Consider the following 131795-nt stretch of genomic DNA (forward strand, 5'->3'; position numbering starts at 1 on the left):
GAGTTGCCAAGGGCTTCCCTGGTGGCGCAGTGGTTGAGAGTCCGCCTGCCGAGGCAGGGGACTCGGGTTCATGCCCCGGTCTGGGAAGATCCCACATGCCGCGGAGCGGCTGGGCCCGTGAGCCATGGCCGCTGAGCCTGCGCGTCCGGAGCCTGTGCTCCGCAACGGGAGAGGCCACAACAGTGAGAGGCCCACATACCCAAAAAAAAAAAAAAAAAAAAAAAAGACTTGTCAAGATTTAATTGTTTGTTGAATCTTTCTTGAAAATCCAGCCTCTCAAAGAGACCACCTCTTACGGGGCCTGTAAACTGCATGATGAAAATTCTTGTATTTTATTAAGGAGTGGCCATTGGTTTACTCACCACATCTGTGGAATCATGGCTATAAGTATAGTTGCTTACAGAACTCCTGGTGACTTGTAGTTTAACTTAATCTCATCTATCTTGTGTAAATATTAAATTGTAGGACATTGCATAACATCTTGAATAGATACAAACTGCTGTCAGTATTGACTTCAGAGCAAGTGAGTAATCTAATAGGTAAAAGCATGTTTCAAATAAAATACCTAGCTGGATTTATACTTTATTTGTATTGTGTACAGATTTAACAACATGCAGTATTAACTGTGGCTTGACAGCGAAATGAAAGTAAGTTCTTTATGTTACCTGTCATAAAGATTAAAAAGATTTGTATTGGTGTGAGATGTTTAGGTCTCTGTTCTGCTTAGTTAGAGGAAGTTTCATTTATACAGCTTTTACATACCACTTTGTGTTTTTTATTTACCTTCAACTACCATCCGTGCTTTTTTCTTCCTATTTTAGAAAAGAACAAAATCTGAATTAAGTCTTACTGTAAGTGTGATAAGACACTAGCCTCTCAGGTATGGAGTGAACCAAGGAATTCGGAGGGTGTGTTGGAGTGTGTCTTCTCTTCCCTCCACAGCCGCCTAGTGCTTAGGAGGCATGTGGTAGAGAGTCAAGAACATGGGCTCTGGGGTCAGGCAGCCTGTGCCGCAACCCCCACTCTGCCCTTTACCTGCAGGTGACCACGGGCACCTCCTCCAGCTTGTCTGAGCTTCAGGCTCCTCACCTGTAAGATGGAGATGATGAGAAGGGTACCTACAGAATCACAGAATTGTTGGGAGGCTTAATAATGTGTGTTCATATGTGTGATCCACCTAGAGCAGTGTCCGCCGCTGTTCACTTGATATCCAGGACTGTGTAAGATAGAATATGCACGTCTTTTTTATTCTCTATTTACCATTTCTTTTACTTGCAGTCTTTGGTTCCTATAATAAAAGAAGTGTGTAGAATATATATTTGTATATTCATGTCGACACAATATTTAAAATGATTACTACCACCCTCATTTAATTCAGCATAAGACTAACAGATGGAAGTCTCTAAATTGCTTAAAGAAAGGTATTTTGCAAAGTACCAACTTGCTCTATATTTCTTTAGAGAAACCTTATAATTAGTAATATTGATAGCTCTGGTCATCTTTCATTCTTAAGTCTTTAATGAGTCCTTTTACCATAGATTCATGACAGCGAATTGGTACTGATTTGGAGGTTTCCTTTCCCATCATTTGGAATTACGTAAAGAAATCAGATGCAAACTATTGCAATTAAAAATAAAATGAAATATCTTTCAACAGTGTATGCAGTTGATTCTTTTCAAACTGTTTATGACATTTTTTTTTTTTTTTTTTTTTTTTTTTTTTTTTTTTTTGCTGTACGCGGGCCTCTCACTGCTGTGGCCTCTCCCGTTGCGGAGCACAGGCTCCGGACACACAGGCCCCGCGGCCATGGCTCGCGGGCCCAGCCGCTCCGCGGCATGTGGGATCCTCCGGGATCGGGGCACGAACCCGTGTCCCCTGCATCGGCAGGCGGACTCTCAACCACTGCGCCACCAGGGAGGCCCTGTTTATGACATTTTTAACTAAACTTTTATTCATGATCATTCTTTTCTGAAAATTTTGATGTATGAGGGAAATGTATACTTAATCTGTTTTTTATTTTTGTGTTTTTGGTTGTTTGATTTGAATGAATCCGTTTGGTCAGACTCCAGTTACAGGATTGCATTTTCTGAGCAAGGGAATTTGTTACAAACCTGTGCTGAAGACATTTTCTAATGGTAAATCAGTTGTCCAGAATGATCTCAAATTTCCAGAATCCCATTCACTGGACCTTATTTTATACTGTGCAAAGACATAGGTGAAGTAGATATTTATCCTCTGGTCAACTTGCTCACTTTTTTTTTTTTTTTTTTTTTTTTAACTTGGTCACTTTTAAAAAGCCAGTCTTTTCTGTTCCAGTCCAGGCTTTGTTCGGTTCACAACCTGATAATGGCAGATCAAAAAGTGGGGACAAAACCTTAGTAAAGTCTCATTGCTGATGTGATCCACTGGACTGTCAGGTATAGAATTAGTTGGATTTTTGCGCATTTGATAAAGTTCAATGCATATTTATGCTTTTAAATATCTCTTGGAAATCTAAGAATAATCGGGATTTTCCTAACTTGATAGTTTATCTACCAAAAGCAAACATAGAAACTCATAATTTCTTTTAAAAAGGGAATTTTACTTAAGAATGTCCCTGGCAAGCAGTAAAATGATTCATCTTATTAAATCCAACCCTTGAGTACACATCTTTTTAATAGTTCGTGTGACAAGGTCAAGACGTGCTCCATGAAACACATCTGCGTGCTGTGAGGTACCATAGTTGCCTCACGGAAAAACACTCGTGCAATTATTGAGTTGCAAACTGAACTGGCCATCGTTTTTCATGGAATACCATTTTTACTTGAAAGAACAACAGACAAACTGGTTATTCAGACGTGGGTTTGTGGTCAGGTTATTTTCTCAAAATAACCCTGTCACTTCGAGGAAAACAACTGACAGCATTTGTTGGAGGTGATAAGATTTCAGCTTTCAAGTGAAAAATTAAGAGTTTGGGGAAACTGATGTTGCCACCATTAGCTTGACGGCTTTGCAGTGAAGAGATCAGAGGTGGTAATAATGAATGTGACTTTTTAATACTGTAGAATGAAGTGTGTTGACATTTGGAAGAACGTAGCGGAGTCAAGCAGTATTTTCTAAATGATGAGTGGATTTTAACCTACTAGTATGAAAAGATCACTGATGCAGTATTAGATTCCACAATGCAACTAACTTTAAGAAGTTACCATTTGTCAGGATTGGGTATAGTGTCAAGAGCATACACGGTTACCTGAAAAGCCATTAAAATAGTACTCCCTTTTCCAACTACATAGTGGCCAGATTTTCTTTGTGTGCTTTAACGAAAACACATTGTAACACACTGAATACAAAAGCAGATATGCAACTCAATTTTACTTTTTTAAAAATATTTATTTATTTATTTGGCTGCCTCAGGTCTTATTTGCAGCATGCGGGATCTTCGTTGCAGGATGCTGGCTTCTCTAGCTGCGGCACGCAGGCTTAGTTGCCCCACAGCATGTGGAATCTTAGTTCCCTGACCAGGGATCGAACCGGAGTCCCTTGCATTGGAAGGCGGATTCTTAACCACTGGACCACCAGGGAAGTCCCGAGACTCAATTTTCATGTAAGCCAGACAGTAAAGAGATTTGCAAAAATGTGAAACAATGCCACTCTTCTCGAATTGGGAGGGGGTTGTTACTTTTCATTAAAAGTATGTTAGTTAGGCTTACTGTTAAAGTAACAAATCTTTTAAAAAAAACTCCTAGCACATCAATACTCCCACAAGTGAACTTGTCATTTCAAGGAAAACTGAGTGTTTGTTGCAATATTACACATGCGCTTTCGAGTAAAAACTGAGTTTTGGAAAACTAAACATTCACCACCATTAGCAGATTACAGAAGTTCTTTGGGAGTCTCAATCTTAGGTGTAAAATAGGAGTTGGTGAACTTTTACTAAAGGACCAGATAGTAAATATTTTAAGCTTTGTAGGCCATATGATCTCTTTTACAGCTATTCAGTTCTGCCAGTGTTGCACAATAGCCTGAGACAACACGTAAACAAATGCGTGTGGCTGTATTGCAGGAAAAGTTCAAGAAGTAGGTGGTGGGCTACATTTGGCCCACAGGCCATAGGTTACCAACCCCTGCTGTAAAAGGGCTCTGAGGCAAAAAAAATTGGGAATTGCACTAGACTTAACAACTAGATGGTATAACAGATTTTAAGATGTTCAGGGAATTCTCTGGTGATCCAGTGGTTAGGACTCCGTGTTTCCACTGCAGGGGGCACGGGTTCGAGGGAACAAAGATCCTGCATGCTGCGCGGTGAGGCTAAAAAAAAAAAAAGTCATTCAACTCTAACTAGATTTTTAGGAAGTTAGCCTAATGGCAAAAGCCCAGCAAACTAATGTCATTTTGTTAAACAGATGGCTTAAATGGAAAGACACTGTTCATAGATGGTATGATGTCATAAAAATGCCAGTTCTGATTACTATTCCAACAGGACTTGAGGGGGATAGAAAAATTGATTCTAGAATAAGTTCATATGGAAATTATGAATTTCTAAGGCAATTTTAAAAGCAGAGCAAAGAACCCTTCATCAGATACTGTCACACCATAATCCATAGTAATAAATAATAGATGCAGTAACAGACAAAAAGATCAGAATAAAGAGCTCAGAATCAAGCCCATGTACATATGGGAATCTGATATATGATAAAAGTGGTTTCAAAATCATTGGGGAAAGGATAGAGTACTTAAAAGTTGGTGCTGGACAAACCTACATTTTACAGAGAAAAGTAAATATGGATCTCTGTTACACCATATACAGAAAATAAATTGCTTTAAAGGTAAATCTGTAAACTAATGAGGAAAATGTAGACTATATTGTGATTAGGCAAGTATATAATTAAGACCTATGACCCTCGTTAATTCCTTCTTCTAACTACAATTTGAGTTGATCTCTTTCCCCCTTGAGGTTCATCTCCACCGGAGTTGAGGGACTACAATAAACATCCTACAATTTGGCCTTTTACATCTGTATCCAGAACAAAACCAAGACCTCTTAAAGCACAAACCATAAGCATAAGGTGAAAATTGATAGGTTTTATTTTGTAACCATGGGAAAGATTGAATCAAGAACTATCAATGGATGTTAAACCTTAGGAAGAAGTTTTGGCAAGGAGTAGAATATTTGCTTGGCCTTAAAGTGGCTCCCCACAGGTTGCCGATTAGTTGCAAGAGAAAAATAGCACCTCTATACTGGAGAAACTGGCAGCCAATTAGGTAAAATTATTGTATCCATGTTATATTTACTGACGTTGATAACTAATGTGGGTAAGACAATATCCTTAGAGGACTTCCCTGGTGGCGCAGTGGTTAAGAATCCATCTGTCAATGCAGGGGACACGGGTTCGAGCCCTGGTCCTTGAAGATCCCACATGCTGCGGAGCAACTAAGCCTGAGCGCCACAACTACTGAGCCTGTGCTCTAGGGCCCGTGCACCACAACTATTGAAGCCCGTGCGCCTAGAGCCCGTGCTCCGCAACAGGAGAAGCCACCCCAATGAGGAGCCCAAGCACCGCAACGAAGAGTAGGCCCCGCTTGCCACAACTGGAGAAAGCCCACGCGAAGCAACGAAGACCCAACGCAGCCAAAAATAAAAAGACAATATCTTTAGGAAATACACACTGAAGTATTTAAGGGGAGAGGGCCGTGTATATTTACGCAACTTGCTAGCAAAACAACCAAGGATTAAAAAAAAAAAAAAAAGAGCTAGGATTACAAATGATAAATGGGGTAAAATGTCAATGATAGATGAGTTTGAGTAAAGGGCATATGACTGTTCTTTGTAAATTCTTGTGCAACTTTTCTGTAAGTTTGTGGTTATTTCTGTATAAGAAGCTTTTTTAAATGGATTGATTTTGGCATAAAAATTAACGTTTTGCTAATCTTAGGAAACGTTAGTTGATAGCGTGGAATATATAAGCCCACAAGGATTATCTAGAATACAAAAAACCAAAAATCAACAAGAGAAAGACAAGTAGCCCAATAGAAAGACAGGGATTGAACAAGTAATTTACAGAAGAGTAAACCAGAATAAATGGTTAATCTCTTTCTTTTGATGTGGACCATTTTTAAAGTCTTTACTGAATTTGTTACAATATTGCTTCTGTTTTATGTTTTTGGTTTTTTGGCCTCCAGGCATGTGGGATCTTAGCTCCCACAGGCCCTGCATTGGAAGGCGAAGTCCCAGTTAATCTATTTCTGACAGATTTGTATACAGTTGCAATAGTTAGATGTTGAAAACAATTCCAAGCAAGGAAAAACAGAATGATAGCTGGTGTGCCTTATCATTTATATAAATTTAAACCATGCATATCTTCACTATATGTTTGAAAGTAGAACTACAAAAATATATTAAACAGGAGGTGTATATGATTGAAGAGAGGAATGCAAGTGGGAATAGAAAATAAACAGAAAAAATAGAATCAAAAGACAAAAAAATAGAATCAAACTAGACAGGGGTGTTCTGACAAGTCAGCAAGCCTTGAGCTCAGGAGGTGGATGAGTTATAAACTCGTACCCAAGGTCTGTAAGACCAAAAGAAGAAAAAAAGAAAAAGTGAAAACAGCTCCCAAACCCTAATTAACTTGTCTCAATCTTATTGAGTTGGAAGCAGTTTCCATTACAAACAAGGGGCCAGCCCCAACTTGCCCGCTTTTCTGCTCATTTGTGTCTAAACTCGCCTTCTGGCTTTCTCACCATAGCTGCGCCCTACTCCTAGCACACCTTTGGGAGTGTCATGAACACGTTCATCACATTTTTGTGCCAACAAAGGGACTCTTCCCAAGCTTTTCACTAAGAATCTGGTTGTCGGTTACTGAGGGTTTCAACTTGTTGGGGTTTTTTTAATTGTATAAATTACACACCATAAAGTTCACCTGTTTAAAATGTACAGTGGCTTTTAGTATACTTATAGAGTCAACCATCACTATAATGTAATTCTAGAATGTTATCATCACCCTCCCAAAAGAAACCTTGTACCCTGATTCAGCTCTATCCGGCTTTTTAACCTTGCATTTCTTTCTCCCCCAGGGGTGGAAGTTAAAACCCGGGGTTGGTCACTGCCCAGCAGAGAAACGTGCAGCCTGGGGCTCCCCTGGGGTGGGTTATCACTTGGCGGGCTATATCTGGGTAAACACCTGGAGGCTTGAGCTGGCTCTGCGAAGATGTCTTTTTCAATATGTATATTTTTGAAAAGAAGTTAAATGCTTCTGGCAGGGGTAAAAAGACATCCAGGGGAAACACACCTCCACAGGCCCCCACACCCTGTCCAGACGCCTACTCCCAAGGCTACACGTTCAGTGCATTCTCATTTGTCTTCCCAGAGATGTTCTCCTCGCAGAGATTTCTCTAGTGCATTATTTGCACATCAGGAAGGAAGAAGCCACTGAGTAGCGTTCGGGTGGAATCAGCCTGGGAGTGCGGGCATGGATGGAAGGCCGACTGCGTGCCCCTCCTCTTCCTTGAAGGTCCACCAGTCTGGCTTCCTGGAGCCCCTCGCTGCGGCGAGGGAAGACCTAGCGCCTGCCACCCGTGCACCTCTGTGCTTGGAGGTAGGCATCTGCACACGTGGCACTGGCCCAAGCGGCGCCTGCCTGAGGCCCTAATAGGACCTGTTTCCAGAGCTGCAGCTCTAGGTATGTGGATGCCTAGTGTATGTGAACTTCTGCGAGCCGTGTGAGAACATGTGCGTGCTGGGTGGGCAGGTGTGTACACATGGTGTGTGCGCGCTGTGTTCACACTGCGTGAGGATGTGTGTGCACCCTGTGTGAGAAACTACATCCCATGTATATAATGCTGAGTGTATGCACTGTGTGGGGACGTGTGTTTACACCGGTGTGTGCACGCTGTGCATGCTGCGTGTAAGCACTGTATGAGGAACCGTGTGCATGCCGTGTGTGCGTGCGCGCTGTGAGGACTGGTGTGCACATCAAACGTGCACGCGGTGTGTGGGAGCGCTGTGAGAACTAGTGCTCACATTGCACGTGCATGCCGTGTACTCGTGCTGTGTGAGGGCTGGTGTGCATATTGCCAAGTGCACGAGGTAGGCGCCTGCTGCTTAAGGACCCGTGTGCACCTCGCCTGTGCACGCGGTGCTCATGCGCGGCTTGAAAACCGGTGCGCACATCGCACGTGCGCGCCGTGGGGGGGACGCGTGCGCGTGGGGACGCGTGCGCGTGCGGACGCGCGCGGGTCCGATACGGCGCGGCGGCAGGGGCAGTGCGCCTGTGCGGCCCCGGCATCCCGATGGAGCACGGCGTCGACTGCGGGGCGGCAGCCGGGACGGAGGGGCTTACGCGGGCCCCCCCGCTCCCCGGGAAGATGGCCGAACCGGGCGCGGTGCGGACCTCGCCGCCCAACCACCGGCCTTCAGGTAGGGCCCCCGGGATGCGGCGGGCGCGTGGGAGCCTCAGGCCCCCCGGGCGTGGGGGGCGGGGCGGGCCGCAAGAGGCAGAGGTTCTGGAGCGCGAGGCCGTGGGGGGCGGGGCGCGGAACTGAGCTAATGTCCTTTTCTCGGCCCGGGGTCCCCTGGGCGCGGGATCTCGGGGCCGGCGTCCCTCACGGTGCCGGTGGCAGGGTACCCTCTCGAGTGGCCTGAGTGAGTGGGTGGGATTGGGGGTGGCTTAGGGTGGGTGGCAGGTGTGTTTGGCGTGCGGGGACCGGGGCCACGCTTGATGCCCCAGGGGCCCGGGGGGCTGGCCCCGCATCGCAGAGCAGCAGGTGTGGGGGGCAGTGGGGCCGACCGAGCGAGCGCGGGGCCTGCGCGCCTGCCCAATCTGCGTCTCGGGCGTCGCGCGCGAAGGGCAGCCCAGCTTCATGCTTCGCGGCGTCCCCGGGGGGCAGAACCGGCGCGTCACCCCCTGGCAGGGGTGGCCAGCTGCGAGCCCCGGGCCGGGTTCCCCTGCCACCCGCTTGCGCTCCCGGCGGCCGCGGGTGCGTTGCCCAGGGGTCTGGCGGGGTTGCGGCTCCCTCGCGTGGCAGCGCGACGGATGAGTCCCCCGGCCCTAGAGATTGCAGCTGCTGGGAGCTAAGGAGGGACGGTCCCCGGATTGGCTGCCTGGAAGCGAGCGAACCAGGGAGAGGTTTTGAGGACATTTGGCAGAATTTTAGATAAGCTGGTCTCGCATCTTCTAACGTTCTGTAAAGTGGTTGCAGGTAGTGCGGGTGTGTAAGTGACTTGGAAACCGATTTCATGTTTTTCCTGGCAACACCTTTTTTTTTTCTTTTTTTTTAAGTTAGTGTGAGCTATTTTTAAGGCGTGTTTTACCGCAGTATAACATGCATCCCACAAAAGCGCACAGATCTTAAGTATAGGATTTGGAGAATTATCACATAGTGAAGATCTGCGTGTTTTATGTAAGGTGTACCAAGGAAGGGAAGGAGATCAAGGGCAATGTTCTTTAGTCACTTAAAACATGGTTTTCATGGGGGAGGGGTATGTTCTGATTGGGCCTTCATTTGCATCATTTCGAAAAGGAGGAGGTGGCTTAAATCTTTCCCAGTTTGCGTTTTTCATCACGCATTTGTTTTGAAGGCAGAATTTAACAAATATCACAGGATAGTGATATAAATACTAAAAAGATGTACTTCTGTTTTCGTCCTTTTTGTTTGGGAAACTCGGCTGAATGTGCTAGGGAGAAACCCAAAACCCACCCATCCATCAGAACCAGCCTTGGGGGAGTGGGACCTAGTAGAATATAACATTGGAAAAGGGAGGTTGTTAAAGTTCACATTTTTATTTGGTCGAGAGTTTAAACAATTAGGTCGTTTCGATGTTTTAGAGGCAGGGCGGAGCTGTATGGTTGAGCCTGAAATATCTGTGGTATTTTAATTTATTTGAAGGCACTTAATAAGGGGACATCCTTATTAAGTTCTAGTTGGAAACTTTATTGTAGAAAAATAGCTTAAAACTCTTTTCCTTCACTTGAAATTAGAAATATGGAAAGACATGTTGTATGAAGGTTTTAAATATTTCAGGGAGTTCCCTGGTGGTCCAGTGGTTAAGACTCCGTGCTTCCACCGTAGGGGGCATGGGTTCAATCCCTGGACCGGGAACAGATTCCACAAACCGCGCGATGCGGCATATATATATATATATATATATTTCATAAACTTTTATGTGCATAAGGGTTGATGTGGAAAAATTGGAGTGTTCAATTTAGGTGCCAGGTAGTACCATGGTTTGTTCTTTCAAAGCAGGTTTTGTGAGGCTAAGTACTTAGAAAAATGTCATCCTGGGCTTCCCTGGTGGTGCAGTGGTTGAGAGTCCGCCTGCCGATGCAGGGGACACGGGTTCGTGCCCCGGTCTGAGAAGATCCCACATGCCGCGGAGCGGCTGGGCCCGTGAGCCATGGCCGCTGAGCCTGCGCGTCCGGAGCCTGTGCTCCGCAACGGGAGAGGCCACAACAGTGAGAGGCCCGCGTACCAAAAAAAAAAAAAAAATGTCATCCTCAGAGAAGTCTTGATTATTGAGTTTTTTGTGTTTTTTAAGTATTTATTTATTTACTTTTGTCTGCGTTGGGTCTCCGTTGCTGCGCACGGGCTTTCTCTAGTTGCGGCGAGCTGGGGCTACTCTTTGTTGAGGTGCGCGGGCTTCCCATTGCAGTGGCTTCTCTTGTTGCAGAGCACCGGCTCTAGGCACACGGGCTTCAGTGGTTGTGGCTCGTGGGCTCTAGAGCGCAGGCTCAGTAGTTGTGGCGCACAGGAGCAGCTGCTCCGTGGCGTGTGGGATCTTCCTGGACCAGGGCCCAAACCTGTGTCCCCTACCTTGGGAGGCGGATTCTTAACCGCTGCGCCACCAGGGAAGCCCTTTGAGGTTTTATAATACATCTTGGTACTGATTACTCTTGGCTGCCCAAGGCCATGTCATTTGGAACCCATTCTTTTTTTTTTTTTTTTTTTTTTTTTTTTTTGCGGTATGCGGGCCTCTCACTGTTGTGGCCTCCCCCGCTGCGGAGCACAGGCTCCGGACGCGCAGGCTCAGCGGCCATGGCTCACGGGCCCAGCCGCTCCGCGGCATATGGGATCCTCCCAGACCGGGGCACGAACCCGTATCCCCTGCATCGGCAGGCGGACTCCCAACCACTTGCGCCACCAGGGAGGCCCGGGACCCATTCTTTTTTTTTTTTTTTTTTTTTTTTTTTTTTGCTGTACGCGGGCCTCTCACTGCTGTGGCCTCTCCCGTTGCGGAGCACAGGCTCCGGACACACAGGCCCCGCGGCCATGGCTCGCGGGCCCAGCCGCTCCGCGGCATGTGGGATCCTCCGGGATCGGGGCACGAACCCGCGTCCCCTGCATCGGCAGGCGGACTCTCAACCACTGCGCCACCAGGGAGGCCCCCGGGACCCATTCTTGATGAGAGTGAACCTGCATTTCTTGAGAGTCAACCATTGATCCTAAGCTTGTGCTGAGTGCTGTGAGGGGCAGAAAAGACAAAGAGGCCTGAGATGTTTAGGCTCTCGTACAATTTCACGGCAGCACAGCTGGGCGATATGGGCCGGCAAGTGGTTTTCCTGGGAGCTGTTGTAGAAGGTCGCAGGGGAATACCTGTCTGGTTGTTTCTTCTAGCAACAGGTTCTTCCAATACTGAAATTCTGTGCATTTTTCCCCATTACCCACCAGTGATGCTTTCTTTCTTTCCTTTTAATTACTGCCAGAAGAGAAATTACCAGTTGTGCTGTTCTCTTTAGTGCTTGTGTTATATCACAGTATAAGGAATGTGGAGCAAGCGCCTGTTGCTTGGTTCTGCCTCAGTACCTTTAGAGGGCAAGCAGAGTCAGCAGATCACCGCTGTCAGACTGCCTCGCTGTTGCACAGGTCCTGGGCACCAATCAGTCTGAAATGCCCCCTTCTCCCCTTTTCCCTTCGGGCATTCACTTCCTCTAGGCTTCTCTCAGTCTGAATTAAGGAACTCGTCTTGCCTATGCCTGCAGCACCTTCAGGAAAGCACTCTTCTTATTCTGCCCGTGTGATGACATTAACCTTCCGGTTCCTCTCGGCAGATGTTCACTGGGTGCCCGCTGTGAGCAGGGCCCTGTGCCGGTGGCTCCTGCTGTCATCGGAGCTCCGGCGATCGAGATCCAGATTGCCTGGGTGTGAATGCCACCTCTCCCCTTCCTGATGTCTCACCTCAGGGAGACATTGCTAAGCTTTAGTTTTCTCACCTTTAAAATGGGCTTAAGAACACCGTGTGGAGGGGGAATAGAAACACTGCCTTGAAGATGAAGGAATTGATATCTATAAAGCAGTGCTTGACACACAGTAAATGCTGAAGCTGGTTAGCCATTGTCCCTTCTGTTAGATGATTGGCTTGAGGGCGAGGCCTGGTGCAGAGGGTGACTGGATGGTCATCCTACTCCCCATCAGAGTTGGTTTTTTTTTTTTTTTTTTTTTTTTTTTTTGCGGTACGCCGGCCTTTCCCTGTTGTGGCCTCTCCCGTTGTGGAGCACAGGCTCCGGACGCGCAGGCTCAGCGGCCATGGCTCATGGGCCCAGGCGCTTCGTGGCATGTGGGATCTTCCCAGACCAGGGCACGAACCCGTGTCCCCTGCATCGGCAGGTGGACTCTCAACCACTGAGCCACCAGGGAAGCCCCACCCTCAGAGTTTTTGCACGCAGCAGGTGTGTAACTGATGTTTGACAATTGCATTATGCTGGGAGCAGCTCCACTGGGTTGAGTAAATACTCGGGAGTTAGATTAAAGAAGTGTGTCAGTGGAGGAGTTTGAGATGGTGGAATTACAAGCATGTTTCCTGAGGCTTGTTGAACTTTCCAGTGCTTTCTGCAGGTAAATACTGTTTACTGAGTTCAATCCATTTGCCCATGGTTCCCTGGTAAGGAGGGAATTGTTTTGAGGTGAGACGAGGTTCCCTGCTGTCCTTCCATCTGCCTGTCTTCCATCCCCTGTCCTGGATCAGGAGAATGGAGGGGTGCAGACTGGACGTTCAGGAGAGCCTCCCCCCAGGGGCCACAGTAGGGAAAAGGAAAGGCTGAGAGTAGGGCCCCAAGAAATCACAGTTCTTCATCCTTTCTCAAAGTTGCTACATTTAAAACCATTCTTTTTTTTTTTTTTTTTTTGCTGCACTGCACGGCTTGTGGGATCTTAGTTCCCCGACCAGGGACTGAACCTGGGCCCTCAGCAATGAAAGCGTGGCGTCCTAACCACTGGACAGCCAGAGAAGTCCCTAAAACCATTATTGACCACTGTCATCCTAAAGCTGTTTGGAACAAGAGGAGCAACTTGAGCTTGTGAGTGTGTCCTAACATTGCAAGTCCCTTCAACAATGAGAAGGGCCAAGGTCAGGAGAGAAAGAAACAAAGTTGTATTTGGTCTGGGGCTTCTGGCTTTGTGGAATTATGACACTGAAGGACTCGGACTTCGCAGGACCTTCAGGGCAAATTCCTGAAAGTCTGACCATCAACTGTTTCTTTTCTGATGTACTGACCCTAGTGAACCAACTGGTCAAAGTCTGTCGTTTCTATCTCTATCCCTTCTCCCTCTCCACAATTAAAGGATGTTTTCCTCTCATTCAGTTGCCCCATCTTCTGCCATGGTTCACTTTTTAAAAGAACATCTTGCCTTCTGTAGTAGTTATACTGATTGACTTATAACACAGTAGATTTTGCAGGGTTGATTTGGGCAGACGAGAGATGTGGTTTTCTGGGAGATGCTGGTCAATAGTCTAGTGGGCTTTGTTGGGAGGATTTAACAAGGTAGAACTCATAATGGCTCAGCATAGTAAGTGCTCACAGGGCAGGTAGTATGATGATGCTTATGATGGTATTGCCCGGTTTCGGGGGGGGGGGAGGGTTGGCATGCTGAGCTGACTCTGGCAGCAGTTTGATAATTTGAAAACTTTCCATGGCCCTGCCCTCTAGCCTCTTTTGAACGAATTACACCAGAAGAAGGAAGAGGCAGTGGTCCAAGGTGGCTGCCCTTGGGGCGCCGTGGCCCAGGAGGGATTGTTCACCGCCCAGCTCATGTCTGAGGTGACCTCTTTCCAATGAGGAGTCTGCCGGCTCAGCACCTGAGGCTCTGGGGCAGGCTGGGCCTCGGGATCCCCTTCATCCGCCTCTGAGGTCTGTCTGAATGTAGGCCTTGGTCTGCTTCTCTCTTGGGAAGTGGTAGCTTTCCTCTTGCCTAGGAAGTTTTCCTCTTTTTAAGAACCTTGTGATTAGTGGAGTTCAGGGTGTGATTTAAGCAGAAGGAAAACAGGTATGAGTGAGGTGCACCCCTACAAAGTGTTTGAGGGAACAGCAGTCACGCCAAGTGCCCATGATCCATTGGAACGGCAGGGTCTGTCCCCAGGGTACATAGCTCCTGGCTGGCTCTGGGTTCATTCACTATCTGAAAATAACCGCTTTTCCCCTCCATGCCAAATAAGCTGGCGACTTATAGCTCCCAGCCAACCCTATGGAACATTTCTTGCTCCTTTGTCACCTCAGCCTCTTAGTTTTTACCCTCCCCTTGCCCATTTATGTAATAATAGCTTTATTGAGACAATATTCACATACCATACATTTCACCCATTTAAAATGCCCAATTCAGTGGTTGTCAATATATTCACAGAATTGTACAGCTATCACCACAATCAATTTTAGAACATTTTCATCACCCCGCAGAGAAACCCCATAACCATTAGCTGTCATTCCCCATTCCCCCTCACCCGTCATCCACTCCCCAGATCCTGGCAGCCACCCATCTACACTGTCTCCATGGAGACCTCTAGGCTTCAGCCCTTGATGTACGCACATATCGTGGTTGCCTGGAAGTTCTCAGGTGGCTCGCCACACATCAGGGATTTAGAAACCATCGTTCTGCACATTCCATCCTTCAGGTCTAGCACTTGCTTTCACCTCAAAGCCTTGTCTTTTCACCTCCTGGGCCTTCCTCTGCTCAGGGCCTGCAGGGCACTGAGAACCTGAATGGAACCTCCCAAGTAGTCTGCAGTCATATATTGCACATGTGTTCATTTTAGCTCCTCAAATAGTAACAGCTGCTAATTGTTGAGCACTTATGTCCCAAGCACTGTTATAAGCACTTGTCATACGTTATTTACTTTATTCCTCATAGCCATCCTTTATACTGTTTTTATTCTCATTTTAGAGATTTGTAATTTTCTATTCCTGTGTAGCAAAACACTCCAAACTTACTATTTCTCACCATTCAGGGGGTTGGTTGGGCTCAATTGAGTGGTTCTCCTGCTCCGTGCGTTGTCAGCTGGGAGTTCAGTGGGGTTGAAATGTTCAAGATGGCCTCTCATGGCCCGGGTGTCTCAGATTACACGAGGAGTCTGTCCTGGCCTTCCTCATAGTGTGGCAGCTGTTCTTCAAGAGCTGGGAAGTACAAGTTGCCAGTTCTCTTATGGCCCAGACTAGGAAGTCCTAGAATGTCCCTTCTGCTGCATTTGGTGGTCAAAGCAAGTCACAAAGCCAGCCCAGATTCAAGGGGAGGGGAAATAGCCTCCACCTCTTGAGGTGAGGCATGGTAAGCGCCTACTGGGAGAGGAGGAATCTCCCTTTTTGGAGATTCTCTACTGTAACGGGTAAGTACCTTGACATTAAGAGAAGTTAAGTAAGGGAATTCCCTGACTCAGCCCTTTCACTGCCAGGGCCCAGGTTCGATCTCTGGTCAGGAAACTAAGATCCTGCATGCCATGTGGCGCGGCAGAAAAAAAAAGAGAGAGATTCAGTAAGTTGGTCAAGGTCACACAGTAAGTGGCAAGCCAGGACTCACACCCAAGCGTGTTTGACTCTAGAGTTAAGTATTTTTAATCTCCATGCCTCTGTGCCATTCCAGATAGATTATAACAAATTCCTTTTGCACATGGGTCATGCCTCCCACATTTTCTGTACCCCTGTCAAGATCTAGCTCAGCACTATTGATATACATTTTATAAGGATTTTGTGTACCTTTTTTTATAGTACACAGTTGTTTTTCTCTACAGAGGTGATGAGGACCTTCATTTCTTAGAATTACAACAAAAGTTTTATCAACAAAAATGCTTAGAGGAAGAGAAGTTTCATTTAACAGAATTTATTTGCCAGGAATTAAGCCCCCATCCCCTCTGTGCCAGCCTTTATGTTGGAGTCTGGAAGATCTTCTTAGTATGCTTTCCTGTCTTAGAGCACTGCATTGGCTGTGACTGAGGACTGCGGCTCTTAGATCATCACTCTGGAAGGCCCATGGAAGATTCTCTTATACTCTAGCCCAGTGTGTCTCTAACTCTTAAATACAATTTAAAGGACTTACTAGAAACAAAATATAAAGCACATGTAAAATACAGGTCCCAATTTTAAAATATCAGACTAGATACCAGATTCCAAGATATCAGTGGGTATCACATTACTTTGTCAAATTGCTATGAATGTTTCTAAATACGTGCTCTCGATTTATGTCCTTATTGTGGACGATAATGAACAATAAGGAGGCTGGCATCTGTCCACAGGCCACACTCTGAGTAACTCTGTCCTGGGCCAGCATTTCCCAAAGGGTGTGGTACATAAGAGGGTTTAGGTTACACATGGACAAACTTATCTTCTCAATTTTAGATGAATGATCCTGTAGATTCTTTAATTGTGTTGTAAAAATACAACTAATAGGGCTTCCCTGGTGGCACAGTGGTTGAGAGTCCGCCTGCCGATGCAGGGGACACGGGTTCGTGCCCCGGTTCGGGAAGATCCCACATGCCGCGGAGCGGCTAGGCCCGTGAGCCATGGCCGCTGAGCCTGCGCATCCGGAGCCTGTGCTCCGCAACGGGAGAGGCCACAGCAGTGAGAGGCCCACGTACCACAAAGAAAAAAAATACAACTAATACATCAAACTGTAATTTCATGAATATTTTCAAACTGCAATTTCATGAATATTTTCAGAATGAGTAAAAAATGAAAAAAAATTCAGTTTAAAGAAAACTACTAAATAATGGTATAGGTTGGTGCTGGCTAATACCAATAGAATGCTAGTCACATATGTACTCCTAAACTTTCTAATAACTGCATTGAAAAAGCAAAAAGAAACAGGGGAAGTTAATATAATAATACAATTTATTTAACTCAGTATATCTAAAATATTGTCATTTCAACATGTAATCATTGTAAAGAATTATTAATGAGATATCTGACATTCTTTTCTTTGCACCAAGTCTTCCAAAACCAGTGGAAGACTTTACACTTCAGCACATCTCTATGTGGAGTAGTCACAGTTCAGCTGCCCAGTAGCCAACTGTGGTAGTGGCTCGCATATTGGATGAGGTGATCTGGAACATTTTCCTCATGGCAGAAAGTTTTGTTGGTCATATAGGGCACCATGGTATTGAGTGTGGTATGAAGAACAGGATGTATGCTGCGGTATTCAGTCTATCTTAGATCTCTTGTGTGGAAATCAAAAGGTGCTTTGATAAAACGGTCTCCCCTACAAAAAGGCAAAACCGCCCTGGACCCTCAGGCTCTCAAGGAGAGAAGCTGCTTTTGCTTTCTGCAGGGTGGGCAAGTGCCGAGGCCCTGGCACGGATTGTCTCGGGGACCTGGCAGGCTGTGGAAAGGGAGTGGGCTCGGCTTCGTGGTAAATGTTGGGCTGTTATGGAGGGAAAGCATGGTATGATACTGATGGAACAGTGGGAGGAGAACGGTATTAGCCAGCGCAGGCTCTCCCAGGTTCAGTGTTGGGTCCGGTGGGGAACCCTGTCTGCCGGGTGGGGTCTGCTGGGCTGGGTCGGGATGGGCTCTGTGAGGGCAGGTCTGGTCATTTCCCCCCAGGGCTAGTGTTGTGCTTTCCTAGTTCCTGTTCACAGAAGCCACACTCTGATTATGATCAACAAGTTCTGGTTGGCTGACCGGACAGACCCCCTAACTCTGGAGACCACATAATTGGACAGTTCCAGTGAATTCAGGGGCTGGTCCCACCTCCCGCGTCCTAGGTTTGATGATGTGGCAGAGCTGGCACTGGCTATAGGGGGACTTACTGGGCAGGGCCACTTAACCCGGATTCGCTTTCAGGGCCTGGAGGACAAGTCCCTGCCCAGACCAAGTTGTCCCCCTCCTGAGCAGTTGTTCTGTCTTTGCCTTTGACACCGAGTCTTTAAGAGTTAATCAGCCATAAAAAGAAACGAAACTGAGCTCTTTGTAATGAGGTGGATGGACCTAGAGTCTGTCATACAGAGTGAAGTAAGTCAGAAAGAGAAAGACAAATACCGTATGCTAACACATATATATGGAATTTAAGGAAAAAAATGTCATGAAGAACCTAGGGGCAAGATGGGAATAAAGACACAGACCTACTTGAGAATGGACTTGAGGAGGGGGAAGGGTAAGCTGTGACAAAGCGAAAGAGAGGCATGGACATATGTACAGTACCAAACGTAAGGTAGATAGATAGAGGGAAGCAGCCGCAGAGCACAGGGAGATCAGCTCGGTGCTTTGTGACCGCCTGGAGGGGTGGGATGGGGAGGGTGGGAGGGAGGGAGATGCATGAGGGAAGGGATGTGGGAACAGATGTATATGTATGACTGATTCACTTTGTTATAAAGCAGAAACTAATAAAAAATAAAAAATAAATAAAAATAAAAAAGAGTTAACGGTTGGTGGGGCTTCCCTGGTGGCGTAGTGGTTAAGAATCCTCCTGCCAGTGCAGGGGACACGGGTTCGAGCCCTGGTCCGGGAAGATCCCACATGCCGCGGAGCAACTAAGCCTGTGCGCCACAACGACTGAGTCTGCGCTCTAGAGCCCATGAGCCACAACTACTGAAGGCCGCGTGCCACAACTGCTGAAGCCCACACACCTAGAGCCCGTGCTCCACAACAAGAGAAGCCACCACAGTGAGAAGCCCGTGCACCGCAATGAAAAGTAGCCCCCGCTCGCCACAACTAGAGAAAGCCCACACGCAGCAACAAAGACCCAACGCAGCCAAAAATAAACATAAATAAAATTTTTTTAAAATTAAAAAAAAAAGAGTTAACTGTTGGTTTAGCAGGTCAACCAGTGTGCAACCCCAATTGCTATGGTAGAGCTATTGGATTAACTTCCTTCTTAGCTCCATTTTTCTATCCCACTCTTGTTTTTCTCTTTCTCATACTTTTCATATTCATTTCTGCTGTATTTTATATAAGCAGATGGAGGGAGAGAGGAGTGCATAAATGAATACCTGAAATTAATAAATACAGAGCAGGAAATGCCGCTGCAGCTTGAACTTTTCACCAGGCACCGAAAGTCCTTTAGTAAGTAGTGCTCTGTGTCTTTACTTCAAAACAGCACCTTAATATTTGCCCTTAACTTGAAATAACCATCTGAATCATAAACTGGGCAAAACAGGATTCTCCTGCTGTGCTTATTTTTAAAAAGACCCCACACCACACACACACACACAAGATTCCCCTATGTTCTCCTCCCTTAGCACCTAGGCATGAATTTTCAGCATTCCACTGACTAGAGAGGCAAACGTCCCTGTGCATGGGGGCCGTGTCTCCTCTTAGGAGAATTTCCTCTTCTCTACCTTATTAACTGTGTGTGTTCGGTTCTCTTGAGCACCAGTCAGGGGTGACAGTTGGGGGTGAAATATTATGACAGCCTTCAGTGGAAGCTTTCCTTGCACGTGGGTAAATTTTCCCCCAGTGTAGATATGTGTTATGAACAAAATTTCGTTCATTTTCATCAGCTAGGTAACCAATATTATTGAAGCAGATTTAGTTACATCTTCAGATGAAAAAAGCCCTGTAAAAATTACTGATTGTGGGGCTTCCCTGGTGGTGCAGTGGTTAAGAATCCGCCTGCCAATGCAGGGGACACGGGTTCCAGCTCTGGTCTGGGAAGATCCCACGTGCCGCGGAGCAACTAAGCCCGTTTGCCACAATTATGGAGCCTGCGCTCTAGAGCCCACGAGCCACAACTACTGAAGCCCACATGCCACAACTACTGAGCCTGTGCTCTAGAGCCCGCGAGCCACAACTACTGAAGCCAACACGCCTAGATCCCGTGCTCCGCAACAAGAGAAGCCACCGCAATGAGAAGCCCGGGCACCGCAACGAAGAGTAGCCCCCGCTCGCCGCAACTAGAGAAAGCCCGCGCACAGCAACAAAGACCCAACGCAGCCAAAAGTAAATAAATAAATAAATAAAATCTTTTTAAAAAAGGTATAAGGAATGAAATTGCACTTAACTGAAATTACAATAAGTAATTTTTTTTCTTACTGCAAAACATGTTCCTGCTCTCCTTTTTTCCCCTCCTCACCCACCTAAGTTTCCACTTCACTTGATTTTGTTTTTGTCAGTCACGAGTTATTTCTAAAGAATAATTGCTTCTTATTAATGGTCCATTAATTTCTACATATCCCTAATCTTCTGAGGTGAGATTAACTCTTTTTATAGCAGAACAGTCAAGGGAGTGAAATGGACTGTTTCACTCTACCCTGTTCAGCTTTCATTTCTCTTACTTGTCTTTTACTTTCTCCCTGTTTCGACTGAATGACCCAAGAAGACATGGTGCCTTTCTACTAAGGAATGTTGAGTGTCCTTTGTGGTACATAATTTTATCTTTATTAGTTAAAAATTAAAAGGATTCTTACCCCCTTTTTTAAAGGTGTGTAAAGATGACATGTAAAGGTGTGTGAAGGTGATTTCAGAATGAGTGCCTCTTATGATCAGGCCAATTCAAGCAGGAGAAACTATACGCAGCACTGTCCAATAGAACTTTCTGTGTTCTGTTCTACCTCTGTTCCAAATGGTAGCTGCTCGCCACATGTGGCTATTGAGCACTGAGGAACTGACTTTTTAATTGTATCTGATTTTAAATAATTTAAATAGCCACATGTGGTAGTGGCTCCTGAATTGGACTGTGCAGTTAACTAGATGTTCACTGACCTTGCCAGGTTAGATCAGAAATAGTGTGTTGGGCTTCCCTGGTGGCACAGTGGTTAAGAATCCACCTGCCAATGCAGGGGACACGGGTTCCAGGATGATCCCACATGCCACGGAGCAACTAAGCCCATGCACCACAACTGCTGAGCCTGTGTTCTAGAGCCCGCGAGCCATAACTACTGAAGCCCATGAGCAACAACTACTGAAGCCCACAAGCCTAGAGCCTGTGCTCCACAACAGGAGAAGCCACCGCAATGAGAAGCCCGCACACGGCAACGAAGAGTAGCCCCCGCTTGCCGCAACTAGAGAAAGGCCACACGCAGCAGCGAAGACCCAATGCAGCCAAAAATAATAAATAAATAAAATAAATAAATTTATAAAAAAAGAAAGAAAGAAGTAGTGTGTTTCGGGCCTCAAACAAGTTCCTTCATACCCATCTATTTTTTTAATTTTTATTTTATTTTGGAGTATAGTTGGTTTACATTTTTATTTTATTTTGGAGTATAGTTGGTTTGCAGTGTTGTGTTACTTTCAAGTGTACAGCAAAGTGAATAAGTTATACATATACCCATTCTTTTTCAGATTCTTTTCCCATATAGTTTATTACGGAATATTGAATAGAGTTCCCTGTGCTATACAGTGGGTCCTTGTTGATTATCTATTTTATATATAGTAGTGTGTGTGTGTGTTCATCCCAAGCTCCTCATTTATCCCATCTATTTTTGGTTTCTCCTCTACAAGCTCTGGTATTTGGTACTTGTCGTTCAGACCCTCTCAGATGTGCATAGGCCACCAAGAACAGAACTGGCACTTAGCTCCTGTGGTTCACATCAGGTCTGTAAGGCCGTGATAGAACCTACTGGCCAAGACGTATCTCTGGCTCCTGGGGGCCCTGGGGTGCCCTCTCCGTCCCTGCCTCAGTTTTGGTTACACAGCACGGCTGGAGGAGAAACAGGTTGACTTATCAGGCATTATCAGATCATGAGATGAAACCATGAGCTATGCAGGATATGGATGGGCTGTGGGGAGGACTTTTACAGGGGATGTTGGCAGGGACTGTGGTGGAAGGCGAGGCTGGCGAGGGCGTTGGGGAGCCATGAGCAGCACAGCTGAAGGGATCAGTTCCCTCTTCTCCAGGACTGCTCACTGAAGTCGATGAGCCTTAGCTCTCTTGTCCAGCTTGCTCCGCACACTGTGGCCTTATGCTGGCCTGGGCGAAGAACTTGGTTGCTTGTGAGTGCGCTGGCACACTAGATCGTCTGACTAATGCCTTCCAACTCTGACATACTGTGGTCCTCCACTGCCAGCCCAGGAGGCAGGGGAAAGGGTAGTCTGGTCTTCTCCCCTCTGGTTAGCGGGATCACTAGCCACGTGGGCTTAACCAGCAGACTTACCAGCCTTCCCCTCTCCCACTCCCATTACAACCAAGGCAGGGGGCTCTGCCTCCATCTCTCATGACCCTGTCCCCATTGCCAATGCCTGGGTCAGACCCTGTCATCTAGGTCTCGACTGTTATCACAAGAGCCTTAGGGGTCTCTGTCCAGGTCACCCTCCCTGTCATGGATTCATCACATCGCAGTCTTGTTTGACCTCCTCTGACATCAGCCTAGCATAAGCACAGTCCAAACTGCTGCTGGGGTTTCCCAGGCTGGGTGTGTTGGGATGGGGCTCCCTCTTACCCCTCCAGCCCCCCCTTCTCTGGCCAGTGATCACCCCCAGGTAGTTTCTGGCACACTCTGCATCTGCATGCACCTCGCCGCCCATGCACGTGCTCTTCCCTCTGTCCAGAATTCCTTCCTGTCTGTGTCTACCATGTTCACCCTTCAGTACTTGGCTCACATCTCACCTCTTCCCGGAAGCCTTCCTTGACCACACACAGTTTTGGTGGGTTTTTCTTTTCTCTTCCATTTCCATTACAGTGTTGATAACACACATTCAGGTAAATCAAATCATGTGCAAATAAACTTGGGGTTGGCATTTGGAAACTAAAGTGCACAGATCTTAAGCAGACAGTCTGATGAATGTTTACATATACACCCATGTAACCAGCACCCAGATCAAGAAACTAAATATTTCCAGTGCCCTGTGCCTCCTTCTAGACAGTATGCCCTAAAGGCGACCATTGTTCTCACCTCTTTTCACTATAGATTAGTTTTGCTTGTTTTTGAGCTTTATAAAAATAGACTCTTGTAGTATGTACATTTTTATTGTAGCAAAATATACATAACATAAAATTTACCATTTTAGCCATTTTTAATGTATAGTTCAGTGGCATAAAGTGCATTCATATTGTTGTATAATCATCACCACCATCCATCTCCAGAACTTTTTCTTCAAGTATATACTTTTTGTGTGTCTGTTTTTTTCCACTCAAAATTGTGTCTGTAAGATTCATCCGTGATGTTATAGACATCAGTGGTTCGTTTATTTTCTTTTTTAAAAAACTATTATTTATTTACTTATTTTGGCTATGCCGGGTCTTAGTTGCGGCATGCACGTGGGATCTAGTTCCCCGACCAGGGATCAAACCCAGGCCCCCTGCATTGGGAGTGTAGATTCTTAAACCACTGGACCACCAGCGAAGTCTCAGTGGTTCATTTCTTTTTATTTTTGAGTAGTATTACATTGTGTGACTATACATACTACATTTTGGTTTATCCATTCTCTTGCTGATAGACAATTGGGTTATTTCCAGCTTTCTATTCTTTTGACTAAAACTGCTATGAACGTGCTTGCACACATCTCTTGGTGCCCATATACATGTACTTCTGTTGTGTGCATACCTAGGAGTTGAATTACTGGGTCCAAACAGTTGGAAGTAGTTCCCTATTGCTGTTATAACCAGTTACTGCAAATTTAATGGCTTATAGCAACATGAATTCATTATCTTATAATTCTGGACATCAGAAGTGCTAAAGTGAAGGTGTCAGCAAAGCCTTACTGGAGGCTCTAAGGGAGAATCTGTTCCCTTGCCCTTTCCAGCTGCTAGAGGCTGCCCGCATCCCTTGAGTCGTGGCCCCTTCCTCCATCGCCAAGGCTAGCAGCGTAGCATCTTCCAATCTTTTTCTCTCCAACTTCTGCTTCCATTGTCACATCTCCTCTCTCTCACTCTAGCTTTCCTACCTCCCTTGTGATTACATGGGGGCCACCTGAAAAATCCTGGGCAATCTCCCCATCTTAAGAGCCTTAACTTAATCACATCTGCAAAGGCCTTTTTGTCATAAAAGGTAACATTTAAAAAGGTCCAGGGCTTAGAACGTGGACATCTCTGGGGACCTGTTACTCTGCCTACCATTTTGTATTCCCACCAGGAAGGCATGAAAGTTCCAGTTCTTCCACATCTTTGTCAGTACCTGATCTTGTCAGTCTTTTTAATTGTAGTCATTCTGGAGGGGATATGGGGGGCACATCCACAGCTCCCACCCCCAGGCAGTGTGTCCTCCTTTGATACAGTGTGTCCTCCTTTGATACAGTGTGTCCTCTGCTCTGATACAGATTTATTGCAACTTACCAGTATTATAAATATTTTTTTACCTGCCTCTGTCTTGGTCAAATTGTACACTCTTTCATGAGACAAGTCGTAGAGTAGCTGGTTCAATAAGTGCTCCTTGGATGGTAAGAAATGGCTGAGGGCAGGGCTTCCCTGGTGGCGCAGTGGTTAAGAATCCGCCTGCCAATGCAGGGGACACGGGTTCGAGCCCTGGTCCGGGAAGATCCCATATGCCGCAGAGCAACTAAGCCTGTGCGCCACAACTACTGAGCCTGCGCTCTAGAGCCCACGAGCCACAACTACTGAGCCCGTGTGCTGCAACTACTGAAGCTTGCACCTCTAGAGCCCGTGCTCTGCAACAAGAGAAGCCACCGCCATGAGAAGCCCTTGCACCGCAACAAAGAGTAGCCCCCGCTCTCTGCAACTAGAGAAAGCCCGTGCACAGCAACGAAGACCCAATGCAGCCAAAAAGAAAAAAAAGGAAAAAAAATTAACCAAATCTTAAAAAAAAAAAAAAGAAAGAAAGAAAGAAATGGCTGAGGGCAGTTTTCAGCAGAGAAGCGAGCAGAGCTAAAGATGTAAATGAAAGCCTGTGCTTACAGTCCCATCTCTGGCTCAAGGTAGGTTTTCTCCCAAGTGAAAATAGGACCAGAGCAATGAACCTGGTTTCTAGCTTCTGCACGCTGTTCTTTCCCAAGGTAGTTAATCTATAAGTGAGTAATGCCCTGGAAGGGGATGTGGGCCTCAACTCCTGAGGGCGTTGGTTGGAAATGACTTCACCGTGTATGTAAATGAGAGAGGGCAATGCAGTTCCACAGGCCACCTTCTGGGGAGTATGAACTTGGACCTTTCGCACAGACTCGGGTTTTCCTTCTCCCTGGACTCTGTTCATGTAGCAGCATGCTGCAGCTTCTCGCCTGCAGAAGGAAGACCTTCCAAGGTAAGTCAGGCGTCCTTGATCTCAGGAAATGTTGCATGTGTAGGCCAAAACCTGCCTTGGAAACTGGAGGCTGGGATTTCCGAGGAAGGCGATGGCTGAGTAGGAACGAAGTTGTGATGCCCCTGGACACGGCAGGGTGGGTGCAGAGGTCCTGCGCCGGGAGCTGGGTCTGGAAGGCAGGGCAGTTAGACCAAGGCGAGTGTTAGACAAAGGCAGCCAGGGTTGTGGCTCCCTTGGGAGCGTGCAGACGCAAGCGGCCGCCTCCTGTGCTCGGGTCGTGCCTGCTCCCCTTGGCTGGGCGCGCACCTGGTTTCAGGAGGGCGCTCACGTTTCGAGGCCTCAGGCTTATCTTTCCAGGCACTGGGGTGTTGGCAGTGGGCCTGTGGCTTGGCGTTACTTTGACCCTCTGGGGTGTGGCGTGTGCGTGAGGAACCTTGCCGTCCACGTGGCAGAGGACTTTCCCGGCCCTTGTGGGAAAACCTGTGTCACTGACCGAGACCCGGCTGGTCAGCCCTCGGCTCCTGAAGGAGTCGGTCTTCTGAGAAAAATATTATCTCAGGGTAGGAGCTCCTGGGACGGGCCGAGCAGGGCTGGGGCCGGGCGTTTGTGGTGCCGGTGACTTCCTGGATGTCTGCTGCTCTGCCTGCTGTATTCAGGTGGTGGAGAAACTCGGGTGCCTGCGTTCCTGCTGAGACCTGTCCTTCTAGGACTCGGACCCTGCTCCCTCTTTGCTCTTCGTCATCCTGGACCAAGGAGGCTGAGAGCCTGGCCTCTTGGAGTTGCCCTGTACAGACTCCAGGTTGGGGGGACCTGCAGAGACCACGTGGGCTGAGCTGCCCCTGTCAGCAGGTGCACGTTAAATTTTGTCAGGACAGAGAGTGGATCTTCACTCCATGTCCTCTGAGGCTGGAGGGGCACCCTCTCCCCCAAGCAAGAAGTCCTCTCTGTTTATACAAACGCCTCTCCTCTAAATGCCTCTCCTCTTGCTGTGGCCTCTGTGGACAGGCAGAACACCCACCCGGCACCCTTTCCACAAAAACTCCTGGTCTCCATAAAGAGACCTGGGACCCTCTACGGGACCCAGTTCCGTCTACCCTCCTAATGTGACGTTTTGTCTGGCGCTCACTCCTGGATGTTGGTGTCTCCCTTCTCTAACTTTCTGCACCAGTCGTCCATAGAGTAGCCTCTTCACCTCTTTCTTCAGTTAAGAATTTACCAATGAGGTATCACCTCACACCTGTCAGGATGGCTGTTATCAAAAAAACAAAAGACAACAAATGCTGGTGAGGATGTGGAGAAATTGAAACCTCTGTGCACTGTTGATGGGACTGCAAAATGGTGCAGCCGCTATGGAAAACAGTGTGGAGGTTCCTCACAAAACTAAAATAAAACTATCGTATGATCCAGCAATCCTACTTTTGGGTATTTATCCAAAAGAATTGAAATCAGGATCTCAAAGAGATATTAACACTCTTCACAGTAGCTAAACTGTGGAAACAACCTAAATGTCCATGGACAAATGGATGGATAAAGAAAATGTGGTATGCACATGCAGTGGAGTATTATTCAGCCTTATAAAACAAGGAAATTCTGCAATATGTGACATGGATGAGCCTTGAGGACATTATGATAAGTGAGATAAGCCAGTCACAGAAAGACAAATACTGCATGATTCCACTTACATGAGGGTACCCAAAAGAGTCAAATTCATAGCATCAAAGAGTGTAATGGTGGTTGCCAGGGGCTGAGGGGAAATGGAGAGTTACTCACCAATGGGCATAAGGTTTCAGTTAAACAAGATTAATAAGTTCTAGATATCTGCTGTACAATATGGTACTGAGAGTCAGTACCATACTGTACCTGTAAAACTTTATTAAGAGTGTAAATATCATGTTAAGTGTTCCTATCACAATAAAGTAAAATTTTTAAAAAATTTTAAGAATTTACCACTTAAGACCTTCATCTGATCAGGTACTGGTGTGGCCACTAACTAGCTGTGGAGCCATGAGTTAGTTTCTTGGCCGTTCCAGTCTCAGCTTCTTATAAGAAGAGGATAGTAACAGATTCCTCACAGGGTCGACAGGAGGATTATATGAGGTAGTGCATGGAAAGTGCTGAGCACGGTGTCTTGCACATACATAGCTGTGCTCCATGAGGTCAGGGGCGTCACTGTCATCATCTGTGTATTGAGTACAACACGACTATGAGCATAAAAATATATTTTTGTATATAGTGTACTTATATTGGTATATCTGGTGTTGCCTTTCGAGGACCTATTGACCTACTGAGCTATGCTTTTTCTAACTTACTTATAATCCAAGTCTAACACTGAAAAGTACTGTAAATGGAAGTATGAAAATGGACCATGAAGCCATAGATGAGCAAACAGTTAAATCTGGCTGGAGGACTGGAGACAATCTTTGTGCACGTGGGAGTCACCACGGTCACTTACACTTAGGTGCCCCATGGTTAGCAGGACAGCACTGCCAGGTACTCAGCAAATAATTACTTGGGGCCCGTTTCAGTCATGCTCTCGAGCTTCTGCACACGAATGGTGCTGCTTTTTCTCCCACTCAGAGCTTAATTTACATATTGAAATTATTTATTTATTTATTTATTTATTTATTTATTTATGGCTGCATTGGGTCTTTGTTGCTGCGCATGGGCTTTTCTCTAGTTGCAGCGAGCAGGGGCTACTCTCCATTGCGGTGCGCAGGCTTCTCTTCATTGTGGTGCGTGGGCTTCTCATCGCGGTGGCTTCTCTTGTTGCGGAGCATGGGTTTTAGGTGCACGGGCTCAGTAGTTGTGGTGCACGGGCTTATTTGCTCCAGGGCCTGTGGGATCTTCCCGGACCAGGGCTCGAACCCGTGTCCCCTGCATTGGCAGGCGGATTCTTAACCACTGCGCCACCAGGGAAGTCCCAAAAGGGTGTTCACTTTCTGAAGTCTTTTTTGTACTACCTTATTACCTTGAAGCAGATATCAAGTATGGATTCTTAGATGTGAGGGCTCTGACTTTTGTGGGGTTTTTTGGTGTTTTGTGGGGGTTTTTTGGCTGTGTTGGGTCTTCGTTGCTGCATGCAGGCTTTCTGGCTTTCTCTAGTTGTGGCGAGCGGGGGCCACTCTTTGTTGTGGTGCGCGGACTTCTCATTGCGGTGGCTTCTCTCATTGCAGAGCACGGGCTCTAGGCGCGTGGGCTTCAGTAGTTGTGGCATACAGGCTCAGTAGTTGTGGCACGTGGGCTCTAGAGTACAGGCTCAGTAGTTGTGGCGTACGGGCTTAGTTGCTCTGCGGCACGTGGGATCTTCCCAGGCCAGGGATCGAACCCGTGTACCCTGCACTGCCAGGCGGATTCTTAACCACTGTACCACCAGGGAAGTCCCAAGGGCTCTGACTTTTTTAAATTATGTTTTTATTGTAGTAAAATATACATAACATAAACTTTGACATTTTAACCTTTTTTTTTTTTTTTTTTTTTTTGCGGTACGCGGGCCTCTCACTCTTGTGGCCTCTCCCGCTGCGGAGCACAGGCTCTGGACGCGCAGGCTCAGCGGCCATGGCTCACGGGCCCAGCCACTCCGTGGCATGTGGGATCCTCCTGGACCGGGGCACAAACCCGTGTCCCCTGCATCGGCAGGTGGACTGTCAACCACTGCGCCACCAGGGAAGCCCCATTTTAACCATTTTTAAGTGTACAATTCAGTGATGTTAAGTGCATTTACAATGTTGTGTAACCATTGCCATTATCTATCTCTAGAACTTTTTCATCATTTTAGACAGAAACTCAGTAACCATTAAATAATAGCTCCCCATTATCCCCTCTCCCTAGTCCCTGGTAACCAATATTTTATTTTCTGTCTCTATACATTTGCCTATTCTAGATACCTCCTCCTATAAGTAGAATCATACAGTATTTATCCTTTCGTGATTGGCTTATTTCACTTAGCATGATGTCCTCAAGGTCCATCCACTGTCATAACATGTATCTGAATTTCATTCCTTTTTAGGGCAGAATAATATTCCCTTGTATGTATAAACCACATTTGTTTATCTGTTCATCTGTTGATGGACACTTGGGTTGCTGCCACCTTTTGGCTGTTGTGAATAGTGCTGCTGTGAACATGGGCGTACAGGTATCTTTTTGAGACCCTGCTTTTAATTCTTCGGGCTATATACCCAGAAGTGGAATTGCTGGATCATACGGTAATTCTGTGTTTTGCCCTTGTTTTTTAAACAGCTTAAAAATTGTTGTGAGGTATTAGTCATATAACATAAATTTCAGCCTTGTGAAGTGTACAGTTCAGTGGTTTTTAGAATATTCACAAGGTTGTGCAATCATCCCCACTAGTCACTGATTTTTATGACCTCTTAGGAACCAGAGAGGGAAAGAGAGTACCTTGAAGGTGGCTTGGGTGGAAGGAAGGGAGCTTTCAGGATTAGTATGAGACTCTTTAAAAAAGAAGGATCGTTGTACCAAATCCTTGAAATGCCACTCAGGCTTTAGCAAGAATACTCTACCCATTGCAAGGCTTTAGGACCGAAATTCAGAAAGGCTCCCCTGCTACCTGACATATTTTCAGCTACTTATGAGGCCTCGTTTTATGGAACAGGATGTTGAATAACCTCACAAATGGGTCACCCTCATCAGGAATGCTCTGGAAGCCTGGTTGTGTAGAATGAGGCAGGCTTTTATGGGGCTGCTTGCTGCTTTGTTGCACCTCCCATGTTTGCTTTGTCAGATGTCCTTCCCTGGCTTGGAACTGGTTCTCTTCCTTCTCTGGTCTTGATCCCATATTCTGCAACTACTTGTGTTTCCAAACATGAAGCAGATTGTTTACAATAAATGCCTTAAATGTTTGATTTTTAGATTTCAGATTGCTGTGCTTTGAAGCAAACAATAAAACTCATCCACTTTTGTTATTACATACCATTCATACATACCAGGGTGCTCTGATTTTCACTCGTTCTGGTTGTGTACTTACGGTTTTTAACATTTTTGCTTTAGGGATGGTTTTATTGTGATTTTCTGATAGTTTGCCAACTTTCTTTCTTTTCTTTCTTTTTTTTTTGGTATACCATGCAATTTGCCCATTCAAAGTGTGCAATTCAGTGGGGTTTTTTTTAGCATATTCACAGAGTTGTACAACCAGTACCACAATCAATTCCAGAATATTTTTATCACCCCAAAACAAATCGCACACCTATTGGCAGTCACTCCCCATTTCCTCCCAACCCCCAGCCCTAGGGAACCAAGCCACTAATGTACTCTGTCTCTACAGATTTGGGGCCAGCTTTCTTAGATCCTTGTTTAACAGTGATTTTCCCCCTGAAATTATAGTATAAGCCACCCATTCTGCCTTCTTTCCCTGTTGCGTTCTTGTCATCTCCCTTCCCTTCCCTTCCCTTCTCCTCCCCTCCACCCCCTCCCCTTGCTTTTCTTTTGCCTCCCTCCCTTCCTTCCTTCCTTCCTTCCTTCCTTCCTTTCCTCTTCTTATATTAGCAGGTTAGCTGTAAATCCTTCTTAAGTAGCTCTCAAAGTGGATGAGTTGGTAGATGGGGCTCAGCTACAGGAATTCATCCAACAGATGGACAGACAGCCATTGTTGAGCCTTGGAATGCCCTTCTAACTCACCTGCCTTCATGCTGTCACTGTGAGGCTGGATTTCTTTTTTTTCCCCCAGTTTTATTGAGAAATAATTGACATACATCACTCTATAAGTTTAAGGCATATAGCATGGTGGTTTGATGTACATACATAATGAAATGATTAGCACAGTAGTTTCATCTAATATCCATCTTCTCATGTAGATACAATAAAAACAAATAAAAAAGGGAAAAAGGAAAGAAATGTAATCCTTGTCATGACAACTTATAGGACTTACTCTCTTAGCAACTTTCCTGTGTATTGTGCAGTGGTGTTAGCTACAGCCATCGTGTTGTACGTTACATCCCTAGTACTTCTTTATCTTGTAACTGGAAGTTTGTACCTTTTGACCCCCTTCCTCCAATTACCCCTCCCAGGTTGGCTTGCTTTTCTCTGGCTGGGCTGCAAGGACCTTGAGAGCCATGCCAGTCAGAGCCACAGGGCCGGAAGCTGCTCTGGGTTGGATCGGCCTTGCTGTGTGAACAAGTGCTGAGACTGAAATCAAATGTGCAGATTCTAGATGTGTAAATTCAGTCACTTGCTTCTTCTCTAACAGAAACAGTATTTAATAGTCACTAATGGTAGAGGAGTTTCAAAATCTGCAAATACCGTTGACCCTTGAACAAGGCAGGGGTTAGAGGTGCTCACCTCCCCACAGTCGAAAATCCGAGTATAACTTGTAGGCGATGCTCTGTATACATGGTTCCTCCTTATAGGCAGTTCTTCCGTACACGCGGTTCCGCATCCGCACATTCAACCAACGTGGGGTCATAGTACCGTAGTATTTAATAGGGAAAAAGAAAATCCGTGTGTAAGTGGATCCGCACAGTTCAAACTCGTGTTGTTCAGGGTCAACTGTATCAGTGTGTAACACGCTAATCACTGTTGCTACTGGTGAGAAAATATTGGTTGCACTGGGACATAAGTAGTCTGCATTCAGCATAGCTTTTTGCTCGCTTTTTTAGCCAGATGCCCTGGGTTTGAATCCTGGTTCTGCTCCCTTTATTACCTAGGTGACCTTGAGCAAGTCAGTTCACCTTCCTGGAAGCCTCCTCTCGTCCTCTGTGGAAGGGGAGAATAATAAATCCAACTGCATAGCTTGTTGTGAGATTTAAACAAGAGAATGTGTGCACAGCATTTAATACGGTGCCTGGCCGAGAGTGAGAGCTCTGTAAATGTTAGCTGGTATTAAGAGGGCATCCTGTATTGTGTGCCTGCTGTACACAAGGTACCAGGGTAGGTTTTGCAAGGAATAAGCCAAAGCCTTGTGAATGGAATCTGAGCCCTGTTGAGGTTACAATCATGCCCAGATGGGCAGTTAATGCTGGGGAAGCAGAGGCTGGGCGACATGCACATTTTACTCATTTCTTTAGACTGTAAATTTTATTAAACAATTTTCATAAAACACCATGTTCATTATAAACAACAATGCAGGAAAGATTTGGCTAAGCTTAGCTTCTTGCTGGGAGTTATAGATGTTTTAATTTATTGTGGGCAAATTAAAACATTTTATCATTTACTCTTGGCCACTGGTAGCTTTAGTCAGGGCAAGCCATCTTGCTCAGAACAAATAACCTTGACAGAAGAGGGTAGTCAGGGTCCTGCTTAATGCGTCTGCTAATGGTGTTTGGTGCCGAGGACCAGCAGCAGTGTCCGTTCGCAGGCTTGCTGTATCTGTCTCCCATTCCGTCCCATCTCCTACTGCTGCGCTGGAGCGAGTACTAGCAGGCCCTCTCTTTGGAATTTCTGAGCCACGTGAGAGAGTGTGTGGTGAACTCTTAGAACAAGACCTGTCCTGCCTTTCCTGTGCACTTTGGTTGAGAGAAATAGTATAAGCTCCTGCTTGGGGGTTTGCTTATTTCTTAAAACAGAAAATGGTGATCATTCTGATGGCAGAGGTTTTGTATCAGTTTTAGCCTGGGAGACCACTTTTGACCTGGCTCTACATGTCAGAGTCAGCTGGAGACTGCAGGCTCGTCCTTCAGACCCCCAGGAGGACAGAGGCCAGGAGCCAGGCGTTAGAGCACCTCCCAGAGGCATCTTTATACATAACCTCAGCCCCTTGTGTTGTCTTGGAAAAAGATCTTTTAGGCCCTCACTTTCCTGTCAGTAAAATGGGATGAATGACACCTGCTTCTTGGGGTTGTATTAAGGATTAGAAAAATACATCTGGGACTTCCCTGGTGGCGCAGTGGTTAAGAATCAGCCTGCCAATGCAGGGGACATGGGTTCAAGCCCTGGTCCGGGAAGATCCCACAGGCCCCGGAGCAACTAAGCCCGTGCGCCACAACTACTGAGCCTGTACTCTAGAGCTCGTGAGCCACAACTACTGAGCCTGTGTGCCACAACTACTGAAGCCCGTAAGCCGCAACTGCTGAGCCTGCGTGCCACAACTACTGAAGCCCGTGCACCTAGAGCCCGTGCTCCGCAACAAGAGGAGCCACCGCAGTGAGAAGCCTGCGCACCTCAACGAAGAGTAGCCCCTGCTCACCGCAACTAGAGAAAGCCCGCGCGCAGCAACAAAGACCCAACACAGCTAAAAAATGAATAAATGAATAAAAATTTAAAAATATATGTTTAAAAAAAATACATCTGAAGCACATAGCACGCTGCCTTCCATGGGTCAGAGCTGTTGCGTAGCCATTCTATGCCTGAAAAAGACTGGTGAGTTTGGTTTGTGGCCTCTTCAAATGACCACAAAGACCAGCCCAGTCAATTTCTTTTTCTTTTCTTTTTGTTTTTGTTTTTTTGGCCGTATCGTGTGACATGTGGGCTCTTAGCTCCCTGAGCAAGGATCACACCTGCGCCCCATTCAATGGAAGCATGGAGTCTTAACCACTGGACCACTGGGGAAGTCCCAGGCAATTTCTTTTGGCCAGAATAACATCCCTCAGTTATTTCATCCAGGGAGAGAAGAAACGTGTGACACGTAGCTGACACTCCTCTATCCCATCTGCCCCATGGCTGACTCAAGTCACCACCTGATCCCACGCTCCAGGCAGACAGCTGCCAGTCGGTCAAGGTCAGTAGGAGAGACACAGTCGGGTTGTCACCCCTGCAGCATGTCGTGTAGGCGAGGCTGCTGACCTGCACCCCTCTCCTCTATGGCAGTGCCGTTTGAATGTCCTGTCTAAACCCAAGCCCAGCTGAATGACAACCTGGTAACACTCTTTGCTCTATTTTTACAGCAGCTATAGTCTTTTCTCCTTGTCATCTATGTTAGTCCTCGTTTCCTTCTAGCTTCTATTTCAGCAGCATCTCTTTTAGTGTAAAAATCCCCAGAAGGTATTTCTACAAACAGCCTTTACAGAATCTAAGGACAGCACTTAAAAGCAGCTCTTGGCCCACTCCACAGACATTTATGAGTGCCTGACGTGTGCCGGCCTGTGATGTGTGACAGAGCCAACACAGCCCTAGTTTTCCAGAGCTCAGTCTGAAAAAGAAAAAAGTGGACAGACCATTTTTTTATTTAGTTCTTCCCTCCACCCTGTGGCAAAGGCAGGACTAATCTCAATTTACAAGGAAAAAGGAAGGCTGAGAGAGCTGTTTAAGTTTATTCAGCAGCTGGTGCCCGGGACCAGGTTCACTTTCAGCAGCATGCTGGTCCAGGCTTTGTTTGGGGACACCACTGGCTGGCGGCGGGGCATCCACACAGGAGGATGAACAGCGGGGCACGCTGTTGACTGCCTTCCCCACAGCTATACTTTCTTTCTTCAGAGCTGGGGTTTTGGGGTAGTCAGCACCAGGGCCAGGCTTTGAGTCACTTCTAGCCTGAGTCGTTCTTGGTGGTTCCATTCCCCTTTGCCATGTATTCACTCTCCTGGCCTCGCTTGCAGCCATGGAACCCAGTACCAGCCAGGGAGACTTAAAGGGAAGACCACTGGAGATCTTCCTGGCATGCAAGAGAAGTGAGCATGAGGAGGGAGCCTCTTCCTTCCTGTTTTGGCTCTTCCCCTCTTCATTCCGCTCTCCTGCGAGAAGATAATGCTGGTGCCGTGGCAGCATCCTGTGATCAGGAGGGGAGACACACTGCAGATGGCCGAATGGAAAAGCAAAAGGATCTCGGATCCTTCATCTTCCAAGCACTGAAGTCTTCCAATCAAGACTTTTCCTAAATACCTCTTGATAAACGAGATCACAAATGTCTTTGTGGTTAAAGCATTTTAAGGCGGGGCTTCTCAGAGTGTGGTGCGTGGAGGGTGACATCATCATCACCTGGGAGCTTGTCTGAAGTGCAGATTCCTGGGCCAGACCCCAGCCCTACTGAATCAGGATCTCTGGGTGTGGGGTCCAGCTTTTTTTTTTTTTTTTTTTCTTTTTGCGGTACGCGGGCCTCTCACTGTTGTGGCCTCTCCCGTTGCGGAGCACAGGCTCCGGACGCGCAGGCTCAGCGGCCATGGCTCACGGGCTCAGCCGCTCCGTGGCACGCGGGATCCTCCCGGACCGGGGCACGAACCCGTGTCCGCTGCATCGGCAGGCGGAGTCTCAACCACTGCGCCACCAGGGAAAGCCGGGGTCCAGCATTTTTGTTTTTACACGCCCTCAAGGTGATTCCGATGCAAACTCGAGTTTGAGAGCCACTGGTTTAAGCCCTTGTAGCTTTCCTAAAACTGACCCCGGCAGGCTCGGTAAGGGAAGGGCTGCCATTACCAGTCAGTTCTCCGTGTCCCGATGAGGTCCAAGTTCGTCTCCACTGGCAGCCAGTGGCTGTGACACAGATCTGTTGGCTCAATGGCTTTAATGATGCTTTTTCTAGGGGGGGCCCCAGTCGGACCTGCCTGGTTCTGGGGTGTCAGTGTCTGGGTCTGCCACTTCCTGAAGAGCCCCGGAAGTATTTTGCCCTCAGAACCAAATGGGACAAATATAGGTATTTTATTGTTTTCCCCGAGTAAAAGAATTCTTTTATTCAGTAAGTAGAGGGTGATGGAGAAGACACCAGACTTAAGGGTCTCACACATGTGTGAATGGAATGACGTCTGAGGTGTTCAGACAACAGATACTTCCTGGGAGCCTGCTCTGGGCTGAGTGCTGGGAAGACAGTGGTAGAGAAAATAAAAGGGTGTGTGGAGCTGGAGTACCACAGCTGCAAAGATGAACAGGGATGGGGCTGTGGAGGCATGTAGAATTGTCCCTCCTGGGATACCCGGGTAGATCAGGGAAGGCTTCCTGCAGGAAGCAGCTACACTCATCTGACAATACTAAGTGTGTGCTGGGGTCGGGGAGAGAGCGTTCCAGGCTGGGGTCAGGGCTTGTGCGAAGACCTGGAGGTGCGAGAGACCAGGAGATCGGTGTGGCAGGAAGGCAGAGTCACCTGGGAAACAGTCCTGTTCAAGCTCTCAGACCCAGGGACGCATCTGAGAAGCAGGTTGATATGTAGACAGAATGACATTTACATGATTTATTAACGTGAACTGGCCTCTTACTGTCTTCAATGGAAGTAATTTACTCACTGCTGTTTATTGGGGCCCTGTCACGACCACTGCTGTCATCTCCCCTCCCTGTCCTGCCCTGTTCTCTCTTGGTTTTATTGATATATACTCATTCCTGCGAGCAGAGGCACTCACTCACTGTTTATTTGGGACCTTCATGTCACTAGGCCTCCCTTTCCTGCCCCCATGAAGTGGACTAAAGTAGTATTTCCCTCTGTTGTCCGACCCTAGGAACCATCTGGGCGGCTCGTTACAAATTCAGGTTCTCTGCCTCCTCCTGGGAGATGCCAGTTCGCCAGGTCTGAAGAGGAGTTTGGGAACCTGTATGTTTTACATTAGTTTTATTGAGTATATATATATTTATTACACATAGATTTGTGTGTATAATTGACATACAAAGAAAATGCACCTATTTTTAAGTGTACTGATAGCCGTGCCTTAACGAATGTATACACCTCTCACTATCACAGCCCCTTGCAGACACGCTTCACCCTCAGCCCCAGGCAGCCTCTGATCTGCTTTCTGTGACTGTAGATTAGTTTTGCCGCTTTTAACATTTCATATCAATGGAATCATGTACAGTGTACTCTTTTCTCTCTGGCTTCTTTCACTTAGTATGTTTTTGAGATTCATCCATGTTGTGTGTACATATAAGTAATTGATTCACTTTATTGCTGAAGGGTAGTTCTCTCACTGAGAATGTACTAGTGTTTTTGCTGCATTGCCACTTCAGCCATTCTCTTGCTAACGCACAGTTGTTTTGTTTCCAGTTTGGGGTCATTATGGACAGAGATACTGTGAACATTCAGGTACAAACTGCTTTGTGGACACATGTTTGCATTTGTCTTGGGTAAATCTCTAGGAGTGGGCTTGCTGGGCCATATGATACATGAATGCTCTAACTGGGAAAGGAGCTGCCACACTTTTCCTAGGTGCTTGTACCAATTGACATTCTCACCTACAGTGTAGGAGAGGGCTAGTTGCTTTGCATCCTTGCAACCACTTGGTATGGTCAATTTTTTGTTGGATTAAAATTTTTTTTGCCATTCCAGTGGTTGTATAGTGATTTGTCACTGTGGTTTTACTTTGCATTTTCCTGCTGATTGAAGATTGAGCATCTTTTCATGTGCTTCTTGGCATGTGAAATGTCTGTTCACATCTTTTGCCCATTTTTTAAAATTGTTTGCTTATTTAGCTGTAAGAATTTTTTGTTTGCTTATATTTTATTTCAGAATTATACATGTTTATTCACAAGTAAGATTGGTCAGTAGTTTTCTTTTTTATGTTAAATTCGGGTGTTTTTAAAAATAATTTTTCGGGCCTCCCTGGTGGCGCAGTGGTTGGGAGTCCGCCTGCCGATGCAGGGGATACGGGTTCGTGCCCCGGTCTGGGAGGATCCCATATGCCGCGGAGCGGCTGGGCCCGTGGGCCATGGCCGCTGGGCCTGCGCGTCCGGAGCCTGTGCTCCGCGGCGGGAGAGGCCACAACAGTGAGAGGCCCGCATACCGCAAAAAGAAAAAAAAATAAAAATAAAAATAAAAAATAATAATAATTTTTCATTATATTCTGGGTGTAAGTTCTTGTCACACGTCTGTACTGTGAATATTTTCTCTTGGTCTGGTTTGCCTTTTCATTTTCTTAATGGTGTCTTTTGAAGAGCAGAAGACTTCAATTTTGATGAAGTTTGATTTATCAATTTTTTTCTTTTATAGTTGGAGCTTTTTGTGTGTTCTAAGAAATCTTTGCCTATGTTTTCTTCTAGAAGTTTTATAGGTCCATTTTGAGTTTTTATATATGATGCAAGGTATGGATCAAGGTTCATTGTTTTGCATATGGATGTCCACTTGTTCCAGCACCATTTGTTGAAAAGACTGTTCTTTTCCCATTGCATTACCTTGACACCTTTGTCAACTATTCAGCTGTTCGTGTATGTGTTGGTCTATTTATGGACTCTCTGTTGTATCCTGTTGATCTATGTGTCTGTCCTTATGCCAATGCCAATACCACACTGTCTTGATTACAGGAATCTGTATTTTTAAAAAGAATCCCTAGACGGTTCTCATGATCATGTCCATTCGGGAAACATGTGTTAGATTTTTCTAAGGATCCTTCTGGTGATGACAGTCTTAAGTCTGTGTATTCCTGCCAGCACAGCCTCAATTTGTATCCCAACTCCTTGCTACTCAGAGTGGGGTCTACAGGCAAGCAGCATCAGCAACACCCAGGAGCTTGTTCAAGATGCAGACTGTGGCCTTGCCCCAGACCTACTGAGTAGAAGAACTTGCATTGTAACGAGATCCCCCGGCGTTCCCATCAAAGTTACACAGCACTTTTCTAGGTGTCACTACCCTGAAGCAGGGCTTTACAGATTTTTGGATCACAAATGACTCCACAGTTAGAAACACATATAACAAAGCACATGTCAATGTAGCTGAAACGGGTCTTTACAAAAGGATGCTTACCCTTCCTACCTGTTCCTTTCCTCTCCGGCCCTTTTCCTCCCTCCCTCCCTTTCTTCCTGTTATAGCTTTCTTGAGGTGTAATTTATGTACTGTAGCATCACCCATTCTCACTGAACAGTTTGCGTTTATATGGTTGTGCAGCTCTTTCCACAATCAAGGTTTAGAATACTTTCATCATCCCCAAAGATTCCCTTTTGCCTCTTTACAGTCAACTCTACGCTATTTAAAATACTGGTAGCTACCTACAGTTTACAAAGAGTCCCAGACTTGAGTTGGACCAGCCGTGCAGCAGCACTGCTCAGACTTAGCTAGAAGTGTCTTCCTATTGGGCTTCCAAACGCAGAACTACTTTTACACGGGATGTTATTTTTATATATTTCTGGCACATAATAATGCATCATATATGTATATGAGCTTTAATGTGTAGAAATTAGTTGCTGAATCCATAAGTTTAAAGAACCTCGACCTTCTTAAACCCCTTGAGTTGATTTATTCTATGTATTTTTGAGCCTGGACTAGCTGGTTGTGGGTTAAACCATGACGGTTTGCAGAGAGGTGAAAAGGTTCCTCAAGTATTTTGCTCAGCAGTGGTTAGTCACATGTGTCTGAAATATTGTTATTTCTGAAAATAGAGAGGGCTAGGTTTGTGGTTTTCTCGTCTGAGGCAGGTTCTAAAGGTCCTTTCCTTAGGTGAGTTAGAAGCTCAGAGTTGAGTACATATTGTAGGTTTCTGTTGTGAATGTGGAATATATTTTCCTCTGCATTCAGTGCCTTTAAGGCAATGCCTTGCCTTTCACCTCTAGGCAGCTATCAAGCCCCCTCTCTGTACTTCTAGAGTCAGACAGCTTGAGTTTGCATCTCACCTCTGCCATTTACCAGTTGTGTGACCCCAGAAAAGTGTTTAACCTCTCAATTACTCCACCTGGAAAACAGGGTCAATAATAGTACTTACCTCATAGATTTGGCGGGAAAATTAAATGAGCTTATGGGGCTTCCCTGGTGGCGCAGTGGTTGAGAGTCCGCCTGCCGATGCAGGGGACACGGGTTCGTGCCCCGGTCCGGGAAGATCCCACATGCCGCGGAGCGGCTGGGCCCGTGAGCCATGGCCGCTGAGCCTGCGCGTCCGGAGCCTGTGCTCCGCAACGGGAGAGGCCACAGGAGTGAGAGGCCCGCCTACTGCAAAAAAAAAAATTAAATGAGCTTAGAATGCAACATCAGTCGTGCTTATCATCATCATGATCATCATCGTTGTTGTCATCACCATCGTTAGTCTCTTTAGCTATTTTCTTTTTTTTTTTTTTTTTTTTTTTGCGGTACGCGGGCCTCTCACTGTTGTGGCCTCTCCCGCTGTGGAGCACAGGCTCCGAACACGCAGGCTCAGCGGCCATGGCTCACGGGCCCAGCCGCTCTGCAGCATGTGGGATCTTCCCGGACCGGGGCACGAACCCGTGTCCCCTGCATCGGCAGGTGGACTCCCAACCACTGCGCCACCAGGGAGGCCCCTCTTTAGCTATTTTCTAAGCTCCCCAGATTCCTTTACAACCAAACTCACCACTTGCTATTTCTATCACAGATGCCTATTTGTGTAGCATCTACCTCTTTGGGCTAGAATGCATTCTTCCCTTTCTGTTCCGCTCCTGTTCATATCCCCATGAACCCTCATCTGGATTATTCATTTACTGTGTAGCTCATATGGGGGGACAGGGTTTCTGTGCGTCAGGCCCTGGACCTGCCTGGGTGGGCTGGGAGGACAGGATTGGGTACAGGGGTGGCCTCAGCGGTGTGAAGGTCAGAGCAAAAGGGAGGTGTGGAGAGGGCTCCACGAAGGACCAGGCTGTACCACAGGGCTCCCCTGTACTTGAACTGCCTTTAGCTTTTACATGTTCCCAGTGGACGGCTCTCTGCAAAGAGTGAAGGTCTGAGAGCCAGATGGACCGAATGCCTTGTTATCAGCTTGAATGATCACCTGGAGGAAAACTTCAGAAAGTGTTTTACCCGATACCTGCTCTTTGTCCTTGTTTCTTATGTTTGGTACCCATCTCAGCTGTGGTGTGGGGGGGACCTTCATACCCTGTCCTAGGCAGAGAACTCCAATTTTGAAACCTCAGAAGATTGATACTGTGCTCCATGAAAGTGCTCGGTGCCGTATTGATGAGTGAAACCTTGGGTTGCCTTGGGAACAGAGACGTCCTTCCTGTTACTATAAAAAGGGACACAGTGGCTGCAGTCGTGAGGCAACCTACATTTTACTGATTCTTTATGGTAAAGTGCCCAAAGTGAAATGCTGTATTTTTAAAATAACTTTGATGAAATACATAATATTTCCTTTTAGTGCTGATCAAATCAAGTAAACCCACTTTTCACATGCTTATGGGATTTAACAGGAATCAGAGCTGCTCCATCCATCTCTCTTCTCCCCCTCTTCCCTGATCCCCACCTATAAGGGCAGGATAATTGTTGTAATTATATTGCCTTTGCCTCCCTTGTGGATTAGCACCGTGGTTTCACTGTGCTGCCATCCAAGAAAGAGGCACTGGGGCAGTTTGTTCCATGATGACTGTTACAAAACCCTTACCACTGCTGTTAATGCCTTTAGGCTACCTAGGGGAACAAGTTGTGCCTGTTGGTGATGTCAAACACCTGTAAGATATTTATTCTCTATTTTTGAAGAAGAATTTTAAAAATACAGTGGATATTACTATAAATTGCTATGGTTTTTAACAAACTTGCCCAAACGAGAGTCATGTTTATTCTGTATTTATCATTTTCTAGTTTTTTTCATACTACTGTGTATTGATGTGGCAGGAACCAAGCTGTATTCAGTGTAGAGGAGGTTTTTCTACTTCTTACAGGCAGCGCAGCTTACTAGAGCAGGGTTTCCCAAGCTCAGCACGACTGACATTTTGGGCTGGGTAACTCTTTAGTGTGTATGTCAGGGCAGCATCCCTGGCCTCAATGTACTAGATGCCAGTAGCATGCCTCCCCCCAATTTGTGACAACCCGGAATGTCTCTGGACATCTCCAAGTGTTTCCTGGAAGACATGATCGCCCCTGGTTGAGAACCCCTGTACTAGAGTGTAAGGATCATATAGCGTGCTGTTTTTAAAGGCAGTGGTCATGTAAGCACTGGTTTGGGGTCAGCTGTAATAGAAATGTGTGTAGTGACCTTTAAAGTGTGACAATCTGGCTAATTTTAAATGATGTGAGGGGCTTCCCTGGTGGTGCAGTGGTTGAGAATCTGCCTGCTAATGCAGGGGACACACGTTCGAGCCCTGGTCCGGGAAGATCCCACATGCCGCAGAGCAACTAAGCCCGTGCACCACAACTACTGAGCCTGCACTCTAGAGCCCATGCTCCGCAGCAAGAGAAGCCACCGCAACGAGAAACCTGTGCACCACAATGAAGAGTAGCCCCTGCTCGCCGCAACTAAAGAAAGCCCGCACGCAGCAACAAAGACCCAACAGAGCCAAAAACAAAAATAAAATAAAATAAATTAATTAAAGAAAAAAAGCTTTAAAATAATGTGAATCCAAAACTGGGTTGCTGTGATAGGCTACCATGCTTAAGTAGCAGCAGCATATTGTTATTCTTTGGTGATGGTACTTGCAGGTAAAAGACAATATGCAGGATTTGAAAATACATGTATGTTTCTATCTTCCTGCCATGAGAAAGGAGAGAAACAGTGACAGCCACAGCAGGCAAGGCAGCCATGCTCAAGACACAGCTGTAGAGCACAGAAGGGCATTTGTCGGGCGTTGTCTTGAATGGCAGGGGCCTTTTCCGTGAACAGCCCAAAGAGGAACCTGCACATAGCCGTAAACCTTGGGACTTCACCTCTGAAGGCCTTGTTGTTTTACTCGGCAAAAATCATTCCCAGAAACAAATAGCAAGATTCACGTTTTGCCTTTTCTCTTGTCAGCATCACAATCTGTAATCTTACTGTTTTCAAAATAAACTTGTCCACCAGCAGCAATAAGTAGAACTTTAAGGTTTATGTGCCTTTTGGTTTTCTAAAGAGGCATTTAGATGGGGTGAAGTGGGGTAAATTTAACTAGCAAGCTGGAAGTTCTGCAAGGCTGTTAGAAAGGCATGCCAGACTGCCCTGCACGGCGCTGAGTGAGGGCATACCTTTTGCTCTGCCCTTGAGACTTAAAAAGAATCTAGTTGAGCCAGAAAGCTGTTTCTGCCTCAAGGCCTCAAAGTGCCCTTGAAGATGGTCCTTGTTTAGGGACGCCAGATGCAGGGCCTATAGGTTGGGACGGGGCCAAGCAACCCTGCTAGGCATGCTTTTCTGGGAGAAAAGGAACAGGAGGTTCCTTTCAAAATTCAACTTTCAAAATTCTTAATATGCCTTCAAGTTGTTTGCAGTACAAAGAGTGATTTTCTAGGCTTTTCTAGGTTTTTTTCTAGCCTTTTTATTTCCCCTTTGTGTTTTGTTTCAAAACTGAGGAATCTTTTTGGAGCCACAGCCTCAAGCACCGCACTGATGCCTCTGGTTCAGTTCCGGTAGCCCTGTCAGTGGCCCCTTGTGCTGGCATAACTGGAGCCATCTCCGACGTGGGGCTGAGCCGCCCAGAGCTGAGACTGCGAATAGAGGGGTCTGCAGCGGGAGGAGGGTTCACTTGGGATGCTTGCGTTGCTCAGGAGTGGTAAAGTTCAGGTCTGGACCCTAGTGAGGTGACCGAGGAGAAGCAGGCAGCCGGGGAACAAGGGGCTGTCCTCTTAGGGGGGCCTGAAGGCTCCTGCCAACCCTGTAACAGGGAGGGTGGAGAGACCCCCAACACCTGGCACATATCAGTGTGGGAAACACTCCGGAAACAAGGACAGAATCGGGTTTTCTGGCCTCTGCCTCGCTCATGCTCAGGGGCGGAGCTCTCCTCACAGTAGGGACTCGGGATCTGATGGGCACCTGGGCCAGGAGTGGCGTGAAGATTGGCCAGAAGGGTCTCCAGTGACCCTTTGGGATCCTTTACACATCTTTTACTTTCATCATCATTAAACATACACACCACCCTGAAGAGAACACCAAATGGCAGTACTAATAATGGGAATGCTGCAGTTCATTTCTCTTTACCAGCTTTTACCTGCTGGATTCGGTCCAAAGTTTCAGAGAAGTTGTTAAGTCTCTTGTACTTTGTTGCTGAAAAAAGCAAATAAGAAGAGTGATCTTTCTTCCCCCGTGTCTGGCGCTCGTTGCAGATGTCCAAGGCCCTTCTGAGTCCCCAGTGTAAACAACCACTTCCCCTGTGGTGCGCAACCCCGGAACCCGCCTCTGCCCACCACTGAAGGACAGTCCTGGGTTAGGCTTAGGAATAGTGATGCCTGGCCTTTCCTGAGCACAGCAGGCAGCGTTCTGAGCGCACTGCGTGCGCACACACCCTCTGTCTCTGTCTCTGTCTCTCTCTCTCCCACCCTCCTCCCTCCTCCCCCCTTCCCTCCTTTCCCCCTCCGTCTCCCTCTCCATGGTGCTCCAGGATATCTGTGGGAGTGGAACCTGAGCCCGCCTGGCTCCAGAGCACTAACGCTCGCTCAGGCACTGAACCCAGCTTCTTCTCCATACTTGCTGGGGGATAGGAGGGCTTTTCAAAGGTCATTCTCTCTGCAAATTGGAGCCTTACCCCTTGATTGGAGCAGGTTAGCCTCTGGATGCTCATGCCAAAGCTCCCTGTGTCAGAGCTTCTCAATCTCTAAAGGACCCTGAGGCCAACCTCTGACGCCTGGTCCTGCGTGCCCCGTCCATGGGAGAAACCTCTACACTTGCTCTGCTGTCTGTGTTCGCACCCTTTTCGGGTGCCAGTCCCCACTTCCCTCTTTCTGGGTCATCACCCTGGACTGGATGGGTCGAGTCCACATGCCTGTGGCTACGGGTGGTTCTGTGATGATGAGACGCACACAAGGCAGGGGAGCCTGGAGGTGGAGGACAGGAGGTTGGGAGTTCGGCCCTTAGCATGGAGCCACCCAGCTACCTCACGAGCCCCGCGCTTGGCTGGGGAAGGGGCACAGAATACGCCACCCAAAATATCCTCTTTGGCATAGGGTTATTCTGAGAAACTACAGACACCAGAGAAGCTCTGAAAACAGTAAAAGTTACCGTTTTGTGAAGGAAATCTGCACTAGAAAGTGGGGGGCCTGTACGAGGAAGACAGCTATCTGAGAGACTTACCTGCATTGCAGGGCAACCTGTGTTTACCAAACACTTCCTCCTCTCACCTTCCATGAATTCCACCCCACACACACATCTTTCCTTTGTCTTTAGCTGCAGATGGTATTTAAGGCGGTGGTTCGGGCCATCTTGGAGAGTGTTACTGTTTTCCTGGGAATCTCCTATGTGTACATGACGTATATATTTAATAAACTTCTGTCTGTATTGCAGGGGGTCCCAGCCAAGAACTCAGAAGGGTAGACGGGAAATTATGTAGGTTTCATTTAACTAACAAGTCATGTTGTGAACAGAGTGTGATGTGCATATTGGGTCCTTTTGAAATTATATATATATGTGTATTAAGTTTATTGTAGAAACACAGGAGTCCAGGTAACTCCTGCTTCCCAGATGAGGAGACAGGGTGGGAGGGAAGTTCTGCATCTCGGTGCTCAGTAGATAATTAATCGAGTTGAATTTTTCTACCTGTTGGTTGTCTTCTTTTAGCTACCTTTGGCTTTGTTCACCTCACCTTCTAAGTGAATTGTCAGCCCAGCAGAGCAAGTCTTAGAATGGAAACTGGGACCTCTTAGGAAGCTGTAGGGGGTTTCCTGGGGGAATTTTGTGGGGTTCTTGGGGAGACTGAAAGGTGGAGCTTCAGATTCCGTGGCCTGGGGCCCGGGGCCCAGTGCGTGGCTGCCACAGCTTGTTTGGTCCGTGTCCTCATGTATCATCAGGAGAAGGGAGCCACCTGTGACCCCTGCTGCTGGGTGTTTTCACAGTGCCCCCCTGCCCGCTGCAACCGCAACCCTGGGAAGTAGGTAGTAATGCTCCTATTTGTAGAGGAGGAGCCCGAAGCTCTGAGATGTGAAGCGATTACTCTCCAGTTCACTTGACTGGGGCACTATTGGACAGGCCACACAGATGGAGCCTCCGAGAAGCCTCCAGCACGGAGCTTTACATGTGAATGGGGAAGTGATCCAAATGGAGACAGTTCTTCTGGTGGCTGTAGAAAGAGGCAGGCCTTTTTTGGACAACAGTAGCTGGGATCCACTGTAGGGTGGAGACAGTTAAAGGCATGAGAACGGCAGGTAACGTGACCCTGGAAGAGAACGGCTGTCAAGGCAGGGTCCAGAACCAAGGAGCTGGCTTGTTAGACCCCTTCTCTCCGAAATCACCAGGTGCTCTTGAAGAGCCCTGCAGCTCGAGCCAGTCCCTGGGCCTTTGCAGGTGACTTCCGTTCCCACGCCAGCCCTGCTGAGGTGTACCTCCTGTCTCCCATCCGATGCTGCCCTTGGACTCCAAGTCCTCTCACCCCTTCACGGAGCTGCAGTGAGGATGCGGTTACCTGGGAGATCCAGGGTTGTTCTTTGCAGCCTTGGGCACTAATGAAATACGGCAGGTCAGCCAGCACTGAATTTTTGCCTTTTCTGTGTGTCATTGCCATTGTTGTGGCGTTAAAAAACAGGTATCATACACTAAAATGCACACCTTTCAGGTGTGCCATCAGGTAAGTTTAACAAATGCATGCGTTGTCTTGGCCCAGGCTCCCCCTCATTAGCACAGTAGTCCTCCAACAGTCAGGGGCCCAGCCTGCCTGGGAGGGCTCGGGGCAAGCTGCAGACCCTGCTGATTTGAAAGCAGGATTTAAAGATCAGGGGGATCGGGGCTAATTCTGGACTGTAGCAGTAGCCGTGCTGGTGGATGGGGGGAGGATGGTGACAGTGATACTGATGAACACTAATGCTTTCTGAGAGCTTAATATGCCCTAAGCACTTGTATTTACATTTTCACCTAAGGGCCCTATCTAAACCAATGATGACGATGATGGTGATACCGTTAGCTAATATTTATTAGGCATTTAGTAGTGCAAAGAGCTTTACAGATATTCTCCTTTAAGCTTCACATTACTCTATGACACATGTACTATTATTATCCCTATTTAATCTGTGAGAAAACTGAGGCTTGGACACTTCCCCAGTGGTCACACTATTAAGTGCCTGCTAAGCAGGGATTTGACAGAATCCAGGCAGAGCTCCTTTTCTTACCACGCTCCTTTGTGCATCCCGGGAAGAACAGCTCCCAGTTTCTGGGCACCTGGATCCCTAGCTCAGTGCTCTTTCCTTCAGGTGGCCTTCCCTCTCGGTTTTGAGTTGATGACTGTCAGCTTGGGAGTCAGCCAGACTGGCCTCAAACCCAAGCACTGCTACTCAGCAGCTGTGACTTTGGACAGAGGTCTTAACCTCTGTGGGTCTCACTTTCTTCATCTGAAAAAAGGGGGTATGTCTCACCTCCTAGGATTATTGTGAACAGTAAATAACATTTGGAGAGTGTAATGCCAGGCAGGAGATAGCTGCTTAATAAATGGTACCTTTAGAAGAAAACAGGCTAGCCCATGAACATTTGTACAGTTCCCCAAACTGGGTGCAGTTGAATTTTATAACTTGGTGTGTTTTCATTTGCTCCTGGGAGTTTGAGTTGCTGTGGCAGGAGTTCCTGGGTTGGCTGATTACATGTATATGAATATAACTAGGCAATTTACTGTTGAAATGATGAAGAGCAGCGTCATCATATGCCGCCTTCACAATTAGTGTTTGTGAAATGTCATCGATGTATTCTTTTTTTAGTAAGATGTTACTTGTCCTACTAAAGACAGGATCTCATTTCTACTGAATTACCGGAAGGGGCATGTCTGCATGTGTAGACATAAATAATGGTTGGTAACTGATAACCTTTGCAGAAGATGAGAAATCAATGGCATGTATGCCTGTTTCTAGTGTAGTTTTTATAGAAAAGGAATGCTCACCGTGGTTTTAGCCTCGCAGCGTTGCATGCACTGTGTCTCATCACCCACGTTAGGAAAGGTAGTGTGTTTGGTTTTCAGGCCTGTGTGCAGGAGACCCCATTAGCAGAAGAGGGAGAGCAGTAACTAGGGACAGACAGGCTAGACTAGCTTGATTTGCTGTGCTCCTGCTGTGTGCTAGATACGGTTCAGCAGTGCCTGCCTGTGAGCTTTCATTGCATCGTCACTGTAAGAAAGGCACTACTGTTTCTCCATCTCACAGAGGAGGAGACTTAGAGCAGTTGCTATAGGACTTCGCTGTTGTGCTTTCCTTCTTCCAGTAACCCTGTGAAATTGGTGTGGATTGATGACGATTATGTGCCAGGTTCCAGGTTCCAGGGCGAGGAGGATGCGATCCGAGATCCATTATTGTTTGACCCAATGTCAGAGTGCTATACTCTTCATGATTGTTTGGACTTCACCCAATTCTGCACTTTAAAAAACAAAAACAAAAAACTGGCCATTCTCTGGGACTTCTCTGGTGGTTCAGTGGTTAAGACTGTGCTCCCAATGCACGGGGCCTGGGTTTGACCCCCGGCCCAGGAACTAGATCCCACATGCATGCTACTGCTAAGAGTTTGTATGCCACAACTAAGAAACCGGTGAGCCGCAACTAAGGAGTCCTCGAGCCGCAACTAAGGAGCCCGCCTGCCGCAACTAAGACCCAATGCAGCCAAATAAATAAATCAATAAATATTTTAAGAAAAACAACTGGCCATTCTCTTAGCTGTGCAATTGTGATTTAAGAAAATCATTCAGGAAGCATTTAAATCATTTAGTAATACTCATCACACCTACATTTTTCTGGGAAATTTAATTCAGTTAGCTGTTTTAAAGGAAACTTCTAGGAATTTAGCGTATTTTATAAAAACATAATAGCAGCTTAGATTTGTGTATATTTTTATGTAGTTCCCTATTTCTCCACTTTTCTTTTCAAGGACTTTTTGGTATCTGTATACATTTTTTTTAAGAAGATGTTGGGGGTAGGAGTTTATTAGTTAATTAATTTATTTTTGCTGTGTTGGGTCTTCGTTTCTGTGCGAGGGCTTTCTCTAGTTGTGGCAAGCGGGGGCCACTCTTCATCGCGGTGCGCGGGCCTCTCACTATCGCGGCCTCTCTTGTTGCGGAGCACAGGCTCCAGACGCTCAGGCTCAGTAGTTGTGGCTCACGGGCCTAGTTGCTCCGCGGCATGTGGGATCCTCCCAGACCAGGGCTCAAACCCGTGTCCCCTGCATTAGCAGGCAGATTCTCAACCACTGCGCCACCAGGGAAGCCCTGTATACATTTTTTTAAAATGTCTTTTGATACCTGGGTATCTATACCTTTATCCTATAGTAGTCAATGGCTTTTGAACATAAATGCTAGCTCCAGGCCTGCCTCTTTAAGAAGTATAAATTATGACATCATCCTTGAAAGAGACACATTGGAAGTAATGAATTTGATGGTGATAGGGTAATAGTGACTTTTTCTCTCCAATGAAAAGAGAACTTAAGCCAATTCAGAAGATTATAGTAGGTGAGAAATGGATTAGATCAGTGGTTCTCAAAGGATGGTCCCCGGAAGAGTAGCATCAGCATCACCTGGGAACTTATTAGAAATACAGATTTTCAGGCCCCACCCAGACCCACTGAATCAGAAGCTCTTGGGGTGGGACCCAGCAACCTTTTTTAAATAAGCCCTCCAGGGAATTCTTTGGATATGTGCTAAAGCTTGAGCATCACTGAATTCATGCTCTCTACTCTGCCCTCCACCAAAAATTCTCAGGTACGCTACTGGGAGAAATGACATCTTCCCAAACCACAAATTGCAGTTGAAGCCACCTAGTTCTGCTCTTATCAGAGACAGAAAATGGAATAAATGGCCACTGAAGGGTCTCTGTAACCTTGCAATTATCTTGGGGTTAGTTCCTGCCTAGGTATTTGTTTCTAAAATAAATATCCCAAATAAATACTAGAACGCCATGTGGTAGACAAAGAAATAGAAGTCAGTAGTCAAAAAAGAACAAAAGCAATTCAGATCTTTACTGGAGATTAGAAAAGTGTCAGAGGATTGAATTCTAACCTACTGCTCTTTGCCTATTCGTGCATGCGCGTGCGCGCGCGCACACACACACACACACACACACACACACACACACCCTTCTGAGAGTCTCTGAAACCCTTCCTGTGCTCACCTCCCAGGCAGAGTTCTCTCCAGAGGCAGCCTAACATGGCTCCAGACTCCCTTGTCCCCCAATCTCTCAGTTCCTTCTCTCATTTGCCCCCTCATGCAGCTTTTGCTCCCCTTTCCAATGTCGATGTATCAAAGCTGATTCACTTCTTGCAGTCCTGAAACCCTTTCTGCCTACATTCTTCATCTGTATAACAAAAGCCCAAGAACTGATCCACCATGTTGGATGGCAGAATGGAGGAAGCTGAGAGGATAAAGATAATTCTCTTTCCGGCGGAGGAAAAGAAGCAAACCCATCTCTCTGTCTTGAAGCAAGTAGAGGGTAGAGGATTGAATTGGACCCCTGAGAGCTCTTCCACCCGAAATTCCATGATTTGGGATTTTGAAAGTGCCAATCATGCATTAAACTTACTCTTTAGGGTTTTTTGAGCATCGTACACTGGTATGATTAAGCCCTGGTTTTAACAGTATTGAGGATTGATTTATTAATATTCCCAGAGAGTGCCTTTAATGGTTTTGAACTTCATTTTGGAGAAAAATCAGGTTTCCAGATAAGAATGTTCTTGACCTGTTAGTGCTGTGGCTTTTCATCACAGTTCACTGCATTACAGCAGTCATCCTGAAGTATGGATGGATGCCAACAGGACCTACTAGGAATTGAGATTTAGCTCCCCAGTGAAAGAAATTTAAATGGAAAGTTTAGTGACCCGATGGGATTGTAATTGGTTTTGAGATTTTAATTGAAAAATATGAGGCAGGAATATGTGACGCTTTCTGAACAAAAACAATATACCCTTATGCAAAGATGAAAAAGGTTCTAGGTTCTGTCAATTGATTTTCAGTTCCCATTTGTAGGATTGCACTTCAGTGAGATTTCAGGCTTTACCTCTTATTTTCTAACATATTTTTGCATATACCATTACGCCTGCCTGGAATTTCTACCTTCCTGCCCTTCGTTGATCTGAATCTGATCCTGCCTCCCCTCCCGCAGGAGAAGAGCAGAGTCTAGGAGAAATCACAGTGGATTAAGGGTCAGAGAGATAAGGAGAATCCGCCCACTCAATATGACAGTGGCTGGGTCCCTTGACTTTTTTGAGTCTCTGTTTCTTTAATCTCGAAGTATAACCCCCCTCCTAAAAATAATGGCCGTGAATATTTAATGAGCATTTATCACAATGGAAAGTTCTTCACATACATTATTTCATGTAATCACAATAACAGTTTATCACAACACATTATTTATTGACAAATTTTTTTCGTCCCCTGCCCCCACCTTTTTCTTCACAAGCAGCAGACTTATCAGCATTCATTTTTGCTTCCCAGTTTTACACAATATAACAAAGCTCTTGAGATTGTGTGGCAAAGACACTTTATGGGGATATAGATGATGTTTACATAGTCAAATGAACCACATGTATTTATGTTATATTCAAACTGCTGGGGCTTCCTGGTGGTGCAGTGGTTAAAAGAATCTGCCCGCCAATGCAGGGGAACCGGGTTCGAGCCCTGGTCCTGGAAGATCCCACATGCCGCAGAGCAACTAAGCCCGTGTGCCACAGCAGCTGAGCCTGAGCTCTAGAGCCCGCGAGCCACAACTACTGAGCCCACTTGCCACAACTACTGAAGCCCGTGTGCCTGGAGCCTGTGCTCCGCAACAAGAGAAGCCACCGCAATGAGAAGCCCACGCACCACGACGAAGAGTAGCCCCCGCTCGCCGCAACTAGAGAAAGCCCGCGTGCAGCAATGAAGACCCAACGCAGCCAAATAAATAAATAAATAAATAAATAAATAAATGTATTTATTTTTAAAAAGCTGCTTTCTTGGAACCAGATATATCATCTGAGTATTTGAGAGGAAAAAGTAAAACCAGTAACCTGGGAGACTCGGAAGAAGGCCACAGATGAGATTAACTAGGCTATGGATTTTAAACCCTGTTGCTGAACGCTCCCTGAGGTGGTTTTGTCTTTTTCTCTTTGAAAATTTCTTATTGCAGTATAATTCACATAACATAGCATAACATTCACCATTTTGAAGTGTGAACTTCAGTGGGTTGGGTCTTAGTACATTCTCCATGTGGTGTAACTGTCGCCACTGTTTAATACCAGAACACTGTGGTCACTACTGTGAATAATGCTGCCATGGACGTTCGTGTTCAGTTTCCTTCCATTTCTACATGTACGGACGCTTTCCAGAGGGGAACGCCTCCACCAAGCTGGGGCGAGGGAAGGGGGTGAGCTGTGGGAGAAAGGGGGGGGAAATGAAAGGTGCCACATCGTCAAGCTGACCATGGCTGTGCAGCCAAACACAGCTGGGTGCTCGGACCCACGGGCCGTGTCCAGAGAGGGCGTGTGGCTCCCTGTGGCTTGGAGCATGTCACTGGCAGAGAGAAGGGCAGACAGTTCCTCTGTTGTCGCCTTCCTGTCTCAGTCAGAGCGAATGCCACAGTGCCCTGCCCCCTCTGTCCTCTGGCTCATGTTTCCTGGCCTTGGTGGGCAGCCTCTGCAGGTCTGGCCTGGTTACTGTCCAGGTGCTGGGGTTGCTCCTTGTCACCCGCTGCTGTTGGGGCAGTGGCGGAAGCCACTCTGGGGTGTGGTGACTGCGGGAAGCACACAGGCCATCACTGGGACACTTCTGGCTGAGGCTCGGGTGGCTGGCTGAGGGCCAGGGTCGCGAGCAGGAGAGATTGAGCCAACTAGTCTGGGGCGCCATCTGGGTCCCACATGCTGAGAGATCAGAAGGTGCTGCTTGTTGGCCTGTGGTTCATCAGTGGACTGGTTTTCCGGCTCCATCGCTGTGTAACTAACCACACCAACACTCAGCGGTCTCGAATGCCACCTTCTCTCTCAGGGATCTTTGTGCTGCCTGGGCTTGGCTGGGTGGTCCTCGCCTGAGATCTCTCCTGACAGGGCAGCTGGAGGGCCACAGTGCGCACTCCGAGGCTGGCCCTTCATGCTGATGTTGGCTTGGAACTCTGCTGCACCTGATTGATGGGAGCCGTTCCCCGGGACCGCTGTGGGACTTGGCATTCTCACAGCGTGGTGATGCGTTCCGAGAGGGTGATTACCCCAAGCTAGAGTCCTATGTCCCTTGGAAGTGTAGGAAACCGAGGGTTCTGAAGTTTAAATAGTGGGTCAGGTGATACAGAGGCTGTGGGAGTGATTGTCCTTGACCTGATGCTGTCATAGGATTGTGGGAGATAAGCAAATATGTGTCTTAACACTCAGGCCTGGCACACAGTAGGTGCTCGTGACCTCCACGTTTATTGAGTACTTAGTGTGTACAGAATACTGTGTTAGGCTCTTTTTTTTTTCCCACACACGCACACTGCATTTTGTTTTTACAAGAGATAAATAAACTGACACCAAGCATTGTAAATGGTTGACCACAACAAAAGCAGCAATGATTGCAATTACCAAACACGAAACACACTCATACTATGTCATAATATTGACATTCAGTCCAGTAATCCTCCACTGTACAGCTCCTTTACTTTGCAGTGAAAATTGATTTGTATATTTTTTGCCTCTGAGTCCTTGTGGGATTTTTTTTTATTCAAACAGAAACTCAAAAAAATTATAATCATCCTCATCAGTTCACTCAGTCCCATGTAATTAATTTTTTTCATCTTGATCTTTTGTTAGCACTTTTATGAATTCATGAGTTTTCCATTAGAGTTCTGAAAATGCTTATTCATTCAGTGCAGCAGTATAGTCAGTTACCAGAAACCTGTACTTGTCAGAGTCTTTTCTGTGAATTTCTTGAAGGTGAAACCCTTTTATACGAACATTTTTGCAAAAGCGTCAGAGTACACCCAGCACTGTCTGTAAATGACAAAAGACTTAAAACTGACCACAGTTAAAGTTCTGATGAAAGTTCATAGTAATGCAATTGACAAGGAAATTTAGTTATTTCTGAGATATACATTTTAAAGTAATAAACTAGAATTATGACTTATAACATTATACCAGAACATATAAGATTTTTAGAAATTTCATGTAGTGTCTGAAACATTTATATTAACATATTTCCATACAAATAACCCAAAGAAAGTTTAGTATTAGTTGTTTTTTATTTGTTTGTTTGTTTATACTGCAGGTTCTTATTAGTCATCAATTTTATACACATCAGTGTATACATGTCAATCCCAATCGCCCAATTCAGCACACCACCATCCCCACCCCACCGCAGTTTTCCCCCCTTGGTGTTCATACGTTTGTTCTCTACATCTGTGTCTCAACTTCTGCCCTGCAAACCGGTTCATCTGTACCATTTGTCTAGGTTCCACATACATGCGTTAATATACGATATTTGTTTTCGTCTTTCTGACTTACTTCACTCTGTATGACAGTCTCTAGATCCATCCACGCCTCAACAAATGACTCAATTTCGTTCCTTTTTATGGCTGAGTAATATTGCATTGTATATACGTACCACATCTTTTTTTTTTTTTTTTTTTCGCGGTATGCAGGCCTCTCACTGTTGTGGCCTCTCCCGTTGCAGAGCACAGGCTCCGGACGCGCAGGCTTAGCGGCCATGGCTCACAGGCACAGCCGCTCCGCCGCATGTGGGATCTTCCCAGACCGGGGCACGAACCCGTGTCCCCTGCATCGGCAGGCGGACTCTCAACCACTGCGCCACCAGGGAAGCCTGTACCACATCTTCTTTATCCATTCGTCTGTCCATGGGCATTTAGGTTGCTTCCATGACCTGGCTATTGTAAATAGTGCTTCAATGAATATTGGGTTGCATGTGTCTTTTTGAATTATGGTTTTCTCTGGGTATATGCCCAGTAGTGGGATTGCTGGATCATATGGTAATTCTATTTTTAGTTTTTTAAGGAACCTCCATACTGTTCTCCATAGTGGCTGTATCCATTTACATTCCCACCAACAGTGCAAGAGGGTTCCCTTTTCTCCACACCCTCTCCAGCATTTGCTATTTGTAGATTTTCTGGTGATGCCCATTCTAACTGGTGTGAGGTGATACCTCATTGTAGTTTTGATTTGCATTTCTCTAATAATTAGTGATGTTGAGCAGCTCTTCATGTGCTTCTTGGCCATCTGTATGTCTTCTTTGGAGAAATGTCTAGTTAGGTCTTCTGCCCATTTTTGGATTGGGTTGTTTGTTCCTTTAATATTGAGCTGCATGAGCTGTTTATATATTTTGGATATTAATCCTTTGTCCGTTGATTCATTTGCAAATATTTTCTCCCATTCTGAGGGTTGTCTTTTCGTCTTGTTTATGGTTTCCTTTGCTGTGCAAAAGCTTTGAAGTTTCACTAGGTCCCGTTTGTTTACTTTTGTTTTTATTTCCATTACTCTAGGAGGTGGATCAAAAAAGACCTTGCTGTGATTTATGTCAAAGAGTGTTCTTCCTATGTTTGCCTCTAAGAGTTTTATAGTATCCGGTCTTACATTTAGGTCTTTAATCCATTTTGAGTTTATTTTTGTGTATGGTGTTAAGGAGTGTTCTAATTTCATTCTTTTACATGTAGCTGTCCAGTTTTCCCAGCACCACTTATTGAAGAGACTGTCTTTTCTCCATTGTATATCCTTGCCTCCTTTGTCATAGATTAGTTGACCATAGGTGTGTGGGTTTACCTCTGGGCTTTCTATCTTGTTCCATTGATCTCTGTTTCTGTTTTTGTGCCAGTACCATATTGTCTTGCTTACTGTAGCTTTGTAGTATAGTCTGAATTTAGGGAGTCTGATACCTCCAGCTCCATTTTTCTTTCTCAAGTTTGCTTTGGCTATTCAGGGTCTTTTGTGTCTCCATACAAATTTTAAGATTTTTTGTTCTAATTCCATAAAAAATGTCATTGGCAATTTGATAGGGATTGCATTGAATCTGTAGATTGCTTTGGGTGGTATAGTCATTTTCACAGTATTGATTCTTCCAATCCAAGAACATGGTGTATCTCTCCATCTGTTGGTATCATCTTTAATTTCTTTCATCAGTGTCTTATAGTTTTCCGCATACAGGTCCTTTGTCTCCCTAGGTAGATTTATTCCTAGGTATTTTATTCTTTTTGTTGCAGTGGTAAATGGGAGTGTTTCCTTAATTTCTCTTTCAGATTTTTCATCATTAGTGTATAGGAATGCCAGAGATTTCTGTGCATTAATTTTGTATCCTGCAACTTTACCAAATTCATTGATTAGCTCTAGTAGTTTTCTGGTGGCATCTTTAGGATTCTCTATGTATAGTATCATGTCATCTGCAAACAGTGACAGTTTTACTTCTTATTTTCCAATTTGTATTCCTTTTATTTCTTTTTCTTCTGTGATTGCCGAGGCTAGGACTTCCAAAATTATGTTGAATAATAGCGGTGAGAGTGGACATCCTTGTCTTGTTCCTGATCTTAGAGGAAATGCTTTCAGTTTTTCACATTTTAAGATAATAACTAGAATTATGACTGGTTACATTATACTAGGACATATTAATATTTTAGGACTTTCATATAATTTCTAGAACATTTTTTTTCCTGGTTGTAAAACCATTTTATTTTATTTTTTTATTTTTTATTTATTTTTATTTTTAAAAACATTTTTATTGGAGTATAATTGCTTTACAATGATGTGTTAGTTTCTGCTTTATAACAATATTTTCTTTATGCATTCATCCACTGATGGAAACTTAGGTTGTTTCCATGTCTTGGCTATTGTAAAATAATGCTACAATGAACATGGGGGTGCAGATATCTCTCTGAGACTGTGCATTTCTTGTTGGCACTTTGTATATCTTCTTTGGAGAAATGTCTGTTAGGTCTTCTGCCCATTTGTTGATTGGGTTGTTTGTTTTTTTTTTTTTTTTGATATTCAGCTGCATGAGCTGCTTGTAAAGTTTGGAGATTAATCCTTTGTCCATTGATTCGTTTGCAAATATTTTCTCCCATTCTGAGGGTTGGCTTTTCATCTTGTTTATGGTTTCGTTGGCTGTGCAAAAGCTTGGAAGTTTCACTAGGTCCCATTTGTTTATTTTTGCTTATATTTCCATTACTCTAGGAGGTGGATCAAAAAAGATCTTGCTGTGATTTATGTCAAAGAGTCTTCTTCCTATGTTTTCCTCTAAGAGTTTTATGGTGTCTGGTCTTGCATTTAGGTCTCTAATCCATTTTGAGTTTATTTTTGTGTATGGTGTTAGGGAGTGTTCTAATTTCATTCTTTTACATGTAGCTGTCCAGTTTTCCCAGCACCACTTATTGAAGAGACTGTCTTTTCTCCATTGTATATCTTTGCCTCCTTTGTCATAGATTAGTTGACCATAGGTGCGTGGGTTTATCTCTGGGCTTTCTATCTTGTTCCATTGATCTATGTTTCTGTTTTTGTGCCAGTAACATATTGTCTTGATTACTGTAGCTTTGTAGTATAGTCTGAAGTCAGGGAGTCTGATTCCTCCAGCACCGTTTCTTTCCCTCAAGACTGCTTTGGCTATTCGGGGTCTTTTGTGTCTCCATACAAATTTTAAGATGATTTGTTCTAGTTCCATAAAAAATGCCATTGGTAATTTGATAGGGATTGCATTGAATCTGTAGATTGCTTTGGGTAGTATAGTCATTCTCACAATACTGATTCTTCCAATCCAAGAACATGGTATATCTCTCCACCTGTTGGTATCATCTTTAATTTCTTTCATCACTGTCTTACAGTTTTCTGTATACAGGTCTTTTGTCTCCCTAGGTAGGTTTATTCCTAGTTATTTTCTTCTTTTTGTTGCAATGGTAAATGGGAGTGTTTCCTTAATTTCTCTTTCAGATTTTTCATCATTAGTGTATAGGAATGCAAGCGATTTCTGTGCATTAATTTTGTATCCTGCTACTTTACCAGGTTCATTGATTAACTCTAGTAGTTTTCTGGTGGCATCTTTAGGATTCTCTATGTATAGTATCGTGTCATCTGCAAACAGTGACGGTTTTACTTCTTCTTTTCCATGTGCTAGGCTATTTGAGGGCTACAAGAAGAAATGGACATTCATGGGCCCTGCCGTCGAGAGGCTAATATCCTAATTGGACTGGAAAGGGGGGCCATGAGAGAGGGCCTATAAGGGTGGAGCTTCCTGTGCTTGAGGACCATGAACTAGAGAGGGAAGGATCCCAGAGCAGTGATGGAATTTAAAGGAAAGATTCACTTCAGCTTCAGTGGGGGCGGGGCGTGTGGGGAGCTGCCTTCCTTTCTTTACCTTTGAATTTCCTGCACAGATTCAGCAAGATAATGTCTGCAAAGATGTTTTAAAATATTCGTTGTTTTTTTTAAATAAATGTATTTATTATTCATTTATTTTTTGGCTGCATTGGGTCTTCAGTCCTGCATGCAGGCTTTCTCTAGTTGCGGCGAGCGGGGGCAAATCTTCGTTGTGGTGTGTGGGCTTCTCATTGCGGTGGCTTCTCTTGTTGCAGAGCACGGGCTCTAGGCGCGTGGGCTCAGTAGTTGTGGCTCGCGGGCTCTAGAGCACAGGCTCAGTAGTTGTGGCTCACGGGCTTAGTAACTCCGCCACATGTGGGATTTTCCTGGACCAGGGCTCGAACCTGTGTCCCCTGCATTGGCAGGCGGGTTCTTAAGCACTGCGCCACCCGGGAGGTCCTCCTTGTCTTTAAGGACACTTCTGATACATGGTTAAATGCTCTCCAAATGGGGAGGTTTCCATCAGTGGGACGTAATATTCATGGCCATTCATTCAGCAAACATTTGAATACTATGTGCAAGGTGCTGCGGATTCGAGGGCAAGGAGCAGACGAACAGGCTCAGATAGTAGCATGTGGAGCAGTAACAACCATGGCAAACGCTGTGCGTGTGTGGAGTGCAGGCAGGTGGCCGACCATTCCTTCTGCAGACATGTTTTGGGACCCACTCTTTGAGTCCACACTTACCAGGGCTCTGGATATCCTGAGAGGAGCCACAGGCAGGGCCTTGCCCTGCAGAATCAGCATAGTCTAGAACAGCGGCTCTCAAGGTGTGGGCCCTGGACAACATTCTCTGGTCGCCCCCAGGCCCACTCCTTGAAACACTCTGGGAGTGCCGTCCAGCAGTCTGGGTTCACAAGCCTTCTGGGTGGTTCTGACCCACGTTCCAGTGGGAGGAGCATCAGGCTAGGAGCGTTCTCAGTCCTGCTGCTGCACGTGAGCATCACACGGGAGCCTTCAGAGCACCAGCGCCCTGGCCACACCTGAGACGACAAGGCCAGTCTCTGGGAGGGAGGCACAGGCACCTGTCATTGCTAAAACTCCCCAGGTGATTGCATTGTGTAGCCACAGTTGAGAAACAGTGGTCTCCATGCCCTTAGACAGATCATCACAGCACAAACGAGTCACCACGGAGGTGTGAATGCACCCCTGCCTGCCGGCCCATAGAAGGACAGGCACCCCAGAGGAGGGGGCTGGCAGGCATCCGACTTCCTATTTGATGAGCTCTTCATTCCCGGTTCCCTTTCTTTTGTCTGGACGTTGCAGTTGCATGGATGTGAGTTGTGATTGGGGAGGTTACTTTAAAATTCATTTAATGCAATCAATTTTTAAAAGTTGAACGCAGCTGGCTTCCCCTAAAAACTTTGTATTTCAATAATGGTTATTACATACCATGAATAATTGACTAATATCAGCTCATTAATATTCTAGTGGGAGAGTACCCCAGGCTAATAAAATTCATTTTAAAACTAGTTTTTTAAAATGTGTTGCCACAGCCCAAGGATAACGGGAAGTTACTCCAGGCAAGAGCAGTTCAGTGAAGTATGAAATTTTATGCTGTTCTGTTCACATAAAATAGTTGTTTGGCTGCTCAGTATCCCTGTTTGATTCTCATTTCCTGTAGGGATGAATTGCCCAGGAAAAGGCCTCCGTTTCAGGGGTGCGCACTACCTGAGCGCTGTTGCCCTGGGAAGCATTACTACATCAAGACTGGGCCAGGGGTGGCTCTGACGTGGGTTCCCCTTGTCCTTCTGGTAGGTAGGACACCTCTGGGAACGTGTCCCCTGTTCCCCCTTTGTCTTTGGGTCCCTCCCAGGGCTTTACACTTGGGCCAGAGTTTTAAAAATTAAATTTTCTACTTTGAGGTCATTGCAGAGAGACCCCGTGTACCCTGTACTCAGTTTCCCCCAGCGGTACTAACGTGCAGCACTGTAGTCCACTGTCACAGCTGGGGTTGCAGACGCCGGCACAGTCGTCACTGCAAGGCCCCTTCATGACGCCCTTTTGTAGCCACCACTTCCCTTCTGCCCCTCTTCCCTAACCCCTGGCGAGCACTGATCTCTTCTCCATCTGTTCTCATGGGGTTCAAGGATAAAACGGGTCTCTGGTTTAATAAAAGATAGACAGTACGTGCGCACATGTAATACAGGGTACACGGGACAAAGGACGACTGGGTACAACGCTAGGATTTTGGGCCATACAGAAAGAAGACTGCCTTGTGAACCGAATTCAGCATCAACTCTTGACTATACCATGTCTTTACAGGAGGTCTCCCGGTATTGTTAGCATTTGTGTATTAAGGTCAGTTGCCCTGGGTCCGTTCATCACAGTCTACCTTGGTCGCTCTGGCTGTGTTGCTGTAGTGGTAATAACAGGTCAGGTCCACGCCCTCTAACACGTAGGGGCTGTCTGGTTTGTGCTGTACCCCTTCTTCCTTCGGGATAAGCCCAGGGCCTCCTGGCAGGGGTCCCTGGAGGGTCATCAGGGATCACAAGGTGGAAGTTGGAGATGTAAGTTAATTATTTGGTTTCTCTTCAAATGGATGTTCTGGAAATGATTGCTTGATAGTTCTCTTTTAATCAGGAGAGGCAGATGCTGTGTGGGGGAAGGAGGCCTTACCCCAGCCTTACTCACCCAGCAAAACTCAACCCTGATTGGACTCTGAGAGTTTCCTTATTCATCTGTGTCCCAGAGCAGTTACGTGTGAAGGGAGAGAATCACAAGAGTGAGCCTGGAGGCTCCTGGTCCAGTGCTGTTCAGTACGGTAGCCACCAGCCTCATGTGGCTAGTGAGTGCTTGAAATGGGCCCAGTGTGATGGAGGAACTGAACTGTTAATTGCGTTTAATTTTGATTGTTTTAAATTTAAACAGACACACATGGCTTGTGGCTGCCATATGACAGCATAGACTCCAGGTTACCCACCTTGGGCTATTTAGGTCACTGCACCCCACTCAGTGGGGCTAAAAAAGAATGGCTTGGCCCCGCTGCCCCCAGGACCATCTGGCTACCCCCTTTCCCTACCCGGCGCCCAAACATTTCCAAACCATCAGTTTGAAGGGGAAGCAAATAATTAGCACATCTGTGCCCAGCTGGCCAGTGCCTGGCTCACAGTAGTGCCTACTTGGTACTTCTCTAATAAGCTGGACTTGCACTTCTCTCCAAATTTGCATGCACATTCCTGGGACAAGGATGGGACTTGTTCCCTGCGTACAATAGTGGGTCTCAGAAAGCCATGAAGGTTTTGTTCATGGGTGCTAAGATAGAGCTGTTAGTTTCCTCCTTTGCCAGAGAGCCGCATGGGAAAGCAGTAATTAAGAGTGTGTGTGGGTCCTGGAGTCAGGTTCTTAGGTTGGAATCTGGCGTCTCCACTTTCTGATGGTGTGGCCTTGAACAAGTTAACCTCTGTGCCTCCCTTTCTGTACCTATAAGATGAGGATCATAATAGTATCTCCGTCATCATGGGGTGATGGGGCCGAGTAAATTCAAGCAATGGACTTGGTTCGTAGATTGTAGCCTCCCGTTATGACGAAGCAGGTGATGACTAAGGAGCGTGATAATGAAGATTTTCTGGAAAGGAAATGATTTGAAGGTGTGACTCTTACAAGTGCCCACAAGGGGGCAGCCTAAAATCATGCATGTCCCTGGAACAAACAGCCTTCTGTTAGTAAAGCCTCAAGGCAACATGGCCAGTTTCAAATGTGCTTGGCCCTTTTCCCTCAGTTTTTCTTTCTTTCTTCTGTTTGAACAACACTTTCAGTGGTTCTCAGGCAGTATCTTAGATCTAGAGGGTGACAGGTCATACTTGATCTGAGGAGTTGATGTGAGTGCTGATGCCAGCATCTGTCCAGGTGGCCTAGGCTTCTCTTTGTAGCTTTTCACACAGAACAAATCCTTATTAATCAAACGCTTAAGGTAGAGACTAGAGCTTGAAAATGTTTAGAGGATCATTGAAGAGAAACCTGGTTTTGTCTCCCTGCTCCCCTTCCGCTGACCACATGGCTGCCTTTGAGCTTTGTGTGTGCACCTTGAGGCCTGTGGGGGTGGGGTGTGGCCGGAGCGGGCGACCCAGAGATGCACACCCGCCCTTGGTTCAGGAGCCCCTCCCTCCCTGCAGGGAGACTGAGAGCGCTCTGCAGCCAAGCAGAATGAAGTTAGGGTTCTGCCAGCCAGAAACTGTGGGCTCTTGAAGGTAAGTGGGGTTTAAAAAGGTGCAAGGGATGTGGGGAAAAGGGGTCAGATTGGGGGGCCCAGCATTGATGAGTTGAGAAATTGGGCCTTTAAATTCTTGATGCTGTTCATGTCATCGGTAGCGTTGTAATGATTGAGAGTTGACAAAACCCAAATGAACTTATTTAAAAAACAGAAATAGACTCACAGACATAGAAAACAAACTTATGATAACCAAAAGGGATGGGGGGAGGGATAAATTAGGAGTTTGGGATTAACAGATACATACTACTATACATAAAATAGATAAACAACAAGGACCTACTGTATAGCACAGGGAACTCTACTCAGTATCTTGTAATAACTATAATGGAAAAGAATATGGAACACTATATATATATATTTTATATATATATATATATAATATATATATATTATATATATATAATATATATATATAAAACTGGGGCTTCCCTGGTGGCGCAGTGGTTGAGACTCCGCCTGCCGATGCAGGGGACACGGGTTCGTGCCCTGGTCCGGGAAGATCCCACATGCCGCGGAGCGGCTGGGCCCGTGAGCCATGGCCGCTGAGCCTGCACGTCCGGAGCCTGTGCTCCGCAACGGGAGAGGCCACAACAGTGAGAGGCCCGAGTACCGCAAAAAGAAAAAAACAAAACAAACAAAAAAACTGAATCATTTTGCTGTACACCTGAAACTAACACAGCATTGTATATTAACTATACTTCAGTTTAAACAAAAAAGAAAAAAAAGTGTTGACTAAAAACAAACATGGGGAGTGGCACTTGTAGTCAGGTTTATTTTCCAGGACTTCTCTCTTGAGCTTTAATATGCCTGCTGCATAATCCAGGCTGCAAAATTAGATGCTCATGGGGAATCGTGACAAACCATTGTTTATCCCGTCCGTCCTCATCTGCATTCCTGCTGCCTGCACTGCGGTCCAAGCCTCAGGTCCCTCTCCTGGGCAGTGGCAGGAACATCCCTAAAAGGGGCACAGCTCACTGTGGCAGCGAGGCACACTATGAAGTCAGCTGGGACACTACCACGGAGGAGGGCCCAGGCTCTGGGAAGGTGAATCCACTTGTAGTAACACTAAAGCCGATTTCTCCAGAATGTGGTCCTTGGCCATTATATAAGTAATACTCATGAATGACCAGCTGTGACCAAGTGCAATAAATTATTTTTAATCCTAAAACTGCCATGAAGGTCATTTAATCTTTGATTCAGAAAGCATTTTAGGGTCCTGTAGAAGATGGGTGGCGATGCGGAGCTCCTGGGATGTTTCCCAGACTCGGGGGGAATTGCTATTTGTTCCATTTTATTTGTTGTGGATATTTAAGTAACAAGTAAGTAAGTCCCCTACATACGAACCTTCAAGTTGCGAACTTTCAAAGTTGTGAATGTGCGTTCCATCAGCGTCAGGTGTGAGTGCAATTGCAGCTTGCCCTCCATCTCCTATTGCTGACGATCCTTCAGCTCTACCATCTCCCACCTCCTCTCCCTCCTCCAGTCAGTAACTCTTCCTGCCTCTTCACTCGATGCCAGCCCCTGTATGCCAGCTGTTGTACCATACTGCTGTACTTTCCAAGGGACTGTACTGTAAGATTAAAAGTTTTCTTTATTTTTTGTGTTTGTTTTTTATGTATTATTTGTGTGAAAAGTATTATAAACCTGTTACAGTATGGTACTATATAGCCGATTGTGTTAGTTGGGTACCTAGGCTAACTTTGTCGGACTTACGAACAAATTGGACTTACGAACGTGCTCTCGGAACAGAACTCGTTCGTATGTAGGGGACTTACTGTAAACAGGAGTACGTTATATTCCTTCTTTGTGATTCTAAAATGCTAAGATTGACATGGGAGCAAACTTAGCGGAAACGAAATCAAACTTGAGTGTTATATTTTCTGTGTTCACCCGAGGAGCTCATACATGTCCCTCAGCAGTTGGCTGCTTCCAGAAAGTCAGATGTTCACTGTCTGTGTAATGATCGTGTCTACTTTTGTGCTTCTGCCTTCCCCTGGGAGCCGGACGGGGGGAGGCCCAGTGGGCTTTTCTGCACGTTGCCAGACCTGTCACTTATTGTGCCTTCTGACCCCTGTGAGGCCAGGAGGCCTGGGGACGGAGGACTAGGGAGAGGGTTGGTTCTCTGGGGCTGGCATTGGGCCACTACCAGCCCAGCTTGGTGGGGGAGCGTGGCAGCCGCGGCTACTGCCCCTCGGGTCTCAGGATCAGGCCGTGTGTGTGGTACGGAGCACTGCTGTTGGATGATGTGTGCGTGTGGCCAGACCCAGGGTGCAGGCCAAGGGGGGTCCCTGACACTCAGCGGACAGGGAGAGTGAAGTCTTTCATCATGTTTTCTCTCTTGTAGGCATGGATGGATTTTTAAAATCTGATGAGAGACAACGACTAGCTAAAGAAAGACGAGAAGAAAGAGAAAAATGTCTTGGTAAGTTGTGCACTTTGGCTGTTTAGGTCTAAGGGAGTGGAGATGTGATGATGTCTTTTCTCAAGACCCTTAGAAATTTGTGACTGAATGGGAAGAGAACTGGGACAGTTGCTAGGTGAACGTGGAAAACTGGGAGCAAACCTGCACTGCCACTGGCCCGTTCACAGTTGTTATATAATTCTCAGGACAGTTGATTTACTCACTGAGCGTGCGTTGAACCTCTGTTACTGGCACTGTGCTAGAGCTGTGGGTAGGATGCTGGAGAACGAGACAGTCACCGCCCCCGCCCGCTCAGGCGGCCTCTCCCCAGGGCAGCTAGAAGGGCCATCCTCGGGGTAATGGAGGAAATCGGCACCGAAGGCCATTTCTTTTTTTTTTACATCTTTATTGGAGTATAATTGCTTTACAGTGGTGTGTTAGTTTCTGCTTTATAACAAAGTGAATCAGCTATACGTATACAGATATCCCCATATCCCCTCCCTCTTGCATCTCCCTCCCTCCCACCTTCCCTGTCCCACCCCTCTAGGTGGTCACAAAGCACCGAGCTGATCTCCCTGTGCTATGCGCGAAGGCCATTTCTGTGTTAGGACAGTGAACCCATTGAGAAAGGCTGTCGTACCTCTTGCAGGCTATGGACAGATTCGTCCAACCTGTTCCCCACAGGGTGCCACGAGGTAGGTGGAGTGGCTTCCCCAGGGCACTGAGACAGATGAGGAGCTTTCGAATCCTACTCCTTGAGCGCCCCCTGCTGGTAGGCTCATACATTGCGTCCTCCAGGGAACCCTTGCCTGCCTGGCCAGGTGGAGTTAAGGCCCTTAGTAAATGTCTCAGGAAGGAGGCCGGCCGATCCTGTTTATCGTCTTCTGTTTACCCTCACCCAGCTCAGCGTCTGGTGCGTGCACAGCTAACGTGTCCCCGAGTGAAGATACCCTGATAGCTCTCATTTCTCACTCCTGCGTGTGGCCTAGCCACTGGGACGAGTCTGACTTGATGGCAATGACAGGCAGAGCTCCCACATGCAGGGGCAGTGACTGTCCACTTTCCGTGCATTGTTTCATTCGGTCTCCACAACACTGTGATGTTGCACATGCAACATCTCCACTTCACAGAGGAGGAAACTGAGGCAGAGAAATGGCATAGTTAATATGTGCAGGGTCACCCAGCTAGTGGTGGAGGCACCAGAACGCTTCATCTCAGTCACTTCAGCCTACGATCTCACCAGGCTCTTTTTTGGGGGTCACTCTTACTTCTGCGTTTTTGGTATTAATCCAAATGGTGTGGGGTGCTCTGGTAATGACACCTCTCTTCTGCCTTCCTTCCCCCAGCTGCCCGGGAGCAGCAGATCCTGGAGAAACAGAAGAGAGCCAAGCTCCAGTACGAGAAGCAAATTGAGGAGCGCTGGCGGAAGCTGGAAGAGCAGCGGCAGCGAGAGGCGCAGAAGAGGGCTGCGGTGGAGGAGAAGAGGAAGCAGAAGCTCCGGGAGGAGGAGGTGAGGGCTGGGCCCCGGCCGGCTCCGCAGTTCACGCGAGAACAGGAACAAAGAGGCAGATCCATTCAACTTAGCTGGGGAGTCTGGGCTTCCGGGACAGACATGAGGCTGGAGGACGGGCTGTGAGGGTGGAGGATGACATGACCTTGTATTCACTGCTGGAAAATCAAATAGTCTACCTTCCGATACAGACATGCTAGTCTGTTTGTATTTTAATGCATGTTCTTGCTTTAATCAACCTGTCTCTCCAGTTATCTTTTAAAAAAGAAATGGAATGTAATTACCCCGACAGAGTCCTTTATTACTAAACTCTGAAAATATATTTCGAAAGCATATTTGGGGTATAGATTTTCTTAACAAGTGTATTTTAAGGGTGTAATCATAGCCTTGTATTAGGTGATGATCATTTTTTATTTATAAAGTATAGTGACTCATCATTTATTTTTATTACCACTTGTAAAAGCATAAATGTATTACAAATTTTAATACATGATTAGTAAGCAAAAAGGTAAATATTTATTGTAAGTAATAATAGATGGGGATGATATTTGAATGAATTACCCTTGAATGAAGGATTTGTTTAATTTTTTTGGTTTTTTAATTGTATCTTTTAAAATTATTTTTTTAAATTGGAGTACAGTTGATTTACAATGTTGTGTTAGTTTCAGGTATACAGCAAAGTGATTCAGTTATACATATACATATATTCATTCTTTTTTAGATTTTTTTTCCTTTTTAAAAATCTTACTAAATTTATTTATTTTATTTTTTAACATCTTTATTGGAGTATAATTGCTTTACAATGTTCTGTTAGTTTCTGCTGTATAACAAAGTGTGACTCATCATTTAGTATGAACAATATAGATAGAGGTTTGTTAATCGCCAACACTATAAGATACAGAGATGTTGGTATAAATTCAGTATTTTTTACATCTCTGAATTGTTATCACTGCCTTTACCCTCTTGTCTTTTTTTAATTAAAAAAAAAAACACAAACATGCTCACATACACAGAATTAGACCCATCTTTGCCCACAGAGCACAGGCTTAAATGGCGGCTTCTTTGTTCCTCTTAGTGAATGGAGGCCTGAGCCAGGGTCTTAGCCACAGTCGCTGTTGCTCTCGCAGCCCGATCACTGTCTGCGTTTGTCAGCTCCTGGTGCAAATCCTAGCCCTCCCACTAAGCAGCTGGCAGCCAAGGCCAAGTCTCAGACCCTTCTAGCTCGGTCTCCTCAGCCCAAAACAGAGGTGGTCATAGGAGTTAAAAGAGGTGACTTCTGAAAGTGCCAGCAAAGCACCTAGCACAGAGTAGTCGCTCAGAAATGTTAGCTTCCCTTCAGTGACCTCAGCTGACCCTGGCTGAAGCAAGGTCAAGAGAGAGCTACCCAGGAAAGATTATGGCACAGAGCGTAGAGACCAAGAGAAAAGCCACAGTGTGTTGGGGCTGTTTCAGTGATGGGGCGGATCTCTCCTTTCCCAGCCTGGGTATTTGTCGTGAGTGCTGGACTTGCCCCTTTTCTTCCCATCCTCCCTTCCTTGACTCACAGCTTCTCTCTTTTCTCCCTGCTCTCTCCATTTCCACTCCTGACCTCCTGCGGGCTTGCTGATTGCAGGGGGAATGTGTGTCACTGCCGTTTCCAGGAAGGGGTGCCGTGAAGTCACGGGAGACGCTTCCTGAGCCTCTGCCACACCGGACAGTGTCACACGGGTCCACCTTTGAGGGACCCATGTGACAGATGAGGGGATGTCATGCCAGGTGATTGGTCCTGACGCAGCTGACTCGTTAGTGGCTGTGCTTCGGACAATTTCCTGTTTACTTTGTGTGCTCCCTTTCACCCCTGGTGTGGTGATGGTGGGGAGTGGGGCAGGCTGCCTGCCCGTGGTCAGCACAAATGCAGATCGAGCTTGCGCCCCTCTTCTCCCCACACACGGCAGGGCAGGGCTGAGAGCTGGGCCTCCCATGGGTGTAGAGCAACCGGAGGAAGCAGTGGGCTCCCTCCACCACCTGCTCCTGCCCTCTGAGCCCCCAGAGACCCAGGTGGAGCTTAGGGACTCTCCCCATGCAGGCTGGCCTGTTTATCACCTCATCATCAGTGCTCTGCTGGTGCAGAGGTCCGATTGGCATTCTCATGGGTGATCTTTGGAGAGGGCAGATAGGTCTCTGCTGCGGGAGCCCTTTCCAAAGGAGAGCCTTTGCATTTGCCCCCACGGTTCGCTGGAGATCTTTGGGAGGGCTGCTGCCTGCTTGGCACATGGCTGTGGAGACTTTCCATCCTCTTCTCAGTGCCAGATTTAAGTCCTTTTTGTCAGGGCCTGTCTCTGTCAACCAGGGAGAAACCTCCGCAGGAAGATGGTTCGTTCCAGTTTGCTTCTGTAGCTTGTTGGAAAGTGTTTGCGTTGCCCACAAACTCCTGCCTCTCTGGGTCTGATATTAGGAGCTCATAAGAGGCCTGTTGACTCCTCACACCACCACCCCCTGAGCCCTGCCCTGCCCTGTTTCCATGATGTCGCTCTTGGTAACGCCCCACGTCTGTGTGGGTGAGCCCCAGACTCGGCCTGGAGGCCTCCGCTCCACCAACACAGACGTGGGCATCACAGCCGGCCTAGCTCCCAGAGGTGTCGAGGGCTGGAAGCTGGTCAGGCCTGTCCTTGGGAAGGGGGAGTCCAGTGTCCACTTGACACTCTGACCTTGAGCTCGTTTTCTTGCTGGAGGCCCGCCTTCTCCCACAGGTGGGTTCTTCCAATCTTCACATGCCACACAGCTCCCAAGAATCAAGCTTCTGGAACAAGCTTTTGTCATCTGCCTGGGTTAAGGCTGACAGCACAATGCGCTCACCCCTTCTCCACTCAGGGAAGTATAGCTTCACGACTAGGGGCCCTGGAAAATGGTATTTGGTGAAGCCACCTCCACGTTCCTCATGCGAAACAGAAAACCAGGAAAGACCTCTTTCAAAGAGCACCTTCATCTCTGTAAGTTACTTGAACACATCACAACTTCTCATATTCTTCTTGCTTGATACCTAACAAAACCCACCAGGCTGAGTGTAAAAATGAGAACTTTCTGAACTCAACTAAGCAAAAACTTCACTAAGCTGAGAGCTGACTGCTCTCAGAGGGCATTGGCTGGCATGGGGCATGGTGATTACGTGGCTTTCTGGCCAGATGTGGACGTCTGTTTGCAGGGAGAAGGGCCCTCCACGGAGCCCTGCTTAGGACCATTTGGGGGCTTGTCCCCATGCTGTCATCCCCAGAGCACATGTAGTAAGGGCAGTGGAAAAGGCACAGTCAGCCCTCCACTCCTGCCTGAGACAGTTGTCTGGGTAACAGTGGCCAGGCCAAGCCCTGCTGGAGGCCCTTCATACTGCTCGGCCAGCTCAGTGCATCACCTTGGTCATGGATCTCCTCTAAGTTCATCCAGGCAGGTCTAGGGCCAGAGCTCAAGGGGTCAAGGGTGAGTTGCCCTCATTCCTTCCTTCCACTAAGCCCCACCCAAAAGAGGACATTCTAGGGACAATAATCTGCGTTGCCCTTTCCCCATCCTCTGTTGATCATCAGATGATCCTCAGGAGAGCCAGAACTTGGCAGAAATTGCAGTATGCAGTATGCAGCTGTGATATTTATTAATACCGTTCTTCTGATGTGATGAACTTTCTCGCACGCGTTCTCTCACGCTCAGCCTTGCCTCTAACCAGTGGTTCTCAGCACCACCCCAGCGCCAGCAGCACCTGCATCTCCTGGGAACTTACGAGGAATGCGTTGTCAGCACATTCACCTCAGACCCGCTGACTCAGAAACTCTGGGGGCGGGGCTCAGCAACTGGTGATTTAACAAACCCTCCAGGTGATTCTGATGCAGACTCACTCACATTTGAGAACCATAGCTCTAAACTGCCATGTTAGCAATCCTCCTCTTCAAACTTGGATTCAGTTAGCATTGGTTAAGGACTTACTATGCTACTTGTTATAGGTAATATCATACCCATTTTATAGACAAGGGAACCGATGCCCAAGGATGACATTAAACGATTAACTCAGGGTCATGGGACAGAAGGCAGAAGTGAGATTTGAATTCATATCTGCTGATTCCAAACTAGGATTCTTTGCATTCCATCACATGAAGGAACAGAAAGATACACACACATGCTAGGTAATACGGGACTATATGGGACTAACCTCTAATAAGAGTGAAGTGAACCAGTTTTGGTTTTGACATGTTTGAAACATCCTATTCTGACAGCTTGGGTTTTATAAGTTCCCTTACCGTAGAGCTTGGTTACCACCTATTTTTAATCATCTCTCCAAAAGTGGATGACACAGAGTGACTGTGTCTTCTCTCAGGGATAGCGTCATTTTCATAAGTCTATGTACAGTTCAAAGGAATAAATCTCTAATGGTAGAATTTGGAGCAGCTCAGTGGGTTGGGGGTAGATGACAGAGGTATTTTTTCTAAAGGTAACCGAAAGGCTCAGGAGTAGGTCTGGCTTTGGATGAACCTTCCCTTAAAATTATGCCCCTACATACGGTTGGCCATGACTCTTGGTGTTCTTTGTTCTCATTGTCTCCTAGTAGATGAAGGACTTATTTTATATATAAATTTATTTTTTATTTATTTATTTTTGGCTGCATTGGGTCTTCGTTGCGGTGAGCGGGCTTCCTCTAGTTGTGGCAAGCCGGGGCTACACTTCATTGTGGTGCGTGGGCTTCTCATTGCAGTGGCTTCTCTTGTTGCGTGCAGAGCACGGGCTCTAGGCACACGGGCTTCAGTAGCTGTGACACGTGGGCTCAGTAGTTGTGGCTCGCGGGCTCTAGAGCACAGACTCAGTAGTCGTGGCGCACAGGCTTAGTTGCTCTGTGGCATGTGGGATCTTCCTGGACCAGGGCTCGAACCCATGTCCCCTGCGTTGACAGGCAGATTCTTTTTTTTTTTTGCAGTATGCGGGCCTCTCACTGTTGTGGCCTCTCCTGTTGCGGAGCACAGGGTCCGGACGCGCAGGCTCAGCGGCCATGCCTTATGGGCCCAGCCGCTCCACGGCATGTGGGGTCTTCCCGGACCGGGGCACGAACCCGTGTCCCCTGCATCGGCAGGCAGACTCTCAACCACTGCGCCACCAGGGAAGCCCAAGGACTGTCATGTGAGATCTTTCTGGCATGTAGGCAATCTCCCATAACCCACTCAATACTAAATCCACTCTGAGGTGAAAGATTTCAACACTTAAATTAGGTCATTGGTGGGAGGGAGGGGATATGGGGATATATGTATACGTATAGCTGATTCACTTTGTTGTACAGCAGAAGCTAATGCAACATTGTTAAGCAATTATACTCCAATAAAGATATAAAAAAATCAGGTCATTGGTTAAATAATTGATGTTAAATCCATATAAAGGAATATTATTGAGCCCCAGTCTTGAGTGATCAGACTTCAGTCCTCAAATAGTCAAGAAGCTCTAGTGCCTCCAAGCCCTCATCTTTTCTCAGACAAACCGCTGAGGCTGGCTGTCAGAATTTAATGGGCCAGGGTCTTGAGAACAGGATTCTGCCAGGAAATGCATACTCATGATTGCAGAGTCTCAGCCAAAAACTAGAGCGCAGTTAATAGCAAATACAAATCTGAGACTTACAGGAGGAAAGAAATCCCCTTTCTGCTCACAGGTCCCTGGAGAAGCTGTCTTTTAGCAAAGTGCTATTCAGAGGAAAAATTATGCAGAGGAGGCTGAGATGTGGAGAATGCTCATCTCATCCCTCTGGTATGGACAAAAGGGATAGATCCAGGCACCTCCTAAGTGACCTTTCTGTGTTTCTAGTGAGTGAAATAAAGGAGCCTTTCCCCGATCCTTAAGTCACGGTCACTCAGTTGGTGCTGCCCTAAATTAATTTTGCTTGCTTGTTTATTTAAGCCATGAGAAAATAGTATCTTGTTGTTTTGAAGTTGGGCTAGGATTAGCCCAGTTCCTGGAGCACCTCAGGGTGGGGTTTTATGAGGGTGAAAAGGTGTCCGTGTAACCACTTACCCTGTGGGCCTTCTCCAGTGGAGGCAGGGAGTGGATTTGGTATTTGCAGTGTCATTGCAGTGCCAGGGAAAGACTTGCCAGCAGTCAGGCCCAACTTTATGAAAAGAACAATTTGGTTAATACAGGGGAGTGCTTTTGATAAATGCTCTGTTAGGAGAGAAGCCTGGTTGTTTTTCTCTTCTGGCTAAAAACTGTTTAGTTCTTCCTCCCTCCCCGCCCCTACCCGCCGCGTCTAGCTCTGAGAATGCATAGATGCTTGATTTTGTGGACAGAAGTTTCTCTACTTTTGTCTCTTGAATTTTGAAATATGCAGTATTATCCCCAGATACTACGTAGCAGAAAAGTGTTATAATGTAGAGAACAATTAATTCCCCTTTAAGAAGTTCTAAGAGGAAAATGGGACTTTGCAAAATGGACTTCAGGGCTTCCCTGGTGGTGCAGTGGTTGAGAGTCCGCCTGCCGATGCAGGGGACACGGGTTCGTGCCCCTGTCCGGGAAGATCCCACATGCCGCGGAGCGGCTGGGCCCGTGAGCCATGGCCGCGGAGCCTGCGCGTCCGGAGCCTGTGCTCTACAACGGGAGAGCCCACAACAGTGAGAGGCCCGCGTACCACAAAAAACAAACAAACAAACAAACAAACAAAAAATGGACTTCAAAGTCATGGTGTATCCCCCCAAAAAGTTATGCTTAAGGCTATTAAAATTCAAATTATATTTCAGTTTACTCAAATCATAGTCCTTGATGCTTGTCAACAAGAGAGGATGCAGTTGGTTCTAGAACAAAATTCCAGTTCTACTGGATGGGACAGGCCTCAAGGAGTTAATGCTTGTCTGGCATTATTCTTAAACAAATCAAGGCCTGGCTGCAGCAGCAGCCTCTCCCCTGGGAGAGAAGAGGTGCTGGGGCTGGGAGCCAGCACAGCCGCCGTGTTTACTCTCCGCCCACTAAGAAGGCTCTGGCGTGGTGGGGAGAGCACAAGTGCCTGGGTTTTGGATGCTAAGCAGAGAGCCCTGTCTGGTGACTCATCCCCTGCGCGGAGGTGCAGCAGTGCCGCGGGGCTGGGTGGTTAATCTTGCTCTCTCTTGCGTGAACTGGGCAGGAGCGGCTGGAGGCGATGATGCGCAGGTCCCTGGAGCGCACGCAGCAGCTGGAGCTGAAGAAGAAGTGCTCGTGGGGAGCATCACTGGCCGCGGCGCCCGGAGGACGCGATGGTGAGTGAAGGTCTGTCCCTGCATCGCAGGGCCCGGTGAGGAGATCTTGGGGCAGGAGGGAGATCACAGGCAGACTGGCACCGGCAGGATCTGGGGGATGCTTTGTACCGATCTGCAGGTACCTTTTTTGGATGTGATGTTTAAAGCTGCCAAGCTTCCTGTGTATGCATTTCTTGCGAAGGGGATCTGTTCATTCTTCCTGCTCACAAACAGCAGTTGATACAGTAACTGGGCTTTGAGGTAAAACAAAAGAAAAACAAAGAAAATGAATGTAGAGCCTGGTTAACCGGATCCACCTAGCAAGCCCAGAGGTAACCTAATTTCAGGGAAGGTCAGTGACAATAGGCTCAGTCATGGCTGCAGCATGACGGGGAAAGGCTGAGCAGCAGTAACCCCCTAAAAGGGGCTGGGGTTCTTCCCTCCACATTATTTATTTTTGTTGCTCTTTCAGTTTTGTTTTAAGGTGACTTATTTATTTCATTATCCAGTTCATACTCATCTTTAAATTTTCAAATGTTTAATGTATGGATTGTTACTAGTCCCTGAGTGGTTTTGCCCTCTTTTTAGTGTCTTTTCTGTGTCTGCCATTCTGTTATGCAGGAGCTGTATACCAGCTCTTTCTGAGAGCAAATGGGTTTACATGAGTGGTACAGTTTCTTGACTTTGCTGTATTGTGCTTTTAATCTTTTGTCAGTGAATATACTTTTCTTTTCTTTTTTTTTTTTTTTTGAGACTTCAACAACCCCTCTCAGTTACTTTTTCTAATTTCCTAATAGAAACTAGAGTCAACCAGAAATTGGGACTTTTTTCTTTTACCTGTCTTTGCTCTGATTTTTGTTTTTTGCTGTGTAGGTGAATCAGGAAATACCCCACCCCCTCCTCTAGGTTTAGCAGCCAGCACCCTCCCTCCGGACCCAGGGACCACTGCCGCCGCTGCTGAGTCCACCAACGGTATATCTGAGCATCACTGTGCCATGGCATTTTGTGATGACTGTCCCGGTCACCCTCCTCCATCACTGTGTCTGTCTCAAGCACTTTTACAATTGATTTCTTAGTCTGACCCCTTAGAACTTTTTTCGAGAAAGTGAATGACATGCCCATATTTCTTTGTTCGTCATCGTGGAGCGTGCATGCCTTACATCCTAGTACCCTGGAGACATTTCATCCTTAGCTCACTAACTTCTGCCTTGAAAATCTTGTCAGTGTTTGACTTCTGTGCATTTAGATCTTCAACGCTCTCATGTATTATTGGTTTTTAGGCATTAAGTAGTAGGGTATTTCAATCACTTCTGGCTACCAGAACCTATAATTACACGGAGTTTTGGGTATTAATGTGATGGATTCCTGGAGAGGTGTTTGAGTTTACCAGTACTAACACTGTGAATCCAAACAAGGAGATAAATTGGTTTTGTTCTTGATTTCCTCTCTCTAATAGGCTCTCTGTTTTGTATACAGGCCTGCGAAATTCTTAGGGTCTAGGTCAAGAATAGAACTAGCAAAACCTTGCTCCCATTTAATAGGGACTTTAGAAGTTCAACTCATCTTTGACTGGTAAAGAAAAAACAAGATGTAAAAGGGATACAATATTTCCCAGCCACCCAGAAGGTCAAATTATAGCAGTAGGAATAAATGTCCTTGGTCTCCAGCATTTCTTTGACAGAGAATAATTTTTATTGGTGTTGTTGAGTAACAGAGACTTTGCCGCCTGGGCCACGTTCACTGTCATATGGGCACTGGCCTTTCCCCAACAGAGAGGGGCAGGTAGAGTTGATAATGACACCTTGGGAATCGTACCCAGGGCCCTGGGACAGGGTGAGGTGAGTGTGGTACTCGACTGGAGCACTTAGTTTAAGGGATTGGCAGAAATCTCAGTAATCAAGATAAAAGAATATTTTAATCAAAATTAATGAAGAACAATCTATGATGAACAAAATATCGAATTTGCAAAGACCAGTAGCATGCTGAGCCATATCGGAGCCTGAGGCAAAAGGGGAAATGTGTACCCCTAGAGATACGGTTTTATGTAATTTCTAATGGTTATTTTTCCCAGAACATTAAAATACTCAGACTGAAACATTGAAAAGTAGGTATGTGAAAACTCATACCATTTTAAGTTTAAATATTTTATTTATACCCAAACAGACTGTATTATAATTTTACTTCAGTCTAAGTTATTTAAAAATTATTTAGGGTCATCACTTGGTCAGGAGAAATTGTCAAACATGACACTTCTCTCATTTGAAAACAAGATGAGTAGAAGAGTAGGTTTTGAAAATATTGTTGATGAGCTTGCTTCCTTTAGAGCTGGGACCACACATCTTTCCTTTTGCCTCGAGCTCGGTTATGGCTTGTCTGGCACTGTCAGCACCTCTCGGGTTGCTGCAGTCGTTTCATTTAGAAGCCCATCTGAAATAACGGTGGGAAATTAAGAGTACCAAACCCAGGACCACATTTTAAAATCCTAACCATAAACAGTCATAGCCTTTGAGAAAGGGCCATTGTGACCCCATCTCTTGATAAAAGGAAGAAACCAACTGCTACAGGTTGTTCTGCTTTAAATACAGCTCCTTGCTTTACAAATTACTTCTCTCTGCAACCTGAGCTCTAGATAACCTCAGAAAAAGTCCGGTTTTAGCTCACCCAGTCTCAGTCAGATCGTAGAACATTTTGCAGTGGTGCTTTGTCTCTGGGTCCAGGTTGGTTTTGTTTATGTGTGGTCTGAATTTACTTAAAAGTCCCTGGACACAAGGAAAGGGTTGGCTGGTGGGATTAGCATGGCTTTAGTTGAACAGTTGAGTGAGGCTGAACATTTGGAATCAAAGAGAAACACAAAGTTGAGCAATAGAAGAGAAGAACTTGCTTCAGATGGATGGCTGCTGTGGCCCGGGCGTTCCCAGACGTGCCAAGTGGAGGGCAGGGAGCTGGAAGCAGTGTGCTGTGCCACGGTGGTTTTGGAGGCGTGTGGATGAGGACAGGAAGAACACTTTGGGAAATGTGTTTCTTAGTCTAGAGTGGTGTGAATACCAATGTCTTTAATGCATTTCTCTGCAGCATGTGACAAACTTTCAACATCAACCATGAATTTACCAAAGCAGACGGAGCCTCCCATGAGTAAGCGCCTGTCTTCATCCACCGCGACAATGTCCTATTCCCCAGACCGAGGCAAGTGAACGTGTAGACCTGGTCTCTCCAGTTTTCTTCTTTCTAGTGTGAGCGTGTTAACGTCGGTCTTTGGCAGAGCCCCTCTTGAGCCTTCTGCAAACAGCCCCATTCTCCTAGCCTTGCGATCTGTGTGTGGGAGCCCCAGGGCCTCACTAATGGGACTTTGGAAAGTGGCAATGCGCTCTTCACAACCAGGTCATTGTTGAATAGGGACAGGAGTTAATGCTGTGCTCCCAGTCTGAAAGAGACTTCCATTTTCCACAGTGCATGTAGACGTTATCCTGGCCTGGGGTTAATTGACCAGTGGGCAGATGTGACTGTTAAAAAAGTAACTGCCCAGTTATTGGTGCGATATTGTCGATTAGCCAGAAACAGCGGGATTGTTGAGGCAGAGGTACGTGGGAGACTTAGATGTGTGAAAAAAATGGGGTTCTGCTCTTGTCTGTGGTTTGTAAGCCTGCCCGTTTCTCTTTTGAAAACAGAAGTTCAGAACTAATATGAAATCTTTAAAAGGGCAAAAGGATGGATGGCCTTTTCTGGCGCTCTGTTTTGAGGTGAGAGATGGTATGTATAGGACGGGTGCCAGTTCCAGAAACTGAACAGATATAAAATCACCCGTGTTCTAATGGAGGCTCAGAGAAGGCACTAAAAGTCTGAATTGCTACCTTTCAGAGTGTGTAGGTTAAGGAAGGGAGGGACGCTCTCCATGCATTAAATGCATATCTTAAAGCATCACTGAAGAAGTGTCAGGTGCCAGTGGAGTATTTAACACGTCGAGTCATCGCCAGGGGGCGAGCAGGAGGACGTTTGTGACTGAAGAGGCCGGTGTGCGTTCCTGGTCTTTTTCCACTGGCTTTGACCGAGGTCTGTCGTGTGTATCAGAGACCCCATAAGTGTCAGTGCCGACGCTCTCTGATGCAGTTCAGGGGTAAGCGCTGGAAACCTTGACTTAACTAGGAGCTGGATGAGAAAACATCTGCATGCTTTTAATTCTGTATAGCTGTTCCATTTGTGAGTCTATCCCATAGGTTTTCATTAATTCATATGGTTACAGGTTGATGTTAAATTCATATTTGCATGGATTAATGTGTAAAGATAATCAGTATGTTATTATATATTGTTGGCAACTGAATTATCTGCTTGTGGATTATTAATTGAAAATTTGAAATTCCCAAGCCATTTACTGGCTAGTGGATACCCAAAGAAGACGAAGTCATTGAAAAGTTAATCCATTATCATATAATATGTTCCGAAACCATCAAAATAACATTTCAGTCACTGAATTGTAGATTATGGATACTACTACTTCCATTAAAGCTGATAATTAGTTGGCTTTTTTTAAATGTTTCTTATTTAATTTTTGCCCTTACTTGCGTGGGAAAAGTATGAAAGGATGCATATTTCTACATTAACAAAATCAGTGTGTTATGAAATATTTCCTAACAGAGGGCCTAAAACAAGTGTTTTGTAGGAGTAATCTTTTTTTCCAATGTTAGATCTACTTGGTGAGTAAATGGTTTCTTGAGTCCATATGACATCTTGGAATATGGGCTAATTCTCTTCGGGTGATACAGGTGATACTCTAATTCCGTAATAGCATGTTGAATGAATTCTGGCACCCCAAGAGAAGTAACACACTCTCCCAAGCTCTAAATGACACAGCGTCTGTTTTCTTTTACTATGACAAGCTCCGAAGCCATCCTTTGCTACAATATTTTTTCTTTCCACATTCGTTCTGCCACCCAAAACTTGATTTGCATCATGCACTGTGTTGTTTTAGGCATTTTATTTTGTTTTGTTTTAATTTTGCTTTTTAAAATTTTCATTTGATTCCGTCCCTCAGCTCATCGCACGCACCTTAGTCCCATGGAAACCTTTCTTGTTATGCGACTGTTGACACCCACACAGGCTTCTTTAGCCAGAAGCAGAAGTGCACTCATGCTCTCTGAGCAGGCCAGTCACTCAGGTAAAAGAGGCCAAGCTGGTGACACTGAGGGAAATGCCCCAAATGGTATTGGTTGGCCTTTGAGTTTTTCCTGAATTTTTGTATCTTGCTTCACATTTGTTGGCTTCATGAAATGTCTTCTATGGTTAATAACATTTTCTACCCACCAGTGTTTTATTGTTGCTATATTTCTTTTCTTTCAAGCGTCACAGAGGTGAGTAAATTATTTTATGAGTGAGGGCGTGTGGATTAGGGGAAAAAAATCCATCTCATGAGTTATGGCGGTTAGTAGACTTTTTAAAATAGACGGTTTGGTAAAATAGCCTATAAACTGCAATCTCAGAAGTCCCATAATCAGCTCTACCACTCACTAGCTGTTACCACTTTGGGTGAGTTAATTAACCTCTCTAAGCCTCAGTTTCCTCATCTCTAAAGTGGAGTTATTTTAAATTGTCATGAGGATTAAATGAGATAGCACAATGATGGACACAGTCAGAACAGGTATCTAGAGCCTCACTACTCAAGGGGTGGTCCATGGACCAACAGCATTGGTATTACCTGGGAGCATGTAGGAGGGTGGACTCTCAGGCCCCGCCAGGCCTGCACACTGAAGTCCAAGAAACAGTGGGCCACACCGTCAAAGCCCTTCCTTGACCAAAGCAGATCAAACCATCATGGCAAGTTTAATGGGGACTAAAAAAAAAAATAATAATTCGCACTAGTGTTCCCTGTGAGTTTTGCAAGTGAGTAATGCCGTGTCCACATTAGGGCATGTCTGGTCTCTGTGTCAGTTCCCAAGATATAGTGTATTCAGTGAGATAACATATAAATGACATATTGTCCTCTACCTAGTTCTATCTGTTTCCAAGTAGTTGTGCTGTTTCTGCAGAGAATATATACAAATGGCCAATAAGCACATGACAAGATGCTGAACATCCTTAGTCATTAGGGAAATGCAAATCAAAACCATAATGAGATACTACTTCCCACTACTAGGATGGCTAAAATTCAAAGAAAAAAGGATAATACAGTTGACTCTTGAACAATTTAGGGGTTGGGGGTACCAGCCCGCCTCAGTCAAAAATCTGCCTTTAACTTTATAATCAGCCCTCTGTATACTTGGTTCCCTATCCGCAGATTCAACCAGCCACAAATAGTACCGTAGTATTTACTATTGAATAAAATCTGCGTGTAAGTGGACCCATGCGGTTCAAACCTGTGTTGTTCAAGAGTCAACTGTAATATGTACTGGTGAGGATGTGGGAGAAATTGTAACCTTTATACACTGATGGTGGGAATGTAAAATGTGCAGCTGCTTTGGAAAGCAGTCTGACAGGTTTTTCAAAATGTTAAGAGTTACCACATGAACCAGCAATTCTACTCTTTGGTATAGAGTCAAGGAAATTGAAAACATACACAGTGAAGTGTACAAGTATTCTCAGCAGCATTATTCAGATTAGCCACAATGTGGAAACAACCCAGATATCCAACAACAGATGAATGGATAAACAAAATGTGTTTATCCATAAAGTGGAATATTATTCAGCTATAAAAAGGAATGAATTACTGATACATGCTACACGATGAACCTTGAAAACATGTTCAGTCAAAGAAGCCAGGCAGAAAATGCCACAAGTTTTATGATTCCATTTTAATGAAATGTCTGGAATAGACAAATCCAGAGAGACAGTAAATAGGTGGTTACTAGGGACCAGGGGAGGGGGAAGAGGAGTGAGTGCCTAATGGGCTCAGGGTTTCTTTTGTTGAAAATGTTCTGGAATTAGACTGTAGTTATGGTTGCACAGCCTTGTAAATATGCTAAAACCCACTAAATTGTACACCTTTATGGTATATGAATTCTATCTCAAACAAATAAACACAAAATTCCTGGGAAGTAGGAAGTATCCCCATCTTGAGAAGGAGAAATGTGTCAGGAGGACCACTCCCAGGCTCGATGATTCTCTAGGAGGGCTCAGAGCTATGATTTATTACAGCGAAAAGCTACAGAGCAAAATCAGTGAAGGGAAAGGGTACATGGAACCAAGTCCAGGGAAGACCGGGCACAGGCTCGCGGCGTCCGCTCCCAGTGGAGTCACGCAGGACACGTTCCCCCAGCAATGAATTAGTACATGGATGAAGTGTTGCCAACCACAGAAGCCCATTAGAGACTCAGTGCCCAGAGTTTTTAGTGGGGGCTGGTCACGTGGGCACCCCCTGCCAGGCACGTACCCAAATTCCAAACTCAGAAGGAGAGCAGGTGTTCAGCGTAAGTCATGCTGTTTGTACAAACAGGTTAGGCACAGCGAGCCAGTCTTACCAGTTAACTGTGGGAACTCTGCCCAAATCCAAGTTCCCCAATGCCGGGGCCAGCGTGCTAAGCAGGCCTTTCCAGGGAAAGCCTGCAGTTAGGCCTGCTGTGTTTTTTTCTGTTCTTCTCTGAACAGTTCACCCCCTTGGTCCTTGGCCACGGTGTCTTTACAGCAGAATTATTATCAATAGGAGCTCGTATAGCAGGCTGAGGCCAACCTACCGTGTGGATCTCACTTATGCCATGTAGGGGTGCTGGACTTAGACAGTTAAGACACAGACCAGTCACCATCAAGTTCTGTCTTAGAAAGCCAGCTGGCTTCCTCTGTAAGTTTCCATATGAACCTCTTCTACCTGGCCTGAGGCATCAATTCAGGCCCAGCCAGCACTGGGCAGTAAGATGAAGCTGACCCAGAGCCATCCAGGGCTGAGGCAGTGTCGTGATGGTACAAGTACAGTCCCCGAGAGCACACGTGTCCCCTGGAAACAGAGTTTATGATGTTCGGGCACCCCACGCAGGACGTGCGTTGGGCAGGCAGTCCAGGCTCACAGGGCCCCCAGCTCTCAGTCCTTGCTTTCAGAGGCACTGCCTGAGGTGGTCCATTCCAGACAGTTCTGCCAGCGACACTGGCTTCATCTCCGGCCGAGCGTGGACTGCGTGTGGAGGTGTTGAGCGGGGACTGCGCAGGAGCTGGCCTGCCCCTGCTCTCTCACGGTCACACTGTCACCTGCAATCCGTGTGAATCTGAAGCTCGCTGGCAGCAGCTTGCAAAGGCAGTGTGGTTTTCCTTCAGCAAGAGGGGAGAGTTCCCAGAAACAGTTCTGGAAGAGAAAGATCGTGAATGCCCCTCCCCTGCACCACTCCAGTGAGGCTGGGTTTTGTTGTTTTTCTCCATTGTTATCAGCATGCCCCTTTCAATAATCACAACTTTACGTTTTCTCAGTCATCCTCTTCTCTAACATGGACCTTTCATCTGGAAGGGTTGAATGCAAGAAGGACAAGAGCATTTTTATTTTTAAAAAAATGTGTCCAACTTAAGCAGAATGACACGTCATGCTCAGAAACCGGGACAAAATCCTGAATTTTCAAAAATTTTAAAAATAGGTTTGCATCACCCCCCATCTCTTCCATCCTCTTCATTTATCCAGTGAGCAGCCTAGAAAAGATCAGTCCCTTTTCAGGGACAGGTGCATTGAACAAGTTGCCTTTCTGAGGTGTGCGTAGCAGGAGAAGGGCAAGGGAAGTAGAGTCAGGCTCTCGGTCCGTTGTTAACAAACCGTAGCCAATCTGGAAAGTCAAACACCAGACGTCTTGTCTCGTCAGCAGTGCTGCATCCCCCAGAGGGGGTCGAGCCTGCTCATCGGGGTGGACGGAGGGGTCACACTCCCTTGAGTGCCCTTTCCCAGCTTGCAGCTCTGGCAGGAATTACAAGTTAGAAATGCAGTCAGGCTCCACATCAGAAGTCGAGAGCCCACCAGCAGCTCCGTGTTGGATGGTCCCATCAGAGAACGAGCCCTTTCCTGTGTGCATTTGTCTGTGACCCGGATAGTCCAGCCAGCATCGGTGATGTTTTCTCAGGTTAGGGCCCCACGGAGGGGTGTTCTGTATCTACAGTGGTTCCAGGTTGAATTTTTTTTTTTTTGCGGTACGCGGGCCTCTCACTGTTGTGGCCTCTCCCGTTGCGGAGCACAGGCTTCGGACGCGCAGGCTCAGCAGCCATGGCTCACGGGCCCAGCCGCTCCGCGGCATGTGGGATCTTCCCGGACCCGGGGCACGAACCCGTATCCCCTGCATCGGCAGGCGGACTCTCAACCACTGCGCCACCAGGGAAGCCCCCGGGTTGATTTTTAAAACTTCAAAAGTGTGTTTCTGTCTGGAGATTGCCTCTTTTTTAACAACTCCCTTTTCCCAGAGGCTACATTATGCAAAAATCACCAGGTCTGGAGACTTGTTCTGGTTCCACTACTCAGAATTTAAATTCCAGCCAAACCACTGGTGGTAAATAGCAAGGAGGTTGTGTCCCACTTCCACTTGGAGGAGAAAGTGAAAACTAAAGGCATCACCTGGGCTGCAGTCTTTCTCTCACTTAAGCCAGCATGGCCAAAAGCAGCCAGAGGATCGAGCAAGCCAGCACTTGGAGTTCCATGGGTCATCTTCAGATTCCATAGGTATTTCACCTTTCGCAACAGACAGCAGCTCGGCTGTGGTTTCCTCTGGTGGGGGGCTCCATAGCCACCAGGCATCAGTGGGTCATCATCCTCCACCCCTTTCTCCTTCCTTTTACCAAACAATGCTTTTACTATACATCAGGGAATCAGGGTCTTTCTCACGATTCCTGCTTCTGACACCAACTGTGTCAGGGGTCCCCAAGACCACCCCAGGTTCAGTGATTCGCTAGGAGGACTCAGAGGACTCAGCGTGTGGTGGCACTCGTAGCTGAGATGTCCCAGCGGAAGGCTGCACAGCACAATCAGCACGGGGAATTGGCGCACGGGCGAGTCCAGAGGACACCAGGTGCAGCTTTCCAAGAGTCCCCTCCCAGTGGAGTCACACAGGATGTGCCTGAGTCCCCCAGCAACGAGCTGCGACAACACGCGTGAAATGTTGCCAACCAGGGAGGCTTGTTAGAGACTCAGCGCCCAGCGCTGGTCACGTAGGCACCCCCTGCCAGGCACATACCACATTCCAGACTCAGGACAAGAAAGCAAGATCAGTCATGTTGTTTGTGCAGGCAGCTTAGGCACAGTGAGCTACTCATCAGTTTATGGTGAGAACCCTCCTGAAATCCAAGTTTCCAGATGCTTACAGGGGTCAACCTTGTGAACAGGCCCTTCCAAGGACAGCAGTCAGGTCTGCTACGTTAACTCTCTCCTGTACAAGGAAATTGACATTTAGAGAGGTTAAGTCACCTACCCAAGGTGATCCAGCTATTAGGTGATGGTGCTCGGTCCATCTGGCTCCCAAGCCCAGATTTTGAACTCCTGAAATGAACTGGACCCTTGAGCATTGAGTATGGGGGTCTTTTAAGATACGGTCTCTTCTGTGTACACTAGAAAAAGTGTGGTGGTATTTTGAGAATGTGGATTGCCTGCGTCACATTTTAACAGAAATGTGGTGTTCTTCCCAACCCTCTGTTCCCCCTACTTTTTCCGTCTATGCTCCCTGTGTCTCTGGGTTTTATACTGTAACTCTCTAGTATCCCATGCCTGTCCTCGTGTAGCTCCTGCTGGCCCCCTTAAATCTTCCTACAAGTCTTCTCCCACTCGAAATGCCGAGAAGAAGAAGACGGCATCTACATCTGGCGTAGGAGATGCTGGGAAAGGAGCCCCTGCAGGAGCGGAGGCCTCTCCGGTAGGTTTATACCCGCTCACCCCTCGGGACTGGTTTATCTGACAGTGTGATTACTCCCCACACTTGACCTGGGGTCTATTTCCATCTATCTCCAGGGACTGCTCAAGGGGCAGACTTGGTTTAAAATGGCACCCAACCTTTGAAAATCAGTTAACTTTTTGCACCCTCCTAAATCTTAGTGCCTTGGAACAGATTCCTAAAGCCCTTGTCCTCTTTATAGCCTGTCCTCCAGAGGATGGGCGTCAGAAGGAATGTTTCGAGTGCCCTTTCTCTGCTTAAGGATGTCTGATTCTGGGCCAGTCTTGCCTCTACAGGCAACTAGAGCTGAAGTTCTAGGTCAACCTTCATCCACAACAGTGGCCTTTAAACATTTTTGTCATCATGGTAACACTATCAGTAAGGCAGACGTTGAGCAGGTACCCCTGATTGTGTGTATTTGTTTAGAAATTATATGTGCCATACTACTTTTGTTAGTTACACTTGCTATGTAACAAATTACCCCAAACCTTAGCAGCTTAAAGCCAATGTTTATTACCTCACTGGTTCTTTGGGTCAGAAATTGAGGATGGCTTAGCTGGGTGCTTCTGGTTCAGGGTCTCTCATGAGGGTGTGGTCAGGACGGCAGCCAGGGCTGCAGTCGTTAGAAAGCTTGGCTGGGGCTCTTCCAGGACAGCTCACTCACATGGCTGTTGGCAGGAGGCCCCAGTTCCTTACTGCATGGACCTCTCCAGAGAGCTGCTTGAGTGTCCAGATAACGTGGCAGCTGGCTTCCCCTAGAGCAAGAGATCAGAGAGAGAGACAGAGACCAAACCCACGCTTGAGGAGAAGGGAACTGAGCTCCACCTGTTAAAGCAAGGAGCATCAAATGACATGTGGACTCATTTTAAACACCACATTACCACTGGGCATTTATTTTATAACGCCATATTTATTTTTTTAATCCAGTGTGATCCCAAGGTTCTCACAGGAGAAGTGAATATTTCAGACCCTAGGGTTTTACTGCTGGGTGGATTCCTGTGGAAGGGGGCTAATGTATGTGGGCATGGGGGCTGCGTGAGGATTTGCTGCGGAAAATCACAATAGGGAGAGAAGGGGACCACTGTTGCAGACTGCCTGCCGTGGGCCAGTCACAGAGGCCCACGTGAGGCAGGCCGTGGGGAAGACATAGAGGGATGGAGGGGTTGCAGTCCCCGTTAAACTGGGTACACTGTCAGGGTCCCCAGCTCACTGTCTTGCACCCACCTATAGCTTTTTTTTTAAATAGTGATTGTATATCTTTGTACTCGTTCCAGCTTCTGCATGTCCAGGACCACAGTCTGGTTCCATTGTTAGCTTTTTGTAAGATAACAAGGAGAAGGCGGTCTTTATGTTTTAAGGCTGAGGTTGTTGTTTTTTTTTTAAACTGAATGACCTAAATATGATGACCCCCTGGTGCTTCTCTGCAAAGATTCCCATTGTGGGAAGTAGTATAGCTCCGTATGGTTCCTTCTGAAAGAAAGCTGTGCGTTGCTTCTATCTGGGGTATTTTTAGAAATTGTAGAAGTAGTGGCAGTCATGGGCCATGGCCGTCCTATTCTGTGTCCCCTACAGACGGAGAAGATGAAGAGGGGGCCGAGAACAACTTCCGTTCCCAGCGTGGGCCTCATGTCCCCTCTGAGAAGATGCGATTTTCCAGCAGGCGTTTCTAAGAGGTCGTCTTCTCCTGTGACACCCAAGTAAGCAACTTTCCCCTTCGCCATAGTCGGATGGTTAAAGCGGTTTGGGGGGCTCTGTGCCGTGTGCCTCCAGCTCCCCCACGAGGCTTGGCTGGCCCGCCGAGGTGCGCTGTGTATCTTCTAGATAAATGATGTGCTCTTGAGGGCTTTGCTGCCTGGTAAACTGGACTGTGATTTACCAAGATGAACCCATTCGGCGTGTTTTCTTCAGGTCCATTAGTCCCATTCTACTTTTCTGGCATTCCCCTTCTTCCTCCTTCAGCTGCATCTGGAGCGAAGTGATTGCACTGCGCTTGGGCTCTGGGGCCCCTGTGCTCCACACTCGCCCTCAGGCCGTCTCTCAGTTTGTCTCTTTAACGGAAAGGCAATAATAACTTCTCAGTCACCATCAGCTGTATGTTTTTCTAATGAAGCCAATGAAAAACTGTGTAACTGGAAAACGAATTTACACTGTGTGACCACTGACTTAAGTCTTTAAAACATTTTACTGCTAGTAACTGACAAGAATGACTCAGTAAATAACTCATTCCAGCAGTAGAATGGAAACATGTTCAGTAGTACTGAGAGAGAAAGAGAAATATGATTTGAATTTGGAAAAAAGGAAACTCTTTATATAGAGAGAATCATATAAAACTTGTTTGGTGCATCAGTCTGGTTCAGAGAACATAGGATAATACACAGGTTTAATGAACACTTGGGAATTTTCTTTTCTTTAACCTTCTTTTTTCTTTTTTTAAATTTTTTAATTTAATTTTATTTTTTTATACAGCAGGTTCTTGTTAGTCATCAATTTTATACACATCAGTGTATACATGTCAATCCCAATCTCCCAATTCATCTCCCCGCCCCCCCTTCCCCCTTGGTGTCCATACATTAGTTCTCTACATCTGTGGCTCTATTTTTGCCTTGCAAAGCGGTTCATCTGTACCATTTATCTAGGTTCCACATATATGCGTTAATATACGATATTTGTTTTTCTCTTTCTGACTTACTTCACTCTGTATGACAGTCTCTAGATCCATCCACGTCTCAACAAATGACCCAATTTCGTTCCCTTTTTATGGCTGAGTAATATTCCATTGTATATATGTACCACATCTTCTTTATCCATTCATCTGTCCATGGGCATTTAGGTGGCTTCCATGACCTGGCTATTGTAAATATTGCTGCAATGAACATTGGGGTGCATGTGTCTTTTTGAATTATGGCTTCCTCTGGGTATATGCCCAGTAGTGGGATTGCTGGATCATATGGTAATTCTATTTTTAGTTTTTTAAGGAACCTCCATACTGTTCTCCATAGTGGCTGTATCCATTTACATTCCCACCAACAGTGCAAGAGGGTTCCCTTTTCTCCACACTCTCTCCAGCATTTGCTGTTTGTAGACTTTCTGGTGATGCCCATTCTGACTGGTGTGAGGTGATAGATACCTCATTGTAGTTTTGATTTGCATTTCTCTGATAATTAGTGATGTTGAGCAACTTTTCATGTGCTTCTTGGCCATCTGTATGTCTTCTTTGGAGAAATGTCTATTTAGGTCTTCTGTCCATTTTTGGATTGGGTTGTTTGTTTTTTTAATATTGAGCTGCATGAGCTGTTTATATATTTTGGAGATTAATCCTTTGTCCGTTGATTCATTTGCAAATATTTTCTCCCATTCTGAGGGTTGTCCTTTCATCTTGTTTATGGTTTCCTTTGCTGTGCAAAAGCTTGGAAGTTTCATTAAGTCCCATTTGTTTATTTTTGTTTTTATTTCCATTACTCTAGGAGGTGGATCAAAAAAGATCTTGCTGTGATTTATGTCAAAGAGTGTTCTTCCTATGTTTTCCTCTAAGAGTTTTATAGTGTCCAGTCTTACATTTAGGTCTTTAATCCATTTTGAGTTTATTTTCATGTATGGTGTTAGGGAGTGTTCTGATTTCATTCTTTTACATGTAGTTGTCCAGTTTTCCCAGCACCACTTATTGAAGAGACTGTCTTTTCTCCATTGTATATCCTTGCCTCCTTTGTCATAGGTTAGTTGACCATAGGTGTGTGGGTTTATCTCTGGGCTTTCTATCTTGTTCCATTGATCTCTGTTTCTGTTTTTGTGCCAGTAACATATTGTCTTGATTACTGTAGCTTTGTAGTATAGTCTGAAGTCAGGGAGTCTGTTTCCTCCAGCTCTTTTTTTTTTCCCTCAAGACTGTATTGGCTATTCGGAGTCTTTTGTGTCTCCATACAAATTTTAAGATATTTTGTTCTAGTTCCATAAAAAATGCCATTGGTAATTTGATAGGGATTGCATTGAATCTGTAGATTGCTTTGGGTAGTATAGTCATTTTCACAATATTCATTCTTTCAATCCAAGAACACGGTATATCTCTCCATCTGTTGGTTATCGTCTTTAATTTCTTTCATCAGTGTCTTATAGTTTTCTGCATACAGGTCTTTTGTCTACCTAGGTAGGTTTATTCCTAGGTATTTTATTCTTTTTGTTGCAACGGTAAATGGGAGTGTTTCCTTAATTTCACTTGCAGATTTTTCATCATTAGTGTATAGGAATGCAAGAGATTTCTGTGCATTAATTTCATATCCTGCAACTTTACCAGATTCATTGATTAGCTCCAGTAGTTTTCTGGTGGCATCTTTAGGATTCTCTATGTATTGTATCATGTCATCTGCAAACAGTGACAGTTCTACTTCTTCTTTTCCAATTTGTATTCCTTTTATTTCTTTTTCTTCTCTGATTGCCGTGGCTAAGACTTCCAAAACTGTGTTGAATAATAGTGGTGAGAGTGGACATCCTTGTCTTGTTCCTGATCTTAGAGGAAATGCTTTCAGTTTTTCACCATTGAGAATGATGTTTGCTGTGGGTTTGTCGTATATGGCCTTTATTATGTTGAGGTTAGTTCCCTCTATGCCCACTTTCTGGAGAGTTTTTATCATAAATGGGTGTTGAATTTTGTCAACAGCTTTTTCTGCATCTGTTGAGACGATCATATGGTTTTTCTCCTTCAGTTTTTTAATATGGTGTATCCCATTGATTTGCATATATTGAAGAATCCTTGCATCCCTGGGATAAATCCCACTTGATCATGGTGTATGATCCTTTTAATGTGTTGTTGGATTCTGTTTGCTAGTATTTTGTTGAGGATTTTTGCATCTATATTCATCAGTGATATTGGTCTGTAATTTTCCTTTTCTGTCGTATCTTTGGTTTTGGTATCAGGGTGATGGTGGCCTCATAGAATGAGTTTGGGTGTGTTCCTTCCTCTGCAATTTTTTGGAAGAGTTTGAGAAGGGTAGGTGTTAGCTCTTCTCTAAATGTTTGATAGAATTCGCCTGTGAAGCCATCTGGTCCTGGACTTTTGTTTGTTGGAAGATTTTTAATCACAGTTTCCATTTCATTCCTTGTGATTGGTCTGTTCATATTTTCTGTTTCTTCCTGGTTCAGTCTTGGAAGGTTATACCATTCTAAGAATTTGTCCATTTCTTCCAGGTTGTCCATTTTATTGGCATAGAGTTGCTTATAGTAGTCTCTTAGGATGCTTTGTATTTCTGTGGTGTCTGCTGTAACTTCTCCGTTTTCGTTTCTAATTTTATTGATTTGAGCCCTCTCCCTCTTTTTCTTGATGAGTCTGACTAATGGTTTATCAATTTTGTTTATCTTTTCAGAGAACCAGCTTTTAGTTTTATTGATCTTTGCTATTGTTTTCTTTGTTTCTATTTCATTTATTTCTGCTCTGATCTTTATGATTTCTTTCCTTCTGCTCACTTTGGGTTTTGTTTGTTCTTCTTTCTCTAGTTCCTTTAGGTGTAAGGTTAGATTGTTTATTTGAGATTTTTCTTGTTTCTTGAGGTAGGCTTTTATAGCTATAAACTTCCCTCTTAGAACTGCTTTTGCTGCATCCCATAGGTTTTGGATCGTCGTGTTTTCATTGTCATTTGTCTCTAGGTAGTTTTTGATTTCGTCTTCAATTTCTTCAGTGATCTCTTGGTTATTAAATAACGTATTGTTTAGCCCCCATATGTTTGTGTTTTTTACGTTTTTTTCCCTGTAATTGATTTCTAATCTCATAGCATTGTGGTCAGAAAAGATGCTTGATATGATTTCAATTTTCCTAAATTTACTGAGGCTTGACTTGTGACCCAAGGTGTGATCTATCCTGGAGAATGTTCCGTGCGCACTTGAGACGAAAATTTAATCTGCTGTTTTTGGATGGAATGTCCTATAAATATCAATTAAATCTATCTGGTCTACTGTGTCATATAAAGTTTGTGTTTACTTATTAATTTTCTGTCTGGATGATCTGTCCATTGGTGTAAGTGAGGTGTTAAAATTTCCCCACTATTACTGTGTTACTGTCAGTTTCCTTTTTTTTTTTTTTTTTTTTTTTTGCGGTATGCGGGCCTCTCACTGTTGTGGCCTCCCCCGTTGCGGAGCACAGGCTCCGGATGCGCAGGCTCCGGATGCGCAGGCCCAGCGGCCATGGCTCACGGGCCCAGCCGCTCCGCGGCATATGGGATCCTCCCAGACCGGGGCACGAACCCGTATCCCCTGCATCGGCAGGCGGACTCTCAACCACTGCGCCACCAGGGAGGCCCAATTTCCTTTTTTATAGGTGTTAGCAGTTGCCTTATGTATTGAGGTGCTCCTATGTTGGGTGCATATATGTTTATAGTTGTTATATCTTCTTGGATTGATCCCTTGATCATTATGTAGTGTCCTTCCTTGTCTCTTGTAACATTCTCTATTTTAAAGTCTATTTTATCTGATATGAGTATTGCTACTCCAGCTTTCTTTTGATTTCCATTTGCATGGAATATCTTTTTCCACCCCCTCACTTTCAGTCTGTATGAGTCCCTAGGTCTGAAGTGGGTCTCTTGTAGACAGCATATATATGGGTGTTGTTTTTGTATCCATTCCGCGAGCCTGTGTCTTTTGGTTGGAGCATTTAATCCATTCACGTTTAAGGTAATTATCGATATGTATGTTCCTGTGACCATTTTCTTAATTGTTTCGGGTTTTTTTGTTTGTTTGTTTGTTTGCGGTATGCGGGCCTCTCACCGCTGTGGCCTCTCCCGTTGCGGGGCACAGGCTCCGGACGTGCAGGCCCAGCGGCCATGGCTCACAGGCCCAGCCGCTCCGCGGTATGTGGGATCCTCCCGGACCGGGGCACGAACCCGTGTCCCCTGCATCGGCAGGCGGACTCTCAACCACTGAGCCACCAGGGAAGCCCATTGGGTTTGTTTTTGTAGGTCCTTTTCTTCTTTTGTGTTTCCCACTTAGAGAAGTTCCTTTAGCATTTGTTGTAGAGCTGGTTTGGTGGTGCTGAATTCTCTTAGCTTTTGCTTGACTCTAAAGCTTTTGATTTCTCAGTTGAATCTGAATGAGATCCTTGCCGGGTAGAGTAATCTTGGTTGTAGGTTCTTCCCTTTCGTCACTTTAAATATATCACACCACTCCCTTCTAGCCTGTAGAGTTTTTGCTGAGAAATCAGCTGTTAACCTTATGGGAGTTCCCTTGTATTTGTTGTTTTTCCCTTGTTGCTATCAGTAATTTTTCTTCATCTTTAATTTTTGTCAGTTTGATTACTATGTGTCTCAGTGTGTTTCTCCTTGGGTTTATCCTGCCTGGGACTCTCTGCACTTCCTGGACTTGGGTGGCTATTTCCTTTCACATGTTAGGGAAGTTTTCGACTATAATCTCTTCATATATTTTCTCCGGTCCTTTCTCTCTCTCTTCTTCTGGGACCCCTATAATGTGAATGTTGTTGCGTTTAATGTTGTCCCAGAGGTCTCTTAGGCTGTCTTCATTTCTTTTCATTCTTTTTTCTTTATTCTGTTCTGCAGCAGTGAATTCCACCATTGTGTCTTCCAGGTCGCTTATCCGTTCTTCTGCCTCAGTTATTCTGCTATTGATTCCTTCTAGTGTAGTTTTCATTTCAGTTATTGTATTGTTCATCTCTGTTTGTTTGTTCTTTAATTCTTCTAGGTCTTTGTTAAACATTTCTTGCATCTTCTCGATCTTTGCCTCCATTCTTTTTCCGAGGTCCTGGATCATCTTCACTATCATTATTCTGAATTCTTTTTCTGGAAGGTTGCCTATCTCCACTTCATAGTTGTTTTTCTGGGGTTTTATCTTGTTCCTTCATCTGATACATAGCCCTCTGCCTTTTCATCTTGTCTGTCTTTCTGTAAATGTGGTTTTTGTTCCACAGGCTGCAGGGTTGTAGTTCTTCTTGCTTCTGCTGTCTGCCCTCTAACACTTGGGAATTTTTAAAAAATGTTTCAAGATGATAGCAGCTCTTATTTCTGATTTGTTGCTTCCTAACAGAGATTTTTTCACTAATATTGTTTTGCTCAGAGATTGCTATGGTTTTTATAAACCAGTACTACTGGTTATCGATGTATGTACTTTCCATAAAGAAAATCTTTCTGTAGCACATTACTGAATTAATAGCATCTTGGGGTTTTTTTTTTCTTAAGTCCATTGCATTCTTTCTGTGCCTGTATTGCCTGTCTTTGGTTATGGTATTGCTTTCTTGCAAACTCCAAATCCATTAGGTGAGCTGTGAGGTCTCTGTTTGTCTTATTTCTGAGCCTTCCATTTGCATGTCAGTACTCTGCTGTCAGTTTGGGACGTTGACATTAACAGAGAGAAAAGCCTATTCGTACTGGGGTTTTTCCAGATTCTACCCTCTCTTTTCTGGGTCTTGACTCACGGTCCTTGCATCATCATTGTAAATTTCACTGAGGCGAACCAAGAGGGTAGTTGCCCTCTATAGAGATGAGAATTCAGTTTTTGGTATCAAGCTTGCAGTGGGTTCTGTGCTATTCCTTTGAAGTTGAAAATCTTGAAGGTTGTGATTCAGGAACTATTTTATATTTTAAAGGACATATCATCCGAGTTTTAAAAAGCTCTCTCTGACCAAAGATACTCAAACACAATCCCAGACTTTTAAAAATGCAGTTCAATTTAAAGAAATATTTAAAATTTCTACTCTATCTAGAACAGTAATAGGCACCTTGTAGAAGCTTTATAAGTATTCATAGAATGAATGAATGCAAGTCACTGTGCCAGATGCTCCAGAGAATCCCCAAACGAATGAAAATAGTCTCCACTTGGACGGGCCCCAGGAGAGCTGGGAGGGAGATGTGGACCCAGATGAGGACAGTTCCAGGCCTGCTCCAAAGAGAGAGCTGCCCATCTTGAACTGTTCATCCCTCAGGACTCAGCTCAGCTGTCCAGAACTAGCCAAAGCTGAATTCGCCCCCTTCACTGTGCTAACAGAACATAGCTGGGTCATTCATTCGTTCATCGAACACCCATAGAGCACCTACTCTGTATCCAGTGCTCTTCTCAGCCTTCATGGAGCTTGCCTGACAGTGAACAACAAATATAATATCAGGTGGTGATAAGTGCTGTGAAGAAAAATGAGTCCGGGTCAGATGGAGGAGGACGGTGGAGGGGCGGAGCTAGATCGGGTGGTCAGAAAAGGCTTCTCTGAGGAGGTGACATTTGAGCAGAGTGCCCTGCATGAGGTGAGGGAGCAGGCCGAATTGATGTGTGCCTTATTGTACTTGATTATCTCCTGCTAGGCTGCCGCAAGGGCGGGGGGCTGACTCAGTTTATTGTTGCACAGTCTGCGTGCAACATGAGTCTGTGGGACGCTAGCCAGGGCGGAAAGGCGGGCCTGGAGGGCAGAGTGGTCTGGGCAGGTCTGAGCAATGCTGAGGCCAAACCTACCTGAGGACTCAGGCCCTTTGCCTCCTCGTTCCTTCTGGGACATTCATCAGTCTATTCTCCCACTGATCAGTTTCTTTTTTTTTTTTTTTTTTTTTTTTTTTGCTGTACGCGGGCCTCTCACTGCTGTGGCCTCTCCCGTTGCGGAGCACAGACTCCGGACACACAGGCTCCGCGGCCATGGCTCGCGGGCCCAGCCGCTCCGCGGCATGTGGGATCTTCCGGGATCGGGGCACGAACCCGTGTCCCCTGCATCGACAGGCGGACTCCCAACCACTGCGCCACCAGGGAAGCCCTGATCAGTTTCTTAAACATTCTCTTTTCTGTGCTGTATATTTCACTTGGGGAATTTTTTAATGATGAGGGATGCTGGTTTCTGTACCATGCTGCACAGTGTTCCTGCCACTTTCAACAAAGAGAAATTAATGGACTGGCTTTTATTTTTAGAGCCTCATACATGTTGTCTCTAACACAGGCAGGAAAAGTAGCACACACTAACACAGCTAGACTGCCTGTGTACTGTCAAACTCCAGAATCCTTCTCTCTTTATGAGGTGCCCTGGGAATAGAAGTTGCTCGGGCACCTCTAAATCAGAATTACCAAGTTGAGAGGTCTAAGGAATAGCAAACGTTTCTTGATTTTTAAAATGTTCAGAAAGAAATTTAGTTTCTCCCTGGGGTGAAAATTAGCGGCTGAAGCACACTGGGTATGGGCCAGGTCTGAGAAATGTGCAAAGTCAAGTAGACGGTAAGTATATTCTGAAAATCCAACCAAACTATACAGCAGTGAAAAAGAGTGGATTGCAGCTGCCCGCAACCAGTGGGTGGATCTCAGGAACGTAGTGCCGAGAAGGAAGTTGTAGAAGAAGGTCAGCAGTTTGATTCCATGTATACTGAGTCCCTAGATGTTGCAAAACCAGTGTGTTTTTAAGAATATAAATGTGGTAAGATGATTTTAAGGAAATGGCAAACATAAAATGCAGAGTGATGATGGCCTCTGAGTGGGAAGTTGGGGATGGGCTCAGGGAGGGGCACATGGGAGACCCTGGCATAGTATGTCTTTCCCTTGAGCTAGCTGGTGCATGTGTGAGCATTTGTTTTATCATTCTTCATACCTTTCGTATTTTATAAATATTCTTTTGTGTACTCAATATTAAAGAATGATGAAAAAGAAACACTTGGTTTTTAAAATGGTGTCACACAAAATAAGCCCCAAGCAAAGTGGCATTTTCAACTTTCCCTCTGTGCAGACCAAGCGTGTGATCTTTAAAGCACACTGGAAGTGATGTGGCTTTGAATGGCCTGGGGCGGGGGGCTAGCCACTTTGAACTCCCATCCAGAAACCCAGACGGGCCGTGTGATGAAAGGCTCTGACAGCGCATTGTTCCCGTCCCGGATCTCAGATCAATTAAGTCACTGTAGGCGGCTGTGCATATTAATGGCTTTGCTCTTTTAAGTGTTCAAGTTTATTTTCATTGTTGGTTGGCATTGTCCGGTACTTGTATGGGTTTTAAAAAACTAGCTTCAGCAAGACTCTCAAAGACGTGGATGGAGCATATCTTTCTTCTTGTAACCTAGAGAAAGGAAATCAAGTGTGGCCAAGCGCATTTACCCAGCCTGCCTCTGCCTCTGTGTGTAGGTGCTGCCTGGACCCCTAGTTCTGCAGTGTGAAATGTTCTCTCATGGTTTCAGGTTCTTAGAAATGTATTCTAAGTTAGTTTGGTCATTATGATGGGGAATGTGTCCGTTATCCCTTGCTGCTGTAATAGACTCTCTAAAATTTACTAGCATAAAACAACGATTTGCTATTAATTCTCACAGCTCTGTGACTTGGGCTTACTGGAAGGGTCTCTTTTAGGGTCTTTTGTGTGGTGGTTCTGTGGGTTGACATGGGCTCACTGGGAAGTTCTCACCTCTGGGGTCTTGCGTGCAATTACGGTTCAGTGTCATCTGGTGCTACAGTTAAATTACAGCCTAGGGCTCGACTAAGCTTAAGGTCCAAGACGGCCCATTCAGGATGATGGCCCGTTAACCCCAGTTAAGGACTATGCCCCGAACTGGCACAGTGTTCCTTCTCTGTTGTATTTTCTTGGTCAAAGCAGTGGGACCACCTCAGATTCAATGGGGTGGAAAAATAAACTCAAGAAGATCATGTGGGATGGGAGGAGATATTATTGTGGCCATCTTTGGAAAATATAATCTGCCAAAGATAATGACTTTCAGAGATAGCTTACCTGAGATCAATTTTGTGTCAGGAATCTAGGCTAATTTCATTTTATCATGCGTTAGAAACAAAACAGATAGTCCACATGAGGGAAAAAATTAAGGCAAAGTTGTATGGATGGCCCCAAATAAGCACCTCCCTCTCAGAATCACAGGCTCCTGGAGCCAGCCTATTTCTCTGGTAGTTGAGGACATTTAATCAATCCTTGCCGAGCACCATTCTCATAGGCTTCTCTGGTAGATGGGTGGCATGGTATTCCCTGCCCACAGAGGAGCATCTCCAGTGGATCAGGGCTCCCTGCAGTGACAATTTCACTAATGTTTGTGTTACCACCATCCTTCTCAAATAGGCTTTTACATTCTTACCTGAAAATTTTCTTGAAAAGGATCATTGAAAATATTAAGTTATACCCCCTCCTCACAGCCATACTTATCTGCTCACCCAGTCCTTGTCCTGTATTTGTCCGTCTTAGTAGAGGATAATTTGAGTTTAGACCAATTTTTAAAAACCTTTATATTTTGAAATCATTTCAGCCCTACAGAAGAATTGCAAGACTAGAACTTGACTCATCCTATTAGCATTTAGCCACACTTGCTTCATCATTCCCATCCCCTACTCACTCTCACATAGTCCCCATAGACACACACACACACACACACACACACACACACACACATTTTCCAAGAACTATTTGAGAATCATTTACAGACATCATGACCCTTTATACCTAAGAATGAAGACATTCTTTTGTATAACCCCAGTACAATTGTGAAAAATCAGAAAAGTTAACATTTGACATGATGTTGTTACTTAATTTACAGACTGTATGTAACTTCTGCATGTTGTCCCAGTGAGATCCTCTGGAACAGTTTTTTTCCTGGTCCAGAATCCAACCCAGCGTCCCACATTGCAATTAGTTGTCTTACCTCCTTAGTCTGCGTTAACTTGCAACAGTTCTTCAGCCTTTCTTTATGACCCTGACATTTTTAAAGAGCACAGACCGGTTTTTGTTTTTTGTTTTTTTTTTTGAGGACCGTCCTTCAGTTTGAGTCAGTCAGCTCTTTCCTCATGATTAGACTCAGGTTATACATTTGGGGCAGGAATCCCGTGGAAGGGATGTTGGTTCCTTCTCAGCGCATCTTATCAGGAGGCCATGATGTCAAGTTGTTTCATTACTGGTGATGGTAACTTTGATCACTGGGTTAAGGTGGTATCCACAGGTCTCTGTGGTATAAAATTGCTCTTTTTCTCTCTGGAAAGTAAATAGTAAAATGGGACCATTGACAAATAGACTTCTCAGAATGTTGGCCAAGCTGTGCTGACAAGGCCATGACCCCTCCCATCCTGTGGGTGGGCTGTGTTCACTGTGCCTGGAGTCAAGTGGCTTTGGAAAAAATAGAACTAGATTCCAAGACATGGAGTGAAAAAAGTCCTTTGGGGATCTGCTTTGCAGTAAACTCACGTTCAGAAGCATGACAACCCTCTCCCGAGAGTTCTTGCTGCTCTACTTACAGAGGTGTTTGTTCATATTTCCCACCAGTCATGGAACCTCAAAAGGTTATATAATCCTGCCTTGTGCATCAGGAAGGCCTATCTCTACCACCCCAACAAAATTAGTGAATTCCCTTTGTTAGATGTTTAATCATTGGAAGTATTGAACTTTTAAAACTTGGAGTGGAAAACCTATAAAAAAGCAAGATGAAAAATCAAGTGACTTGGCTCTCTCATCTGTTTACACCTCTTGGGAAAGGTCATTTAAGCACTTAGGATTTTGGTTTTCTTATCTAAAATATGGTTAATAGTAATTTCCTACCTACCTCACTGGGTTATTGTGGTGACCAAATAGACCCTTATTAAATAGATGAGACGGTACTTAAAAACAAAACTCTATGAAAGCACAGTGAGTTCCCTGATTAATTTGTGTTTAATTTCTTTCATCAGCCAAGATATCTATTTCTAGGAAATTGGGGAAACAGTAGCTTTGCCAGACTTCGTTTGGCTTGCAGTAAGTGGTGCGAGCAGGAGACCAGAGAGCCTCGGGGTCTGCCAGAGAGACCAGCATTGCCCAGTTCAAGCTTCCCACGCTCAGCAGCTCTTGCGGGCAAGGTGCTGCATCCACGTAGGGAAGTAGTAAGGCAGGCTGAGCAGGAAACTGTATGGATCTGGAGATAAAATAGGGAACTTCTAAGATTGTATTCTGTATTTTGGTCATTTGCTGTTAAAAAAATCAGTGATTTACCTACACTTCTCTAATTTGAAGGTCATGTTTGTATTGTGCGTACGAGGAGTCTGTGTGTGTGCGTTCTCATTTATTTTGTTTATTGGGCAAGGGCTGGGGTAGGGGAATGTAGATAGACTCCTTAGTATGTTGAGTTTTATCCCAAATAACTCACCCTTACTTATCAGGTAGCAGTTATTTTTAGATGTGTGCTCATGGATAATTGGCCCAGTATTATTTAGAACAGTCTGTGGTGTGAACAGAAGCTACGCGTGACTGTTCTCTTAAAGCAAGTTGAAGCAAGGCTGAGCAGGGCTGAGTAGGTCTGAGGCTGTCAGAACCTCTCACACCCAGGGCAGACCAGCTTTTTCCCCCTGGGATTGTAGCCCTGCCCTGCATGTCCCTCTTACAGGCTCCAGGCACACTGACTGAGGGTGTGACTGGCATCGGGTTCATTCCCTTCCGTGAGCGAGCCATTTAGACTAGACCCTGGGGTCATGTTGGGATCCAGATGCTGGCATTCTGCTACTAAGGAAAGACTATAGAATGAAGTGGGCCTGCAGCCAGTTCAGGCCTCTTACCCACTCCCCATAGTGCAGCCCCGGGGACCCTCCTGGTGGGAGTGGGGTCTGCAGAAGAGCTCCTCGCATGTCTGCCCATGCGCAGCAGAGGCGCCTGCACCAGGACCCTGGGGGGAACCCACCTCTCAGGCACCACTGAGGGAAGCTCAGGTGTGCGCTCGCTGCAGGCAGGCGCCCGAGAGAACTCAAATGTCTCACCAAGCAGAGAAGTCCTGCCTCAGCCCGTGGGGAGGAGGTTGAGGGCAAGGAGGAAGAGCAGACGGCTTTCTGCCAGTCCTTTCAATAGCAGAAGCTCCTATTTAATGAGTCAAGATAGGAATGCTTACGGGAGGAGAAGGTGTTTCTGTCCGCGTCATCTACCGTAAAATAGCCACCTTGCCTATTGCCTCTCTCTCCAAATCCCACATCCAGGAATAATTGTTTGCCACTGCCCCTCCCTGCACAGTGGTTGGACCGGAGCTGCACAGAGCATGCACTTGACATTCCAGGGAGTAAGTGACGTGTTTTGATCACCTGAGTGCATTAGACCAGGTCCTTTAAGACACTCTCCTGGTGGTTATAGCAGCAGTATGGCCCTAGACGACAGCGTGGAAGGAGAGTGTTGCCAAGCAGAAGATCCCCTGCTGTACGGTGGTACAGGCTGTCTGAACCTAAATGCAGGTTTTTGCAGCTGATTGGAAAACGATGCTTAGTGGAGCGCTGTCATCATAAGGTAGCGAGGCTTGTGGTTTCCCCTGTTTTATTTCTTCCTCCTGCTTTTGGTTCGTTCTTGTCTGTGAGGATGATTCGGATTTTTATTTTATATGTTTCACTAACACCGATATCTAACAGCTGTTGTGTGCTTACTCTGTGCCAGGTCTAAAATGAACATCTAGGGATCGTGGTGACCCCAAGCTCTGGCTTAGCCACCATTGCGACACCGGGAGTAGGGCCAAGTTGGAAGAAGTGGAGTCAGGGAGTCGTGGGCGCAGACTGCAGTTCCGTGGCTTACTTAACCTCTCTAAGCCCGCTTCCTCCTCCATAAAGTGACCCTAATAATAGTACCTGTGTCATACCAGTTTTTGACAACTAAAAGAGACATACACGTATACACACATACATACACAAATACACTTAGCAGCACAGGGGCTGGTGTGCAGACAGCCCTCAGGAAGCGTGGACACAGTTTTGGAGGGTGCTAGAGGGAGTGTGAGCTCCACATCACTGGGGGAGGGATCCAGGTGCGACCCTGGCTGTCTGAACACAGAAGGCACTGATGATTCCCTCTCAAGCCAGGGCTCTCAGGAGACTCATAGGTGGGCCTCGGGGGGCGTGGGGATTAGGACACTGGCCCTCAACCAGAGCAGCACCACTTTTACCTGCTTTATACAGATAGAAGGGGCGTGGGGGGCGCTGTATGTATGTCTCACCTCAGTGGTTCTCAGCTGGGGGTGATCTTGCCCCTGCGGGAACATTTGACAATGTCTGCAGATTTGTGTGTGTGTGTGTGTGTGGTATGCGGGCCTCTCACTGTTGTGGCCTCTCCCGTTGCGGAGCACAGGCTCCGGACACGCAGGCTCAGCGGCCATGGCTCACGGGCCCAGCCGCTCCGCAGCATGTGGGATCTTCCTGGACCAGGGCATGAACCCGTGTCCCCTGCATCGGCAGGCGGACTCTCAACCACTGTGCCACCAGGGAAGCCCTGCAGACATTTTTGACTGTCACAACCTGGGGTGGGTCGGGGGGAGTGGAGATTGCTACTGGCATCTAGCGGGTTGAGGCCAGGGATGCTGCTAAACAGTGCACAGAATAGCTCCACAACAAGGAATGATTCAGCCCCAAATGTCATGGCAGGATTGAGAAACCCTGGTACATATGCATACGTATATGGAGGAAGCAAGAGGATTCGGTGCCTGGCTTTTATTTGGTTAGGGTGTAGGAACAAAAGTAGAAAACCAAGGTTATATAGAAACGCCTGCTTGTCAAGAGGTCCCTCGGGAATGGTGGGGCCTGAGTTGGCTGAGCCTCAGGGCAGAGGGAGAACGGTCTGCAAAGAGGGAGCACCGTCCACGTGGACGAGGTGTCACGGGGGTTCTGTGTGGTTCCAGGCCTAACAGAACGGTGGCACAAGGGAAGTCGGTGTGGCGAGTATGAAGTGATTCTTTCTGGGGTCACAGTGGTCCAGCTACGGAGCAGACTACCAGAGAGGGGTTGACAGTCCACCATGGAAGTGGGATCTGGACTGATTCCATATCAGTAAAATGGTTGATGCTGAAATAACTGAATTTTTAAAATTCAGATCACGTTCAAGTCATATTCATTGGGTCATTGTGTGGCCCTCAGCCTGGCATTAACTGAGGAAACGTGTTCTCCTTCACACCCGGAGCTGGGCTTTTACCATGAGAGCACCATTGGAAAACTGGCCTGCATCTTTTCCAGTCCACCTACCACTTGAGGATTATTTTCCAGCTCAAGACCAAGTTCAGTGTTGATCTGATTATATTTTTTCCTTACCACCAAGATCTGATTAGGAAACTCTTTAGGTCTCTAGTGAGAAATTGGCCTTTAATATTATGTTGAGTTGCCATTTTTATTGCTGTTTTTGTAGATCAAAAATGGTTGAACATTAGCACTTTCATATGGTTCAGCCTGCTACAGGGTTGAGAGTGACAATGTGTAATGTACGAACAGATTACTTTATGTTCTTCTAAAAGTACTCTGCACAAATGTCGCACCCCTGTGCGAACTTTGGGTGCACTCGGCAACTGAAGCTAGGCTGTTATCTACCTCACCAGCAGCCAGTGGTCACCAGGAGCCAGGCCTAGGCCAGCACACCTGTAATGGACCTTCTTCCAACAGATGTAAGACAGAGTCCTGCATTTTAACAAAGTGGTGTTTCCCTGGGTAGACACGGGCTTGCCCTCACCTTTTGCATCTTCCCAGTAGCAGGAGAGAGTCTTTGAAACCTTAAGAGCCTCCAAAAAGACACCCCGTCCCCACCTCTTGGCTGACTTTGTTTCTCAGAACTTGAAAAGGAACCAGATGTCAATTATACCTCCGTAGAGGTGAGTTAAAAAAAAAAAAAAAAAGGAACTAGGAACATTGAAGACATTGTGCAGAGGGAAATAAGCCGGACACAAAGGGGCAAATACTGTACGATTCCACTTCTGTGAGGTGTGCGGAATTGTCAAATTCCTGGAGACAGAAAGTGGAAAGGTGGTTGCCAGGGGCTGGGGAGAGGCGGGAATATGGAGTTAGTGTTTAAAGAGTACAGAGTTCTGGAGATGGACGGTGGGGATGGTTGTACCACAGTGTGAATGTACTTAATGCCACTGAACTGTACACTTCAAAGTGGTTAAGATGGTAAAGTTCATGTTGTTTGTATTTTGCCATAATAGAAAAAAATGGGAGCAGGGTCGTTCATTGCCTTATGCTGAAGCCAGATCCAACCCTGGTGCTCCTCTAAAAAGAGGAGGTAGGAAAATGCCTAAGGGTTTATTCTTATGTTGTGGTCAAACTTAAGTGAAATTCAGACATGACGTCACTGGCTGGGCTTCCTAAAATATTGTCCCTTCCCCCAGGGACATGTTCTAGATACCATATGTTCCTGTTAGGGTGATAATACTTCAGGGACTTCTTATTTATTTATTTATTTATTTTTGGCTGCGTTGGGTCTTCGTTTCTGCACGCAGGCTTTTTCTAGTTGCGGCGAGCAGGCGCTACTCTTCGTTGTGGTGCGCGGGCTTCTCGTTGCGGTGGCTTCTCTTGTTGCAGAGCACGGGCTCTAGGTGCGTGGGCTTCAGTAGTTGTGGTGCGTGGGCTTAGTTGCTCCACGGCCTGTGGGGTCTTCCCGGACCAGGGCTTGAACCCGTGTCCCCTGCATTGGCAGGCAGATTCTTAACCACTGCACCACCAGGGAAGTCCTACTTCAGGGACTTCTGAGTGTGTGCTCCGCGTTACATTTGTTCCCCTTGAAGGATGAAATTGTTCAACTTTTTGGAACCAGGTGTCTTCGGAACAGAGGGTTCTGTGGTCAGGCCCGGTAATCATCTTCTGGCGTGGTTTTGGTTTTCCAGGGCAACTTCAAAAGCATATCCACAGTCTCCAAAGAACGTGAAGCCACCATACCCAGGGTCTCCGGTGAAGTACCGCTTCCCCACCTTTCCTGGCCAGGAAACACCCAAGAAGAAAGCAGAGAAAGAGAAGAGCAACAAGGAAAGGGAGGGCGCCCTGGCTCAGCAGGCAGCCGGCCCACCTGGGGAGGAGGCCCCAGAGAAGCACGTGGCAGACAGGCACGCCACCGAGAAGCATGAGGCCACGGCAGGGAAAGCCGAGGGCAGTGGAGGTAGGCCCTCCTCGCCCAGCCGGTTCTCCCTCTGACTCCATCCACGCGGGAGTCTCGGGTTTGGGGGAGAGACGGGGATTTTTCCCAGAGACAACTCCATGCCCTCGTGCCACTTTCTCAGGCTTGCATGTTGCCCCGAGTCCTTCCCCTCACTCTCCTGAGGGTCTCCTGGCAGAGGAGACTAAGGGGCTGACGCTGCTCCTAGCTGTGGAAGCCCACGGGGGTGCTCAGCTGCATCCAGGCAGCATCTGCCTTTCCCACAGAGAGGGTCTTCCTTTAGTCCTTGAAGCTTCCGTGACAGCTGCGGTGAGTTCACCCAGATAGGCGCAGTGGTGGTGGCTGCCTTGGGACTTGCTGGTGACCCTGTGTCTCCCCGTCCCCTCTCCACTGCCCTCCATGGTGGAATGCATCCAGGGTCACAGCCAGCCTGTTGCAGCCTCTCTGCTTGGTGGCTGATTGTGCTGGTCCTAGCAGCATTTCCCATCACCCACTGGGTTGGATTTTTCAATTCCAAGTGGTAGCTGCCATGTGAGTGCAGTCACTGTTTCATTTCCCTTGATCTTTTCCTCCAATGCAGCCTCGTGGAAGCCCACAGCGGGCACCACTGATGCAGGAGAGGCCGCAAAGATGCTGGCCGAAAAGAGACGACAGGCCCGGCTGCAGAAGGAACAGGAGCAGCAGGAACGTCTGGAGAAGGAAGAACAAGACAGGTGTGGAGGTGCTCAGGCCCCTTGAGACCGCGCGGGAACTCCCAGCTCCTGGGTGTCAGTGATACCAACAGCCCCTGTCCTCAGCATACACTCTAGGGCCAGCCAGTCCTCGTAGAGCTATCAAAGGAGTTTGAGTTTTGTTTATAGAGTGAGGTTCTCCCTGAAAAGACAGGAGGTTCCGGATGTAGACATCTTGATTCTGCTTCCTGAACTGTGTTTTTTTCCCCAAAATTATTCTAACTCTCACCCCCAGGTAAGAGAAAGGAGGGTTGAGCAGAGGCTCCTAGCTGGGGCCGAAGCCGACCTCATAGTCCATGAGACACGAGGTAGGGGGACTCCCATCCTGGAGCACGAAAGAAGATGTCATGACAGTGGTCCCTAAACTTTGGAGGGTGTCAGAGTCAGTCATGGGTTGTGGTGAAAATACACAGGCCCAGGCCATGTCCCGCTTCAGTAGCTCACCAGACTTTGAGAACCACTGCGTTGACCCCTGGGGCACTTGGTCAAAATAAAGACAGTTCTGCCTATTCTGGTCTTAGTATTCAGAGAGAAATGCATGTTGAAGGGCAAGGTAGATTTTATCATTAAACTGATAAAGGAAGCTCTTAGGATAATCACAGAGTACAGTCCAGTGCTGTTGAGAGGATTTAATGGGACAGGGAGCCAGCCATGTTGCCGTGCTTCACTCAACCATGGCGCTGAGTTTAATCAGTAATAGAATATTCTTCATCCTTAAGTGACCTTGGCAAGTCTTTTGTGGTCTGTCATTACACTTCTGCTGATTTATTTTTTTGAAGGGGGAGGGGGGAGGTCTGGCTGGTTCCTTCTTTGAACTCTGGACTTCTCTGATGATTTTCCCACCTCCGACCTTTTGGTCAACAGCAGCAGGTCTTTTTACTGAGTGGTGTGCTTGGGCTGGGTTGGGTGGGCCGCAGGATGTGTGAAGGGAGGTCCCAGGAGAGGAAGATGAGTCGCAGGACCTCAGTGATAGGGCTTGGGATGCGCAGGCCCTGAGCAGGTGAGTCGCGTGCCTGTAGCTTGTGCTAAGGAAGGTGCAGCTCTCTGCCCTCCAGCCAGCACCCTCTCCCGTTTCCTTCACAGCGCAGCTCCTCGAAGAATTGACTGTACTGCCTGTCTCTATTTCCTCTACTCACACTCAGTCTGCAGACCTCACACTCACCATTCCTCCTAATTGCCAGACTCCTAATCCATTTCTTGGTTGACTTTGACCGTGTCGCGCTCGCCCTTGCTTCTCTGGCCTCTCCTTCTCAGTCTCCTCTGTCTCCCGCTCAGCCCCTCACGCATCACCTGGGCTCCCAGCCCTCAGTCTTTGGCCAGCTTCACCTGACAAGACCTTCCCGAGCAGCGCTGCGCCCTCCTGCCCTGCCCGCGCCCCCATCACGCTGCCAGCTTCCTCTGGCTTCAAAAGTTTGGGGCTCGCATTTCACACAGCATCCTCATGCTCAGCATTTGGGGTGCTAACCCAACTCTGCTCTCATCTCCCTTTCTACCCTCATCTGTTCTTTGCCTTGTTTTACCATCTATTTCTGAAGCCAATTTCATCTTGCTCTGTAAACCTTCAATACTTTCTGGTACAAGCAAGGCATTAAATCACACATGGGTACTGATGCCTCCTGAGCCTGTGCTGTCCAGTACCACTGCCTCTAGTCCCAGGCGGCCACCGAAATGGAAATACACTAAGATCAAGTCCAATTCAGTTCCCCTGCCATATGGCCACATTTCAAGTGCTCAGTAGCTACATGGCTAGTGGCTACCACATCGGACTGCACAAATCTCTAGAATGTTTCCCTCATCACAGAAAGGTCTGTTGGCTAGCACTGGTCTAGAACCTGCAGGCAGTATTACCAACTGCTTTATGCTTTCCTTTAAGTGTGTCCCACACGCATCTCAAACTGAGCATTTCCAAAGCAGACCTTACTGTCTTTCTCGCAGACTTCCTTTTCCTTTCACAAGCTCTGTCCTCCACGTCTCCAGGCAACCAGATCAGAAGTGTCCGAGCCAGCTCTCACCTTTCCCCTCTCCTTCCTCGTCAGTGTCCCGTCCCCTGTCAGGTCTGTCTCGGCCGCCTCTAGCATCTCTCTCGTCTCCCTTCCCCTCCAGCCCCTCCTCCCCTCCTGAGCTCTGGCCCCTGTGGTCTCTGACCTGGACTGTGTCTGTGGCATCCGCACTGAGCTCCCTGCTCTGGGTCTCCCGGAGCTCATCCACTGTCCACACTGTGTCCCCAGTGCCTGTTCTCAAATAAGTGTCATTGTCCTGCTCCTGTCCTTTAACAAACCAGTGACTCCCCTGCCCACAGGAGGCCTGCCACGGCCTGAGCACCCCCGTCCCCTGCAGATCCACACCTCCTCATCTGCTTTCACGCTGCCTCCCTTGGCCTCGAGCTCCTTGTCAGCAGACACATTTTCCATTCTCCGACTCGGGTCAAGCCCTGCTCCCTGTCAGCAAGCCTTTCCAGCCCTGCCCCTGGGAGAGAACAGACCTCTCCCCCTCTTCGGCCGCCCAGCCCGGCTGGTCGGCTGATCACAGAGCCTCCTCATTTGTTCACAGGCCTACTTCCCCCAACTAAGCCCCTTAAAAGGCCGGGGTACAGTCTTTGGATCACTGGTGTTGGCGCTCAGTAAACATACAGGAAAGGTAGAGAAGTAGGAAGAGGCCCAACTGAGAAGCCATTGCAGTCACGGGTTAAGAGAAGACAGCGCAGTGTGGTGGAGCTCGAGCTGGAGGAGTGAAGGCGGGTTCAACAGAAATGGGACCATTCAAAGTCGACGCCAAGGTTTGATTCTAAGCATAGGAGAATGGTACACCCAATGGCAGATAAAGGAAGGACAGAAGGAATTGATTTTAGAGGGTAAAAACAAGCCATTTGATTGTAGATAAACTAAGTTTAAGGTGCCTGCAAGATATCCTGGTGATTAGAAATGGAATTGAAGCCTGGGGCCTAGGTAAAAATGAGAGCAATACACTTGACCCAAAATCAGTTTTCCTCTCTCTTGCCAGAATATGAAGCTTTGCTAGCACCACGTGGGAGGTGAGAAAGTACAGTACCACACAACCAGGGCCAGGAACACAGCGGACACCTCTTGGGATAAGATCATCCTCACTCCTGTTTTGTGCTTAAGAGTCAGTAGTTGAAGCCACACAAATGTAGTTGCCAGATGAGAGAATATAGAGAAATTAAAGATACTTGAGCTAAACCGTGGAAAGCCAATCACTGTCACAAACTGGTGAGGAAAACGCCATCCGAGTCAGGGATGAGACTGCTCAGAGCAGAAGGGCTGACAAGCTGTCCAGACAGCTGGGCCCGGAGGAAGAGCAAACGCTGGTCCAGTCCCCGCTAGCAGTGACCCTGGGGCTCTCCTGGAAGCATGCAGAACAGGGCACAGTGCCTGGGCTCGTGGATGGCCCAAGATAGAAATCAGGATTCTTGGAGCAAGAAACCCTAGACCCTGGGTTTGCCCCGGGGAAGGCACTGGCAGAAACTAGAAGCAAAGAGATCTTACTGGGATTCCAAAATGAGTCACGTTAAGAAGTTAAGATAGCTGCTGTGGGCCCAAGTGGAAAGACAGTTGAGTTAGGCACCCTCCATCAGCAGGGTCACATAGCCAGGCTGCAGCTCGGTGTCCGTGCAAGAGTTGGCCCGGGCCCGGGCCCGGCCCTGCCAGCAGAGGTCCTGGCGCCGCTCAGCCCTGGCAGCTCGTCGGTTGAGCCTCTGGGTGGTGGACTGTCGGGGTAAGAGCTGGGCAGGCAGGGCCCGTCCGGCGCGGGGGGTGGCGGCCGAGTCAGGAAGGGAGAGCCAGGCCCTCACAGAAGGAAAGTCGAATGCCGCCTGCACCTGCGAGACGTGTCGAGGCTGAGGAAAGGCCATTGGTCTTGGGGTTTAGGACATGAATGGAGGTTTGGGGGGAAATCATGGAGAGGGGTAGAGACATAAGCAGCTTGACAGAGGTGAGAGGGCAGAGGCCCTGAACATCAGCAGAATGCAGGGGAGAGGGGACTGAGGAGAGTTGTTTGGGATGCCTGAGGCCTGAGTGTTTTGCAGGCCGTGGGAAGGTCCGTGTAGAAAGGCAAAGCGATGGAAGGAAGAGAGGGGGACGGTGGAAGGAACTCGGGTGCGGGGGGTGTGTGGAATTAATAGTGTGGTTGGTGGCATTTATAATCCTTTGCATCTAAGCAGAAGAAAGGGGGCATTTTCTGAGCAGGAATGCTGTAGAGGAGTGAAGTTTAGGAAGCCCAGACCAGGTGGCCCCGGTCTTCTCTGTAAAGTGGTTGATGATGCCATCGACTAAGGAGGATGTGGAAGACGGTGGAAAAGTGGAGGTTTGGACTGTTTCCCTGGGGGTCTGAGAGATGAGGATGGATGGCTGGCGTGGCGGCTGAGGTCCAGGGAAAGATGACCAGTCGGCCTTGTCTGGGCCTTACTCCAACCAGTGTTGACAACCCAGGAGGGCCCAGAGTGGCCCCCATGCCATCCCACAGATGCTCAGGAGTGGCTGGGCGGCCTGGGTGCCCTGAGAGAAGAGGGAGCGGATGCAGGGACGGCACAGAGCTGCCCGGGGCCGGTCAGGAGAGAAGGCGGCGAGGGATGGGTGAGGGCAGATCAAAGGGGAAGGTTAGGACATTGAAGGTTAAGCTTTTTTTTTTTTTTTTTTTTTTTTTGCGGTACGCGGGCCTCTCACTGCTGTGGCCTCTCCCGTTGCGGAGCACAGGCTCCGCGGCCATGGCTCTCGGGCCCAGCCGCTCCGCGGCATGTGGGATCTTCCCGGACTGGGGCACGAACCCGTGTCCCCTGCATCGGCAAGCAGACTCCCAACCACTGCGCCACCAGGGAAGCCCGGTTAAGCTTTTTTAAATGAAAAATTTTAAGCACATAGGAAGGGAGAAAGTGAAACCCACATACTCATCCGGAGATTGAACGAGTTGAGACTGAACATGTGTCAGGGACATGGTGCAAATGTGAGAGGGTGGGACGAGAGGGGGCCGGCGTCTGGAGCTTGAGAGATGGGGATCGTTACACAAAAGACCCTCACCGGTGGCCGGGAACGGGGATGAGGGATGCATCCACTGAATGATGACAGTGCACAGTTTTCTGGTACTTTCTACCTGGTGAGGAAGGGGGGTAGGTTTGGGGTGGGTGGCAGGAGCAAGGACGGGCGGGGGTGACAGAAGTACACGTGGGTCTGGTGAGCTCCAGAAGGAACCAGTAATGACGGCAAGGGCAGTGGGGTCGGGCTGCCTGCAGCAGAGGGGTGCTGGGGAAATGACACCGCCATGTCCTCTCTGGTTTGTTAAGCAGGGAGAGAAAGAATGTTTATTCTTGGAGAGGATTTTGAGAGACTTGGTTTCACACAGGGAAAGCCAGTTTTTAGCTACTTTGGGGGAAGCAGAGTGTGGTTAACTGGAGGGAATTTTGTCTGTAGGGCTTATGGGCCTGTGGGGAGGAATTTCTGTTGTAGGTTGATGACAGGGATTACGGAGACCTAGGGGCTAAGAGGATGTGTTACTGCATGGCTGTGCATCGGGCACCTCTGAAGTCCTCATGGTAAAACGGAAGAAACCGAGTGGCTTTTCAGGTCCTAAGGATGAAGTAGCTTGTGGGTTAATTTATATACGTATCCTTTGTGTATTAACTTCTCTGAGACAGTCACAACTGGCTCCTTAAAAGAGAGAGAAATACTAAAACAGTGCTCTCATTAACCTTGGGAGAAGTTTTGTTATTGACACATGCGCTTTTCATAATCCTGTGTTGGGCATCCTAGTCTTTCACTGAGGAATCTAAGAACTGGTGAGTTTCTTTCTGACTAGGCCCCATAATGCTCTTCTCCAAAGTTCTCCAGAATATTTGTTAGTAATTTCAGTTGTTCCAGCTTTTAGGCACTGCACCCTCTGTGAACATAGAATACATTGTCATGTCCCATTGTAGTTTTAGGCTAATGTCTTTGTGTATTTTTTTACCTTTTAAAATATTTCTTTGGGGCCTCCCTGGTGGCGCAGTGGTTAAGAGTCTGCCTGCCGATGCAGGGGATACGGGTTCGTGCCCCGGTCTGGGAGGATCCCACATGCCGCGGAGCGGCTGGGCCCGTGAGCCATGGCCGCTGGGCCTGCGCATCCGGAGCCTGTGCTCCGCAACGGGAGAGGCCACAACAGTGAGAGGCCCACATACCGCAAAAAAAAAAAGGAAAAAAAAAAAAATATTTCTTTGGTGGCACATAGGCTAATTGCCTCCGTGATTCCTGAAGCCAACCGTTAGGGTGGAAGGATGTTCTTTTTAAGTCTTGATCATTTATAACAATATACCAGCGCCCCAGTAAGTCAGTGATACATGCTTCCAAATAAAGATAATTTCTGAAAAACATACACATTTACAGATGCGCTTAAAAGGACACTGGGAATTGAAGAGAGCGTTCATTTTAAATTGTAAAACAAACTAGCATTTGAGAATCTACGCAGGACCAGGCATTGTGCTAAGTGCTTCCCATTATCTCATTTAATTCCCACAATGATGTCGAGGAGCCAGTAATATAGCTATTCCCTTTTTTTTTAAATGGGCGTCAGAAATGTTGAGTGACTTTCCAAGGAAGGGTCACACAGCAAGTGGCACAATCAGAATGCAGTCTTGGTCTTGCCCATGTGGCACATTGCCAGTCAGTAACTCACAGCAAAATGAGTATAGTTATCCACATTTTTTCATAGAAGAGGAAAGTGACACACGTGAGCAGGAAGAACGTTAGAAATGTAAAAACAAGCACTTAGACTTTACAGAGTTTTCCCTCACTGCTTAAGCTCTTTATCGTTACACCGCTGACCATTCACCTGTGGATGAAAAATGTCTAAATGCCTTTTAATTTTCATTTAGCAAAGAATAAAAGCTAAAATTTTTTTAAAGAATGCCAAAGTAAATGGAAAATAGATGCTTTAATTCCTTAAATGTCAAGTTTCTGTTGAGCATTTTCTTCCATTTGCTGCTTCAGAAGTCACATACTAATTAAAACCAAAGTGAACTTCTTGAGCTCTTAGTCACTGCTCTCAAACCGCTGACTGGCACAGATGTGAGAGTCACTGAGACACTTCGAGGTTTTTTTTTCTTTTTTTTTTTCTAGCTTAAGTTGTTTTCTTTTTTTTAAAACATCTTTATTGGAGTATAATTGTTTTACAGTGGTGTGTTAGTTTCTGCTTTATAACAAAGTGAATCAGCTATACGTATACATATATCCCTATATCTCCTCCCTCTTGCATCTCCCTCCCTCCTACCCTCCCTATCCCACCCCTCTAGGTGGTCACAAAGCACCGAGCTGATCTCCCTGTGCTATGCGGCTGCTTCCTACTAACTATTTTACGTTTGGTAGTGCATTTAAGTTGGTTTTAAATATTTATCCTACTCAGTTTTTAAGGAATTCTCATTCAATAAGAATGATGGGGCTGTGGTCATTTGTAAGTTGGCTAGGGAACATCTGTGTCTTCATTACAGTCTATTCACAAATCAATACATTATTACTCTGGGTATCACAGAATTTAAAGTCCACCCTGGTTAATATTTTTTTTGGTAACTGTATGGACTGGAGTGGCTTTCTGGGAAGGATGTGAGTCATTTTCTTAAGTGGATGCTAACTCGCATGTGTCTGTGCCAGTGTCACGTGTTATGCTCTACTGTTCGCACACAGCTCTGGGTAGTTTACCTTTTGGGCACGTCGTCATTGTCTTCTAACATCAGTTATGTTCTCAAAAGGCTGGAGAGAGAGGAATTGCAAAGAAAGGCAGAGGGGGAAAGACTTCGCCTAGAAGAAGCAGCCCGTAAGCAGGAAGAGGAAAAGAAGCGGCAGGAGGAAGAAGAGAAAAGGAAGGCAGCAGAGGAGGCCAAGCGGAGGGCCAAGGAGGAGCTGCTGTTGAAAGAAGAGCAAGAAAAGGAAAAGCAAGAAAAAGAAAAGCAGGAAAAGGCCATGATTGAAAAGCAGGTACTGTGCAAGTCTTTATATAGACTTTCCTTAAGGGCCTTAGTTAGTATTAGGTAAAATTAGTTCAATTTGGATGACTCATAATGTTTACTTGAAGTTTTTCTTTAACTGGGCTAGTTAATAAATATGAGTTACTTTGGGCAACAGAAGTGAAGTTGCTAGTATTTGCTGTATGTCCATTTGGGTTCCCCCGAAGGCAGACCCTGGATGAGAGCTTGGGTGCCAGTAGTTTATTTGGGAGATGATCGCAGCAAGCTGGCAGGGGGGTGAGAGGCAAGCACATTGCTGAGTGGGTCGCTGTGGGCAGCTGGAACTTGCTCCCTATGGAACTCTCTGAGAGACTGTGGACCATGCCTTAGAATTATCCCCCTGAGTGGTGAGGAAACTAGGTTATTTGTCTTCCAAGTCCTGCCCCTTATGGTTGCAGGTCACTGAGGGGAAATTAACTTCCTGAAATTTCTAGCCCATGCATACTTATGGCCAGAGACTACCCTCAGACACAAAAAGACCTTGACCTTGTAGGCAGACTGTCTGCAGGTGATTTGCATGGTGGACCGAGGTCATATGAGTGAGACCCAACCATGTCTGCTGTGTCATACAGCAGGCTGTGTAAATCCACATTGAATATTGGAGCAGCACCCACTTTTCGGTAGACAATGAGGTGGAGGAATATAGGTGCAAACCCCAGGGAATTAACTAGCGTTTTCTTTAGCTTAGTAAAGCCTATCCCTCCTCTTACATGTTTCTACCAGAAGGAAGCAGCAGAAGCAAAGGCCCAGGAGGCAGCTAAACAGATGCGTCTAGAAAGAGAGCAGATCATGCTACAGATTGAACAGGAGCGACTGGAGAGGAAGAAGGTAAGGGCTAAGGGATCAGGAGTACTTAGGTTGAGACAGGGACAGGAAGTGAGTCCAGTTATGTTCTGCAGTTGTTGGGTACGGTGCTCTTAGAATTGTTATTTAGGTTGATTTCATTGATCATACTGTTGTGTCTTTATTAGTTTTCTGTCATCTTGTTCTTTCATTTACTGAGAGAGGGGTATTGAAAGCTCCATCTGTGATTATGGATTTCTCCACTACTCCTTCCAGTTCTATACATTTTTTTATATATACATAATTTGAAGCTCTACTGTTAGGTGGATTTATCTTTCAAATTATTAAATTTTCCCATTGAATTACCCTTTTATCATTATGAAACGTCCTTCTTTATCTCTAGTAATATTTCTTAAAGTCTACTTTGTCAGCCTTTTTGTGATTAGCACCTGCATGATAAATTTTTTCACTTTGAACCTATGTGTGTCCTTATAAATGTGCCTCTTATAAACAGCATATGGTCAGGATTTGTTATTTTAATCCAGTTTGACAGTTTTTGTCTTTTAATTGGGGTGTTTAGGCCACTGAATTACAGGTGAAGGGTTTAAGGAGGCTGATTATAAAGGTCCGTTCTCATGGTGTCCAATCTGTGGCCTCCCCTTCTGCACCTCAGCTTGGCTTTCTTTAGGGTGGTCCTCTTGAATGGCAGGTAGTGATTTGTTGATTTCTAGGTAAATTAAGGAGAGGAAGGAGAAAGATGGGATATAAATTGTTGATTCTAGATACTTAACTAGTTCACTCCTTAAGCATTTGACCTTGTTCGTATGGCAGAGGTGTATGTCTGCAAAATCAATGGAAAACCTTTCTCTACACATTATCCTCTGCTGATGTTTCTTTTTTACAAGTTTTGTGAGGAATGTGAAATTGCGTATAGACCCGGCTTACTTGTATATGTTTTTGGTCTTGTAGTCCTCTTACCTGCTTCTTTTTGGTTCCCAGAGAATAGATGAAATTATGAAGAGAACAAGGAAGAGTGATGTGTCTCTGGAAGTGAAGGTAGGCATTCAGAGTACTATTTTCCTAATTCATGTACTGAGAAGAACAGAATGGTGGAATATATTCAGTGACATTGTAGGTCTCAGAGAGGATTAACCAGAAAAAAATGGGCTCTTCCTTGCTTTGTTCCTGGCTAGATTAAGGAGGCTGTAGGTCCCTGAAAGGAAAGAGGAATCTAAGAGAGGGATTTCAGAGACGGGGTGATAACAAAAAATGTCCTCAGGGAAATGGGGGTAGGGATGCAGGGAGAAGCATTATAGTCCACAGATAAAAAAAGAGAATGGTGGCATATTAATAAGGGAAACATAGCTGATTTGTAATAACCTCAGAAAATTCAAAGAATTACCGTGGAGCAGACAGCTGGCCCAGCATGGTTCCAAACATCCTCTGATACTTTTCAAAAGCACTTATCTTTCTACATAAAGCCAACCTTCCCTCTATTTGTTTTCAGAAAGAAGACCCTAAAGTGGAGCTTCAGCCTGCTGTGTGTGTGGAAAATAAGACAAAACCAGTTGTCCCCAACAAAATAGGTGAGCGTGAGGTCTGGTTCTTAGGTTCTTCCTTTCAGGAGGTGAGGGCTCCTGGCGCTTCCTGTGGGGGACTAGCACCCACGGGTCCTAAGAGCTTTATTACTGGAAGGGGCCTGTGCACTTTCCCCTCCCTTGTGGAGTTTCCATCTCCAGCACGGGTCTGTCAGGTGCACTTGGAAACCGGCGGGTTCCTCAGTTACTCTAATAATCCCAGTGCCGGAGCCAGGCCATCTGCTGGCCAGGCTGCTTTCCGGGAAGCTTAATTGATGGTCAGGTTCTATTAAGAACTGACTCTGCTGTTCTACAGCAGTTTCTTCTGCCTTCCAGAGTTCTGGATAGTCCAGCTCTTTTCTATCATGTATACGTAAAGCTCCTCAGGTTGGACTGTTTCGTGGCAGCCAAAGTCAGAAAATGTGTACCCATCTCAGAGTCACTCTTCACGTTTCCCTTTAGCCTTGTGGCTCAAGAGCCTGGGGACCTGTACAGCATATGACACCAAGCCTCCCGGGTGGGTCATGAGACCTGCACAGACACTGATGATGTCATTTGTCATCTCTTCCCGGTGGGAAGGTGACTACATGGGGTTCTTTTTACAAAAGATATTGCATTGTTGGTACAGTAGAGGATTCATTGCCTCTATAGATATTTCCCCTGTTATTTCATTGTTTGGGATATTTTATGACTGACAGAATGACTTTGTATTCTCCATCAGAAATCAATGGCTTGAACACCTGCCAGGAAGTTAGTGGTGTGGAACGTGCTGCCCCAGAGAGTTTCCCCCAAGATGTTTTCGCTAATGGACTTAAACCAGTTGGGGGACTTGTTCATCTGGACGCGGTTGATGGGAAATCAAACAGTCTGGATGATTCAACCGAAGAAGTTCAGTCTATGGATGTGAGGTAAGTCCACTGCTTTTGCATTTGAGCCTCATCTCTTCCCCAGATACCTCCACCACCTCTTAGTTGATTTCTTCATCTTTTCCACACCCAAATCTTTCTACACACCTATAGTAGACACGGTTGCCATTCAGGAAAGCTAACAGTGGTAAATTAATATCCATGTTTTGGGTTGAGTTCCCTAGAAACAGAGCCTGGGACAGGGATTCTAGGGCATGGGATTTATCAGAAGAGAGCCCTCAGGAGAAAGGGGAGGGAGGGAAGCAGGATTGGGCAGGGGGCGTCACTAAGCAAGGATCTGGTCTCAGCTGGTCCCAGTGGAGCTCTGGAGGATGGATTTCCACCAGAGAGGGGTCTGACTGCAGTAAGGGAGGTGGCTTCATGGCACTGTGTTTGTCAGCCATCGACTGTGGAGCACCCAGGGTGGGGATGCTCCCATCAGCCAAAGGAAATGGTCCAGAGGAAGGGCGGCAGCTGTGAGCCCACAGCAGCTGGGGGGTGGGTGCAGCCACAGGTAAAGGGGGTCTGGGTGGGGCACCAAGAAGGCCCACTCACTGTGTCCAGTGTCTCATGTTTAAGTAAACCTGTCATTGGAAACTTTATAAAGGAACTAATTTGCTTTCAGATCCTAACAACTTAAGGAATTCTTAACTGGTATATGTTTGTGGATAACATTGCCTGGCAAATTAACCCTGGACCAAAGGAGAGCTCAGTTAGCCCGGGGTTGGGGCAGAGACGCTGGAACAATGCAGGGCAGGGCAGTTGGGCTGGGGGTCCTCTCTGTGACAGGAGGGAATGCCAGTATTTTGTACAAGCTCTGCCTGAGCTCCAGCCTGCTGGAGCTTACACTTCTCTCCTTGCCTGTGAATACTCAGCCTCGGTCTTGGGGGAGGCAGGTGGAGAGCAGAGCCTTTCCCAGGGCGCACTGACTGCAAATATCCCAGCTCGTGCAGCCTGGCCTTGAGCCAGATATGGGAAAACCCAGGGTCCAGCCGCCCTGTCACCAGGAGAGCAAGTGCTGCGCAGCCTGAGAGTAGGGCCTCCTCAGGCCTTGCCAACACCCGCCACCGTCATGGCAGACTTCCTGTAAGTGGTACCACTCTGCCCCCGGGGGGGCAGGGAACTGCTGGGGCATCTCAGATGATAACACAGTACCTCCCGCCGCCATGTTGAGGCAGTTGTGCTTATTCTTTGTGCCTCTGGGTGGGGGCGCGGGACGAGACCTGGCACTGGCCATGGTTCAAGGAGGTGAAGGAGCTTTGTGTGTGCACTGCGTTCTTGGTGTGGCCACCTCTGCATTGGAGAAGGGTGACTCCTGGGGGCAGCACCTAAGCTTGTGGCGCCATTCTGTCCTCCGCCTGCTCTGACCAGCTATTCAAACCCTGGGAATGGAGGCGGGCAAGGCGGAGATGGGGCGGGTGTTCCCACTAATGAAGCAGTTTGCCCAGGCTCCCGCCACCAGAAGTGGCGTCAGGTCAGCTGCTGCCCCTTAACTAGGCTCAGTGTGAGGGAGACAGATCACCTGAGCTTCTGCAGTTCAACTCGTTTTTCTAGATTCTTCTCTAAGCTCTTACGGAGGAAGAAAAAAATCCAGACAAACCTGACAGCAGCCCTACTCTGGCTGTTCAGAGAGACTCCTGGCGAGGGGACCTCAGATCCCAGCCCACCACTCATCTGAGCTAGGCCTCTGGTTGACACACTATGAAACTCCTCCCTTCCACCTCTAGGGAGAGGGGAGAGAGAGAGACAAGGCCCGCGGTGGGGGGGCGGGGGGGGAGGGGGAGTGGAAGCCTCACTTTAGCGAGGGCGCTGTGGGAGAGATCGGCTCTGCAGGTGGCCGGGTGGGTGGCGGGGGTCCTTGCTAACGACGTTCCGGGCCTCAGCTGAGCAGTCCTCCAGGTGGCTCCGGCAAAGTCTTCCCCGCATGGTCGCCTGCGGGGAGAAACGCTTATTGATTGCATTTTGCGGTGGAGGAAAGTGAGGTCTGGGGAGGGAAAACTGCTCCCCAGAGGCGGTGCTGCTAGAGAGAGGCTGCACCTAGGCACCCCGTGGTGATTAGACCCCCCCCCCCAGCTCACTTTCAGCTTCTGGCATTGGCTCTGTTTGCGTTTCCCATTTTAAGGGTTTTGGAAGTGTTTGGTTTCTCTGCAGTAGTGCGCTGGTGCCTGTGGGTTTTTGCTTTATTCCCATGGGCAGCGTGAGCTTGGCCTTCGCAGCCCTGCTCAATCTGAAACCACACACCTCAGATGGGACTTGAACCCACGGCCTGGGACTCGAACCCACGGGCTGGGTCTCAAACCCACTGTCTTTTTTTTTTTTTTTTTTGCTGTACGCAGGCCTCACTGTTGTGGCCTCTCCTGTTGTGGAGCACAGGATCCGGACGTGCAGGCTCAGCAACCATGGCTCACGGGCCCAGCCGCTCCGCGGCATGTGGGATCTTCCCGGACCGGGGCACGAACCCGTGTCCCCTGCATCGGCAGGCGGACTCTCAACCACTGCACCACCAGGGAAGCCCCAACCCACTGTCTTTTATTTGAAATCACACACCTGGTCTCAGGATTTAATGAAGCTCAGGTTCTTTATGTCTCAGCGCAGAAGGAATTCAGCGAGAGGCAAAGTGATAGGCAAGAAGTAGATTTATTAATATAGAACGCTTGTGAGGGATACAAGTGGGCAGACAAGGGGGCTCTGCCCCAAGAACCAAGTGGGAAAGCCAGTTTATGTAGGGAGATACACACTCCAGAGAGAGAGTGCAGGCCATCTCAGAAGGTGAGAGGCCCTGGGAGATGCACGTTCCATAGACAGAATATGGTCAGTCTCAAAAGGCGAGAGTGACCGTGAAATATGGTGTGGTTGGTTTTTATGGGCTGGGTAATTTCATTCGTTAACAAGTGTGAGGATTATTCCAACTGTTTTGGAGAGGGGGCGGGGATTTCCAGGAATTGGGCCACCGCCTACTTTTTGGCCTTTTATGGTCAGCCTCGGAACTCTCATGGTGCCCGTGGGTTGTCCTTTAGCATATGCTAATGCATTATAATGAGGGTATAATGAGGCTCAGGGTCTAAGGGAAGTCGAATCTTCCACCATCTTGGGTCTGATCGGTTCTAACCAGTTTTTGTATCCTCAAGGGCTATGTCATTTTTTTAAAGGTTGTGCCCTGCCGCCTTCCCTCCTGTCTCAAATCGGCTTCCCTTCTGTCAGTGTCTCAGACTTGAACTAACTTGTATCTTTTATAATGTGTTACACACAAGCTCTGGCTCTAAATCCATCTTCTCTGGAAAAGAAGAGTAGTATAACAAAGTATGACAAATAGAATTAATAGTTTGTCTGTCTCTCCATCTCTCTCTCTCCCTCCCTCTCTCCCCCTCCCCCTCCAGTCCTGTTTCCAAAGAAGAGCTTATCTCTATCCCAGAATTTTCACCAGTGAGTGAAATGATTCCTGGGGTATCTCTGGACCAAAATGGAACTGGTAATGCTCGAGCACTTCAAGATCTCTTAGATTTCACTGGCCCCCCCATTTTCCCCAAGAGATCCAGTGAAAATCTCAGCCTGGATGACTGTAACAAAAACCTGATCGAAGGATTTAACAGTCCTGGCCAAGAAAATACTCTGAACACCTTCTGTTGACAAATACAACATCTCTTTAATGAAAGGTACAGTCTTTTGATGATAGTCTAAATCTGTAACTCTCCAACTGGGGTTTGTGAAGATGAGATAAACGTCACTCAGCCTCCTAGTCAGTTTTATTTTTACAAAAAGCAAACAAATGTGGACTCATGGTATGTACAAGAACTGAGATGGATTTCAAGTGAATCCTCATCTGAGAGCTTTCTGCGCCACCCCAGCATGCACACCCCTGCTGTTCGGGGCCGGTGGGTGCGTGTAGAAGCACTGGCTAAAAGTTTGACCAACCATCTGTGTCAAGTAGCAACTTTTTACAGACAAAGAGAGAATGCTGTAACAGTGGTGCAAGGTAGTGTTAATAAAATGAATTTCCCCCCTGGTTTTATTCAGGGATGCCCCACATCCTATCTAGAATCACTTGTATATATTGGTGAGTGTTGGACTAAATGGTTTGCTGTTCTGTTGACTTCCTCTATTCTTGGATCATACCTGAAGGAGTAAGGTGGGAGAAGAACTGAAGTTTGTGCCCTGAAGCATTCCCCGCCTTTGGCCTTTTTTTCTTGCCGAAGTGCTTCTAGAAGCTTCTTGCTTGAGTAAGATATCTATGGGTTATAAACACTGGATTTGTGTGTACTTAGTTATACTCACCTCACATTGGATTTACTTCAGTTTGGGGCTTATTTTTGAATGATGAAAAACATAATTAGAATCTGTCATCAAATACTTTCATAACTTAATTCCAATTGCTCCTCCCATTTTAGACTTAAATTTTTCTATTCTCAGCATTATCTCAGTCACCTTATTTTTTATGATATTCCACTCCTATAACAGAACTTCAATAACTGATATGATTTAGTCCCAAATGAGGAAACAGGTTGGGGAGGCCACACAGCCGAGGTCACAGTGTCTCGTATACTTATTTCTACCTGACCTCAGCTGTTGGCTGTAGACACTGCATTTTGGAGTTTGCTTCTCTTGGCTCTTGGGGAAGCGGTTGTGGTCCTTTCACACATGAGAGGGAATGCATGACAGGCAGTTTTTAGAATAAACCATATCCCTGGTTTGGAAGAGCAGCCGCCTTCTTGGACACTTTAAAAAATTCACCTGAGCATTCTCTTTCCCTGACAGTTACATGGATTAATATTTAGTAAGAGATTTCTCTTGTTGTTAGCACACCTTGCACCCTTCGGTTCACTGACCTCACTATCAGTTAAGGACCAGAAAATCCACAAAACTTGGAAGAGTGTCCATGGCTTCTCAAATCTATTTCCTACATTTCTAACTAAAAGAAGTGAAAAATCCCTGTCCAAAAAAAAATCTTGGCTAAATAATTGTATTCACACTGCTTGTATATTTTCATCTGTCATGTAATTCTAGTTATCAAATTCTTCTCAGCCAGAGGTGGCAACGCCCCCGCTGGAAATGTGTTTGGAAAGGCGTTGGGGGTGGCTGTCACAGTGGCTGGAGGCAGCACTGGGATTTGCGACATTAAACGTCCTGCAGGTTTTAGGACAGTCCCGCGAAAGAAAATTTGACCCCCTAAAAGAATAGTCCTACACAAAATGCTGCAGCACTTCCATTGAGAGACTCTATAAGCCAAGGAAAATGCAGTTACCAAGAAGGTAGAAACTCCCACACTGCGATCATTTCAGTGAGAGAGAATAGATGCTACAACTTGCAAAATGCTGTCTCTCCATTGGTTTCACCTGATTTTGGTTTTGAATTGCCACAGGTGGCGTTTGGAGAACCCATGAAGCTGCTGGTAGTCAAATCTGAGCTGCCGGCCTTCTGAAGAAGCTTCTGTCGTCCTTAACCGCTGGATTCCAAACTATTAAATCAAAATGTAACTGTATTCCTACTTAGTATGTCAAACGCTGGCCACTCTCAGTAGACCCTTGAGAAGTTGGCCTTGTCGGGCTTTAGCAGAGTTCCATGTTACATTTCTATTTATGAGCTTCAGCTGCTGATAAAGCACTTCCTGTACTCTATTATCATAGTGATCCTCTGAATAACCCGTGTGATTTCGGCTTGGAAAGTCACCTTATAACCATTCTTATCCCCAGACTTGGAGCATATAAACATTTAGATGTCTTTTCTTGTAAATATTCTAGACATTTACCCAGACTCTACTTAAACATACACTGAAAACTTGGGCTGCATATCTCCCTGTCTGTGTTTAGAAGGAGAAGAAATTCTGGAACATTTCCCCCATCTCTGGGGTTTCTTTGTTGGAAGTTACTATCAAGAAGCCGTGTTTTATTATTAAACTTAGCCACCTGCAAAATGTGTTGCCCCCCATTGCTCCTTGGGCGGCTAGTGGAGTAAGTCTGGCTGAGTAAGGGAGCCGTTGAACAGCATGGAAGGCCGTCTGCTCTCTTAGGCATATTCCTCCAGACTTGGGCACCTGAATCTCCAAGGACCTTTCCATGTTGTACCTGAAATCCTCCAAGCTGTAGTCACTCCAGACCTTCAAGTGGCCTCTGGACTGAATGAATTGTGCACCTCCTGCCCAGGTGGTTGCTTTTCATGTTGTTGCTGTTTTTCTCTTGGCTCTTGGGGCTTTTGTTTGTTTGTTTACTCAACTCTAATAAAACCAGGTACAAATGAAAAGCATAGTGCTCTGAGACAGGGGACCCTGAACAGGACCCAATACGTCACTTTAATAGGCTTGAACATAAAAACATCTGGACGGGGGACAAATGACGGTAGAATGTATACTTTACACGTTTTACGCCATATAATAATGTGTTTTCTTCATTTCTTGTGATGAAATGTGACTTTCAGATTAAAATAACCTTTTCTTCTTTGAAACCTTTTTTTTTGTCTTGTACAATAAAGAGTTTGGAAAGATCCATAATTCTGACTGAGGTTTGCAACCAGGAGATACAAAAAAAGTCTCCATAGTAATCTTGTTCATGTGCTCTTAAAACCAGCTACAGTGTAAGACTGTATTAGGTATGGAAACTGTGTACGTTTGTGTATGTGTATATACTAAATAAAATACATGCCTCCAATAATACAGTGCCATAGATCTTGATGAATATCGGGGGAAAATCCCTTTTATGACAAGCACATAGAAAATGATAGCATGGTCTGACTTTCCAAAAAATGCCTTGCCATCTTTCTTATAGCCCTGTTTTGCTAAATGTCTGTTTTCTTGCAATCTGTTGTACCTCACAGCACCATTGTGATCCTGGTGATGCCTCATTTGCACGATGTGTACCTTGTGTTACCGTGAAATACATTTTCATTGAAGAGTCTGATGGTGTGCTAGTGCTTTGTTTGCTTCTGTAGGCTCGATGAAAAAAATGTGCTGAAACCAAACCAGAGACCAGATTTTTGAAAACCTATTTGGAAAAAAAATTTTAAATCCTGTGTGGGTGTCCTTTCCCTGTCTAACTCATTAAAATTCCTCTATTGCCAGTTCCAAGTGAAACCAACTGTGGAAATAAGCTTCAGTGATGAGCTGTCCCAGGACATGATGAACTTGTAAGTATAGTAAAGTTGCTGTACTTTCATACCACTGATGCGAGGGATTGCTAGCTAGCTAAGATGCAGTTAACCTTAGTGTAATCTCCAAAAACATTCCATAGAGCAACCTGGCATTTAAACAAACTTATAATGGGAATGGTGACCCCTGTTTTCCAGTAAGCTGAAACCCACACCAACTTTTTTTTGGTATCTAAATCATGGCTTGTCTACTGCCTGGGAGACAATACCAGCCAAGACCAGGAGCCAGGAGGGCCAGGACTGGAATGGGGATGTCGGATCCTTGTGGTAACTGCTGGGCTGCCACCTCCAAAGCCGAGGGCCCAGTTAATGCAGCTCTCCCCAGCTCTGATGACAAAGCCTCTGGTGAGGGCATACAAGTGGACATCCTCATTTTTTCCATGTGCTGGCCTTTGACAGCAGCATTATAAGTAGCTTCCGTCATCATGAGCTCTAGCCAGAGGGTTGTAGTGACGTCTAGTCACTCCTAAGAGCAATTTCTATTTTGTGAACATTCTAAATTTTTCTTAATATATACAGGTTTCCTGTTAGTCAAATGCTTTTGTAATTTTTTTTCATTTGGAAAACAAGTGTAAAGAACTAGCTTGTTTCTAGAGTTGTTATACCCATTACATTGGGGCACAACACTGAGTGACCTCCATCCCCACTCTTTAGCATCACTCAGGAAGCACAATTATATAAGAAAATGGAGTGAGAGCTCTTAGGAACATTAGAAAAGAGAAACCTTTACAGATAGTTTTTTTTGTGGGGAATCCATGAGAAACAACTGGGAAACCCAGAATAGTTCCACAGGGGAGCTAACCACTAAGTGAAGAAAAATTGATAGTTTTCTTATACATTAAAAGTAAACAGAAAATGGATCCTAAAAAAACTCATAAAATTCCTAGAAAGAACAAGCTTTGTCTAAAACTTGACCAGGGGACATTAGAATAGATGTAAATGGAAAGACATGCCATGCCCCCTGAATGGGAAAACCTACACACCCGAAGAAGACGAGTAGGTGACCCACCCTCACATTTGTGTAAATTAAATGAAGTTCCACTCCATGGGATTTCTGTTTTGCAACTTGAAAATATAACTGTACAGGGAATTCCCTGGCAGTCCAGTGGTTAGACTCGGTGCTTTCACTGCCGAGGGCCCAAGTTTGATCCCTGGTCAGGGAACTAAGATCCCGCAAGCTGTGCTGCGTGACCAAAAAAAAAAAAGATGTAATTGTACAGTTCATGTAAGAAAATGAACACAAAGCTAAGAAACTTCTAAAGTGAGTTTTTTAAAAGGGAGGCTTCCCCCAACCAACAGTCAAATATATGGTAAAACTTCCATAATTAAAACAGTATAGTCATTTTTTTTTTTTTTGGCCCTGCCACGCAGCTTGCAGGATCTCAGTTCCCCGACCAGGGATTGAACCCAGGCCACGGCAGTGAAAGCACGGAATCCTAACCACTAGGCCACCAGGGAACTCCCTAAAACAGTGTAGTCTGATAGAGAAATAGAATTTGGAATAGAAATAGAGATCAGCGACACATCCAAGAGAGGTGAGAATTTAGTGCATGATGGGACTGGGGTGGGTTGATCATTTGTTCCTGGAGAGAGAGAGCACGTGGTTTAGTGTCTCCTGAGGGTCAACCGACTTCAGCGTCTCTGATGGGCTGGGGATAAGGACCCAGAAGTTAGTGAGGAAATGATAAAGTGAGGAGTGGGGTCCAAGGTGTGGGTGCCAATTATGGTTCAGGGTTTAAGTTGGGGAAATTTAGACACGAGGCTTGGAAATTTAGACACGAGCCTCCAAAGACCTCCAACTGATGCCTCCCCCTCCCCGGGATATGCTGTGATCTCAGGAGGTGGGAAGCAGTGGCCTCCACTCACCATGGTTTAAGCTTCTCCTTCAGGAATGAACCTTAACAGTCAGCACGTTCTGAGTTCCTGCTGTACGCGAGGTGGTCCTAAGACTTGTCCAGGATATGAGGTAGGTAGGAGAGGGTTACTTTCCCAAGGACACACAGCTGGAACTTGGCAGAGCTGGGGTTGACCCTGGGGCCGCAGCTTTGGTGCCCCCAAGGGAGCTGATGGGCTCTCCTGCCCCTGAGAGCAGAAGTGTTTTGCTAGAGCAGGTGCTTATAGTGGAGAAGGGCCAGAAGCCCCGTGGAGAATCATAGTTCTGATTCTTTTTATTTTAAAAAACTATTGAGATATCATTCACATATCATAAAAATTCCTTCCTTTTAAAGTATACAACCCTATCTTTGATTTCTTCACAGCCATGCCACCATCACCACCATCTAATTCTAGAAGCTTTTCACCTGAGCTCGCTTTTGTAAGGGTTATTATCCATATGTCTACTCACAGCAGCAGAGCTTGGCTTTACTGTTGGTTCAAGTTTCCATTGTACCTGGAAGCAAGACCATGGGATTTGAAAATAGTATTCCCTGAACCAGTTGCTCCCCCTTTCCCCCTAGGCTCCAACAGGCCAAATTAGGGTGGTGTTTATCTAACTCAATCCACGCCACCTGTTTTGTGTTGTTTCACGTTCTGTGTGCATAAATACTTTATCAGATGCCAAACATGGCCTTTCTATCAGACGCCCAATGTGGGCCTTTTAGGCCGATGAGAGACATGGAGTGGTGAGTGCCTTCAGCTCCGTGGTAAGTAAGTGAGAAGTTTCTGTGCAGTAGTTAGGAAATGCCAAGTTTAATTCTTCCGGTTGGCCCTGAGGGATGGTTGAGTGCTAGGGGAAAGGTCTAAAGCAGCCAGCCTTCTGGACTTCCAAGAAAGTATTAAGGCAAGCTTTCCCCATCTCACGAAATGCAAAATGTAAGGAATAGAGTCCCAAGGAATTAAACTTTTGCTTAAAGGAACTTCTTTTTCGAATCAGAGCCCACAGCTCTCTGTTGGTTGTACTTGTCTTTGAATCGCATTTTCCTTGTAGCGCGTGCAGGCATATCTTTGAGACAGTCAGACAGTTGTCACTAAAGAGGGGATAGCTAGGAAGGCACTAGGTCCTGCACAGTAGATGTTCGAAGGGCTTGCGGGGTTGAATGCAGCCCCCGCAGTGGGTCTTCATGGTTGTTTTAGAACAAACTGAATCTTGCTGGCATCACTGGGAGGAAAGAAGCAACACCCATTTGCTCAGTGGAACTGGCCTTCTGAAGGCTTCTCAGGGGCCACCCCTGTATGGTGACAGCTCCGATGGCTGGTATGGGGTGTTCAATGTTCACCGATGGTAAGAAATTATCCAGAACGTGGAAATAAGGCCAAAAGATAACAGTGTGCCCTTACAAAGCCCTGTGACAGCATGGTCTCAACAAAGCAGCCCAAGGGGCCACTGAGTCTCAGGGGATGTGACTTCCTATGACTGCCTGTGTGCTGTGACCTAGAACCCAGTCTCCGGAGTTACTCACTTGTAGACGGAAAGTTGCAGATGACTTTTGTCCTATAGAAAAGCTACCTCCAAAGGTTATCCCTGTTTGTCCCCGTAGAGCACTAAGCAATTTTGTATCTAACTTTGCAGTCTTCTCCGGCATTCTTTGCTCCACTAAGTATATGTGTGTGTTGCTGTGTGTATACTTACATCCAAGTGTGCGTCACAGTTCTGTATCCTCCCTTGATCCAGCTTTGTCATCCTGCTCGTTAATGAGTTAAACACTGTCAGGGAGGAAGAAAATTTACCTCTAGCCTTAACAGCTTCTTCTGGCTGATCTAAGAATTAAATCGACGTGAGACAGACTAACAGGAGAAAGTCAGATTTAATTTCATCTCTATGGGAACTCCACATACACGAGAGGGTCAGAGACCCCACATTGATGAAAGGTTTGGAGACAGAAAGGTAAACTGAGGTCCCTGTGCCATCCGAGCTGAGGAATGGGATAGCGGCTGGGGGCTTCCCAGGACAGGAGCGTCACCCAAAGAATGATAAGAAGAAGAGCAGCTGTTTGGTATCGATAATTAGATGTTTGTCCTGCCATATAGATGGGGCCACTTAGATAAAATTTATTTCTGCTAATAACTCTTTTCTGGTCAAGAAAAAACAACAATTTAAATTCTTCTAGGTAGTCAAAGGAGGGCAGTAGTTTCTCTTGAATCTGCAGGGTCTCAGCGACCTTTAGCTGAAAATAATCCTCATGCAAATGTGGCACATTTGGGGGAGGCTCGCTCTGAACCTCAACAACACATTTTTACCACATGCTCAGTGTACATTTAACGTCGCAATTACGCTTTTAACCTTTGCGAAGTTGTACTTGGACAGTGAGGATGCCTTAAGTCCTCAGCAAGCTTTGGGAAAGTTTAAGCAGCTCCTCTAATGGCTTTAAAGGTTCATATTAAATGCTAGTGTCACGGATGTCATGGTGTGCCACCTGCACGGCCCTCCCGTTTAGGACTGAGGTATTTGTCCTTCCGGATGTCTCCTTCCAGACGCTGGAGGTACAGTTTGCTGAGCTTTGTTGGTGGAGTTCCTTTCTAAGAATTGCCCTTGACTGAAGGAGGCTGCCTCACCAAGGTTAAATCCCCTCACTTGGGCAGCCTATGGATAGGCTGGATCCTGACTGGATTGCTCAGGTATATGAAGACCCTTGCCTCAAGGTAGGACAACTCAGAAGGGTTGTCCCAGCTTCAGAGCTCCCTGTGGGTTCACCTGAGGCCTTTGTTGAGAACGTATTGCAGCCCAAGTTCTGGCTGCTGCTTCCTTCACTCCCCTGCCCCACCTCCCCCAGCACTCCCCATGCCCTTCCTGTGTGCTAACTGGTCTCAGAGCCTGTTGCTGGGGAACCGGACCCGAGCCAGCTAGGCAGTGTGCTAAGAGCTTTCCACGCATTCTCTCCCTTAGCCTTCAGAAGGGCTTTCTGAGATAAGCACTGCTGTTGCCATGTTCACTTTACCATGAGGGCCAAGACAGGTGAAGTCCCGTCATGTACATCCAGGAAGTACACAGCTGGGCTCCAAACCCAAGGTTTCCTTTGGAGCCTGTGCTTGCCCTGGCCCACAGCACTTCCAAGTTCCTGCCTGGGAAAATCACACAGACTTACCCCCTAGAGACTCTTGCCAGTCCACACATCTCCTAGTTATATTTGCAGGTTTCCCAGTTGAGCTCAACCAGCTTCCGTCGCCAGAAGTTGTTGCTGATTTTGCAAATCCCTGGGCATCTTCTGCTGAGGGGATTTGGTCTGTCTATTGCTCAGTTCCAGCAGAATACCTGCACCCTCCATCTGGGAACATGGACAGTTGGTAGGATAGTATTTTTTTCCTCATCCAGGAGGAAACCCGTGTCATAAATGCTCACTTATTAAGCACTTATGTGTGAATACCTACTCCCTACTCTGTGCCAAGCAGTTTGCTAAGGATGAGGATAGAGCAGAGAACGAGACTAGATATTGTCCCCACCTTCCTGGAGCCCATAGTCTAGCAGGGAAGAGAGAGAGTAGACAAATAATTTAACAAGTTCTTATTTGCAGTTGTGATGGGTGATGAGGTCAGGTTTGCTGTTATACATTTTCATATTATTACAGTTTGCGATGAGACATTTATTTGTGTGATTCTTGGAGTAATGTCTTGTCTATCTCCCTCACTGTAAGCCTCCTGACAGCAGGGCTGCCATATTCCTACTACCTAACACAGGTATTCAGTAAATATTTGTGAGTGAATAAACAGTTGTTACTGAGGAAAGTTTTGGATTCAGATCCATGACCTCTGATCTACATATCCTTCTGCCAGACCCACATTCTATCATGAGATGGCAGTCTCAAGGATCCTGGTTCTTGTCTTTGCATTGGATCCTCAGCACCTAGAATGGCACCTGCCACAGAGGAGCCCCACAATAAATCTTTGTTGAATGAATTTTTTAAAATTGAGAATAAGTGTACTAGTTTTGATCATTCCACTATACACGGCACAAAGTAGCTTCACTATTAAGGTTATTTATGAATCACACATAATATGTAACAAGCTCCAAAGACAGCTAAATGACATCAGGATTCTGGGGCAGCACTTAATTTTGAGTTTCTTGGCTCTTAGGAAGGCTGCTATGGCACCAGCATCCCATCCTCAATGCCACTGTGTCAAAGTTGTGAAAAAGTCAGTGGCAGGCTGCCCTTTGTACTGCTCCCTCCTTCTGTCAGGGAGGAAACTCTTTCCCGGAAGCTCCCAGAAGATTTCTGCTTCTCATTGGCCAGTACTACGTCTTGCACCGACCCCTAAGCTAATCACTGGCCAAAGGGAAGGAGATGACCATGTGTATTAGTGAAGGTAATGCTGGCTTCTATAACAACCCCACCCTCCCCGCAAGATGCACAATGTCTCAAATACAATAGAACCTTTTTCTCCCTCCTGTGAAGTCCAAAACAGATATCCTTTATTTATTTTTTTAAATTTTTTTATTTTTTGTGGTACACGGGCCTCTCACTGTTGTGGCCTCTCCTGTAGCGGAGCACAGGCTCCGGATGCGCAGGCTCAGCGGCCATGGCTCACGGGCCCAGCCGCTCCGTGGCCTGTGGGATCTTCCTGGACCGGGGCACGAACCCGTGTCCCCTGCATCGGCAGGCGGACTCTCAACCACTGCGCCATTAGGGAAGCCCCAGATATCCTTTATTACAACTGTCTTTTGAGTGGTAATTCAGGGACTAGGCCCCTTCCATCTTGTAGCTCCCTCATCTTCCAATTTTGTCATGTTTTTCTGCATTAAGCTGACAGAATACGGAAAGAGGATGGAGAAGACACACTGCTTTCCAACCACCTTGGCCTCTAAGGGACACGTATCATTTCCACTCACATTTCATTGACAAGAACTAGTCACATGGCCCCACTTAGATGCAAGGGATGCTGGGAAGTATAGTCCCTGGCTGCTTTGTTTCTTACCAGGGATAGTGCTATTCTGTGTAAGGGAGAGCACCAGTATTGGGTTGGCCAGAAAGTTCATTTGGGTTTTTCCATAAGCTCTTACGGAAAAACCAGAACAAACTTTTTGGCCAACCCAATAATTTGGTGTCTAGTTAGTTGTCTCTGCTATGCCATGACTGGCTGAGACCACAGCCGTCCAATGGAAATATAGTGGGATCCACATTTGTCATTTTCAATTTTTGAGTAGAGGGCCTGGGAAGAGATGAGCAATAAATATTTTGACTGTATTATTACGAAATCTACCACAGGGTCCATTATGTTTTCTTTCCCTACCAGTCTAAGGGAGAGTGAAAATTGGTGTGAACATTTAAGAAGAAGTTGTGGAGTACCTAACAAATATGGAGTTAAACAAAGCAAATTTATCAGGCAGATGAAAGGTTTGAGAGCTTAGTGACTTTTGAACTGGTGTCTGGGTTGTGCCAGGACACAAAACCAGACCTGCTTATGGTAGGAAAAGATATGTGAACTGAATCCATCAAGGATCTGGGCAGGAGCTTCCAGGGGAACACTAAGGATTTAAATAAGGTGAGTAATGAACTTTTAAACAATTATTTTGCAGTAAGATTAAGTTTTAAACCTAACCTCACCATTTCTTTTTTGCCTTGCATCAATGTAGGTAGTTCACATCAATCAAAAAAAGTTTTTTTCAAAATAATTGCTGACTTGTGACACCTTGTTTTAAAACCACAAATACTGTATTGCTTTCACAACCAGGGCCAAGCTGCTTCACATACTGCATTACAAAAGAGTTCATCAGAAATAATTTATGGAACCAGAGGGCTGGTAGCAGCTACCAAATCTTGCTTAGGAATTTGTCCTCCATCTCAGTAGGAAAACAGACATAAAGGCAGTGACTGGAATGAGCAAAAAGGAATCTGCTGCATAAGCCTGTCTAAAAACATTTTCTTCCAAATAATATAAATCATTTCTGTCTGTGCTCCACTGTTGACAAAGCCCTTTAAAAAGTAAAGGTAAAGAAAGAACAGCGTCCACAAAAAAGTGCCTGTATCATGGGATGGAAGAAAAAGAGGAGGAATCAGGGCCAGCTAAGCATTATACATCAAATTTCACTGACAGTATTAAGCAACATAGCCAAAGTCCAATACTTAAGGAAAGAGAAAATTCACCTGGTCTGTCAGTCCTGGGTTATAAGCACTAATGTAGATGCTGAAGCCATAACCAACACAATACAAACCATCTAGACAAAAACTATGAGAAAAATCTGGGCCAACAGCATTGTCAAGGGATGAGAAAGCTATTCGTCCTACTTCTTCCTAATTATCTTATCCTCACATCAGCATTTAAAAAAGAAAGCTATACAGAAGGATGGCTGGAGATACATATCAGGGCAGCTGGCAGGTTTCCCCAGAAAACAGTGTCCTTCCAAAAAATGACTGACAATAGGCACTTGATCTAAGACTGTATCAAAGCCTGATATTCATTCTCTCTCCCTCTCTCTCTCTCTTGCTCTCTCTTTTAATATGACTTCTCTTTTTCTGGTTTAAGAATTAGTAGTTTAAAAACTACTCAATTTTATCAAGTCTCTACGTCCATCTTCTGGTTTACAGGAAATACAAGCCATAGAGAAGTGGTTCTCAAACTTGAGCATGCTTCAGAATCTCCTGGAGGGCTTGTTGAAACTATGCTGGGCCCCACCCCCAGAATTTCTGATTCAGCTTTAAAGCAGAAGCTTTAAGATCCAATGTATGGTCCCACTCTTGCTCCTTTTCTTCTGGTATGACACCAGGAATGTCTCAGATAGCGTCAATTTCTTCAGCCTGGGTTCCAGACAGAAGAACCAAAGCTGACCCATGATGGACTTGAAATATAAGTGAAAAATAAACATTTGTTGCTATAAGCCACTGAGATTTGGGGTTTGTTATCAGAGTGTAATTTATTCTTACTAATATAGAGCCCTTATATTAAACATACTTGGCATTCTAGAGCAGGTTTGGCTTTGCATGAAAATCAAAGAAAAAATAAATGGAAAGGCAGATATTTCATTTCTCTTAGGCTTGTTCTGCCTCTGTATGTGTGTGTGCTATTCATAGACACACTCAAGAGCTATGAAACCTTATGCAAACTACTTAACCTCTCTGTCCACAGAAGCAGCATATAGGGCGAGGGCCATCTCCTTGTGCTTATTATTAACCAGTAATAAGTCTGAACAAAAATCACCTTGTTCAAAGATGAACCAAAAGAATGTATTGATATATATATATGCATATTTTGTATACTTCATTACGTGTGCGTATATATATATATATATATATATATATTTGTGAAATATAAAACCTAATCGTGGAAGAGAAAGAAGAGCATACTTATGAAAATGACTGACTACGGAATCCAAAAGAGGAATTTTATGACCAGTTTACCATCCTTTTGCAAGAAGATAGGCCTTCTATAAAACCAGAACAGAAATTCATAAGGAAGTGAAACGGTGAGATGGAAAGTCAATAGGATGAGTTGAAAGAGAAGGATGGGGTGGGGGGAGAGAAGGAAATGACGGAAGGAAACAAAATTATCAATAATAGAAACTGAGTAAAAACAGAGGCAGAAATAATGCTTTTGGAAATCTTATCGGTAACATTGAAAGCAGATTGGAGGTCTACCAGAATGCTGAAAAACGGTAAACAGGTGAAAACGATAAAACAGACATTTACCACAAATAATTGCTCTTCCTAAAAGAGAGACCAGAACAAATGGAGCAGAAACAATTCTTGGAAGTAGAATGGAAGA

General features: G+C 46.2%; 1 protein-coding gene across 1 annotated transcript; it reads left to right on the forward strand.

Moving 5' to 3' along the window:
* Window positions 1-8312: 8312 nt before the first annotated feature.
* MAP7D2 (MAP7 domain containing 2) lies at window positions 8313-121516 on the forward strand. The gene is made up of 17 exons (XM_060086872.1): window positions 8313-8395; window positions 64715-64792; window positions 66118-66281; window positions 73390-73501; window positions 74354-74452; window positions 76553-76663; window positions 84137-84267; window positions 85858-85982; window positions 102789-103057; window positions 103635-103767; window positions 111512-111737; window positions 112490-112594; window positions 113549-113605; window positions 114057-114135; window positions 114848-115034; window positions 118409-118684; window positions 120388-121516. Exons 1-16 carry the CDS (start codon window positions 8344-8346, stop codon window positions 118656-118658), a joined length of 2178 nt encoding a protein of 725 aa, XP_059942855.1. The 5' UTR covers window positions 8313-8343; the 3' UTR covers window positions 118659-118684; window positions 120388-121516.
* Window positions 121517-131795: the final 10279 nt, after the last annotated feature.

The sequence above is a fragment of the Mesoplodon densirostris genome, chromosome X, assembly GCF_025265405.1.
Source record: "Mesoplodon densirostris isolate mMesDen1 chromosome X, mMesDen1 primary haplotype, whole genome shotgun sequence".
Taxonomy (NCBI): Eukaryota; Metazoa; Chordata; class Mammalia; order Artiodactyla; family Ziphiidae; genus Mesoplodon; species Mesoplodon densirostris.

Excerpts from the sequence above, each read along its gene's own strand:
- MAP7D2 (XM_060086872.1), top strand. The coding sequence starts at position 8,344 with ATGGCCGAACCGGGCGCGGTGCGGACCTCGCCGCCCAACCACCGGCCT. Across the intron at positions 73,502-74,353 it reads GGCGCCCGGAGGACGCGATG|GTGAATCAGGAAATACCCCA; the intron begins GTGAGTGAAGGT and ends TTTGCTGTGTAG. Across the intron at positions 112,595-113,548 it reads AGCGACTGGAGAGGAAGAAG|AGAATAGATGAAATTATGAA; the intron begins GTAAGGGCTAAG and ends TTTGGTTCCCAG.